The sequence below is a fragment of the Aplidium turbinatum genome, chromosome 13 (genome assembly GCF_918807975.1).
Source record: "Aplidium turbinatum chromosome 13, kaAplTurb1.1, whole genome shotgun sequence".
Taxonomy (NCBI): domain Eukaryota; kingdom Metazoa; phylum Chordata; class Ascidiacea; order Aplousobranchia; family Polyclinidae; genus Aplidium; species Aplidium turbinatum.
Genome location: NC_137484.1, coordinates 11,261,085 through 11,405,263, shown reverse-complemented (window position 1 = coordinate 11,405,263; position 144,179 = coordinate 11,261,085). Strand labels below are relative to the sequence as shown.

Below are 144,179 nucleotides of genomic sequence, written 5' to 3'. Positions count from 1 at the left end.
GTGTTCAAAAATCAGTGAAATGTGTTGACGTAGGCTTTTATAATAAACTTATTCCCAGACTAACCCAGTACGAAATCAATACGTTTAAGATGTCATAAGAACTAAAACTAATATTCGGTTTTGAAATTATTTAGCAGCAAACAAAATACGACAAAATTGCACAAATGGAATGCAAACACATCACATTAACAAACAAGGCAAGTGTATACTTTACGGTTTACGGCAGGTGCAACTTAATAGAAACGCCCTGTCCACTGCTAACACACTCTCTACTCTCTACCTATGTCTCTACTCACTAATTAAAATTAAAACGAATATAGGTCAGGCTCTAAGACTAAGTGATGATAAGTGATACTTTTATATTACAATTGAAATTGAATTTCCTTAAAATAATACTTTCTAAACCGGTCAAAACTTGCAGCCATAAAAATGGCCAAATAAGGCCAGATTTTCTGGCCTTATTTGCATCAATTTTTTTAGGCCAACTGCAATTTAAAAAGGCCAGTTTTCTGGAATTTGGCCTAAAAAAAGGCCATCTGGCAACCCTGGTTACAGTTGGTATCACTTTGCCTTTCTTGTCTCTTGCTAAATCAACCACAAAATTTGTTTACTGTTAGTTTTGGTTCGGATCTAAAAGACACCTTATAATTAATGTGTTTTTGTGGTGAAATGGAATGTTTGAAAAAATTGCTGGTTAGCTGACACAATCAAACTTCTCAGCTTGTTAGTTTTCTTCACACGCTTACTTCACTTTTTTGTTTCTATCGTTTCGAAATGAAACATAAGAGCGATGTAAAGTGTGGATGATATCAACAATTTGCAAAATATCAACTTCCACCTGATTCTGAAGTTATTGATTATGTTGCAGAACGTTTTCAACTGATTGGTGTTCGAATGGTTGCGGCTTTGATTTTACGTTTTGTACTTCATAAAAGCCATCAAAGTCAACACGATTCCTTGACTGCAAAACAAAAATAACACACCTTCAAAAGGCTCTGTAATTTATTTTTTGAAACTCTACCCAATTTTTTTCCGTTTTTCAGACGGGTTGTTTACAATGGTTTCAAACAGCGCCGATGTCGCCACCTTCCTTGCTTCCTTAGTTGCAATAAACTTCGTTGTTACGGACAGTAGAGGAGGAAGAACAACATTTCAACCAAGTTGGGAAGTTTGCGGATGTCGTACCAACTCTGCGTGTGCGTACGATCAACCGAAGCAGGAACTGGAAAAATTATCAGTGAGTTTTCTATTTTACTGTATAATTAATGCAAAACGCACCATAAGTAGGCTACTGACACAAACACAAATTGAGACAGGCTGCAGTAAATCTACACACTGCGTAGCCTACAGTTTTCAGTTCCACTACCATAGGTTATACTCTTATAGATAAGCCTACAGGCCATGGCCATATTTGTTGCAATTTCAATAATAACGCAAGGCATTCTGATTCCAACATTAAGATTTTGTTTGGGTTAAAAGACATGCATGACAAAAATCAAATGACTGGCACCGACGTTTTTTTCGTCTTGCAGTTGGTACAGTGCGTTTGTTCGCCTGCCTATACTGGCACTTTCTGTAATCAAGACAAGAACGGATGCTTGGGTCACCCTTGCTCCCCAGAAGTTATTTGTACGGACAAAAAAGCACCTGAATCGGGCTATTCTTGTGGACAATGTCCTCATCCGTTAACTGGCGATGGCATCACCTGTTTCTGTAAGTTTTGTTTTTAAATTTGAAAGCCCTCAAATAATTTTTACACTTTAATTAAAAGTGACATTCCAAGGTAACAGTGCATTATTTCTTGATCGTATAATTATATCACTGGTTCTGAGTTGTATTTATCTACCGAAACCACTGATTAAAAAATGAATCAGCGATTTTCTCATTTTTCATTCCAATGCTATGACAACAATACGGTGACAATTATGTCAAGACTGAGCAGAGCACTTATAGAACTGTGATCAACACCGGCTTAAGGGTTGATGGAGCCCGGGGCAAGTCAGACTAATTGTAATGGAGTAAGATCAGATACAGTTCTGCAATCGGGGAAGAAATTTAAAAAATATTCCCAAACGAAGTAAAATCAATTTTCTTCCAAACATGATTCCGGAATGCGTGTAAATATTTTTTTGCTATTGAGCCCTTCTAAGCTGTGAATATAAAAAAAAATCATGCGTTAAAAAGATCACTTTAGTTCTATTGCTTCTAGGTAGGCTTTATAACGTTTTTAGACGTGAAAGCGTTGTTTTCGTTACGATGCTCAAAATGAAGCTTTTTTTGCAAACTGAATCTTTTCTGAATCAAGTTTATGAATGATTTAGTAGTAGCATCTTACAAAAATTTATGAATTCTTTTAGCTTTTTAATCATGCATCATGATGAGTCATGCTTCACCCACTTTGTAAAAGCGCAATTTGCTATAGGGTTGGCCTGTTGACGACTCTTTGATGACAGGTCCTACTTAAATATGCAACTTATTATTATGTGGCTAAGAATCTGAATACGGCGTTCTCCTTGAAAGCTTAGCCTATGTGCAATTGTGCATCAATGCAGTTCATAAGCTTTGCCTATTTATTGATATTTCACAATTTACTATTTCATATTTTTTTCAAATGTTGCCTATAGGCTACGGTGCCCCGAAGAACACAGAACTTCAACCAGCGTCCCAGTTTCCCAGCATAATTAGCTCTTGTGACATGTTTTCACTGGTGATGTTAAATCTATGCATGAAAATCTACTTGTTCTGCTGTAGTTGGACACCGTTCTTTGATTTGACATGGGCTAAAAAGCAGTTCCCTAGGTTGCTAAGAAGATTTAAACAGTCGAGTCAATGGTGTAGGTCATCAATGTCTGTAGTTGAGGCTGCATTTACTTTTGCACCTTCATTTATCTGCATTGTTTTTCTGACAGTATAACCAAAATATTATCCACACAGCCAAATGCGTGCATCCGGGTCAACTAGAAAACGGCGTTACATTCGGGGAGCAAATAATTACAGGAGGACAGCTACGGTTTGAGTGCGATGATGGATATCGATTAGTTGGAGAACCCGTTTTAACCTGTCAGCACACAAACGCGTTTGACTACTCACTTCCAACATGTGAAGGTAAAAAAGATCGAAATGTGCTTGGAAGTGCGTGTAATGAAATCTAGTTGGGGATGTGCTATGCCATTGTGCCCGTATTCAACTCATATCTGGAAAGATAGATGGAAAGACAGATTTATTTCACATTCCCTTGTTTAAACCTCTTTTCTTTCTATCCCGATAATCATTAAAAAAAAATAAGCAGATTAAATTAACGAAATTAAGTTTATGGCAGTGTAGCCTATGTTGTACTGTATATTTTGTTTGGCATCTGGTCTGGAAACCAAACGCGAGGCCTATCTTGCACGGAAAAAAGGGTTGTCATATTGGTGGTTTTAACCCCAAATTTTAGAAGCTTGATATATTTTTAATACATTTTCAGATTAAAATATGGCACGATCACAACACCTCAGGCTACAGTAGTAATCATGCTGTTGAGAAAATTAGCCCAAAATGCAATAGGCTATTATGAAAAGCAGGGTATGGGATGGAATGGAAGACGTTTTTTCCATCTTCCATTCCGAGATTTTCTTCCACTCCATCTCCATTCCATCTTAGAAATCTTCCATTTCATCTCAGAAGTCTCTTCCATCTTCATATTTTGTGATCTCCGCGTTGAATATGCCACAAATAAACCTAAAACCATAGCTTTCTGATTGGTCAATTCTGCCTAACGACAGTAGGTTTGACAAATACGCGTCAAGCAACAGTCCCGTTGGTTTAATACGAACCGAAAATCGAATTATTTCAGCAAGCAACGTAATATTTCGCATGTCTTGATAAAGCGTTAGGAAGTTAATGATGGAATTGGGATGGAATGATGGAAGACTGTCTTCCATCCCATCATCAAGATCTTTCATTCCTTTCCATTCTTGACATTTTCCATCTTCCATCCCAAAATCTGTCTTCTATTCCATCCCATCCCATTCCCTGATGAAAAGCATCATCAAGATTCGGAAAAAGTTGCCTTTTCAAGCATGATGCTTTGTAAATAGGCTTACACATTGATAGAACAGGGTTTTTTAAACTTTTCAAAATGCTGAAAAAACATTAAACAAACGCCAAAAATATATCAGAATGCCAAAGTAGCCTATCAAATGCATTAAAAAATGCTTAAATTTCTAAACTTGGCGTTAAAACCGCCAATATGGCAACCCTGTTTTTCGTGCAAGATGAGGCCTAACGCTTGGTTTCCGTTCCAGATACTATTATAGCGAAGTCCACGAGCAGGCAACCTTCTGTAAGGGTTACACCATTGCTTTCGGTGTTTGCCTGTTTTTAAAATCACGCATTTATTTTTATTTAGACGTCGATGAATGTTTGGCATTGCCTTGTGAGGGAAACTCAAGCTGTGTGAATTCTGCTGGTAGTTTTCACTGTATCTGTGAAGAAGGATTTGTTGGCTCCGGAACAAGATGTGTTCGTAAGTACACTACCTTGGGAACACTAAAAATGTAAAAGTTCAGGCTCTGTCATTTTTGCTTCAAACAGTCTGATCTTCATTCCAAAACATCGAGGTCGACCAGTGGTCCGCAGCCACTCCTCCACTTATCTCATGTTGGCTGAGAACTCAGTGCAAACAAGTTACCAATTGCAAACAGTTACTAATTTCAGGCTAACTACTAACTATAACACGTTAATGTCATGCGCACTACTACAATGTGTTTCATTTACAGAAGTTTTTGAAGGTGACAGTTGACTAGAGAAGTGTTTCTGATAAACTTAGTTTATCCTCTGCATGCTGTCTACAGTTAATGTCTAAGTTCGTTGGAAAATATTGAACTTAGGAAATAAACAGATTTTGAAGTGACGCTGTTTAAATTATTTCAGCTTTGATTGAGTTTATGGACTTCGGTTGCAACGTGGAAGGAAATTCTTCGCTTAGTTTGAACTGGGAGGTCGTAGAAAAGTGGTACAACTCCAGCATAATCACGCAGGTATGTTTTGATCGTTTCCCTAATTTGTATTTGATGTATGTCATCATTGGTTGGGCAGTTCCTTCTGCTTAAAGATTCTGTCCAGTAAGTTGGAGCCGTGTGGTCAGTAGCCGCTTTGATTCTGAGCAAAATGTAAAATTTTAAACGGTGTTAACAACGCCAGACGAAAAAATGACGATTTTGTGGCTGGGTTGACCAAAGACATACAGAATGTTGATTATCTGGTACTCTCAGAATTTCAATTTGTTGTTATCTTTTAATCACATAACTGAGGTTTACTGAAAAGAAAGTCGCTGCACGTTTTGCTGGTGAACATTTCAGCTTCCCATTTTGTACGTTCCTAGCTGGCAAATCAGTCGTTTTACATTGATATAACGTCTGAAAGACATTGAATCAATGTTAGAAAAGATTGATTTGTTGACAATATCGTATTGTTTTATCATATTATTAAGTCATGGTTGTAAATAATTTCAAAACTAATGCTTGATTTTATAATCACTTTTAAGAATTGTAAGTTTTTATACAGTTTTATCGGAAATTAAATACTGGAGTTCTTCCTAGTATTCTTTGTCTGTAAGAAGCCTTAGCCTACAGTTACAGCAACGCTTATCTGAGTTTTGACGATAAGAATTTAATTGCAGAAATAGTTTTTTATCACATTTTATGGTTGTGGATGTTTAGTTTGTGGTCTCCTGGTATAGCCTCCTTGAAGATCAACAGAACATCGCTGAAGAACTTCACACTTACGACTATCAGTTTTCAACCTACATTGAGAAACTTGATGACGTAATAAATAAGGTAGGTATATTCTTTTATTTGTTCAAGCCGCTTGGCACATTTAGTTAATGGCCTACCCTTTTTTTTTCAGAAGAATTGTATCAAAATGGAAAAGGATAAATACCAACAGACTAACCAGACAGCAAATCAACCGGTTTTTTACATTGATTCAACGTTTGCAGACGTTAAATCAATGTAAAAAATGGTTGACTTGCAGTCTGCATTTACAGCGGCATATCCGCTTAGTTGTATGCTCCACCCCTCAAAACAAGAATACAGTACAAAAAAAAGAGAAGCTTTTTGTCAATTTTTCCACAAGAAGGAGCGATCTTCCAGGCGTCAGCACTACTTGACTACTCACTATAGAACAGCGAGCATTGTTTTTCGCTAATCGTACGGGTGTAGGTATGCGTACATACCTATGTGACATGAATTAGTGGTGCGATACCGATGAGCCTAGCCTCATGGGCGAAACACGTGTCTTTTGCTGTCAATTCTTGCTACACTCGACTGCCGAGAAACAAACCTCTTTATTTCGGAAATGTTGCACCTCATTTCTCAAGCTAATAAATGATATTGTTCATTCTATCTCAGATTTTTTTCTTACTTCCCTCTCAAAATTTTTTTGCATATATCCGTTTCTGGTCGCTTATCGTTGAGGCACGCAGTAATTAGTGTCGTGTGGTAGTTTTGTGGATTCAGCATGTGATTTTGAAGATAGCCTGGTTCTTAAATATAATTCTGTTTCAAAAAAACTAGGCAGAGGTAGCGTTAAATAACTAATTGATAATATTTCCACCAGATGGAAAATTCTTCGCTAATTGTTCGTCAAACATTGTTCCCATTTCATTTGTGAATTATTTCATCGTTATTACTTAGTCGTTTTACGACAAAAATAGTGTTGTGATTTTAATCGATGAGTTATTATCTTATTATTATGCTTAGTGGTGTATTAGTTCATTCGTTTTTGAAGTTGTTGATGTAGTTTATAGTTGCTCTTTGCAGAAACGGCGCACACAAATATGATACCTCGCACACACCCTATGCCAAAGTACATCGTTTGGGTCAGGAAATTACACACATCTTTCGCTAATTCTTTTTCGGGAACCAAATTTACAACAGAATGTTTTATTTCTTTCAGACTACAATACCATCTCTGAGATATATTTCCTTGCGACGTGACGTCACATCGTTCCGGATAACGGGATTAAAACCGGCCACGGATTATAGGGTTGCCCTACGGATCGTACATTCGGAAGGTCAACTTTACAACGGGGTAGAAACTTGCGAATCAACAACTTTAGACGGATGTGAGTACAAATTTTGTCATTTTGTTTGCCTAATTGTGTGAAAGAAGCAGAAAATTTAAATGAATTCAAAACTCGCTTGAAAACGTTCTACTTCAATGAACATTATGACTGAAATTACCGCATTAATTATCACCATTGTCATGTACAGCGCCCAGGAGCATAGTTTGACTGTGGATGTGGCGCTATATAAATATTGTTATTATTATTATTATTATTATTTTCAAAGTCTACTTTTCTGTTCCATTATGTGTCGGAGAACTAGGGGTTTTGAAACAAAATTTAGTTTTAATCAAAGTGTTTTCTCTTCGTTTCGATCCATTTTTCATAGAAAACACTGTAGCCTATGTATGGTTGTGTCACGGCCGATGCGGCCTTTGATAAACTAACTTCTAAGGTTTTCCTCATAAAATTCGTTTTCAACATGTCTACAGAAAAGTAAATCAATCAAGTTGTTAAAAATGGTTTTAGCTGCAGAAAAAATGACATCATTTACTAGATACTTTCAGCAAATATAAACTTTTGAAAATCAGTTCAAACAAAAATGCATCTTGGGTGCAAAGTTATTTTCAATATTAGCACGAAGATATATTTTAAGTCTTGCTATTAAACGAGTTATTTCTGATGAAGACGTACCACTCCCTTGATTAAATACAGACTGCAATTATTCCACCTGTTCATTTTAACCATAATAATTAATCGGCTTTCACGTTGCTTAGCACACTGATATCAAGGCAAGGATATCAAAAATATCTCAATTCTACATTTTATGACAATTTGCTTATGTAGCAAAAAGATATTCAGAATCTTAAAATTTTTTGTTCATTATCAGTTTCTTCGCAACCCACTGATTTTCAAGTCGTTACTTCCGAGGTGTCATCAACATCAGTGAAGCTTTACTGGTACCGCCCGTTGGAGTCGAACGGTCTCGTACGGGCATATATAGTCAAGTACAGCGAAACAGAAGCCAGTTGCGCCAGCAAACAAAGTCCACCGAATTGTGGACGCACGGAATATTTTAGGGTAAGTTTGATATCAACATGTTTTTCTGTGTCGTGTAGAATTAAAATACCTTGTTGAAAAGTTGACCTGTCACGGTTTGTCAAAATGGACCTTTCTCAATAGGTTAGGCTACCGTTTTCGTGCACCCTCGTCTGGTGTTAAATTTTTAACTTCGTCTTGCATTCAAAATCCGGTTTGATGAGTTGTTGCACCGTACATTTTGCACCATTGGAGTCGTTGTGGTTTATAACTTTTCATAATCTTATCGCTTGCACGTGGTTACAAGTTACAACATAATTGTTGACTCAAAACAAAAGCCTGCAAAACTGCTACATTTTACATTTTTACATTCATTTGTGTATTTCTTGGTCTGTCTTATATATGCAACAAAAAAATTAAGTAAAAGAATAGTCAATCGATTTAAGCTTTTGACAAACTTTTAATACACACTATCACCACTATAGGCTCGAAATTGGGAGTTCAGACCTACAATTTATGGCCTTCAACCTTCCACCGAATACTACTTTCAAGTTGCGGCTCTCAACAGGGCAGGAGTAGGAAATTTCAGCGCTAAAACACTGGCCCGGACCAAAGGTGACAAATTTGGTTTTATATCTGTTTCTGTTTAAATAAAATTTGTTTTATGTCTTGTGAAATTTTGTTTATAAACATAGACTCATCTTTAAAAATGCTCACTTCTTCTAGAAAACTCAAGTCAAATATCAGGCTTACCACGATCATTATGTATTTTCTATAAACACTGTATCAAAACTTTACTTCATCCACAGGTCCTGCTGGGGAAAAACCAAACCTGTTACTTACGAAGCCAGGTATGAAATTAACTTTTAGTTAGAATCAATGGAAAATTGGGATTTCTACTGAAAATATGCAAATTTTTGTTTCAATTTTAGTTGGTCAGTGCTTCGAAAGTCAATTTCTCGTGGACATTAGGCCGCCCACTCGTGGAATAAATAAGTTTGTGTTGAGCTCAGAATTGCGGCGAGCGGTAAGATTAGTTTTTCTATTTTATGAGCGAAGTTGTCTTGAAAAAACCTAATCTAATTAAGTAATAACTAATGGAATCGCGGTTTTAAAAATTTATACAATAACTGTTTATAATGATATTATTTGGTCAATTTTACGTTTCCCATGTCGGCTACGAAACTAATTTTGATGATGTAATTGTAAGATAATAATGACTCTGACGCCATCGATGAGGATGCAAGTGCAAGTGTCACTAATTTTATAGCTCTATCGACGAGTGCAAAGAGATACGATAGTTCAGTGAAAATGTTTATCTAATAAAACGTTTCATTACCATGAAACGTTTATGTGAAGATACTAGTATTTTAGCAGTCTTTTTGCATTGAATCAACATCTTCAAGCGATGAATTAACATAAAAAGGACACTTGCTGGCTGGGCTGGCCTTCAACACACATTGCATCACTGTCATTGTATTAATTATTATTTAATTTTATGTCGATTCAAGTCAGCAGACCACCCATATTAGAAAGAGTAACTGGCTGACTGGAGTCTCTGGCAATTATTATATTCATGATCGTTTGATGAGTTTTTTATTTGCGCAGTTTCTTTCTGCACTCACGCAAGGACTTGAATTTCTTGATGATGTTGATGTGAGGAATGTGACCTTGCCCCAGTTTGGTGAAGGCACTCAAGCCAAATTGCAGATTTACGTTGACGCAGAACGCCCAATGGGTTAGTTGCGGTAATCGCTAGCCTAGTAAGGAAATTAGTCCTTTTTTACATTGATTCGATGTCTGCAAACTTTGAACCAATGTAAAAAAGGACTGATTTCCTGGCGGGTTATGGGTGGTGGTCATTTAGCGTTGTTCACTCGTTTTAATAACATAATTTTTACAGATGGTTGTCATTACTAAAGTTGTATAACTTTACGACTGGTTTTACAATTTTTCGCTTGCTACTATCATACAGCATCTTCGAAGTGGATAAACACATTTCAAAATGCGATTGAGAGGGGGTCATCAGATGAGCCTTATTTACAAATTGTTCGACGTGGTTCAATGCAATTCTCAGGTGGGTCAATCAGACAATTTAATTTTGTGTTTACCTGCTTTTATATGTAATATTGTGTTGTTTTTGTCACTTAACAACATCAAAAGTTTTTTTTAGAAATTGAGCACTTTCAACTTTTCATATTAAAAAAATGTGAACGCTGAACACATTACTAGCATGACTAATTGACTATCTTCAATTGCGCACACCCTGTGCCGGTTTTGCTTTGAAAAAATTGATGGATTCAAAGTCTAACCTTAATTTACCGGAAGCATCAGAAGCAATCTTTTATTGTGCAATCTATTTCTAGAAAGCTTCTGTGTATGTGACATTCTGGAAACTTCTTTGACTTGTTGACCAGAAGAATGAGAAGTTACCTTGTATTTCAGAATGCAATGAATGTGAAATTGCTGACTTGTCTGGCTTGTGTCCGTTCAATTCAAACTGCCTGGACATACCTGGAGGTTATACTTGCTACTGTCAGCCAGGATACATCTCAGTTCCCCGGAGTAACGGCAGCAAGCTAAGATGTCAAAAGACAATTGCTGCGGTAGATGAACGGGTATAATGCACGATTGTTATTGTCAACTGCTTATATACAGTAGAGGTCACAACTTTTGATAATAATAACATAAACAATCTTTCAAACTTTAACCATGTTAATTTTAACCATTTCCAATTTGGAGAAAAAATACGGAACTTTAAGCATTAAAAGTCATATATTTAACAATAACATTAAAAACAAGTAATTTGGGTCACGTTTAGAAGCTTAGAGGTTCAAATGTTTGATACTTTTTTCAAAGGGACCATGATTGAATGAAGAGTGGTAACCGTTGTGTACTAATTGGCAGCTTAACAATAGCTGCTTGTTTTTTGACCGTCCAAATTAATGGTATTAAGCTTGTAGTCCTATTTATTGCAGGTAGCGGCCATGCACACCCTGACACGTCCTATGCCAAATACGTTAAAGGGTTATCTGAGGTCTACAACGAGTAACTGCACCACGTGTTTCAGTAAACAAATATTGCACATTTCTATCTGGCAACGTTAAAAAATGCCAAAAGGGCAGCTTTTGTTTCTTGGGAGCTACGCTAAAGCCATAAGTCAAGCAACAGTCTCTCATCAGTCATCAGTCACTTTACATGCAAGTTTAGTTTCAGTTTGTTTGTTTTTTTCTACTGGCAAATAAACAAAAATATACACAACACAACAAACAAAAATAATTCGCACAGCAAGGATGGCAGCGAAAGACCAAAAGTTCATCAAAGTCAGCTGCCACCCGAAACAAAAATAAAGGAACATAATACCGATTTAACATAATAAAGTGAAATAACAAAAAAGCAACATAAAGACTATGTGCAAGCAGATGATATGTTTTCGGAGTAAATTAGGCCTACTGTACAAATTTTTTAAGAAAAATTTATATTTAAATTTAAAAGTACTGTAAGACGTTTCTTTTAGTGCTTTTGGTATTTGATTCCATAGTGATTTTCTATTGAAACATAGCATCTTCTCAGCAAAGTTTGATTTATGAACCAAGCCATAATGTATCATAAAACCAGTGGGTAACTCTTAAAATTATATGTACTTTTCCTTCAGGCAAATCTTTCTGATCCGGAGGAGATAGATTCAGCATGCCGTTTATCGGAGGGCGATGTGTACTTCCTTATCCAGAGCGGAAATGAAGTGGGACAAAATAACTTCGACAAAGTGAAAAACGCTATTTTTGACCTGATTGCCCTGCTTTCTATCGGTCCCAATGACACACAAGTAATCTTGATTAATTTATTTCTATCTCTGCTGCATGTGTGTCTTTGTATTTTTATGTGCTTAGCGTTATTTGCTCAGTTATTTTGTTGTAGAAAAAAGCGTAGTGTGGATCACAAATATTAGAATTAATTGGTAAAGAGTTGACTTCTTGGTACTATTTTATTCTACACTTATTTCTACACAATGTCATTCTTACAATGCTTTGACACTCAATAACGTTGAAGCAATGTGAAAACATCAACTTCTGCTAGCTGCTTTTTTACTTATGATGTTCTTTTTAATTTGAGCTGCAGCATCATCTTTGAGACATGCAGGCGTTGAAAACGTTGCAATTGCAAAATACTAACATAATAAGATGTTTAAGCAGTCAATGAAGTTGCTGTTGCGAGTTATCGCATTTAGTAATATCGTTTTCAAAGTATTTTTGATTAAATAATATATTTTTAACTGGTCTCAATTGTTGCAGGTAGGTTTTGGTACTTTCGCCAGTAGTGTAGTTTTGTCAAGCTTTGACGATTACCAAACCCAAGAAGTTCTCGCTGAAGCAATAAGAAATATTTCATTTATTGGCGGAACATTTAATCTATCCCGAGGTACGACTTCATAATATTGATAATTGTGTGTGAGTTTTATAGTAGGCCTACAGTATTCATCGCAAATGTGCGTTGCTCTCAACGCTTTACAAGGCAGACAGTGTCAGCGCAGTAGAGTAGATTAACAATTTTATAATACCAATCCAAACTTTTCTATCGATTTTGTGTTAAACCTAGTAAATCATCTGACAAAACCAACTCCAATCACCAAGTTCAAGTTGGCAGTACACAATTTTTGCAGTAAAAAGTAGAAGATGCAATCTTTTCGTGAGAATTTGATTGCAATGTCGCTTTTCTTTGTTGTAAAATGATCACACATCCGCAATTTGCTTACAGCCGTAGAAGATTTGAATCAGCTTCTCTTTTCATCCCAAAGTGGACGAAGGAAGAATCGCGATCTGTACGTCGTGTTAATTACGTCATCAGCTGCAAAGTTTGATAATGTGACGTCGATCGACATTTTGCGACAGGTATCCTTCCACTGTGGTTAATTTTTTGTCCATTTCTCAAATTGGATTAACGCGTTTTGGATCGAAGTTGTGTAACTTTCTTTCATAAAGTTTTGTATTCAGTTTATAGAAAAATTTTATTTACAAGAAAAAAAAAGAAAATCAAATTTTGTCACACTGTCGAATAACAATTCTGTCTATGCTCTTCACAATATATGCCATAGTGATTCAAAGTATTATTTGGCTAGTTTCAAACATCTTTTTTAATACTTTGATGCTTAAAAAGCATTCCTGTAGAATTTAAAGCTTCAGAACAGGTAGGCCTTTACATACAAATTTAGCATAGTAAGACATGCCTACGTATAGCCAGTAACGTTGTCGGAGTGAGTCCAGGAGGTACTTTGGACTCGGACCAAAGATGATCTCTGTGGCCCGGTCTATTTTTATGAGACCTGAGATCTGGAAGAATGTTAACTTCTTCGGAGTTAGATTTTGATCAAATACGTTTGCATCTGTTTCGGATTCTTTTTTGTGTTTTTTTTTAGGAGTGTCTTGTTATGATGTTTGGGGCCACTTATTGGTATTGGATCCAAATTATTCACTTAATGGTTTTTAGTACAGCCTATCAGTGGCGTATGGTGACCATTTTTTTTGGCTGCTCACTTTTTCCAGCAGGCTTTAAACACGCATTTGGTTTGCCTTTGCAGTTTGATCAATAGCTGTTCCATATCAAAATATACTGACGTGATAGGATATAAAGTGTCACTGTCCAAATCTAGCATGCGTTTGAACCTTTTTTTATAAATATGAACACCAAGAAATGGTTACCGTACGCCACTGTAGCCTATGCTTATTGTTTTGTTTAACTGTAAAAACATGTAAACTTTGTATGCTTTCAGAATTCTACAGAAATGCATGTAATTCGAGTTTCCAGCAACGTTAGCGAAGAAAACTTCTTAGAAACAAACAATCCAAAAGAAGGCATTTTTATGCTTCAATCCTATGAAGAAATATCCGAAACTTTTTTGCAGATATGTTCTGGTAAAAATAATAATCACAGCTCGATTTATAACAACGCAAATAAATAAGAATTTAAATCAGCAAAATAAAAAGTTTGGTTTAAGAGCTGTTAAACCAGGTCGTCAGCAAGGAAATATACCCAATTATTATAATCTAGCTAAATTGAAAAAAAGTTTTAAGTTGGGATTAATTTTTTCTTGACTTCATTTTGCTTTCAGAATCTCTGTACAAAGTTGAGGTTACTTCAGTTACAAGCACTTCAGCAATTATTCAATGGGACTCTGCACTTTTTGATGCAGAGTCAGTTAGAGTGCAGGTAAAAATTTACATATTAAAAAAAATACCTCGGTTAGACTTAGGCCTAGGCTATTATGGTAATTTGTTACCATATAAAGAACTTGCCATTTAAATGGACACAAAGATTGCTTGCTAGCTTGCTTACTTTTCAGTCCAGTCTATTTTATCTAAGCTTAAACCTTTTACCAACGGATGGAAACGTAAAATCGATGAAGCAAACTTGCAAATTTATATCAAAGTTAACTTTGGTATGTTCACAGTATTATACCGAACCTGGTGCGGGCGTGTTTATTGAGTTTGTTACAACGAATTCAATTTCTTTAACAAACCTTCAACCCGGAACACGATACTTTGCTAGAATTCAACCCGTCTCTGATTTGTTCCAAAACTACACTGATCCAATCCAGTTCTGGACAAGTAAGAAAAACATTTTTTTTTGGGACCTCTTTATTTTCTGAAATCAATATGATTATAACTCAAGTTTTGTAGTTTTTGCTGTCATGTTGTCCTGGGAATCTTTTTATATCTAAGTAGTCTAGTTAACAAGGAGCAAAAATGAAGAAAGTTTATAATTATGTTAAAATTGGTCGCGTCTTTAGCTTACATTTTACGTCAAAACACTACATTTTCAAGAAGACTATGACCGGTAGATCATATTTTAGCTATTTCGTCTCAATGGCACCCTAAAATATCGTCACTACTTATCACGTGTTAATTTTGGGAAATGGTAAAATGTATGTAGGACATAGCCTACATCTAATAGGTTAGTACTCTTCATGGAAATTATATTCTGGTTAATTGCATTATAATGTGCTACATAATTTGGATAAGCCAACACAAACCTTTTGTTTTGTAGATCCCGCTCGGATAGCATCTTTCGATATCAGCTTTCAGGCGAACCAAATCAGATTCACGTTTGACAGAGTCGTCGGAGAATCCTCTGCTTATATCGCTATTTTATTTAATAGCGCCACCTCGCAGGAAATTGGAAGAAAAACTGTTTTTACAAAAAGGGAGCAAGATACTTACACCGTCGCGTTCAACAGTACCAAGACTGGAAGGTACGGCAATGACTGGTAAAAAGTTCAAAACTGTACATACCGTATGTTTAGCGTTAATAAGCATAAAACAATTACCAGTAATGTAATCAAATTATTTTTTTAAACATCAATCATAGAATCTTTGAGAAATCTATCACGCAACACCGGTACACCTGTCTTAGGTTTAATTGTAAACAACAACGGTAGGCCTATTGTAGGCTACCTTAACAGAAAATTTCGGCTGAAGGAAAACATATGTTACTAGAGCAGTTTATTTGATGCCATGACATTATACACGGTATGGGACAATGCTTTCAGGTATTATGTGGTCGTCTTAACTCAAAGTGGTCCAAAAACGTCTGAACCTTCTCGATTCGATTTGATATTGGTTGCACCAGACACACCGACAGGCTTAGCCATCAGAACCATTGAGACGAACTCATTCACCATAGAATGGAATCCAGTACCGGCAGCACGTGTATGTACTTTGAAGTTCCGACTAAAAGATTCATAAAAACGTAGCCAATGTTTGCATGTCTTCAAAACGTTAAGAAAACATGAGCATGTTATCAATATTTAAGGCATTTAATTAAAATATTTCCTAAATCATTTTCATTAACTTATTAATTTCTTTGCTTTCAATTGGTCTGTAAGTAATAGGCCCTGTGACAAAAGTCTACTCATTCTTGAATTCTCTAATCAGGCCCGTAACTAGCTTGGAGCACTAGGGGGGGCAACAAGTATTCTAGAGGGGGCCCAACTTTTACCTTCTGTATCATGTACGAAAACGACATTTGTACAAAATGAGGGTATATTTACACAAAAACATTCATCGTAATACAGCGTTTACATTAGCATAGATTATCATAGAAACAGCAGCGTGAACTGGCATTATAGAGTGAATTATATGCTGTAGCTTAAACAGTTATAATGACGACAGCATAGAAATTGTCTTGAAAAGCAAAATCATTTTTAAAACATGCCACCATCAACTAGTGATAAAATGGTTAAAAATTGGCATAGAAACCGCAGCGAAATTTATGATTTTGTAGTTGATTCTTTTGTTAGTTAATCCATTGCCTTTCATGAACTTTGAGTTCGTTTTAGTTTATTTACATTTTCCTCTAACGCACTGCATAAATCACACAAAATATACTTGGCCTATACGTAGAAAATAGGCGTTGAACCATGATCAAATAGGGCTGCAGTCGCTGCACCTGTCACTCATCGTTTTGTAAATAATTGTAACCTACCATGCACCTCATTTTGTCTAGTGCAGAATCAACAATCATCTCTTCAAGATCAATCCTTTAATGATTATAGTGAGATTCTATTTCACACCATCAGTGAAATGTATCCTCGCCATAGATATAGGTTAGGTCCTACCGCAACAGAAGGCGTGGATGGACTTCACTGAATCTATTAACAAAAACGTCCAGGTCTATTTTCTCGGTCATTTCCTTTTCAAACGCCAACAGAACCAAGTTCATCTGGAACATAGACCTGCGTGTAGGCTTGTCTATCCAAGATTAGACCGAGAAGCCACTCTCACAAACCGCACTACTGGACCCGAATGATGCCACAGTAGCGGCATGTTTATATGCCTTTGGGAATGCCAGTCGTTGATTGATTGTAGGCTACAGTTCTTTCAGTACCGTACTGTATTGGAATCCCGGTGTTTTGCAACTGCCACATGGTCATGTAGGAATTGTTTTGCGACTTGCAATTCCGCCTCTGATGATATATCTATCTTCAGTTTCGTATGTAGTGGAATGAGCGATTCACGGTCCAAGAAGTTTTCCATTTTTTCTTGAAAGGGCACGAACAGATGTATAAAACCATGAATTGTCTGCAAATCTGAGTTCCAAACTGCAGTAGCCTATAGAAGCATACCTAGAATGCAAATGTCAAGGTGGTTGTCCGGTACTTTAATAACGCTGAATGGCAGTCAACTGCACAGTATTCTGGAGACTGATCGGCTATATATCACACTGCTTAGCTCAGTTGGAAACTGGTGTAAGCCTATACCAGCCTGGATCTTACCAGCAATAAATGTTGAGTCTATCTGTTTAACAAAACATTCGACCATACCATTAGACACACAATGTTTACAATTAAACAACACAAGAAAATTGAGTATAAAACTAAAAAGTTAGCGAACAGAGCTAATTAACATAATTTTTCCAAGGGGGGCCAACATTATCGCAGGGGGGGGCTTCGCCCCCCTGCGCCCCCCCTAGTTACGGGCCTGTCTCTAATTGCATTTTTTATACAAAATTTGTTTGTAGCTGATCTCTATGATATTGGTTATAATAGTCGGATTCGGTCGGTTTTGATGAATAAATACCTACAAATGTCTTGATTTGATAAAGATGGACACAATAAACAACACTCTTAACAATCCAGTTTCTCATATAGGATATATCGCTTTGTTTTTCTCGAAGTCTATGTCATGTTTGGCACGCATTCTTTTTGTTCCAATGGTCAATTGTTCATAACTAAAAACAAATTGAACTAAACTGAGCTATCCACACAGGGTTACGTGGTCACTGTGACCGGAACGTTTTTGGGCCGAACCACTAGTGGAACGGTTGTTTACGCGACCCAGGAGGCAACCTTTACCCAAAATGATGTGCTGCCTGGACATAACTACATAGTCAACGTTGCCTCGTATGGAAACAGCACTGATATCCGGAGCGACTCTACAGTACCGATCACTGTCACTACAAGTAAGTATTTTGGCAAGTTGGTCATCAATAAAAATTATAAAATAGGTCACTTTTTCGTGAGAGTTTTGATCTCATTACAACACAGTGTGCAGACGAGGTTTATGTATTCATGGAAGGTAAGATTCAGACTCAGTGACTTGACAGATGTTACGTTTTAATCAGCTCTGAATATAATAATTTTAAACTCATGGCGGTCCGTCGAAAGTTTTCAGGAGCTTCATGAATGGAATAATTTTATTGTAGAAGATGTAGGCTACTAAACATAGCACTAAAATTTATGCATTTGACTAACTTTCTTATGTTTTTATTCAATATCACTCTGAAAAGTTTAAGGGTACACAAGCTTTGACTTTCTTCGAAAGGGCCCTGACGACAAAAAGTCGGGAATTATTTTTTTACACCAAACTTTGCCTGAATATAGGCCCACATCGATATCTCGTTTTATTATTTAATATTTATTATTTAATAGTATTTACAATTATTGTAATCTACCTAATCGTCGTTTTAGTTGGTGGGTGGAAATATCAAAGCAAAAAAGTTACTGCGTTTGTATAGTGCAGTAAACTCTCTAACAAGGTTAGTTTAGCATTCGTGCTTACAGACTATAGTATATGGTTTGTAGTTTGTTGCTGCGGAATGATTATGCTCAATGCTCATCCGGAACAAGGTTCTACTTAATTTGTTGGTTTTGCCTCGAAAGGTAGAGACCAGACAAAACATAGTCCAAAGTCCCCAAGCTCCCAATGGCGGAACAGGCGGATGAAGTCAATCAAGCTCAAAGACTGTGAAGGCGGATGAAGGCTGCAGCATGTCACCAACTCCAATCGAATTGGCTTGCCTTGCAATTTGACACAGTTGATGGACTTGTCAAGTTTATGTGTGCTTGTTGAGTGTGCGCCATCAAGTTCACGTTAATCAACCCACGCACAGGCGCCTTTGCCATACTTATTGCGAGGACCATCACCACGAAAACAAGAGATAACCGTCACTTTAGTCCCTTTATGAAAATTTAACATACCACTTTTCTTTTATGCGTAGGCCTATTGTAATTTTCTGATAAATGTTATGTAAATTTTTCAACAGGCCCTATCGTTGCTGTCAATATTAATATAACATTTGAATTGGATAATATACCGGAAGCTGTTATAGAATTAACACCTCAACCAGAAGAGGAAGCTGACGTTATACTCCTAGTTCTCTATCCCATGAATAATCCTGAGGAGGTGATCTATGAAAATGAGGTAAGCATTAACCTTTAGATATTATCTTTTATAATTTTTAGTTTTTTCAACGTTTAAAATTACAATAATTTTTTTTCATCCGCTCAGTCAATTCCGACTTTTGGTTACCCCATGAATCCTGCTACCCCACTACCTATGACCTGTTGAAACTTCATTCAACTCAAAAGCACCTTCAAAGTGCATCGCAAACAACAAAACGAACATTGTCTCGCACTCTGCCTATGGTATGAATTTCAATTTATCCATTTCAGCTTGACCCTATTGCTCCAAGCATAATTCGTTTATCAGAAGAATTAGTGCCGGGTACTTCGTATGTGATTGAAGTTACAGCAGCAGTTGGAAGTTCCACCAGTGCTCCACTGACCACCGTCTTCCAATACAGTAAGCTAAGCCTCCAATTTCAAATCACAGTTGTTGTTTTTTAACTTACAACTCACACGTACAGTATAAACATTTTTACACCTATCAAAGACAGATTTCTATTGCAGATGTTTTGGGCCGCCCCCAAAATGTTGTATTCAGCAATTTCACTGCAACTACAGCGATGGTATGACATTACTCCACTTGTTGTTCAACTACGATTAAATGTTGATAAATTAACATACAACGCGTGAAAATAGACTGTATTTATTTATGGAAATGTCAGTGATTTTTATATTTTGTGACTTCAAACTTTAAAATTTTGCTTTAAATAGGCAACATTATAGTTTGTAACCATGGATCAAATAAAAAAGCTATCTGGTGATGATCTAAGCAATATTTAGCCAACATTTGATTTAACATCTGCTGACGTTGAATTAACGTAAAAAACAATTGATTTGCTTGTTGTCAGTTATCTTGGGACATCGTCGATGACGCGACTTCTTATCTGGTGACGATAGAACATAGAAAAGCAAACGTAACCACGCGAACGGTGAGTTGAACGACTTTGTAACCAATGTTGAGTTGAGGTTGACCCCAGCGAGCAAAATTGTCTTTTTACATCGTTTCAACGTTGCCAGATATTGAAACGATTTTAAAAAGGCAACTTTTGGTAGCTTTGACAAGCTTTTTAAGACTAAAAAAGCCGGTAAATTATGGTTTTTAGATCTGCTAAAAAGTTTCCAGCTTGTACTGGATATGTCCATTGCATCACGCATCACACATTATTTTTTTACTAAATAACTTTCAAATGTATTTTAAGAAGTTTAGCCTTGAGGGAATATTTTGTGAGAAAAATCTAAAACATGAATGCTTTTTGCAGTAGGCCTAGTCGTAGAAAATCCTACTCTGTTTTTAAGCAGCTTAATAACATGTGGTTATCTTCTATAGTCATTAAGAATTATTTTCGCACTTTATAAAGTAACATGATGAAATACTAGATTTAACTTTAAAATAGCCCAATTTTGAAAACTTTACTTTAAGTTCAGGGACTTTACACTGATTATGGAAATTACCACATTGGCATAGCCTATGTTTAAGGAATGTGAGTGTGCTAATTATCTAATTATTAATGTGTTTAGGACTTCACTGCTGATACGAACAAGTTTCAAGCCCTCGGTTTAATCCCTGATACTGTATACGTGGGAAAAGTTCAAGGTGTACATGAAAGCTGGTTGGCCACTTTCAGCCAACCTGCCGTTGGTCGGACGTTAGGTCAGAAAAGATTTCAGTTGAATAATCAAAAAATGTTTTGGGCTGACTGCTGACACGAAGAAAGCTTTTTAAAAGCATATAGGCCTAGGCAGGAATTGTTCAATTGATTTTATTGGCATCTATAACTGTTGTAATAAAATGTTTTGACTTGCAAGCTTAAAACAGAATATGTATCAAACGCATAAGCCGACAGAGCAATACTGTAAATAAACTTTAAATGAAGCCTTTTACAAAAGTGTTGAATTTATGTCCAATGCACCGTGTACTGTAGTTTGTCTAAAAGGTCTTAATTTTATAAAGTGTACAGTTCAAACGCTTTGCTTGCAAAAGCAAAGCATTGCTTGGAAATATCAAATTTCCGTTTATTTATATTTTCTTTCGCTTACTAAAGTGATACAGTAAATTTCTGACACACTATAGAATAGAAACAACATCACTAAGCCAACAGGCAATAGTCATTTTTACGTTGATTTGATAAAAACATCTGGTTCAGATAGCTACAATTTTCTCGGTAGCCGTAAAACTTTGAACTGTCAAAGATGGCTACAAAATGACTGTTAAACGTCATAGAGACAAAATAAAAGAACAGTTATGGAACACATCACCTTGTAGGCCAGCTATTGCGTAGTAATGGAAGCCCATTACAACCGTAGGCTACTTCATTGTAAGAAAGTAATTACAGAAGCCGCGACTATGTCTTGGCTTTTAAAAGTAATAGTTGTCCGAGGAAGAACGTGACTCTTATCAAATTATGTTTTCCAGCGTTGGTACGGCCATTTGAGATTCGTGTTGTCTCTGCCAACGACACCACTGCGCTGATCGTATTTACTTCAGGTCCAGGGGGTGTTGATACTTATAATCTCAGCATCTCACCTGCTGGTCAACCTGAAAAGTAAGATAAAATACTTTAAGAATAAATACTTGTGCAGTTAATTATATAATGTCTTTGGCCACCACCAGCCTAAACTACTGTAACGCTTGGCCTTTGGGCGTCATTTAGTTTTCAGACTATTATAGCCTAATGTCGTGAAAAATTTCTGCAATGAGCTGCATTAGTTAGAAACTGCATTGTTTTGCAGTGTTCTTCTAACGCACACTGTGAAAGCGACTGACGACAGAGAAGTAGAGTATCAATTGCTCATTGGTAAATTGCAACCTAAAAGTGAATACCTTGCCAAAATTACAGCTAAGATGGGAACTAACAAAATAGCTATGGCGAGTCAAATTTTCACCACGAGTAAGTCAAATCTGTGTTTTGATCTATTGTACTACAGTAGGAATAGTATTGCAGTAGAATCAAGAAAACCAAAAAAAAGTCTTACAGTTTTCTGTTGAACAAGTGGAGTGTTAAAGGGAAATTTCAACGGACACCAATGATGTTATTTTATGAATCTTTTACATATGTTTGAGAAAATATTCATACAAGTAAATTGCTCAAAAATCGAAAATAAATGCTTATGAGGGTTGAAACAGGCTTTTTATGTGAAGGATAGAAGTTGTTGTTCTCATGTTTGTCATGCCTGCAGCTGGCGTTGTATTCAACATCATCTTGTTTGAATTGCAGGCGAAAAAAGTCTCACTGAGATCACAAGTTCACCGGAAATGGCAACAACTAATATAATGACTATTGACTCTCTGGGAGCATCTACAACTGCATTCCCGGAGGACAGAATTACGTAACTAATTGTTAACGATGTTCACATGTCTCTTTCAAAAATAAAAATTAAATTATTACCAACTATAGCCTAATGGAAAGGTAGAATTTGCATTTGTTGAGTGGTCACCAGAGAATTTTCATCATAATGATACGTTTGTCACGCTTGCTGGGTGATGTAAAATGCTTAAACATGTCACGTTAAAATATGTTCTTTATTGAGTACAAAGCATCATGTGTGGGAACGTTAAGTTACATTACAGAGCAAACATTATCAACAAAGTTACACGTTTCTATAGTCTCTACTTGTATGTTTCAGTTGCCACCGTACCCAACGGCGTCTGGACTTGTCTTTCATATTGACGAGTACCTTTTCAGTCAGACCAGCACAGTTTGAAATTCAACTTGAGTTCGTTTTAAATGTCTCAAGAAGGCTGGTATTGGGAGAAAATGACACACAGGTACTTTTCTATCAATAATGCTTTAAAGATTTGATTTTCCAAATTAATTTGTATGCAACTCAAGCAAAGATGGATCATTTTATAATTATGTTGCTCTCATTCTTTGTGCTCGGGCATTATTTAACACTTGATTGTTTATATGTTTGCGTAGATTGACGTCTATAACTACGCAACAAATGTCGAAACGCAACTTCTGTATGAGGAATATAATGGCGAAAGGGAGATCTTTGAGAAGAAACTCAAGACAATTATTCCGAGTTACACACCCGATTCCAACATGGGGAAAGGTGCGCTTCTCGGTTAGACAGTCTTAAAATGTAATAGTTTACTCGGCTATAAGTCAACACTGTTTCATTGTTGACGTTTAACTGTTTTTTCAGCTATTGCGCAGTATCAGAGACAGGTGGCAAGGCGCAGCCAGAGATTGAAAGAAGATCATGCTGATCATTTCTTGATTATTTTTGCTCATGGCGCAAGCTCTGATGCACCCAAAAGTCGGGCAAAGTAAGTCAATGACATAGTTGTTGTTTTCAACAAACCACTTGAAGCGTTTTCGTTTCAGCGAAAAGTTATTTTTAGACATTTAGTCTTTCTACTAGGGTCTAGATTGTTTAAACATAGTAATCCAGCTGACATTTTTTTTAAACTAACATGTATCGGCATTGAATCAATGTAAAAGAAAAATTCTCCAGGGCCGGATAAGATCTGCCCTGAGCTTGTGCTCCGTGCTGACCCTACCCTCAAGTCCTGGTTGCGTAGATTCCTTTCTTTCTGTCTGCACTCTGCACCACCTTATACAATTCCAAAAATCTGGAGAAGAGCTTTAGTAGTTGCGATCCACAAGTCTCAGAAGCCACTAGAGGACCCAAGGAGTTATCGCCCGATATCCCCCTCTATATTCCTTTCAAAATCGTCGAAAGGCTGATCCATGCCCTCGTCAGCCCAATCATCGACCCGCTCCTTTTAAAAGGGCAAGCTGGGTTCCGGCGCGGAAAATCCACCGTAGATCAGGTCACACTCTTGACCCAAGACATCGAAGATTGCGTTGAGGCAAAAAACAAGACCGGCGCTGTCTTTCTAGATCTCACAGCTGGCTATGACACCGTATAGCACCGCTGCCTTACTTGCAGGCTGTTTCGCCTGCTTCCTGACCGACATATGGTCCATATGATCATGGAACTTGTGAAGAATTGAAGCTTCACCCTCACCACCGGCAACTCAAGGCGAAGCAGACTGACAAGCCTGAAAAACGGCGTCCCAAAGGGATCGGTCCTGACTCCACTTCTTTTCACCATCTACACCCACGACCTGCCAGCCATAGTCTCCGCAAAATACGCTTGTACGGACGACTTGGCAACTCTCCACAAAGTCGTGGGAAAACCTAGAAGACACCTTGAGCCAGGACATGAAAACCCTCTCAGCTTATCTTCAGAACTGGCAACAGAAACTCGCCGAAACCAAAACGGTGTCAGCAGATTTCCATCTACACAATCGGGAAGCTGATCGTGAGCTACATGTTTAGAATAATGGAAAATATCTGTTCTTCTGCCCCGAACCAAAGCATCTTGGGGTGACACTAGACAGATCGCTCACATACCGCCACTATTTGGTGTCACTGCGCAAGAAACTGACATCCCGCGCTGCGCTACTGAAGCGCCTGGCAGGCTTTAGCTGGTGAGCGAGGGCTGACACTTGGCGTATAGCATCCTTAGCCCTTGTCTACTTTTCAGCAGAGTACTGTGCACCTGTTTGGTGCTGCAGTGCTCACTGCCACAACATCGACACTTCCATAAACAGCGCCCTGCGCACAGTGACCGGATGTCTGCGTTCCATGCCATTGGACAATCTCCCCATTCTCGCTAGCATCCAATCTGCTGAGTTTCGTCGTGAAGAAGCCACTCTGTCTCTCGGCCGACGGGCATTGGAACCTACCCATCTTCTCCACTACAAGATCTCTGCTCCCCCAAATGAGCACCCCCGTCGACTGAAATCAAGACATTCATTCGTGCCAGCCGCTCAATTTCTGATCAACGAAGCTGATAAACAAGACATCTCTGGAGCTACTTGGGAGGAACATTAATGGAATTCAAGTATCACTACACTCCATTCGGTCATCTCCGACGCCGACACACGCCCCATCGGCCTGACACTGCAACGACAGGCATGGCTGCGCCTTAACCGTCTTCATACGGGCGTCGGGCTTTTTCGCCCAACCAAACACCAATAGGGAATGGCCTCTTCCTCCTCCTGTGAATGTGGTGCCGAAGAACAGACTGCAAACCACATCATCAATGACTGCACCATCTTCAAGACACCTGACAGAGTGGAAGGTCTGTGCATCTTGGATGATGAAACCAAAGACTTGCTGCTCTCTAGTAGCCTTCCAGTGTAGTCCAGGAGCATCGTAAATCTTGGGTGGTGGCGTTGTCTCATTGTCTCAACTCCAAGGTTCATCACATGGTCAATGATGATAATCACCAGCATTTGTAGTAAGAAACAAGCTCGTGGAAGCCACGCACTTAACTATAATAATGGTTTAGTTTGTATATTGTCGCTCTACAACAGCTAAGGTCTTTTTTGCGATAGGTTTTCCTGTCAATTTTATACCAGATTTACGATGTCACAACATTATTACCCGATTATCCTCACTGCGTTATGCAAAAAAAAGCAATCGGTACCGTTTTTAAAGTCCTTGATATGACCCGGCCTGTGATCGAACCCAGACCTACCAGCCATAGAACGGAAGGCAATAACCACACTACCACTAGAGCTGGTTGTCTTTCATTTAGTTTGAAACCATATTCTTCATTACTTTTTTGGGTAGAATTGGTCGAAGTAATAATTATTATTCTTACAGTGCAGTTTTTTTTTTCTACAGAAGCTGCTTGTCTTGCGTTTTACTGGATATCTAGCAAGCTAACCTGTACCTTTTTTTTCACGAGGTCAACGTTTGCAGACGTCTGTTGGTCAATGTCGGAACTAAAACTGTCATTACTACGCAAGATAGCACATGTTGTGCAATAAATTTACTTCACCAATAAATGTTGTAAACCCTTCTGCGAAGCAAAAATTACCGGTTCAACAAAATCTTACTTTCTCATACCTAATAAATTATTGTTATATTACTGTAGGCTATCTGTAAGCAGTATAAATACATTTTGATTTTGATTAAGAAATTAAGTCTTCTCTTTGATGACATGCAGCACATTCAAAGACAGTGGCGGGTTTATCATTCCTGTCGGCATTGGACCGAACATTGTACAAAAACAATTAGAAGAAATGGCCTCATCACCTGATTTAGCATTTTTCCGGTTTTTCTTCACCGATTTAGTTGAAGATCTTGATCAAATTACTGTGGCTGTGAGGTGCACTGGTAAGCTTAATTGCCTTTACTGCCAATTAATATGATTTTATTGTAGCTGTAAGGCTTATGTTAAATTATTAGTCTTATTCTCACGAGTTAAATGTTGTTGCGTATAAGCCTTGGATCGTTGCTTGAAAATATAATTTTCTGAAATGTCAATCCCACTCTTGCACGAAACGAAAACTGAGGTATTGTCCGCTTCGATAGCTCAGTTAGTTAAGCGCCCGACTTTGTACAAGAGTCAAGCGATGCTAGTTCTGCTCTCGAGGTGTGCGCTTTAGCAACGCATTTCAAGGACTGTTCTCTATTCAGCGGCACCTAGTGAATGGAATAATTCAGATAACAACACTTCAACAAACGGAAAACTTTACCTGTCAATTTCAGTAACCGGCCCTGCGTCAGTTGTTCAAAGCCTCTACAAGTATGCGACACTGCCAGGAATAACCTTTCGGGGCTTTCTCAGTCTGAAAATAAAAATTCAAAAAGCAAACCAACCAACCAATTTACAAAGAATGACTGAAACTTAGCACGAAAAGTGGTCTTGGTAGCCTACTCAGTTTGCTAGTTTAAGCTTTTGCCAAAACTAAACGCTTGCTAACGTGTTTTTACTTAGACTTTTGTCGAAACATTTCAACACTTTAAAGGAACTTACACTTCTTTTCAATTCATTCTAAATCTGCATGAAGCATTTGCACGTTTTTGCATGTACTTACACAGTATATAGTATCTAACAACGATGATACTTTTTTAATAAAACCACTGCTTTCAAATAATCCTTCATTACTTACTGTTACTTTTTCCCTAACTCAGTAATCCTTGACACATTGGAATGACATGCATGCTCTTTGTAACTTAACTATCAGCAGCTGTACTTCTCCACGACAAACGTGACAGCAATTAAAACAGCCACTTAATCAACTCCACCAGATGCATATTAGTCAATTAAATCATCACCAGCTAGCCTCACTTGCTCCAGCTTCATCCCGCTTTATTAATTCAAGGTGATAGCATTTGTGAAAGGAGGTTAATTCAAGATGACAGCACTTGCTTTGTGCAGAAAATGACCAAACGACGTCATCAAGCTTCACAATGACTGAATTTTCCGATTGGGAACGAACCACAAGACAACCACCTTTGGCTCTACCTGCAATAACGTCATTAGACAATTTAGAGAAAGCAGAAGCAATTAACGAAAAAACAGAATTTGATGATGCTGCTTCATATATTTCGACGTGGTTTGAAAGAAGAACTATTCCGATTCTGGCCGTAGCGGATAAATTAGTTTTGCAAACAACTAAAGCCAACTCGGTAGCAATACCCCACAGCACAAACCCTACCCATGGTGAATTGATGACAACGCTACCTGACAAAGAACCGAGTGAGATTATTGATAATTCAGATTCGGTATCATTGACAACAATATCAACGGGAACAAAAAATGATCAAGAAAAAAATTTTCAAGACGAAAGTACGACCTCAGTACCCGTCAGAACCACCACGTCTTTGCATCTTCACGCCACATCAGTTTCCAGGTTTGATACAACGGATAGCGATCAGCGTACAATCGATTTTCTGCTGGACGTTGATTTTGTCGCTTTTGATGATTCTTTAAGCGGAGACAGCTCTGAAAGAGAAAAATTATTAAGTTCAGAAGATTTAAATTCTCCATTTAACCATATGTCACCTGCACTATCAACGGATGCCGAATTATTGGGAGATAGTCTTACAGAAGTTCAAACTGTTGCTTCGCCTGATGATCAGCAAGATATGCCAAGCATGGACGTTTCAAGGTTAACTTTTACCGCGCCTCTTCCATATCCAGTATCATCCAATGCAAGTTCAAAAGGTAATAATTCTAAATGGTCCGATTTCAGTTCAACTAAGGTTTCTTAACAGCTTTTTAGAGGATAGGCTATAACTTAGAATGTCTGCGTCAACTGGAGTTGACTTTTGTCATAAGTCGGATTTATATTTTTACTTATAAAGTCAGTTATTTTACCTGAAAAGAGAAACCATCTGAACTATCGAGGAAGTAAGCGTCCCAAGTAAAAAAAGTTGTTTTTTTCTTTATTCACGTTTCAAGGTATTTTGCATGTGTCTTTCACCTTGCTGCATCATTGTAGCTACTACTTTTCTATCATGCGGTTTGATTATGAACACAGAAAACCTTTTCCAAAAAATCAACCACCAAAATCTGGAGAAGTTGATTTTTTTTACTGTGGTAGTCGTAGCTGGGTAATCGTTTATTTATTTTTTTGTAACTTAAAGTGGACGACAGCGCATGATACACTTTGTCTTCCCTGATCACTAAATACTATTTTATTATTTGTAAACGTGTCAATCACGAAACATAAAAAATTTCAGAGTTTTTTGTTGAAGCCGTGGATACTGGCTCGGACTACAAGTCGGTATATCTAACATTTAAAAAATTGCTACCCGCCGACAGCTATGACGTTTCCATTGCACCATTTATTGACTTGTCCAACGTTGTTGAAACTAAATCGATCCCTAATGTAGACAAGCAAATGGTGAGTTATTTTCTTGCAGACTTAGTAAAAATATAATTTTGTATTTTAGGTCTACTACCAAATACTGATTTTTCAGGCTGAAGATGATATTTTCTGGAGATATGTTATTGACATTATGGTACAGCCGAGTGGTGAGAGCCATGGTTTGACGTTTGTAAGGCCGCCGGTTCGACACCGCTCAAGAGCATAAGGCTGTGTCTTTGACTAAACACTTATTAAAGGCATGCCGTCGATTGCGGAGTGGCGCCTCTTCGACGATAGCTCTTTTTTTCTCTAATGTATTAACAGTACGCTGCTCTTGAGAGAAATGCCTACGTCCCTTCTTAGAGCTATGACCTGCTGAACTGAACTTGTACAGCGAATTGCTTCTGTAAGATATATTTTACTGTTGTTGATAACGAAGCATGAAATCATGAAACAATAACACCCTTTCCAGGTCTACAATGTGACCTTTGACAGAAGTATTCGCCCACTGACAACATACAAAATAACTATCATCCCGATGTTTCAAGACCAGGCATTGCTGCCTGTTTCCGAAACTATAACAACAAGTTAGTAAATGCAATATTTATAACAACCAAAGTACCATTTGATACTGTTCCTTTCACTAACGCACTTAACAAATTTAACCAGTTGAATTTCCTACGAATTTTATTTTAAATTTTATTGTTTCATTGTTGATCTGCTGGGTCACAGTTATTGCCTATAAATTGTAGGCTTACCATAATACACGTTTTCGTTCCCTCATTTTGATGTTTAATTTCTTGAGCGCAATCGACATTGCACTTTGTTGTAGAATGTAGCTGGAGAGCTTTACGTTATTTTACTACGCTGTTAGAACATTAAAACCAACATTTTAGTTTAAAGAAAAGTTGTGGAGCTTAATTTAACAAAACACCTTCTTGTTTTTCACATTTATAATATTGCTCTGCAGTTTCCCAGTCTTATGTAACTGTCTAAAATCCAACTTTTTTCCACATGACAGCAACACGTCGCATCAAGATTGACTTTGGTTGTTTTAAGCAATGTTAGTTGTTGCTTATCAGAGTTATTACAAAAGAGCATTTATATATCTTTACATTTTTACTGCAGAAGAAAACATGGCAGACGTTACGGAAGATGAATATACAACAGCAGGATTTGTTTCCAATACTCTTCCTAATACAACAATTGATGTGTCTGTGGCATCCCCAACAACAAATCCCAAGAGGACTAAATTTATTCCACCTCCTCCTCCAGTATTTCCACCACCTCCACTACCTTTTTCTATGAGCACAACAAAGCAGATTAAAAAAGACACTACCTTTGTTCCTCCTTCATTTACATCTTCCTCATCGCTTCTCACTGCAGAAGCCGAAAAAGGTGTCTCAACAACTGAGTCAACAAATGGAGTTACTTTAATCGCGCCTTCAAAAGTTCCATTCCTGACTTCCTCAGTTTTTTACTCAGAAGAAATTTCTGGGATGACTACCTCTACATCTCTTGTAAATGACAAAGATTCAGCGATTGGAAAGTACGATTCTTCCGTATTTCCGTTTTCCGCCGTCACAACGGGTAAAACTGGAGGAACCTTTTCAAGTTTAAGTAAAGGAATTTCCACAACAGAAGCCATTGCTCTTCAAACAAATAAAGGTGTTTATGAAGTGACTACTGCAAACAGATCATTATCATCACCAGTTCGTATAACAACCCAAACCGAACAAGCAATTGGTGCTGATTCACATTTTTCAACACTTACTACAGAAGATACCACACAAACCACATCATATTCAATAAATGCGACAAAAACAGAAATATCACAAAAAACCATGATGCCCAAGAGTTCGATGTCAACTGTTTCTTCTTTTCCTACTACATCTATCAAAAACGTAGAAACTAATGGCCCTACTTCACCGATTGCAACTTCACATCCTGCATTGTCGTTTACTAAAGAAACTGCCAAAAGCTTTTCTTTTGAAACTGCTTCTCAAGATATTTCAAGTGAAGAAACAGAAAGAAATACTGCTTTTGCACTCCATTTAACAACAGAAGAAATTGAAGATAAAAACACTGTAGATATCTCATCACTGCCATCAGCAACTTTGCCATTCTCAGAATCAACTGAATCAGAACATATCATGACCACTACATCTTATCCAATCGCATCAACACAAAAGAAAACTTCAGAAGATAAAAGCTTGGTTGCAACATCCTACAGCGTTTATCCGCCTGCCTCACCTTCTGCATCCGTAGTTAAAGAAACTGAAGAAGCTGCGTTCTCTATTGCAACTACGCAATCGCCGTTGTCGGTTACTGACGAAGCTCGCGTTTCTTCTGCAACTATTTCTTTTCAAGATGATTCAACAAAAGAAAACGATAACGTCACTGCTTTGCCATATGATTTAGCAACTGAAGATAGTAGTGAAATGGCCACTTCAGTGACTTCGCCAAAGTTATCATCAGTTTTTGCGTTAAACCAAGTTGACGAAACGACTGTTGGCTTTCCACATTTATTGTCAACAATGATGGAAGATAACGTAGAAACATTAACACAAGAAGTAGCTGCAACAGACCAAAACCAGAGCCATACATTTTCTTCATCTCCCCAACAGACCACGCCACCAAATGTGGCAACCGATGGTGATGAAGAAACGATCATTTTGTTTTCAACTTCGTCTCCACTGTGGTCGTTTACAAAAGAAAGTATCCAAAGTTCTGTGTATGCTACCAATTCTGAAACAGATGGAAGTTCAGCTTTGAAGCCAGTCACAATGCATGGAATCACCACAAGCCCATCATCTTCAAATGGTAAATATTTTAAGGTTAAAAGTTTCTATATGCCTATTTTAAAAATCCATGTTCTTAGGCCTTATACATGAAAGTTGCACACTAAAATGTATGCTACAATATTGATCGTGATGTCAGATGATGGCAATTTACTAACATCTTGGTGACAGTTTTACAGAATTCAACATAAAAATAGTTAACTTCAGCTCCTCGATGGCAAAACCAATTTCAGTTATTATTTTACTTTCATTCCCCTAAAAGTACTTGTACAGTGAGATACGTTTCAACAACCAAAAATATTCTTCTGGTATGGAAAAGCAACTTAACTATTCTACAATCATTTCTCCAATAAACCTAACACTTTATTGTGTGGGAGCGGACGCTTTTCTCCAGGATAACCCATCGTGACAATGTCAATAATTGTCACTCACGTATCCGCCATACATAAAACGCATATGATTCACGTGGTTTGGTCTGTGGACTGAACGAAAGGAAAAGGGAATACACAACAATGTGACACGGGTTCACACTTATTTCATCATTTTGTAATAATCAAAACAAAATTTAAATGAAAGTTTATATTCGTTTACTTTTCTGTAATTCATCAGCGACACGTCATAAAGATCGAATGAGGTTAATGTTGTGTGGTCAGTCAAGAGCAAAGTGGTGTGGTAAAACACCACTGAGCATGATAAAAACAAAATTTAACGCGCTTTATAGGCCTACATCATGCCTTAATCCAATCCATTTGTGCAAGTCCTAAAGCCAAAACACTTAAGCCTATTGTAATAGTGAATATTTTGTCGCTTGATTTTGATATGGTTCTTGTTCTACTTCAGTCACACTTTTTGTTGTCATCGTAGGCCTCCATTCAGGCCAGTGAGTGGGTGGCCATTCCCAGCCAACAAATTCATCGTTTTTAAAAACTATATAAATATGACAACCTTGCTGGTTGGGTTACACATGAAACAGTGAGAGGCGTTGCTGACTATTACAATGTTTTCATCACTGACTCAACTACGCCTGAACTAATGGCTGTAAAAGCAGCTGTGCCTTGAAGTGGCTACGAAAGTTCGTCAATTATTGACCCTCAGGGCATCTCTAAAAACGTACTATGCTACACTACATAAATGAAAACAAGTAAGAGAGGCACTGATTTCGCCTCTTTAATGGTCTTGTTAACAGTCTACAGTAGTACAGAGAAGGAAGCCTCTTATAGAGCTGCTGTATACGATGATATTAAGCTTTGCTTTGATTTTAGTTAGCGCTATATTTGTTAATTTCAGCTGCGCAAAAGGTAAATGTTTTTTTTAATTTTTGTTTTTTAAAAACATCTATATGTTATTGTTATAATCAGCTAACTTTCATTTAAAGTTTCTAATATGCTAACATTTTTTGACAGCTGAAGGCAGAAATGTTACAGAAACATTTACGAAAGGTGTGGTACCTGAAAAACAAAACATTACCGCAACCGCATCAGTCAGCACTAATTGGACAGCCTCTTCAAGTGTGACTACTAGAAGTAAGATTTCAATTAATTTCAAATCTTTTATAATCGCAATAGCAATCTGTGTATTCTACTTCCACGCTATGGTCAATGTTATATTGGCTAAGCTTGAAACATTTCTTCCACTGGCGTGTAGTTTAAACCCCTTACATTATCGCAGGCTACTTTGTAATGCGTTATTATAATAACATACAAGCAAAGTTAAAAACAGGCACTTTCTAATACCCAAATTGTTTCTTTGTGATGAAAGTAGGAGTACTTGGCTCCGGTCAGAAGATAGTTGTCATCCACCAGAACAGCAAGGAAGTGCTTTTACTAACCATGTCTTCTTCCACACCAACCATGGCTGTCGATAGACGTTGTTCATGTAGGTTGAAAACGACTTTTGATTTGTTTCAGAGCAAGCCGGTTCGCCTTTGTCTGTCAACCCTCAGCCGCAAAAGAATAGAAGCTTGATTGTAACTATTGACTTGGCTTCACCTTTTATTGGCTGGTACCTCGTCAACTTATCAACCAATGACAGCACTGTTCCAAATGCAAATCGATCGGTGGGTCTCACACTAAACCCAACTATCGTTAAAAAATCCGTGTCGAGTTTATACAAAACGCTTGACTTTGATTCATGCGTTCCCGGTTCAACACCCGGCCTAGCATTATGTGAACAAATATCAATCACCTCTACTAAGAGCATAATAGATTGAGTGGACGTAGTTGCAAACGAAAAGACGGATAAACGAAAAGAATAGCTTTAAGAACCAATCTTGTCAATGTCTTAGCTCTAATAGCCTACAGTGAAGGTCTATATCTTATACTCGACGCTTGGTAACCTAATATGAGAGGAAAGTTACCAAATCGGTTGTTAATGTGGTAACTTTTCTAAACTTGCAATTACCAATACATACGCAAGGCTAAAACGTAAACAATCGGTGTTTGGACTGTATTTTTGTTGCTCGTTAAGCTATTTACTTCAGTTCGTATTTGTAAGTAGTATTTTGATGACTTTAATCATTGGGTGCTTTCATCAGGAAAGAAATAACTGTAATTATATTTTCAACAAAGCAAAGCAATCATCCAGACGCTCTCAATCATTTTACTCTCTTTTCCCCTTGCCCATTTTCTAAGATAAACTTACTTCTACCTAAAAAATTTAGATCAGAATTTAGTATATTATTAAGCAGTTTACTTTCCTGCATTAGTGAATTTACCCGTTTGGTCAATCAAATTAAATTTATCCCTGCATAACACTATTGATAAATAAAACCTAAATCTAAAGTTGTTTCACTTTGCGTACATAAGGACAAACTAACACAATTTTGATTTGAGCTTACAGTTTTTTTAGTCCGTTGGCTGCTGATTAATAATATTAGTTTATTACTAAACTACATCGTTATCAAAATGTCTTTGATTTTAGACGAACTACCGGTTTTCCTCAGATAAATCCCGACTCTACATTCCTGCCAGCACAGCTCTTATACCAGGAGTTATGTACACTTTAACAGTACAAACACAAATCGGAAACACCACTAGTCCTCCAACAACAAAGATTTTCACCACATGTGAGCTAAGTTTTAATTTTAAATTTTGTCGTTAACATGGTAGAAACCAAAATGACTTTGCTAACTTACTGTAACAGGCGACATACCAGCCGCCCAATGAACGAAGTGAGACGGACGATCAAATTCGATTCAATTGGATTTGTTTATGTCAGAGCAATTAGTTTGGAACCCCACCTTAGCTTTTTATTTGTTTATAGTTTAATCATGTTTGCAACTACTAATCTTTGTTTCGTGCCGAACTGAATGGTGTTATTATGGCTTAAGGCAGCCGAGCAGTCATTAAATATGTCAGCTGCATGTTTATAATAAATCTGAGTAGTTTCAAGTAAATTCAGCCTAAATGTTTCAATTATATATTGTTATAAGTTATACAAAAATGTTTTAAATGGGCAAACAGAATATACTGTTTGTGTTTCAATATCACTTTGATGCAATATAGCGGAACTATGAGCAATAATTTTACTGCACTGCGAAGAAAGTAGCTAAAAATTCCATTCTTTGTAAATCCAGAGCTTTTCTGTTCAGATCCTGCTATTCCAGTGATAAGCAGCGTCGATGTATCGGCTTCATATGTACCAACTGTAACTTTCAACTCCACGACTGGGTTAGCTTCGTCCTTCTCAGTCTACATTGTGCCAGCCACACAAACAAACTTCAATGGAACAAAAACCTCTGTGCCGGCATATGATAATCAAAACACGTACCGCGCTGTAATCAACGAAGATGTTTTGATGCCGTCACAGAATTATACAGCATTTGTTGAAAGTCATAGTTATAATAAAACAAGTTTACCAGCAAAATATTATTTTACGACATGTAAGTCTTATGTTTCTTATGTTATAAGTCTTGTGTTTCAAAGCCTGATGGGATTTCTATTCTTATTGCAGCCCCAAGTTTGCTATTTTCTTTTTAAAAAAAAATACAAAATTTCACTGTCACTCAGTCGTCTTTATTGCCCCCAAGGAAATACAATAACAGCAAAAACCATGTTGATGTAGCTAAAATGTTAGTAGGTCTATATTTGTCATTTTTACCCGCGTGTTTTCTATTATGTATATTTTTTGACATTAATTGTTAGTATTGTCGCATTAAATATAACATAGAAAGATCTTCTTGAATATTTTTCAGTCTCTTCCTTTCTTCTTCCTCCACCTCCGCCGCCACCACCACCACCCCCTCTTCCTCCGCTTCCCATGGCTACATTCACAACTGCATTTGTAAGTTCTCCTCCTGTACCTCCACCGATGATGACAGATTCACCGGCTCCGTCATTTTCTACAAAGAAAAATGTGACATCTGCTCGAAACGTAGCTTCAACATTGGACTCTGGTATGTGGTAAATGCTTTCTAGCAAGCGTATATACTATAGTTTTACTAAGCTGAGTTTTGCAAATATTGACCTGAAAGTTGAAAGTTTCAATTCTGGAGAAACAAAGTAACGTAAACAAAGTAATTCTGGAGAAACAAAAGCTAAGACAGATCGTTTAAATCTACCTTGTGAAGTAAGCTACGATCATGCTGCTAAAAGCGAAACTCAATCAATTGCAAAGTAATGTAGATTGCAGATGCAAACTCATATTTTCTCTTCGGTTACATTGTGGCCTTTTAGTATCAGCATACTCATGTGAAATGTAGATTACTCTGCATTACAACAGCTGCGTCTAGTCATTAATTATCAATGCATACGTGGAAAAAATTTCCTTGATACTACATTATTTGTAAATTTGGTTTTGTTGAATATGTATGAGAACATCAACCGTTTTTATGCTGTTTCAATTTGTTATTTAACTGTTGAGATAGCATCACACCTGCTTCAATAAGCATAAATCTTTCTACAGATATTCTACCTTCATCTGTATCAGAAACCACCAGTGTTTCAATGCTTGAAAGTAGCACATCGACTCTAAGTACTTTACCATCAACCTCATCTAAAGGCAAAAAGGCGTCAACGGTTCGAATAATCGCAGCATCTTCAGTCATATCTGGCATCACTGAAGGAACAGACCTCACAGGTGGATTAGCAACGACAAGCTCATCTTCCACACCTGTAAAAGCAAATGTGGTAACTTCGGCTTCAATGAGGATAACTGAATCTTCTACTTCTCAAACACGTTTGCCTGAAGATCTCACTTCAAATTACATGAAAGACACCACTGCATCCTCAGTAGTGGACACTGGAGCAACTCCTTCCAAAAACGATACTGTTACCACGGATGAAATGAAAAACAATATTCATTCTTCCACGATAACGCCAGAAATATCTTCATCATCGATTATTCCTCCACCACCACCGCCTCCTCCTCCGCCACCTCCTCCTCCTCTTATGACAATTTTACCTTCCACGACATCTGCATCATCACTTGTGTAAGTTATTTTCGAGTTCTCACTGAATGGTGTAAGTTGATGTGATTTTTAAGCAGATTTGATTTGATTGTGAGAATCTTTATCCTCGGACTGAGAAAGCTTCTTCGATCTCCTGGCAGTTTCGCATACTTGTAAAGGCTTTGAACCATTGACGCAGGCCGGTCACTGAGACTGAAGGAGTAAAGTTTCAGCTTGTTGTTGAAGTGTTGTTTGTAGTTACTTCATTTTAGTAGCCGTTGAATGGAGAGCTGTTGAAATGTGTTGCCGATAAAATGCGAGGTCATAATTAGAAATAATTAATCAGCGACTGATACAAACTGGTCATATGTCGCAGCCTTACCACTTCTGATGGCACAACCGGCAGACCTGATTTCACTCTTGGGGACGTTTATGTCGGTGTCGCAAACATTGATGGGTTGTCTTCACAAAGTATCAGTGATGTGAGGAATGAAGTAAATCGGAACCAATCTGACTCTATCCGAGTGCTTGAAGATAACTTCCGTGATTTCGTAAGTTTCATTCCACTTTAATTTTGCTTCTTAGCATTTAGTAAAAAGCTGTGACATTCTGCTACAAAGTTTACAAAAAGTTGATTTATTCATAATAAAAACTTTTAAAATCAATAGTTATTTTTTTAGCAGATGAGTAAGAAGAACAATAAAATGTAATCTCATTGATTTTAACAGGTTATTGCGGCTTATCAACATAATATTTCCGGGAGTGGCTTGCTCTTGGTTGAAGTGCAGTATTATCAACCAATGAAAGAAGACGTTGTAGCTGTTCATTTCAAAGTTGCTTTTGAAAGTGAGAATTTTTTTAACTTTAAATTTATCTTGTCAATGTTCTAGCTTGGCCTATCGGACATCTTAAACAATAAAATTACTTTTAAAACTTCGCTAAAGTAATTAAGCTTCGCAGCGTATTATGAGTGTAGTTTTTGTGCTTTGCTTGTTATTCCCATTCAGTTAGATGGACCAAGCATTCGCAACATTTTGCTTCTGTCAAAACATGTCGCAAAAGGTAAGTAGAAACGTTACCTGTCCATTGCAAAACACTGTGGTCTACACTTTTAATTACCAACTTTTGTAACATTTTGAAGTTCCACAAATTTTGTGAATATAATATTGTACTAGGGCTGTGCATTTATTAGATATACTTGTCAAAAGCATCGGTTTAAAAAAAAATCTTTTAGAAAACGATACTGGTACTCCTTGCTTGTTGGAACACTTTGTCAAGCAAGCCAAGAGCAATGGAGTTGAACCAAGTGGTTTCTCTGTGGTTGCTGACTCATTCCGAGTATCAGGTCGGTTACCAACAAGTTTTGCCATCACGTCTACTCTCATAGTGCAGACGTTCTTGATGCTGATTGTTCATATACGCCAATCATGATCAAGTTGATCTGTCGAAAATATAAGTGCGGTGTTGCCTTTAACTTCTTTATTTCTTTTAGCCAGATACTTTGTTACGTGAAATGGGCACAACAACTTTTGGTTCTTACTTACAAAATAAACTTACTTAAAATATCGGATTCAACTTTGTTAACATAAAATAATGAAATATGTTTGTGCTATAGGCTACATAGGTTTAGCTATCACAAGATATTGAAAGTGATGTAATCATTCTGATGTTTCGTCTTAAACACGACTGATTTCTTCGGAGTGGTTTTTCACGAGATTATTGAAAATCAAGTTTCAAAGTACTGCAGATAAAATCACTGAACTATTATTTAGGTCAACGATTGTTTCATGGAGTTGCAAATGTGGATGATTTGGGATTTGAAAATGATGGTTCTTCTGACAAAGATCCAAACATTAGAGATTTCGTGGAAAGAACTGTAAGTGAAATTGCACCACGAAAAAGAAACTTCGCGAATAAACTAACCATCTTTAGTGTGGTTATTTTTAATCTGACGTCACTGTAATTAATTATTAGGTTGCAAAAGCTTCCTGGTTATCAGAACCTTCTCATTACATTGCCCCGGGTGCAGGATGGAAGCTTGTGGACATAGATCCATCAGAGATCGGACAAGGCAGTTTAAGAGCGTCATATGACGTAGTTTCGCTGAAAGACGATCCAGCTGCGACACCCAACTCTGTCAAGAAGCAATCTCAGCAAAATTTCAAGACAGGCTTTCTCAACTTTAACGAGATGAGCTTTGCCACATCAGGTTAGATGGCTTCATTTTTTTTCGAAAATTTACTCTTCATTTATCACCACATCGAACTTACATCGAACATTATGAGGAATTTATAAGTTGGCCTGTAACTTTCAAATATCATTTGCTTTTCATGATATGCACCAATTGGCAATTTGTTTGTATTCTTTCTTGTGCACACGTAGGCTGAAAGCCTTAATGTATGAATATTTGTTTGTTGTGTTCTTTTTTCGTTTAAAACTCAAAATCGTTAAAACATTCGCTGTAACTTCGTTTAACCATCATCATTGTTTAATTTTCAAATTTTTAACTTTTCAGCAACAGGCTTTTTACCTGCAAGGTCTGACAATGATCGTTATTGTGAACCTAGCTTAGCAACAACTGAAATCCCCAGCGTCACACAAACTATTTCTTTGGCTATGCGCATTCCTCTGCCATACGTTTTTGACGTTGTCTACCGATCCGAATCACAAAATCACACTTTTATAAGAAAACTAACTGAGGATTTGCTTCGAAAGTTAGAAGCAGTATCAGGCCTAAGCACTTCTCCTGTTGTGCAATATTTTGCTCCTTCATCTCCACCAGCGAACGGGTAAGTCAACACGTTTTGTTTCAGTAGGCTACAATTTGTTTTTATTTCGACCATCACAACAAAAAATGGTAAGTGCTAAACACTAGCAGAGGTTTAGAAAAAGGTAGAAGCGACAAAACGCGGACGTTAATGCGTGCTTGAGACCGAAACAGGATAATCAGTTTATAATTTGGCATGGAAATATTTACAGCACAAAAATCTGTTGAGTTACCTTTGATACATATGGTTGTTGAAAGTCTACTGTTAGCCTAGTATTCCACTCTGAATCCTTGCGAAGACAGATCTTGTAAATCACTGACTACTATCAAAATGAAAAGCACACATCACGTATTATATTATTTTAGTGTATTAGCGGAAATCGCCATGAAGATACCAGTTGGCGAAGACCCTCTATCGGCCGGGGCGCTTCAAAAGTTCATCGACGACATTGATACGAACCTTGTCTTGGAAAGAAATTCATTGGCTGTTCCAGGTGGGTGATTGTAGGGCGCTCAGCAGAGAATTTTATTGAGCAAACAACATTGCTTGAAGTTGAATTAGAGGCTGCTTGTCAAACAGTACAGTGCTTGCCTTTTTTGTGTGTAAATTAATGATTTTAGATTTGTTGTTTTAGCTAACAGTAAGAAAGGATGTTGTTCGTTTCTAACCAGCTCAGTGGCCGGGGGTGGTTTCGTCTTCGGCTCTGGTGCTGGTAGATCTGAGATCGATTCCAGGTCGGGTCAAACCGAAGACTTTAAAAACGGTACCGATTGTGTTCTTTCTTGCGTAACGCAGTGAGAATAAATCGGGTAATAATGTGATAACATCGTAAAACCTGATATAAAATTAAATATGAGCCCTGTCGCTAAAAGACCTTAGCTGTTGTAGAGCGACAATAAATAAAACCATAACATTATTATTATTATGTTCGTTTCTAAACTAGGCTATGCTACAGTTTTAGCCAAGTTCATCGTCTTTGTGGTTTTACAAATCCAAATCGGCTAAGCTACACCTCAACATACACTCCTTTTTATTTGTTTCTTAATTATCTTAGCCTGTGTTTCTTAGCTGACATATAGTAGTAGGCTTGAGTATGAATCATTTGCTGTCGCAAAATTGGCATTTTGAATATTTTATGTCGTTTGAATTGTTTCTATTTTCAGCAACAAGGCAAATGGAGGGTGAGGTTGCAGTAGAAAATCTCAACGCTGAAGAACTGAGTCAGATTTTCAGCAAAAATGAAACGGTTGTAGCAAGTATTGGCATTGCGGTGAAGGACACGCTTGACTTTGCTTTATTTGAGCAAGGAATTTCAGCCGAAATTCAAATTACAGAGGTAATAAAGTTAACTACAAGGCAAAAAAAATATTAAAAGATAAACTTACAAAAGAGTGATCATCCTTACAAGTTTGAAACTATTAAATTTTGGATATAGTTTAAAGAAAAATTGCATTTTTGCTGTTTATCAAGCTATTTCTACATTGTATTTAAATGTCAATAAATTCCTTTTTTGGAGCACATTAACTTGCTGCCATATATTTGTTATACAGTTAACCTTGGACAAGACCAATCCGTCTCTTGCAAACGCAAGGTTTACCCTGCTGCCACAAAGCACCAGCGTTGCAATCACGCCTCACGAATTAACCAAAGACCTCAACGTGTTGTTGGCCGATAGTCAAAGCAGTGTCAGCATCGCTAAACATTCTCTTGCCATCCGAGCTCAAGGCGTAGTTGTTGGATTACCTATTTCTGGTGAGAATTAATCAGTCTAGTTCATTTGTTACTCGACTTTAACCCCTGTCACTGTCACAGTAGGCCAAGCCCCAAGAAGGGCCGTAGTCATTTCTCTCTAGAGCAGAGTACTATTACTCATAGTCATAATCATGAGAAAAATCAAGTGCTCTAGTCGAAGAGGCGTCACTTCGCAATCGACGGCATGCCTTTAAGTTTCTTGCCAAAGACATAGCCACGTGCTTATGAGCGGTGTCGAACCGGCGGCCTTTCGAACAACGAATCATGGCTCTCACCACTCGATTATGCAGCCGACTCGAATAAAATACACAGCTGTTGTTGATGTTTTGTAAAAACAAAGCAAATGCTACACAATGGATGTACTGGAGGGTCTATGCGGTTGTTTCTATCAAAATGTTCTCATCTATGGTTGGAAGTAATAGACCTTGTATTTTTTTACCCATGAAAGATCTTCGAATCGCACTGCCGAACCTGTTGTTATCCTAACGCATCATCTTGTTACAGGTCGGGTCACAGTTCACGGTCTCACACCTGAAGAGATCCACGATGTAGTTTTGAACGTTAGTTCCACAAAGAGTGTCCAGCTTCGTTCTGATCTGACAATGCAATTACGAACCATTCTCAATATTCCTCATTTAACTTCTTTGATTAACCTCGGTTAGTTATGTTCCATTGCAAACGTCTGCAATTATTCTTGCAATAAATTATATTTTGCCACATTATAGACTATATTGGTTAAACAAATTTAGTTTTAAAGTAGCCTATATTTTCTATATTGCTGTCCAAGAAAGAGAGAGTATCGCAAGCTTTTCTAAAAGAGTACCGTAACAGCTTAAACGTTTGCTGTACCGTAAGTAGGAGCGTAGCCAGCAAAACATGTCGGGGAGGGAAAATAAATATTATTGCACATGTTAGAAAGTCCGAAAACGAGTCGGCGAAAGCAAGGCACCCAGAAGGGGGCCTGGGAAGCATCCCCTAGAATGTTGTTGAAAAAATACCTTATTTTGCGCCTTGTAAAAGTACTTTCAGCCTAAATCTATGCTAAACTCTGTCAAATCATGCTGCAACAGAAGATAAAATTGTTTGTTCAAAATATTTTGAGGGGGAGCAGTAGCCCCCTTTTCCCCTGATTACGCCCCTGACCGTAAGCATATGCCGAAGCTGTAAAAGCCACAATTATGGTACCGTAGTTAAAATGGCGAATTATACAGGTTCTACGACAGTGCAATACTTCGAGTCTCGCTATGAAAGCTTAGATACTGTTATTGCTCATTTCAAAGTCCAGTTGAAGAACGACACATCCCCATATGACTTTAACAGAAGTTTTACCAGCGATCGGCTGCAACGTCTGCTACCAGGTGGAATTCATACTTGTGCAAAATTAAAATTGAGAACTATTATCATAAATTTTTGATAACCTATCGATGTCTTTTTCCAATTTATTGCAACATATTTTTGGATAATTTTACAACACTTTAATGCACTTTGCAACATTTTGTTAGTTTGAATATCATTGATAAATCTAGTAAAAAAAGATAATTGCTTTTCAAATTGGATAAAGAGGAAATGGATATTTCAAATTACTTTCATGGTGCCTGTGTCATAAAATAGTGTTGTATGGAACCTTTAATCATTTTGTATACACAAAGAACCCTTCAACGGAGACTCAGTAAAGTTCGGTGTTCCCAAAAGGTATAAAGGAAGAGGAAGAGTCAATCCAAACGGAATCACTGGAAGAGTTCTTCAGCTTCGAGTCCTCAATGCTGTGAGTTAACAGGAATTCTTGTAACAATAGGCCTGCAACGATTGTAGGAATGATATTTTTATCTTGCTTTAGCTAAAATTTTATGGTGTTACGTCTCGTTGAAATTCGAATGAAATAACTGCGGAAGCTGCAAAAAATGAAAGCTTTTGTGAAGCAAACTTGCAGCTCTTAATGTTTCTAGTCTGCTTCAAAGCCCGGATGCTTTTACTCAATCTTAAATTTTTCTAAAGATGTTGCGATGGTGGGGAAATGTTTAACTTACTGTACTTTTCGAGTTTCCTTTCAAGGACGTCTTAACGTTTATGTTTTGTCGCTTCTCCTCTTTCCTGGGCCTTTGCTTTTTTGGCAATGTATCGTTTTCGCTAGGATGGTCAGCAATCAAAAACAAACTAAAAATAAAAATGAGGTTTCTTGTTTCGTCCGGAAACTGTTAAAACATATCGGATCTTTGACAGACCAGCCTTTAAAGAATTGAAAGCTACACTCAGGAGATTTAGTATTGTAGCCTATATTGTAACTAGGGACTGATTTTTTAGAAGAGGACATACCTTCTTTAACCTTTAGATAACTAACAAGTGATCATTTTTAAGTACTAGCATCCAACTTTAATGCACAATTACACATATCACATACAAATTATTCCTTGCTACTTTTTCTAGCAATCAATCGGCCAATGGCTGAAATTAATGACTAACGTTCCGATGTTGTGCGAGATTTGTAAGAGAATGTCACACTTGGTAAGTTAATTCTAATTATATTTTGGCAGCTCTCTCTTGTGTTCGAGGCTACACCAGGATATAGTTTGTTCTCTGGATCATTCGACAACTTAGGGCTTGCTTCTGAAACTTCAATTGATGGGACTGTAAAGTTCTCCTTCGACGTTGTGATGTCAGAATATGACGATACTGGGCCAGTAGAGCTTCAAGATATTCTCAACAATGTTCTTGTGAAACAAAGTCCAGTGAAAAACGGATTGATTGTAGCGAATTCCCTTGAACTTTATTGTAAGTTCAGAATACTCATAGTTTTGTTTAGGCCTCTTTGATATAATAATAACTTTGCCCATGAATAGCTAAGACTTACAGTATTATTTTCACTATTTGATTTGTACAGTACATGATGTAGTTTCAGATGTTTTTGTGCCACTGCCGATTTTTTCTATACTTTTACGTCGATTTTGATGGAGGAACGGGTATTTCCGTGTTTGGCTTTTTGTGGTTTGATAACGTTAGTGTGCTTGTTTAGGTTGGTGCTGGCTAACCTTATAACGTATATTTCAATTTAGTTGAAAGTGAACCTGTTACAAAAATATTTGAGCGCTTTCAATTGGCCTAGCTATTTGAGGTATGTTTAGGCTCACAATGTTTGTATTTCTGCAGTTACCCTACCTCCAGTCCACAATCTTACTGCCACACAGAACATTTTAAGTGAGTAAGCTTGCAGAGCATCTCAAAAATTACTTTTATCATTTAATCAAAACTAGATTGTTTTCTCAAAGTGTTAAAATAGTTTTTTTGTCCACTGCACTTCTAAAAATAAAAATCTATCTAGAAAGATCAGCAAAAGTCATTGCCAAAGTTAAAGCTTTATGAAGTTAACCTTGATTGAAAGGCTTTTTCGTGATCTTATTTCTTCTGTTGTCAAATGATGTTGATGAGTGTGATTTTATTGCAGAAATGTACACTGGAGAGGTATCTTTTGTTGAAATTCCTTTCAACACATCGGCGCAAGATGCAATGAAATATTCTGAATCGTCATCCTACATACGCTTGAAGAATGCCACTTCAAAGCTGGTATAAAAATTATATTGCGTTTTGAAATCCGTTAGGCTACTTGTACTTATGCTACCTCATGTTTTGTTTGTAGGCTACACGTTTTTTAAAATCTTTTGTCAAAAATTTCAACAACAAATAATTTGACAACTAACAATACAGCATAAAGATATTTTTACAGCCAGAATATAGCCCAACAGTACGATTGCAAATGAATGGGTTGGAATTCATCTTAGCCCACATACCAAAGTTTGTTAATTGTAGGCAGTTGGCATTGATGATTTTACTGGCCGGAACCTTTCTATGAGGCGCAAAAACGTGAAGAAAACATCGCGTGGTGATTTGCTGCGGTAGTTTTTCTTTATCCTATTCCTATTGTTTTGAGACAATGGCTGCATTTCCTGAAAAATTGCCTCTTTAGATAATCTCGTTTTCGTAATACTAAGCCTTCGGCACTACCGAAAGTAGGGCGGCCAGTTCCTTTCTCTCGGCCGCTTCTCCTTCAGCAACTACGCCTACCCAATTTATGACGCCCAGGGTAGAAGTGAGCGGTGTTTTTCAACAACCAGTTTAAACCGGGAGTCGAACCTCGACTGCATGTTTGGAACCTGGTCCAAAATATCCTTTCAATGGCCTTGATTTTAACAATCTTTATTCTCGTACTGTGAAAGTTTCTTTATGGACTTCATCCTGGGAAGTTTGCGGAAACTTTAGGCCCGGTCATCAAATTTTATGGGAATGTTTTATCTTTTGTCACTGTGACATTATTCAATTCACTAAATCCCACAAAGAAAAACAATAAAAGCAATTAGCGATAAACTGCTTGATTTTTTGACAATTAATTGCGTTTTTTTTTTTTTCTTAGCAACCACCATGGCTAACCTAAATGAAACAATTAAGCGCTATGGTAAAAGTCGCTAAGAAATGAAAACGGAACGTTCCTTTTATAAAAAACTACACCACAGTCAAAAAAGCAGCCTAGTGGATCAAATTTTTCAACGCATCCCCGGTTTTAACCTTCCATTAATGTAGCCTGCTTGACATGATTGTTCAGTTCACAATTCTTAAACCTGCTGTTTGCAGTTGAAAGATGTTTTTAAAATCTTCCCCGAACTCAAAGTGAACGTTCAATATTTCGGACCTGCATTGAAATACCCAGAAGGATTAACGGTTCATTTTACATTATTGACCGACGAGAATAGTTCGCAGTTGGAAACAAGGGCCAGAGAATACGTCGATCAACATACTGCAGCTTCCCATGCGCTGATGTAAGTAGCCTATTTCAATATGTGTCAACGTAGGCTACCTTTAAAATTTGATTGGACTAATTTTGCTTTGAAAACATAGATGTGTCTCTTTAAAATTGATCGCGCTTGCTGCTAATATTTAAGGTCGATGATGTATTTAGGATATTTAACAGTCATATGACTAATTATTGTTTCAAGACATTTTTAGACTGGCAACACTGATTGATTTGTTTTTTACTCAAATCGTTCAATATTCTCAGATTTGCTCGCGATAGCATTGTCATTTCCACTACTCGGCACTTCCTGGGTGAAGCTGTCGTGGCTAGGCTTACTGCTACACAGGCCACATCGTTTGCGGAACAATCAGTCAACAGCACGCTGCTCCAACAACTGGCTGAAGACTTGAAACTTACGTTCAATAATGCATTCAGTAATGACAACGTTGAGCCTATTTCAAATCTTGACGTCACAAGGTAAGCTTTACATTAAGGAAACGACACTTTCACGATGTTATAAAGGTTTTATGTGTTTTTTTATACTCCGAGATAAGAAGCGTGCAATGTGTTATTTAAAATTGTTTGCCGCAAACATGATTTTATGCTGTTTTAGCAACTTTTTCACGGTTGAAAAAGAAGCCAAGATATATTTCTCTCTGACCACGCCAATGAACTACCCGAGCAATCCATTCGAGATGACCAGATGGTTGCGACGAGAGCTATTGGAACACCCCGACGCAACTCGTATGAAAATCTAACGTTATAATTTACATCAATGACAAGAAACGACTAAACAATTTTAACACCAAAACACAAAGTTTTAAAATTTTGATGATTAATCACCTTTTAATCATTATTCTAAAAGATGTTCTTAATCGCTCGAATTTAAAACAAAACCTTACCAAAACTAATGGAATTTTTTTGCGATAAGCTTCTTTGATAACAAGTTCACAGCTTTTGACATCTTCTAGATCCTGTACATTTAAGTACGTCAAATCTGAACATCACTGTGATTCTGGATGCTCCGCCTCCTCCGATGGGTGAGAATTTGTTCCAACTACTATACAAAAAAATCAAGGTTTATTGTAATTTGTATACATCACGTCGATATTGTGTTAATACTATGAAACTGGGGAGATTTTATTGAATGTCTGGACGGTAACTGGTGGAAAACAACATGAAATAATGTTTTTTTTCTGATTTCTATTCTCATCAGAACACTACAATGGTGAATTGAGTTTTCCAAGAATTCCTCCCAATGTGGAACGCAAGTATATTGGCGAAAATCTGTATGCACAGGAAATGCTTGACCAAGTTGCTAAAGTTGTAAGTTCTCTTTTTCTTCTTTGAAAAACGACTTTTTGATAAGTTTTCCAAATGGAACAGATACAAATAGCTCTTCCGCCAATTTCCAAAGAAATTTAACAACGAAAGTCTTTTTTGCCCTGCGCTAAAAGCTTGTTTTTTCAATAGCTTTTTATTGCAATGTAACCTAAAATCTAAAAAATACGATATCTTAACCTTAGATTTCAGCAACCTTTTCTTTAGGGTTTTCCAGTATTAAAACTAGCAGGCTACTTTACAAAATCTATATTTCTATAGCTAGAAGAAGCTCTAGTTCACATACCTTCACCACCATATCGCATCCACTTTGAAGTACAATATTTATCACCGTACAAACTGGATGGTCTAACTGTGCATTTTGTCATCCACACTGATTACAATCAAACAGAGAATTTCGAAGACTTTGTGAAAGAGAGTGCGACTCATATTACTGATGGTTATCCGTAAGTAACTTGATGTATAAATTTTGTTTGGTCACTGATTAAATTATGACAAGTTTATGCACAAAATTATAATTTTAAGCTCTTGAAAGGCAACTTTGCAACGTAAATTGTCCTACATTGTCTGCTAGACATTTATGCTATTTTGAGCCTGAAAAGTTGGCCTTTATCTTGGAGTAGCTCAGTAAGAGTTTTCGTACAAAGTTAATAACCAATTATCGACTCTACTGTACATAATAAAGTATATCACTGGAAGCTCTTATTTTTATATCAATTGAAGGCACGCTCTTATTTGAATATGATATATAACAGGCCTGATCGATATCTGATGAGCATGTCTCTGTCTCTCAGGCAGTGGTTTTCAACCTTTTTGGTGAAACGGAACCCAATGAAAAATTCCAAAAGCTCGAGGAACCCCTATTTAATAATTTAATTGCCTTATGCAAAAAAAATCGTTTGATTAATTAAATTAAAATACTCATGTTCAGATTTATTTATGTACAATAAAAATACAAACTGTAGACGAAATTTGGCGAAAAGCATAAAGTTAAAGGTAATCGCACCACAAGAAAACAACGAAAATTCGGGATCGCAGCGAACGTGTTAAAGTGTAGCAAATTTATTAATAGTGCAAACCTAATCAATATTTGATTATATTTAAACAACCTGCATATATAATCATAATAAAATAGACTTTCGGATTTGAATGTAAACTTGCGGAACCCCTAGACTTACTGGCGGAACCCTGGTTGAAAACCACTGCTCTGAGGTGTTAGACGATGTGAGTTGGATACCATGTATGGTTATTACTAAACACCTCATAAAGCTGTTCGTTAAGACCTTGTAATAACCTCGTTCCTACTTTCATTTAGTATTTGAAGAAAATTAAATCAAAGGCAGTAATGTACACTTACAACTGCCCGGAAAATGTCTTCCATTTCAACCACTAATACCACCCACGTTAGATAGTTAGATACCCCTGCCATGTAAAAATTCATTGTATCATACTGTTGCTTTACAGCTTCCTGCCACGCACGGTAAAAATACCTGCTCCCCGTTTCTTCTTCTTTGCCATTGAAATCTCCGGCTTTCCTCCTGACCTTGTCAACGAACTGCAGAATCGCAGCAGCAGGTTGTTCGAAATCGTTTCTTGGGCTTTCATACAAGAAGTGGAAGGGAAAAGTACCCACTTTAGCGAAGCATACATGGACAGGTTGATATATCCCTACTAAAGCTCTTTATTATTCTGATACTACAGTAGGCTATATGCAATTGAAATATTGAACAAATTGGACACTATCTTGTACTCACAATTCGTTAGTTGGTTTTGAATCTTTATTCTCGGATTGACAAACACTTGACAGGTTATTCCTGGTAGTTTCGAGTACTTGTAGAAGCTTTTTACCCAAGGCCGGTTATCGAGATTGACAGAGTGAAGTTTCCGATTGTTGAAGTGTTGTTGTCGGGGAATTATTTCATCCACTTGGTGCTGCTGAATAGAGAGCATTCCTTAGAATGCGTTGCTCAAGCGTTCACCCCGAGAGTGGAACCAGTGCCGCTTGATCTTAAAGCTTCTTAGTTTACGAAGTCACGCGCTAACCAACTGAGCTATCGGGGCGGACCAATTGTGTTTGTTGTGGTGATTGTGTCGGTAAATTACTCTCTGGCGTATGACAGAGCAAAACCCCATAGCTATAAACAACTAAAACGATGTAAAAACTCCTTTTTACCAATATTTGAAACTACTTTTAACCAATTCAATAAGCAAATTTATGTTCAAATTTTATAATAACAAACTACTGGAAAACTTCAAAACTTTCTTTACACATGTATCATTTATACATTCGTATAACACCCGACGCTCAAGCTCTAATTCGTTTTACACTCAACAGGCAAATATTCATTTATTCCACAAAGTTTAAAATGCATGGGAATCAAGGTATGGGACAATTTACCCCAAAATATGAAAAAACACATGAAAAAAGGCTACAAATTGTTCATTAAAACTCACAAAAAACACTTCTTCAAGAATCGAGAGCTATAGAAGCGACATCCATCATTCATTACCAGACTTTATGTCCAATATCATTACTATTTTTTTGCGTCCGTATTTGTATTTTTTTTGTTCTTTGTTTCTTCTTTATTGCGTTAATTTGCTATTTAGAAACGCAATACTTACTTTCGTATCACTGTTTGAATGAGAGAGTGCAGACTCGGCGACCTCCTACACCTTTTTGGGCTACGATTATTCGCACTCTCTCATTGGATGCACAGTGCACACTGTACGTTCATGTCTTATATACGTTTTGTTTCGCATCCAAACTAAAATAAATGACCATCCACAGAAGGATGTTTTGAATCAGGTTTGTAGGCTTACTGTAGATCTGGCATGTCTAGCAGATCTTACTTTTATGCTATATAAAAAGCATCATAGCCTACCAATATGTAACGTCAATGTTGGTGATAGATTTGAACCCACAGCCGATGGTTCCGTAGCAGCGATTTTAAACGTAACCTTGGACGACGCATACCACGACCCATCAACGCTAACTAAGTTGGCACGAGAAGCGTTTGGAAACTCTGCGTTTGACATGAGAAGTAAGTGTCGTGGTGGGAGATTAAGTGACATTTGAAATAAGTGAACTTACTAAAAGAAAAAGGTTAACTACTCAAATACTCCTATAGTTGTGTAAGCGAAAACAGTGAGGTTTCTTGGGGTAGGCTAACATTGCCGGGAAACATTTAATCAATAAATCCTGTTTGGCTGACAGTTGATTTGAGCAAGTCCCCACCGGCGAGCCAGCGAGTTAGAAACCGTCGTCAAGCAGAAGACAATGAAGACACCCTGATATTGAAGGTGGACGGAAGTAAACTGAACGTAACGCCGGCAGCGACACCAATACCAAAAGGTTACCTTTCTTGTTAGCTTACACATATCTTCAGCTGCGGCTGGATGCAACCGGTTCTCACCGATTTGTGCAAACCGTGTCTTAAAGTGATTGTTCTCAATGATCCTTGATAGATACATGTGATAGATAACAATTGCAATCAATGACATAGCAAAAGTATCACGTTAAAGTGGTAAAATCAAATTTATTGCAAAGCTTTCATTGGTACGTTATTTTTGATCAAACAGAATCTTCCAGTTTTTTCGGTTTAAATAAGACTAATGTATGCTACTGATGAAGCAAAGCTACTGTGGCGAAAGCTTTGTAATAAACATTATTTAATCCGTTTAATGAGATACTTTCTGTCCAGAATTGGCTTGAAGAAGTTAAGATCTTCACTGGTCTTTAAATCCAGGGACATTTTGTATTTGATCACCTATCATTGTTTGACTATCTAGGAGATGATCAATTTTAATCAAGCATTCATATTTTCTTGTTTTGTAGATCTTGTCACTTTCATCGGTGAAATACCATTCGTTGGAGCAGAAAACTTTGAAAATAAAGAAAAAGTTATCAATGATGACGGAAGTGAAATTAACAATCAAGCAAAGTCATTCTTTGATATTGCCTTGTTGGAGGAATTGCCAGTTACAGATCCACTGAGGGCTGAGGTTGAATATTTTCAACCTGGTCAGGGACGGACTACTGTGGCACATTTTACGGTAAGATTTCAATATTAGTACGGTAGGCTACATTTAGAAAAACGAAAGACTTTGTTTCGTGTCGCGTTTATAGTAAATAAATTGTTTTGTTTTAGAGGGGTCTGTACTTCTCTATACTTTGGCATGACAGGTACTGTAGATTGGTATCGAAAGGTTAGCCTATAATTTCGAAACCATCTTTCACTGCTAATATTCTGAAACATACAAGAAACTTGCCAAAACGAACAAGACCAAGACTTTATCTTTTATTGTAAGCCTTTTTCATAATATATGAAACAGCAGTAAATTGACAAGAAGTCACAAGTAAATGTGATACAAAAAGTGATTTTGCTTTTTAGCTTACCCTTCCAAAGGGCACAAACCCCGATGATGTCTTAAAAGAGCTTCGCAACTGGAAACCTCTTCTACAACAATCTAATGACACAGAAGTTCTTCCGTCTGACATCACCTTTGGGCCTCAGTTGTCCCGGCAATTTGTAGGAGAAATCACTTTTACTCTTTCCAATAACGACTCTTCCACATTTCTTCCTTCCAGCTTCAACATCACGCAAAGTTTCGTTAATCTGGTTTGTTTTTGTGTTTTACGTTTTATGACATTTAGTTTGTATAAATGCTACAATATCTTAGATATTCCTATTTCTTGGTGCTGAATATTCAAGTCCATCCTTTTATTACCGTGGAGACCTAGGGTGGCCATGTTTTCTCGGATTGCACCCAAAGGCTACTAGAAACCAACCAACTTTTATCAAAGATAATAATTTGCTCCAATTGGCGGATAAAGAATGGTAGCCTATTTAGTATACAGTCGTACGTTAAATATACTGTGTGCGATAAAATTTTATCTGTAAAAGAGTATTAATGGGAGACGTACTGGTGGAAGACACACTCAAAGCTTGGAGACGGAAAATGAATTCTTTGTATTTGCATTTTAGTTCTTGGACGCCATCAATACAAACGAAACACGAATCAACGCGACATTCGATCAATTTATCACCATCAAGGAAGGAAGAACATTGCAAGCTCAGGTAAAAGTAAAAAGTACCAATACCCCATTTGTAAACAATTTAATAAAATAAGCGTTCGCTCTAAGCACCATGCACCAACAAAAGATTGTGGTAGTTTTGGAAATACCATATCTGCAATTTTGCTGAAAAATATTTAGGTTTTTTGATTTTGACTGCTTTTATTCAATTAACCTTCCGTGTCCCACACAACCATGGGTCAATTTCATTCTTTCCATTAAACCGAAAACTACAATCAAGGCCAGGGGACATCAGCATCTACTCCGTTTTTTGTTCCGTTTTTTGTTTCGTTTTTTTTTATGGGTATTGGATGATCATATTCTACAAACTATTGAAATCAACTGCAACTGCAGCAGTAAAGTTAAGATTTAGCCTAACTGAAACTCCTTCAGTAACAACCTAAAAAGGGGGATTTGTAATTTTACATGGTTTAAAATATTACAAAAAAAGAGTAACTGATGTTTTGCTCCTTGGAATAATAAATCCTGATGTTTCACGCAGGTTTTTATTTCTGGCCTCCCAGGCCTTGATCTTACTCCTAAAGCCTTGACTGAGGATTGTCAAAGTTTTCTGAAAAGCCAAGGTTATTTCATGAAAGAGTACGATATAAACGCAACATCTATCATAGTAAAAGGTAAATTTTTATTATGGCGTTGCTAATATGGGTTTGCTACTATTCGGTGAGTCCGATTCGGTGAGTCCGATTCGGTGAGTCTGATTCGGTGAGTTCCTAACCTCTAACCCTTAACCCTAACTCCTAACCCCTAACCCTAAAACGGCAATGATAATTAGGCCACGGTACCTGATAATTAAAAAAAAAAATTGAAAAAATCCCCCGTTAAGGGATCGGACTCACCGAATCGGACTCACCGAATCGGGCCATTCCGTGCTAATATAGAGTATGTTTGTATAGTTTAAGATAATACTTCATTACCATAAACGTTAGTATCTTTACTATATTCTGCAAAATATACATGTTATGACTTTTTGGGGGGTACTTGGGGTTTTTGGGGTTTCTTATGAAATGTATAAATCTTTATTTAGCATTCGTTCCAACACAATCGCTTTCCACAACAACTGCTTTGCTGGTTGGTGCCAATCAAATTACTGATACGACTCAAATTCCTGATGTCACAACTTCAACAATCAATTTCCAACAAGCGTATGTGGCGCAACTGACACTCTATGATGTGCCCTTGCCTGATGTAGTGTCTCTCTATCCCAGAATTGACGTGGCTACGTTTGACAATTATGCTGATAAGGTAAGCTCCACAACATTTTCATTTTTATTTTCATCAAGCTGCTAGTTGAAAACTTTAGTTTTTTCTCTTTCTTCGCTCAGCTTGTCATCATCATTGTAGGCTAAGCGTTAAAGACAATGGTTAACCACGTTTTTCTAGCTTTGCACGTGTTGCTTTTGTATGTTTGTCATGAAACTATATTGTCATTTAAACAATTAGGCTGCAATAAAAAAGGCAGTAGTTAAACTTTCAGTTGTTAATAAAACTTATGTGATATCCTAGAATAGATGTTCAACTCACGATTTTTTTTTTTATATTGTAGGTGATTAAAGCCTTTACAAAAGTTCCAACAAATGTGATTAGTTGGGCTCCAACAGTTTCTTATTTCGAGCACCAACCAGATGGCAGCTTGCTAGCACATTTGCAAATGGAGAGACCGGCGAATGACAGTCGGAGTTCAGCAGAAATCGAGGACTCAATTAATTCTTATCATGAAAATGTTGAAAGTATTGGTGAATTTACGTTTGCAGGTAATTTTATCAGCTTTGTTCAACATTATTGTTGCTTTTAAATTTCTTTGCTAGAATGCTTACCAAAGTTTTTAAATCATAAATACTTTTTCCTCATATAAACTAAGTTTTTAAATACTCTAGTCATAAATATTGCGATTGCAGGGACCAGAGAATTCAGTGTGTCTCTTAACACCACTGTGACGTCAGAAATTTACGAAAAGTTTTTTTCAAACAATCCCGATACAATTAACATTGTGAAATCCAAACTGTTGGAAACGGTGAGTAACCTGAGGGTTGAAGCGGTTAAACGACAATTTAAAAATTAGCTTTTTGTCTCAAGTTGTTCAGTAGCACTGTTCAGTAATACTGAAGATGAAAACAGTCAAGTTTTGTTTGCAAAACCAAAAGATCAAAAATTTTGGTCGTAGACACGAAAGTTTGCGAACGTTTAGTTACGAGATCAAATCTTCCAGTTTGATGTCCGGCTTGGCGTTTGGTACAGCATTAGAAAGTTAATATGAATTTTGATTGTTCAGCTTACCATCGCATATCCTGGTTACACTTCAATCAACCCTTCTTACAAACTGCTTCCTGACAATACATTGAGATGGGATTATGTTCTTCGTTCTCCGCCAAACACGGTGGTAAATGCCTCACAATTGAAAGATATGGGCCAACAAGGTCTGAGTATACTGCGTAAAGACGTAGAGCCGATACCTGGAGAAATTCAACTCAAGTTTTTGTCAATAAGTGTTCGAGGTAGGTGATTTTTGATTGAAAAAATAATAGTTTGTGGTTCGTGAAATTTTAAGCAACCAGTGTTTTAGGTTAGCTTTACACACGACCGGAAACGTTTTATTAGATCTTAATCCAAGAGAAAAATATTTGAAAGAGAAGTCCCTGTGAAATTGATGGCAATAAAGAAAGAGTTTCTTATTTTATCACTCTGGAATAGTCTTTAAGCGTGCACCCCAATTCGTATTGTGAGTTAGTGATTTGATTTCCACTGAAGAATGGCAACATGTCGTTAAAGTAAACCATGTAAAATTATGAAAGATAATTTCTCAGCTTTGTGTGAAATAAAAAGAGTTTTGTTTGTCCAAAATCTTTTTGAAAAAGCTATTCTTTTCTTGGGATAGCCTATACGTTTTGCTTTGGCTCTGCACAAGAAAATCAAATGCAGGAAACATTTACGAAGCAACAAAATAATTTTTCTTATTTGTACTTTCAGTTCCTGGACCGTTTGAACCGTCACGTAAGTATCTAAGTGTAGGCCTATTCATGATACAATTTCTTGAAGTGTTTTGTCGTTCAAGGCAGCATGTTGTAAAGGCTCTTGCTGTCAATGGCATCGTACTTTACTTACTTTGCACCTTCAATGTTTATTCTTTCAGATACCAACGTTTTTTAAATTACTGTAGGCCTACCTCAAAACTTTATTTGTATCATACAGACTTTGAAAGGCATTTAGCAAGTGCTTTGCATTTAACATTTGCAACAGCACTTTTTATTTTTTAGGATCGTTGTTGTATACTGGTCAATTTGTGATCAAAGATCTTCCACTCAGCGACGTCACGGCGATGTGGCTAGATAAGGATTCTGAAACCGCTTCACGGGTCATGGCCCCTTACAGAGAATTGGTAGGGGTATTTTTATAGTATTATAATAAACTTTATAATTTATGTAACTTATTGGGAAACCAATATTTAGACACTGGGTTACTCATGTAAACAGGGGAATGTGTTTTATCAACTCATTGAGTATCTTCCAAGCTGTTGTTCAAGGTATTCTTGTGCAAAATTCCTTGAGATGGGTTTAGATACGACGAGGTTACACTTAAATTTTCACATTGATATCCATGTTTGCTTGATTTTAGATGAGAACACCGCCCATATTTGCCGTGGTTGATTATTTTGAACCAGTTGGATCCAGCGGGGTCATAGTACACTTCTTTGTTGATTGTAAGTAAAAAAAAAAAGATATGCCTTTTGATAAGCATTCAGTAAATTCGGTGTATCTGCAACTAAATAGAAATGTTTAAATGAATAATCAACCCAAATCACTCGTTATTTAAACCTGTAACTTATGAATAATAGGCTACGAGCTAGTAACTGTAGGCTATATGTCATGCAACTGTCGGTTTGAAGGTACTTTACCAGACTTAATGTACTTTTGTTAACTTTCGTTACGTAAGCCACTACAGTGGGCCAAAAAAGAAGAATTACACCAGTGAAAAGCGACTTCGAGAGCGAAATTGTTTCCATATCTGATCAATAAAATAATAAACTAATTTCCTTTTGTGAAGATTTATCTATCCAACGGTAAGCTTATCCCCTTTCAATTGTGCTCTGTGTAATTTTCCTGCACCTGTACAGTTACATCTAGTATGACGAGGAGGGAAGCGTACAAAATCTTTACTTCGCAAGCCAAGAAAATGAACACGACATTGAAGGAACTACGCTTTGGCAACAAACGACAGCTGTATGGTCATGTGAAAAAATCTAAAAATGCCACAGAAGAAAGTGTGGTTATGATTGTGAGTTAAACTTGCTTGTCCTTTTACAAACATTCAGAAATCTGTAGATTTATGTTACTGCAGCTCAGGGGTGGGGACCTTCTGCTATCAACGGCGCAAAAATTTCGATTTGAAATGCTACCTAGTAAGTATATGTTAAAAATCGCCTATTTAAATTAGGTTACTCAAAATTGTTCATTGATAAACACATCTAACATATAATATTTCGAGCTTTGTCGCGTAACTTACGCTTGTGGTGTTTTTCATATTGCTGTTTAGATTTAACAGACCAGCTTTGGTCTATTTTTAAAGTTATTCAAGAATAGAACTGCTGCTGTAAACGTAAAGAAGATCTAGAAATACTTATTTAACTACTCTCTTCCGAGCAGGTATCTTCGCATTCTCCACTTGTAAATGTCTTCGGTTTTCAACGTTTTTCTACGAGCAGCCACAACGGCCCTATTAATAGTTTCATGAAGCTTAATGATCAATCAGAATTATTTTTATCTTTGCTGTTCTGCACATGTAGCCTACTTATCAAATACTGTAGTTTTCTTCTCAAAAGCAAGGGATTGTGCTTTCATCAGCCATTTTTTCTTTCCAGATGGCATTTAAACATCTTACGATTAACTCAGGCCCGTAATTATACATTTTAGCTTGGGGGGCTCAAAAGCTGTTGCGAAGTAAAAGGCTATGCACATAACATTTGTAGTTGCAATGAGTCTAATTTGCGGTTTTTCGGGCAAAGGCACGGCATATGTTATAAAGTTACAAGGTGCTAGATAGCAGTAATTTCGAATGATTGGGATAATTCCAGCCAAAACATGGGTAATTCCAGTCAAAACGATTGCAGAATAGAATAGATGCAATATTTTTAACACACAACTTTGTCAGGAATGACCGTCGTGACTTTGTCTGGTACAGGTCTCCACCAAACCAATTTATCCCCTTTGGGGTGTAATATTCGGCAGTAAACGTCAAAAAACACTAACAGCTATCCAATGTTGATGGATTTGTTTTTAAGAGATATTTATGGACAATATTTCCAAAACCAGCATCTTACTCCATTGTAATTGCTTTTACCTGAGATGCCTTGCCAAAAAAACTCACACAAATTTAAAAATCATTATCGTGCAATCTGTCTGGAATAACCCTATAACACCGACACACGCCCCATCGGCCTGACACTACAGAGACAGGCATGGGTGCGCCTCAACCGTCTCCGTACGGGCGTCGGGCTTTTCCGCTCAACCATGCACCAATGGGGAATGGCTTCTTCCTCCTCCTGTGAATGTGGTGCCGAGGAACAGACCGCAGACCACATCATCAATGACTGTACCATCTTCAAGCCACCTAACGGAGTGGAAGGTCTGCGCGTCATGGGTGATGAAACTAAAGACTGGCTGCTCTCTAGCAGCTTTCCAGTGTAGTCCGGGAACATCGTAAATCTGGGGTGGTAAAAGGATAGACCCTCGACCCCAGAAGCTCAGACGACGACGACGACGAACCCTATAACTATTATCCTACCAGTAGCCTACATCACAACTACAAAATTACAAGCAAGATAATTGTATAAAGTGACATAGGCTATGAGCATCAAAACAAATTAAATATAGAAAGTCTTGGGTCTGAGATTAATCATTTGGAAAACCAAATGTAGCTTGCCTGGCAGAGTTTGCATTGATGAAGTCCCTTGATATATCGTTTACATTCAAGCTAGAGACTTCTTCTTTGTGTACATGCAACAGCAATAAATTGTACAATCTGTCATGAGACATAAATGTTCTTAAACAAGTTTTTAAACGCTTCATTGCTGAAAATGAACGCTCCCTGCAAGCATTAATTGATGGTGCTAACAGAATCATTTTCACCAGTTTTTTGACTTCCCAACAGATTTGAATACAATATGTATCTCTTACTTTGAGCTTGGGGGGGGGGCATTGCCCCCCCAAGCCCCCCCCCCCCGGCAATTACGGGCCTGGATTAACTATACGCTTAATCTGGTGACATATTATCACCCTCTTCCAATCTGCCTTGAGCCAGCATGGAAGCAGTACGGCTCATAAAATCACATGGAACCCTGTCAAGTACCGTAACCCATGTTGATGCACAATCATCTGCAGCAAGCGGAGATAGCGAATAATTATATACGCTTCAGTCACGCATCAAATAACTTTTACTCATAGCACATTATTCTTACTTCAGCAGCGCAATTCTTGAACATTGAGAAAATTTATCGACAATATAAAATTGAGTGAGCAAATAGTCTATTAAACATTTCGTAGTTTTAAGTTAAATATCGCCATGGCTTATTTTTTACGTATTGTAACAAAATTTAGCCGCAGGCCACATGCAATGATGTCATGGGGTCGCATACGGCCCGCCGACCGCAGGTTTTCCACCCCTATTGTAGCTGTTTTATTTTAGCTAACTTAAATTACGTTAAATCGCCATAACAAAACAATCATTTCATGTTTTAGATTCAATCCCCGTTGAACAATTTAGCTGTTGCAACTTACTTACCTCAAAATGAAGCGCCTGCAATAAAGGAATGGATGCCGGAGATTGAAATCCTACATACCGACATACTGAATCAACTAGATGTCAACGAAGAAGTGGAAGAAAGTAGTGGAGATGAAAAAGGTCAATTATTCAATGATCAATTGGTATCCGTGTACGTTGTCTCACATGAACATTGCACTCCAATTGCATTCCATCAAGGTTCCTACAAACTACTTGGTTGTGCGCCAGTGTTGCCATGTGTTTGTTGAACTCTATCTTGCGCAGTCATGAAATGCCGGTCATGTATCAAGGAAAAACAATTAATTAAAAAACAATTTCAGATAACGCGAGCAGAGAACGAAAGGCCAATGCGGACGTAGTGCAATTTAAACTCACTGTTAGAGAGAACGAAGGACTTCTTCCGATCAATCTTTATCAAATGATGATAGACCAAATTAATGCCATTCCTGAGTGGCAAAATATCATAAACAAGGAAAGTCTTCGTGTTTACGGTGAGTTGTTTTAGGATCGAAGCCTTTGAAAATTGACAATTTCACTCTGAACTCTGCAACAAATTATTCAATAGTCTACAATCGTATACGCAATATGTTTCTGGTCGTAAATTTTTTTTCTCATGGCTTTGGTAAAAAAGCTTAAAAGATCTTGACTGCATGTCATGATTACTTTTTGTCTAATTGTAAAAGGTTTATGATCAATAATAAGATAGACAGACGTTGACGAGATACTATTCAATTATAGCTAGCCCTCCAGTACTCCCTTCTAGCAGCGAAACTACTGTGGCGCAAACCGGGTCGGTGCAAACCGGTTTGACGATGCAAACCGGATCAGTGGTGCCAACCGGAATGATGCAAACTGGTTCGATAATGCAAACTGATTCGGTGGTGCCAACCGGATCGGTGCAAACCGGTTTCATACAGACCGGATCGGTAGTGCCAACCGAATCGGTGCAAACCGGTTCCATACAAACCGGATCGTTGATGCAAACCGGATTGATGCCAACCGGATCGATGCCAAACGCATCGGTGATGCCACCTGAGATGATAATTGTCGGATCTGGTGGATTGCCAGATAATAATAATAATATAGGTAAGTAGCTATTCGTACAAAATAGTTTTGTTCTTCTGATTACAATTATATCATTGCAAGAAAGTAGTCGATGCTCTGGTGTAGGCTAAGTAACACTAAAGATAAATCAATATAAATTTGAAACTGATTTTAATGTCTCTTGGTAATAAGACAAAGTGTGTTGTGAATTGTGATGATGAGACTGGCATCTCACTAGACGAATTATCTGCTACAACCGGTCGAGATATCAAACGAAACAACTTTTAGAATAAGATCCATCAAGTACTTTATGCTCTTAACAATTGACGCTTGTTCTTTATAGTTTATCTTCCTGGTGTGGTTCTTGTCTATCTCGTCAATCCAGATGAAACAGACATCAGGATTGCAACTATTGTGGATGAAGTTGTCGGCGTGGTCAGTAGATTCACGAATCAGTTCAATTCAATTCAATTTTATTTTTTGCTGCTGGCGCAAACATGTACAGAACGGCAAAGTAAACATACGAATTTGACACCAACAAAAGGGAAAGATGGCAAAACCCAAAAGTTTAAAATATACATCGATAAAACAGTGTTACCACTATCTTAAAATTGCACATCCTAAAAATCCAATGATAGTGACATTGCACAATGACATCACATCGTGACGTCACATAATCACACGTCACATAGTGACGCTACTTGTTTGAAGGTTTAAATACCTTAACATGGAATCTTTTCTGACCCAGGCTCATGGTGATATTAAGGGTCCGTAACTTTTTCAAGGGGCCCAGGAACTTCAAGAAGCCACCGCTTATTTTTTTGGATGTAGTGCACTTTTCTTAAAAGTGTCTTGATTTGGGGCCCGAGAATCTCATTGGACCGGGCCCGAATTATCTTCTCAACGTCGCTAGTCATGTGACCCACTTACCATCGTTTAGGGGTAATGTTGCCTGACTGGCACACGCGGTTGTGCTTGGAAAGACATTAATGACATGCTTGAATACGGACACGAAGATTGGCTTTCTTGCCTTCTCGTCCACTTATTCTAAAGTAAACCTTCACCAATCGGGTTTTACCTGAATACGGCAAACGTGCTACATGGTGTGATTCCAATTTTTGGTAAAAGCTAAAACACGAGCTTAATTTTAATACTTAAAGTTTTTACTCAATTTGACAGTAATTCGTAAAGTTTTCAGTCAAAATAAATATTGTGTTTCAAGCTACTTGGAGTTTTAACAAGCTTAAATAATAATCAAGCAAAGATCACAACCAATTACGAACTATTTGTAATGATTGCGCAGTGTTCATCGAAAGGTTAAAGAAAATAAAAATTCGTAGTGTTGCAGCTCTAACTCAATGCTATTACGTTTGACTATCGAAAAACCCCGTTGTGGCATGTAATAAAGGTAGGGGTTGAACAAGCGCACTCGTAAATTCAAATAGTTAGGGTGGGTTTCTTCATGGAGTTCTTACATTGCACTATACATGATACTGCAATTGCATTTCTAAATGTTCAAATTCAGGTCACCGATGCAATTGCATCAACTGACAAAATCGGAATTGTGCAAGACGAAAGTGGGTCGTTTTCAATCCAGCCTAACAACACAATCAAGAAGCATTTATTCAGGGTGAGCAAAAGTTTAGCCGAGAGTGATCAATCAGTATCGTTTGAATTTTCAAATTGAAACATTTATAAAGTTTCAATAAGCTTTTTGAAGCAATGATATCAAAGAACTTCCTTGTCTGCGTTGAATAGGTGGAGCTGTCTGTTGCTAATTGCTATCATTGTGCATTTGTAGTCAGTTTATTACTTTATTTTTTGTTTTTGAATTCAAATTTAGCTTCATTATCAAATATTTAGCGTTAGCCTACAACTCTGTGTGACGGGCATGCAAGTAAACAATAAAACCCTATAAGTTATTCATGTGGGAAGATAACAAAACTAAACATCAAACAACAAACTAAACTCACCGTCAATTTGTTTTTGACAACTCTTGTATCTACGTAATTATTTAGGTGGAATTCACTTTGAAAGTGCTTTTGGAAGACGATGATACTGAGAAGGCCAACACAACGGAACTCGCACATAATATTCAAAAAGATATACGAAACATGTTTATTGAAAAACCTGCATTGAAAGAACTTGATGAGGGCGAAATAATTCCGAAGAAAATATTTATTGGCGGTGAGCTTAGGTCTTTAGACAACTCGGCATGCAACAACTTAGCAAGTGCTTCAACTCAGCACGTACATTTCAGCTACTGCCAGGTTTGGACTTGCTTGGTATGGTCATAGCTTGTTAAACGCATTTTGCTGACTTGTGACATGCCAAGCTTCGGCTTCCTCTGTTGTCACTTTCTCAGTTTCATCATATTTTGCCAACTTCAACTATTTGCTGAAATGTTGCTAGCTCAGTTGTCACTTGCTCAGTTGTCGCTTGCTCAGTTTACAACTGCTGACTTGTAGGAGACTTGTGAGCTTATACCTAGTTTTAAATTTATTTTCATGTGAGTTTTTATGTTTTCGGGTTGATTGCTATTGGCTAATATTTGGGTTCGATAACTTTCGAAAGGAATAGCCTACATGGACAAAATAAGTGACCTTTGGAAGCATTTTTGGAATCTTGATCTAGGCAGTTTCTTGTACTTGTGAAGTTGTGTGCTTGTGAAGTTTATTGGGCTGCCCCGATATCTCAGTTGGTTAGCGCGTGACCTTGTGAACGAACAAGCTTCAAGATCAAGCGCCGCTGATTGGACTCTCGGGGTGTGCGCTTGAGCAACGCATTCTAAAGACTGCTCTCCATTCAACGATACATAATGGATGGAATAATTCCCCGGCAACAACACTTCAACAATCGGATACTTCATTCTGTCAATCTCGGTAACTGGTCCTGCGTCAACAGCCTCTACAAGTATGCGAAACTACCAGGAACAACCTACCAAGACTTTGTCAGTCCGAGGATAAAGATTCAAAGCCAAACCATGGACTTGTGGAGATTTTGTATCACTGACGCATACATGTTACATGTTGCAATGTATGAAAAGCTGGCTTTCCAGCGAGCTACTCAAATGCACGCCCCAGCAGTTGAAACATTGTTTGATTTCGCCTTTTTTTATTCAAAATCATGTGTTTATCCACTAAATAATCCTGATGAGAGCCTTTCCTAGTTGGCCAAACCAACGTCGTCTTAGTAGCCTATACAGTAAGTCTTCAGGGACGAGGTTCTATCATTTCAGCCAGGGATATCTAAAGAAGGGAATACGAAGGCTCTTATTACGTCTATCAATAGAAGGGCTTCTGTTTACCGCAAATAATCTCTGTTTATTGTAAAATGACAATTGGCACCGATTGTAGTTCAATAAATCTTGCTATGATAACCTGCATTGCATTATTAGCATCAGGTCTGGATATTCACTGCATGCTCATAGTTACTTATTAAGAAAAACATCTTGTCGGTAATTTTTCAACTGTTTTCCAAACAAGTATTCTTTAAATATGCTCTAACATTTTCTAACTGTTTTCTGTAGCTGACTGCACCAGCTGCACTACAAAACTTTCTCAAATTTAAAAAAGATTCGCATGTTTAACGCCCTACAAACTACCGTCTGGTGGTGTCGTAAGAATAAGCCAATCGCTGCGAGCCTTCGTATCACCTTGAGATATCCCTGATTTCAACACTCTTCATTTTGGGGGTGTTACCCGAACTACACGGGAATACTGCTGCAGAGTAGCCAGTATTTAGCCTACTCTTGTCATTTAAAAGATGCAGATCTTCAATTCCATTTGGTGCGCATAAGATGGCGCTGGTAGGCCTACAGTCGTTGATGATTAGTCTGCGGTCTGTTTTGAAATTAAAATGCTCTGCAAAATACTTGACCGACTTAAACGATAGAGCAAGAGCTGTCGTGATGCTCTAGAATAGATCACGGTCGTGTGACACACGAAGAGAAAGGACTCCTTTTTAACTGGTAGGCTACTATCAAACTCTTTAGATTAAATTTTTGAAAATATTCATGCCAATTGAGATCCAGAGTTTTCTGTAACACTATTCGATATACGTTTATTGCTTTATGCCAGTGTTCGATCCATGCTTGGATGATTTCATAGTCGATTGCCATAAGGAAGCTGTGTGCATTGGGAACATAACAACAGGATTGTTTACGTGTGAATGCCGTCAAGGTTACAAAGATAACTTTCCTGAAGTCCCCGGTAGAGAATGTGAATCCACACAAACAGGTAATAAATTAATAAAACTTAATTAGTGTAGGAAAGTAGATAGACCAATACTGTGATAGCACTTAGTTTTAATGCTAATGGCTGCGGTCACTATTTTACAAAAAAAAAAAATCGTAGGTAGGTCTCAACTACCTTTCTGCAAAATGATTAAACGTTGAAGGGAGTTTGCGTAATTGTTGGCAGAAGCTTGATACTTAGAGAAGTCCACATTTAGGCTACTTAGTACTAATAGGCTACTGCTTGTTTAACCTACACAAGTTGTCTTTTATTTTTCTTCACAACAGGTGTATTATTTTTTACCAAAACTAGAGTTAGAAATTATTTATGACACTAACTAGGATGTAGCCTTAGCTTTATAAATTTTGTGTATAGCGAAAACAAAATTTTCTTTATTATTAAACTGTTTTTGTTTCAACTACCCCTGAGGCCTATGAGCGGCCTTACTAGTAGCCTAAATTTTTGAGAAAGTATTAAAACCAAAAATTTTCAAATCCATTGCGCATTTTGCTTTCTTAGATTCTTTTGCATTTGGTTTTGCAGTCAAATCGAAGAAGCAAATTAATATAAAATTCCCTCGCATGAAAATTTTGTTCATGCACGCCACTGGTTGTGAACTATTGCAAAGTCATCGGCGTCATAGCCGAGTGGTGAAGCTCTAGTTTGACGCTCAAAAGGGCGCCGGTTTGACACCGCTCATGAGCGTGCGATTTTGTCTAGGTGGACACGAAGATTGGCTTCCTTACCTTCCCGTCCACTTAATCTAAATCTTCAGCCACCGAGCGTCAGCCTGGATAAAAAAAAATAAAAAGCAACAGGGCGTACACTGTTAAGCGCAGTTCACTTCATGTGTTTGTTGAATTTTTTCAATAGCTTGAGTTATGTTTCTCTAATATTTTCTTAATTTTATTTCAGCTGCAGTGTCACAATCTCCCCTCTTCATCGTGTTAATTGTACTGGCCTTTGTCTTATTGATTATAATTATTGTGCTTGTTTATTTCGTGTACAAGAAAACAACAAGGTGAGTTGGCTCATTTTCTCTATACAGTAGACTACAGGTTACACTTTTGTAGCCCAGTGTTGCAAATACTTTATTGCAGCTTGCTGTATTGTTTTGACAATAGTCCAAGCTTTGCAAGCAACAAATAGTCTAACAGAACTCTTAGTTTTACACGTAGAAAATTTACTACTGATTTTTTCATTGGTTTACTAATCCTCGTTTATTTTGCCACGGAAACCCAGCAGGAATATAGCTAGCTTCTCTACGCCTTTTTAATTCTTTCGTAGGCCTACTGTACTGAATTGTTTTGCTTTACTAGGCAAACATCATTTCGTCTCTTAGCGAAAGTAGGCTCACTGATAATCAAGCCAAATAAACTATGAATAGGTCCATTTGTAGATGATAGGCCTAGAGACTTGAAATTGCTTTCTAGCGGCTAGGCCTATAGCTTACTTATCGAAGTTTGAACCATAGAGAAATAAAGCAAAGTAACTTCAGCGAGTTTAACATGATGTATTACATACACAAATATAACATAATTTAAAATAAACTCTAACTTTTTCGACACGTACGTGTGTCCTCATCAGGAATTACATATCTGCAATATAGATAAAATGAAAATTGTAAGGTAAATTTGACTTTGCACTATAACTGTAAGTGTATACTAACGACACTCCAGACTAAAAACCACAAACTGAACGAGTGACACAGGAATGATTACAAGTAAATTATACGGTGGAAAACAGATCACATGAGGTGTAAACTATAATCGTAGTTTGGAGCCGATGTATATTTTGATGATTTCGAAAACGTTTTGGAAAACCTTTTGTAGGCTACTAGCAAAGCAGCACCAAAAACTACCGTTTGGCGGACAGGTTACATCACATAAACAAATAGTTAGCTTTTTTCGAACGAGGATTAGTTACTGGATATGGGTTTTCATATGTTTTCTTATTCTTGAATGCAGCCGAGGAAAATACACTCCAAATCAAAAAGAAAAGGAACAAAATCCAGCCTGATTAAATTTTCTCAAAATTGTGCTCTCCAGATGAACCAGTGGAAATGTGGATTGTAATGTACAAGACTGTATTGCAATTAGCCTCCTGTCATCAATCAAGTTATTGAAAAGTTTATATTATTTTGTACCCAATAGATTTTGTGATAAATAAAATATCGATCAATGTTATTGATGTCCGCGTGTTTAGAGTCCTGTTAGGCTGCATCGAGAAGGTGCACCGGTTTCATACCGTTCCAAAGCATGCTGCTGTGTCGTCAGCAAAGCACTTACAAAAGTAGTTTAATATGCTTGAAGGTGGACACGAAGATTGGCTTCCGTGTCTTTCCTTCCATTTAAACTGTTCTTCCACTAATGGGTGTTGCCTGGATACCACAAAAAAGCATCAAAGAGTCGCAATTTAATAAGCGCTTGGTATATGCAATCCATGGGCAACTGCAGGGATGCCCAGACGTTTCTTAGCGCGGCCAAATTCAGAAGAATACACCAAAGTTCAAGCCAGTTGCTAAAGGAAAGGCACATAAGACTCCTCTCATGAAGTGATGTTGCTGTTAGCTTGTCAATATTTGTTGGCTGCGCGTTCTGACTGAACATAGAGAAAACACAATTTTTCTTTTTGTATTTATTTGACTATCAGACACGACGCATGTATGCTCGTAAACAGCACGACTCAGCTGGAGCAGTGATGCTTCACTGTCGCACGCATGGTGGCCGGAAAGTCAGGAGTTAGAATGGTGGTTGATCAGTTACCGCAAAGAATATCGCAGAGATAGTAGTCGGTCATCTGGGTTCTTAGTTTGTTCTTGTTTAGCGTCAACAAAGAAAACATTTACTTCACCTAAACCTTGATAACATGTTGAGCCGAACAATATTTAGCATCGCATATTACATCAAAGGAAACCCTGGTGGTCCCTTCCAGGCTCCGGCAGAAGTCTGGAAGAGAAATGAGGTTGGTTGGATTTTGAATCTTTATCCTTGAACTGACAAAACCTTGATAGGTTATTCCTGGCAGTTTCGCATACTTGAAGAGGCCTTTGACGCAGGGCCGGTTACCGAGATTGGCAGAGTGATGTTTCTGATTGTTGAAATTTTGTTGCCGGGGAATTAGTCCATTTAGACTAGGTGCCCGCTAAACGAAAAGCAGTTTTGAAATTTGTTGCTCGAGAGCAGGCCCGTAACTAGGGGGTGAAACCCCCCCTGCAAAAATGTTGCCCCCCCCCCCCCCCCTTGGGAAAAATGATGTTAGTTAATTAGCTCTGTTCGCTGACTTTTTAGTTTTATGCTATAGGCCTACCCAATTTTCTTGGATTGCTTGATTGTAAACATGCGCTTAATGGTATGCTCGAATGTTATGTTAAACAGACAGACTCGAGGTTTATTGCCGGCTAGATTCAGAGTAGGTACACCAGTTTCCAATTGATCTTAGCAGTGTGATAGCCGATTAGTCATCAGAGTAGCCTACTGAGCAGTTGACTGCCATTAAACGTTATTAAAGTACCTGACAAGCACTTTGGCATTTGCGTTCTAGGTAGGTTAGGCTATGCTTCTATACTTGCAGTTCATAAATGCTGTTTTCGCCATGGAATACTTTGCGTATTCTGCCTTTGCGCTTCCTTATGAAGCGTGATTCAGTTACTACGTAGCCTAGTGATGATGCGCTTCAGCAGGAATGCAACAAGTTGCATGATCAGATAGCTAAAGAAGAACATAATCATGAAATTCAAACTAGTGAAGCACTGCTACGACCTAAACCTAAGCGTACTTTGTCTTTAAATACAAGCCTTACTGGTTTCCTGGTAATGGAAGAGTTACCAGTTGTTGAAGGAATGGAGGAGGAAAGGGATCTGAGAAAGTTACTGATGTATGCTGTGATAGACAAAATAGCTTTGGACATGAAACTCAAATTTGCTGACAATTCCTGGTTTTACACATCTGTTCGTGCCCATTCAGGAAAAAATAAAAACTTCTTGGACCATGAATTGCTCATGCCACTATATATGCAACTGAAGATAGATATTCCATCAGAGGCGAAATTACAAGTCGTAAGTTAGGCTACAACAGTTCCTACATGACCATGTGCAATTTGCACAACACCAGAATTTCGATATAGCCTAGTAGGCCTACTGAAAGAACTGTACAGTGTACAATCAACGACTGGCATTCCCAAATGCATATAAAGTTGCCGCTACTGTGACATCATTCGGGTCCAGTAGTGCGGTTTGTGAGAGTGGCTTCCGGGTCTTATCTCGGATAGACAAGCTCGGGACTTTTCTAAGTCCCGGAGACTATAGCCTACACGCAGTCTATGTTCCAGACGAGACAGGCGAACTTGGTCCTGTTGGGTTTTAAAAAGGAAATGACGGAGAAAATAGACCTGGACGTTTTTGTTAATAAATTCAGTGAAGTCCATCCAAGCCTTTTGTTAACCCATCTATCTTATCTGGACCTAACCTATCTATGGCGAGGATACATTTCACTGATGGTGTGAAATACAGTCTCACTATTATCATTAAAGGATTGATCTGGAAGAGGTGATTGTTGTTTCTGCACTAGTTAAAATGAGGTGCAATGTAGGCTACACATTGTAGGCTACAATTATTATTTACAAAACGATGAGTGACAGGTGCAGCGGCTGCAGCCCTTTAGATCATAGTTGAACGTCTATAGGCGTTTTTTCTATGTATAGTATATTTTGTGTGATTAATTCAGCGAATTAGAGGAAAATGTAAATAAACTAAAACAAACTCGGAGTCCATGAAAGGCAACGGATTAACTAACAAAAGAATCAACTACAAAAGCACAAATTTCACTCTGATTTCATTGCGGTTTCTATGCCAATTTTTAACCATTTTCTCACTAGTTGGTGGTCGGATGTTTTAAAAATGATTTTGCTCCTCAATTTTTATGCTGTCGTCATTATAACTGTTTAAGCTACCGTACAGCATGAAATTGACTCTATAATGCCAGTTCACGCTGCTGTTTCTACGATAATCTATGCTAATATAAACACTGTAATACGATTAATGTTTTTTCGTAAATATACCCACATTGCGTACAAACGTTGTTTTCGTACATGATACGGAAGGTAAAAGTTGGGCCCCCTCTAGAATACTTATTGCCCCCCTGGTGCTCCAAGCTAGTTACGGGCCTGCTCGAGAGTCGAACCAGCGCCACGTGATCTTGAATCGAACGCTGAACCACTGAGCTATCGTGGTGGAGAGTGAGCTAAAGAGTTGAAAACAACTTGATTTAACATTCTATTTTGGAAAATTCTTGAAGCCCTGATTTAATTTTGTCAGTAGCTACACAGCGCTTGACTATACAGACAAGTAGCCTACCTACTCTTTTTTGTAGAAAGGTTGGCCTTTGGAAAAGCAGACTTGACTTCAGACAGCTTGGTGAAGTGCACAACATAGAAAATAGTTATTTGTGTCTCAAACAACCCGAGCTTCAGACTGAATGCTTTCAATTGCCCATAAAGATGCGGTTGAAGCTGGTCTTTAGTTTGGAAGGTCCTGCATAAGTTGAGATGAGTAGATGACCCGTTGGAACATGTTGTAACAATCTACCGCACGCTTAACCACTGAGCTGGCTGGTTGGTTGTGAATCATTTATCATCGGACTAACAAAGCCTTGATAGGTTATTCCTGGTAGCTTCGCATAGCCTACTTGTAAGTTAGAGGCTATTGACGCAGGGCCGCGGTTACCAAGATTGGCAGAGTGTTGTTGCAGAGGAATTATTCCATTCACTAGGTGCCGCTGAATGGAGAGCAGTCCTGAAATGTGTTGCTGAAGTGCACACATCGAGAGTCGAATCAGAACTGCGTGATCTTGAGCCGGGCGCGTAACTACTGAGCTAACGGGGCCGGCGAAAGCTAAATAATGTTAAAGTGTAGCCTAAACAATAAGTTCCTTCTAGGATAGGCTACAAAAAAAGAAGTTACAGTCATATAATGTGATTTTTGAATTGGACTTAAAATTTCAATGCGATTCATAAAGCAAACAAATGCCACTGACGATGCTGATTCAGGCTACTTACTTACAATGAGATTCAAAACTGACATCAATTCCGATATCTTGTGTCTCCTACATGGTCTAGTGGTTAGGATTCCTGGCTTTCACCCAGGCGGCCCGGGTTCGATTCCCGGTGTAGGAAATTTTTTACATTTTTTTGGTTTGTTGGGTACCGGTAGCCTAAAATTTTTTGCCTGCTGCGCGATGAGGTGGATTTGATTCCGGGTCAGTGAAATCGTAGGCTAACTCCCTTTAATTTACCTTCAATAAATGTTTTTTTAACAACTAGGCTACAACAACAACTCAACTGAGAAAATTAGAAAAGCCATTGAGTTTAGTGCTCAGAGTTTCTCTCAAAAAAGTCACACCATATAGGCTAGCCTACTTGGTTAGTTGGTTTTGAATCTTTATCCTCGGACTGACAATAAAGCCTTGATAGGTGTTCCAGACGGTTGTTCGCCTGGTCAAACGTCATGTAGAAACCGTTCGGGTCTACTGAATATTACGTCATGGAAATTCCTAAAACATGAGCCAAAATTGCACCATCGTCCGTAAGACTCGTGTCAAACCTGTTGAAACCGGTTTAAACATTGTGCCTTTGAGTTATCACAAATTTTTCTGATTCATTCTCGAAGTTGTTTGTTGGAAGTCGGTCGCACATTTAACTGGTTTATTTGGTGCTTGCTAGCTGGACAAACTCTCCGTCTTTTATCCAAGTAATCTGTATCGTAGTGACAGTTTTTAGAGGTGCAAGGCGTTGCATTTCGATTTCGATAGCCGCGGGCTAATTTTACAGGAATACACTTTAAGAATAGACGTTTCAAGGAGTGTTTCCTTTCGGTCACTATATGCAGACAAACGGATTCGGGAACTTTATGTTACAATTTTCCCACGAAGAGATTATGGTTTACCGCTGTGACCAATAGGTTATTCCTGGTAGTTTCGCATATTTGTAGAGGTTTTTGACTTGTGACCGATTACCGAGATTGACAGAGTGAAGTTTTCCGATTGTTGAAGTGTTGTTGCAGGGGAATTATACCACTCATTTGGTGCCGCTGAATGGAGAATATAGTCCTTAGAATGCGTTGCTCAAGCGCAAACCCCGATAGTCGAATCTAGGGATGTCTATGTAGTTATAGAAATCCCTGGTCGAATCAGCGTCGCTTGATCTTGAAGCTTGTTTGTTCACGAAGTCACGCGCTATAACCAATTGAGCTATTGGGGCTTTTTTGTTTATGGACAAGCTAGAGCCATCTACGCAAGATATAAAGTTTGAGAGTCTCATTTGAAGTTACAAAACTGATATGGTAACCTATAGGTAGGGCTACCATATGTCCTCTTTGAAGAGGATTTGTCCTCTTTTTTGAAGAAAAATAAATTGTCCTCCGAGGACACCCAAAAATGCTCAAATGTCCTCTTTTTTACATTTTCAGTTTTCTTGCTAATATTTTCAACAGAATTTCATTGTGATGTGACTTTTTTGCAATTTCCAACCATTTTTGTACCAATGCAACATGCTGATAGATTTTGAAAAAAACATTGACGTAGGCTACTATTTGATCTGCTGTTCTAAACAATCTTAGAGGTTCATTGAAACATAGGCTATTACATTGCTTTGCGATTGTCTTAAGTAGTCAAATAGTGGTCAGCGATGAGTGCTAGTGGAACTGCAAATCCACATGTGAGGAAATTTCCTCATTTGAGGAGATCTGATCAACAAATTTATGAAAATGAAAAATTGGGACAAAATCAAAAAAAAAATAAGAAAATTAAAAAATGGAGTAAATCGCAAAGAAATAAAACATTAAGAAACGCAAAAACTTGCAAAAGAGTTTGACATGTTTACATTTTAAGCTTTTCACACTTTTGCAATAAATGATTGTTTTACCCAGATCTATTTTGTATTGATATAGCGCTTGTAGACGTTGCTAATATGCTAACTTAATAGTTTGACTAATTTGTCAAGTGGAGCAAATCTAAAAAAATATCCAATGGGCACTGTGCATAACATAAATATTTCAAAAATAATTATTTTTAAAATAAATCGTGGCACGGATACTTACAACTTATGTGGGTGCAAATGTAGAATGAATTTAATCTATGATGCAGTCATAATAGTACAAGGAAGGTAACAGCTTTTTAGTTGAATCTGTCCTTAGCATCTCATTAACAGCTGTATCATGGCTTACTATATATGGCATGGCTACTTAATATAGTAAGCCATGAGCTGTATACAACTTCAATTATATTTCATGCAAGTAATTTTATGATTTCGTTAAAGCTGATCCTTTTTTTCTGAAAAAAGTTAAGGCATGGCTACCTGTAGATGTTGCCTGATTTAGTGATTTGTCACATTTTTATTACATTATTACATCACATTTTTATTTTGTCCCACAAATCGGCTTGCGAAAAACAACCTTGTCTGGATTTTTTGTGTCTGTTTTTTTTGCTGTAACTTTTGTTGCATAAAGTCTATAATTATATCCAAAAGAATGTAAAAAATTCTTCATACGTAACATTCTACTTGTATTTTACTCGCTGGCGAAACGTGTCCTCTTTTTAGGCGATGAAAATATGGTAGGCCTACCTATAGGTTTTCTTTTGAGATACATTTTTGATACGTAGGCTATATTGTTCCAACTTACAGAGAATCCTAGTTTGCAATTTACATTAATCCCTGTTTTAGCTAGTTAGTTAAGCCTACTATTTTAAAAAATGAAACAAGTTATTATATCAACGCACAGCAAATTTGTACCGTAGGCCTACGTTATTCGCTGTGATGAGCAATGGTGCGCAAGACGTTTTGCAGTAAAAAAGTGAAGCAATATTACAACTCGTGCGATTTTGCTTTCACATTGATCAGATAAACGTTAAAACTATTGATAGAAGATAATAATCCTGAACATTATCCAGACTTTTCAGTATAAACTACTTCCTTTCACTGAGGGCCTACTTTAATCTGGGATCTGGTTTTCATCAAATGGTGTACTAAATTAACCATAATGGCTCTATTAAAATTCCCCTTTGAGATAAAAGTTAGGCAAATGTTTGATTGATTGAATTTTTGTCCTCGGACTGGGAAAGCTTCTTGCAGAGCTTAATCCTGGCAGTTTCGCATACTTGTAGAGGCTTTGAATCACTGACGCAGGCCCGGTCACCGAGATTGACAGAGTGAAGTTTCCGATTGTTGAAGTCTTGTTGCTGTGGAACTATTCCATCCATTAGATGCCGCTGAATGGAAAGCAGTCCTTAACGTGCGTTGCTCAAGCGCACACCCCGAGAGTCGAACCAGCGCCGCTTGATGTTGAAGCTTCTTCGTTCCAGAAGTGACGCGCTAACCAATAGACCTTTCCCGCAGCCAACCAATGAAGCGTGACGTTGAAAACAAACCACTATTAAGAACTGAAATCGTAAGTTAGTAGTGAAGCACAGTTTTTGAACGTTTTGATGGAACAATCGCTTATTTTAGTCATACATTTTGTACTAAAAGTACTTTTTTGACTGAGTATTACAATTAAGTTATTTATTTTCAGAAAAAATTTGAATTTACTACAGAGCCTTATAGCCTATGGGCCTAATTACCGCCGGCACAGCGCTATAGCCTACTGCACGGGACCACTGAACGAAATGACCTCGCATTGATAAATTTCATTTCAAAAATATTTGAGTTTACAACTAAAGTAGGTAGCCTAATCGTGTTATCATTTCATTTAGAATGTACACTAATATTTTTTTCGTGCAGCATTTCCGTTTATTAATTGATGTTTTTGTCCTAGCTTGCCTTATGCTTTTTGGTCACTCCAGGTTTCTAGCCATTTAATGTTTGTGTTTAGTTCGGCTTCCTTTATTCTTATGGAACTAATATAGCGTATTGACACAGAATGAGACAGCATAGGCCTATGTATTTATTACTTTCTGTCGAAATAGGAATAATCACATCACAAGTTTGCAACACACACGCATTTATTTTAAATTGGACTACAGCGCAAGTGGAATCCCCAATACCATACTTTTTGGTTAAACTAATGCAACTTGATTAAATTATTAGCTTACTAACTGTTGTCTAAAACTTTTTAACATTATAAAACTCTAATTAAGTACAAACAATTTATAGTAATGTAGCAACTGCATGGTTGAGTGGTGAAAACGTTTGCGCGACGTTCGCAAAGGACGTCGGTTCGACACCGCTCCAGAGTTTGCGGCTGTGTCTCGGCAAAGACACGGCATACTAAAATAACGACAGCAATTGACTCGACAGCTAGGCTATATATCTCTTCGTTGCCTTTTATTGTGTTGCATTTGTGATCGCAGTGAAGGCTACGTACTCTATATGTTGTTGCAATGGGAGCAAAAAAAACGTGATTAGGCTACTGGATTTCATGTCAACTTTACTGGGTGGATTATAAAACTGGGTAGGCTAAACAAACAAATAATTGAAATCCTTCTGGGGTCGGAAAAAAAGGTTAAAACGTAGCTTCGATTTCATATCTAAAGTAATCACCAAACTTATGCGGAAATCCAGTTTTTATTGGATAAGTTTGGGTAAATGCTAAGTGTGTGCCTCTACATCTTCATCAACAGGTTGACCCGTTGGGCAATTAAGCCAAAAAGTGGCCAAAACAAGGTATAAGCTCATAGTAACAAAATAAATGTTTGTCAACAGCTGATTGTAGCAAGAATTGACAGACACGGGTGATTCGTGGTCTGCAGCTCGTGCGAGCTTTAGCCTACATACCGTATGTCATTTCTACGTTCTATGAAAGCCTAAGCACAGAAACAAATGGAGGTCTCATAATTGTATCGAAGCCCCAACTGACGAATTTAGGCTACGGCCTTGATTGAATGGCAATCCAGCTTATTAACCTACTTCAGTTGATTCATATTCAGTGCAAGTAGACCATAAGTGATAGGCTGCATTGCTTTCACAAGTAAAGAAGCAAAAAAGGCTACAAACTGAAACCCACTTAGCCTACGTAATTGTAGCAAATAAGACCAGCAATTCTCACTTATTATTATCAAGACATAGTAGCTAAAGCAGATAGAAATTTTAAGTCTATCAGAATTGCAGACCAACAGCGTTTTGCTTAGACATTAACACACTACCAGCAGTTCCTTCAAGCGCCAAAGCTTATGCGCAGTTACTAGAGCCCATTAAATAAGTGGCTTATCATTGTATCACTTGGCTTGTTTTTCATATAAAAGTAACTTGAATAAAATTTAACAGCCAGAACCTTGTTTTTTAACGTTGATTCCATGTTTTTACGAAGATTCTACTAACTACTCAACAAGTTATCAAGTATTCACAAGCAATTTGGTGCTTGCCTATGAAGCAGCTATCGTGGTTGTTTTCAACGTCACGCTTCATTGCACAGAGCTGCGGGAAAGGTCTATTGAGCTATCGGGGCTATCACACTGAAACTGAGCTATTACACTGAAACTGATATTTTTTTTATTTCCGCCCAAAATATAATCAAAACACTGTAGCTCTCACAAAAATACATGGCTTTCACCGCTTTGCAAGACTATTCAACTCTGTTCTCACTCTCATTTAGACAGCCCCTCTTTTGGAGTTTGATTATTCACGATAAACGTCACATGATAGAATTGCTGCGTCACGAAAATATGGTTGAGAAAGAGGTTTTGAAGACTTCTTGGCTTCACTGACGCTGGCTGGTTGAATTAAAGAGTGAGGTTGTGTTCCATCATGGTTCTATGCACTCGAAGAAAAAAGTTAATGAAACGAAAAGTGCACGCCAGCCTTGAAACAAGTACTTTTAGTTGATTGGTCAGGCTATAATAAGCTAAAGTTTGATACACTTTGTCTGTTCTTAACATTTGGAATGATCTTTGGGTGCATATTTAAAGTCACAGAGACAATGTCAAAACCTATTGACTGGGGCTTGAGTGATCAGTTGAAATAACAAATCTAATGCTGTAAAATTAGTTTTAATTGATTATTTTCAATTAGTTTTAATTGACGTCACTAACTGAAGCCTAGTCTGTTATAAAACTATGGTGTTTTTGCTCATTTCAGACTGATACAATCAGCTGACTGATAAAAAGTGAATTCAACTGAAAGACAAATGGCTAAAGAGATTAAACTAAGACAGGAATTTAAGCAAGTTGATGCAAAGCAGATTTACTATGAGAAATTGGAGCTGGTATAAAAGTCCCCCCCCCCCCCCCCCTTGGTAACTCATGACAAAGACAGGACTTGACCAAACATATAGGGTGAAACTACTTTACCTTTGCTTTACTGTTCACACACTTCAATCCACATGTTTTGGTCAATTCCTCTTTGTCATGAGTTACCAAGGGGGGGGGGGGGGGGGGGGGGAGGGACTTGTATACCAACTCCGAGAAATTAATAAGTGTTGCAATATTAGTTCTATGTCCAAACTATTTAGATACCAGCTATTACTAATCAAGTTATGACTTCTTTTAAAACATAGACTAACTTTACTTCTAAGAAGAATCATGCGTTCAATTGTTCATGATCCATAGACTATCCTTTTTTGAAAACCTTTTGATCTGCGATCCTTAACAGTTCATATGATCCATAACAATTAATCCAATCCATTTCATTAATTTGCAAGCAAAATAATTTTCTGAACGAAAATAATTTATTTGCAAACTAGAAACTTTTAAATTTACATGGTTTAACTTAACTTTATTTTCATCACAACAGTTCAGTTCAGTTAATTTTTTTGTTGGCGAAAAAGAAAGACACAAAAAGCAAAAACACAATAAACACAAATAATTCAACAAATTGGCATATGTAATCCAAATTTTAATATTTACACTTAGGCTATTTTTTAATAACTGTACTGTAGGCCTATTTCAAATAGAGTTAGAAATACCTAGGCTATCACATATTTTATTAAACAGCTTTGTTGAGGTTCTGTCTGGTATATATCATATTACGTTTAAAAACATTGATATTCATTTCAGTTGGAAGACTGTGAAAGTGAATTGTTAACTACAGTACACCTGTATTTTGAACAATTCTAAAATTGTGTAACTGAATAAGTTTGATCGCATCATTTCTTTCATGATGGCTGCAGACTTGATGCAAATGAATGAACCCCCTATAATGGGAAAGGTTGCTGCTTCTCGAGAGCATGCTTTAGCAATGACAAGAGACTACATTTCCCAGCCGCGGCTCAGTGAGTAATAAATTACAGTGCACGTGTTTGTAACTTGCAATTTGGATATAAGTATACAACAGTGATCTTGAAGATGCACAACATTTTGCCAGATGTGCCATTGTCAGAGGTGGGCAGTAGCGCGCTACTTTTGTAGCGCGCTACTAGCGGCGCTACTTTTTCAATAAAAGTAGCGGTAGCGGCGCTACTTTTTAGTTGGAGTAGCGGCTGCAGTAGCGGCGCTATTTTTTTTCCAATGTAGCGGTAGCGGGAGAGGCGCTACTTTTTTTCAGTCGCACTCGCACTCCCGCTACCCGCTACTTTTTAATTTAAAGTGAAAATAATACTCGTTTTTTTGTTCGTAATAATAATACTCGTAGTCTTGCTTCCAACCATCATAATTTGCGCGAAGAAGTTGACCGAGATCAGTGATCTTGTGACCTGTGAGGAATTGCGAGTGAAAGTCCTTGAAGGAGTGAAGAAACGTTTCAGTAAGTGCTTCAACGACATGAAGTGCGTTATGGCATCATGTCTTCATCCCTCCTTCAAGACGTCGTGGCTACAATTTCTGCACTACGTTTCCACGGATGATGCTGACGCACTGCGAGAAAAAGTCAAGACGGATTTAATTCGACTGTTGCGAGAGACATCAAGCCAGGTTGAAACCGAGAAGAGTGACACCAACACCAGTCACGAATCCGAAGATGAATTTTTTGGTGTGTTGGCGCTATCCCGTGAAACGTCGTTGCAGAAGGAAACAGCAATCGTTGACACCTTTTTTTCGGACAGGAGCAAGTCCATGAACTTCTCGAATACCGATTTGAAACGTCTCTTCATTAAGTACAACACCCCCATTCCTTCCAGTGCTGCGGTGGAGAGACTTTTCTCTGTTGGAAAGGATGTGCTCAAGCCAAAGCGGGCAGGACTTAGTGACACCCATTTTGAAATGCTCGTGTTTATGAAAGATGTGTTATTGCTTTGAAATGCTCCTGTTTCTGAAAGACAATAAATTTCCCTTATGTGTTTTCTATAACGACGTTAAAATGACAGTATAAACGATTGATAGCATTCGTTGTAAACGACTAATAGCATTCGTTTACACTGTCATTTTTTCGTCACTAGGGACTTGAACAGTGTTTCCTAGTGTCATTTTAGACAAAAGTAGCGGTAGAAGTAGCGGTAGCGCGCGCTACTTTGGTCCGAGTAGCGGTAGCGGGTAGCGCGCTACTTTTGTAAATTGGTAGCGGGTAGCGGTAGCGCGCGCTATTTTGGTCCAAGTAGCGGTAGCGGGTAGCGCGCTACTTTAAAAGTAGCGGGTGCCCACCTCTGGCCATTGTATAATTTTTGGGGCTGGTGTCAAGTAGCCTATCTGCCCTGCTTGAAAATACCACAACGTCATACATTGAACTCAACCAAAAATATTTATGACCAGGCAGAGACTTGTACATCAGCTCCAATTTTTGTCTTTATTTAATTATATATTGGTAATGCATATTTTCGCTTTAAACTTTTTTTCATGCTAAAGCAGGTATATCATATTGTTTGTTTTATAAAAGGGTACAACCGTAACCCGGAAGTTTTACTGTCTTTATCTAAAACTGATGCTGTAATAAAGTTTAAGACACATTGCTGGTAATTTGCTTCAAATACCAGTTGGAGAGTTTAGTTATTTGATACCACTACTTTTGAATGAGATTTGATGTTCTGGATCACATAAATGCTTTGTAGTGTGGATTTGTTATGTAAAATAAAATTCTAACTTATAGGACTATGCAAATGTGTAACCCTAAATAATAATAGTTCCTGGAGCCTAATATTGCAGAATATCTTAGCCTCAAAGTAAGCATAAACCAGTGAATGTAAACAATTCATTTCAATTTATCTTTTATTGCTGGCGCAAACATGTAGAGAACGGCAAAGATTAACACAAATTTGGCACCAACAAAAGGGAAAGATGGCAAAACCAAAAGGTTTAAAATATTCAAAAACAGTGTTTGGATGTCACTGTTTTTAATTTGCACAGCCACCAAACCTAGAAAAGAGATGAAAAAGATAAAAAAATTTATGTGAAAATACTCAGGCCTCGAAATTCACGGCGGACATGTCCGCCGTCACAGCATGTGATGTCCGCGGGAAGTATCCTCTAGATCCGACATATTTGTCCGTCGAGAAATAACACAGGAACTATCGATACAAATCGTCATTGCATAGCACAAACAATTGTTGCAAGAATATAATTTCCCGCGCATCTAGAAAATGTGAATACTGTATCTTCTAGCTTCCATTCAAAAAGGAAAACTTTCGACTTTTACGTTGCTTCAACGATTGATTAACAAAGGCAAATTCTTCGCTAAGAATCGATGGGAATACCGGTACTTCCACACTAATCATGCGCAACTTAATTCAAGTCTTACGTCACAATGTCTGGCTTTGATCCAGTAATATTGATAACACGCAAGGTTGGTTACAAAATTAGATTATACGAGTAGGCTATAACAGTAAGACGCAGCAAAATTTGTTAAGTTTTGGTATTACAGTAAGAAAGAAAATGCCCACGGAAAAGTAAATTTCGCTCACAAGACACACAAAAATAAACCTGAAGAAAAAAGCCCAATGAAAATTTGCACAGCAGAAAATAGTGGCATTAGTGTAGAAGTTTTCCGACTCGTGCCCAGAGCATTGTGACGCAAGAAGCCACACGACCTCGTTCGGTGGAAGTTAATCAGTTACCGGTACTTATGCGTCGTATTAAGCATCTACACGGCGCTTTAACTCTTCAAGCGCATATCGTTGGTCTGATGAAAGCCTTTCAGAGTGACTTCACTGAAATTTTAAAAAGCCTTCTCAACCGTAGCTATATATACAGTAGTTCTTAAATGGCGAAGAATTTTCAAGATAAAGTGATTAAACATGACGATCAATGCTAAAACTGGTGTGTCCGCCGTAAGACTTAATTTGTCAGCCGAGATAGCTGCTCAGACCGGACACGTTTGTCTGCCGTCAACAAAAACAAATTTCGAGGCCTGAATACTACAAAAATAGTCTACAATTACAATCAACACTTGCCAGTGCAACAAGGGCGATTTTAACCACCAGCTGAAGTTAAACATAACAAGCCCAATCCCTCTCTTCAACAAAAGAAAAAATAGGCCGAAAATTACTGTACAATGAACACTTGCAACAAGGGCGATTTAAACTTTACAGAACTACACACAAGTTTCCTGAACTTTTCACCTTGAAAGTTTAACAAAATTATGATGTCACAAAATAAAGACTCAGCAAAGTTAAAAGTTTAGGAAACCGGCTTAGTGTGACCAGATGAATTCAGGGGAAAAAACTTAAATCCAACGTGAGACACAACTAAGTACAATCAACTACATACGCACCATTTATTTTTTTAGACAAGCTTTGATTAATACTTGGTTTGATTAATAGTTGAAAGTTATCAATATTTCACAAAAATTAAAAACGAAATAAAAAATTTGGTGTTTTAAATGCATTTATAATTTCACAGAAGATAAACTTAGTGAAAATAGTTTTAAAAAAATATATATATTTAACTGCAAATTAAGGAGAAAGATTATACTGTAATTGCAACAATTTGTATAATAAATTAAGCCACATAAATAAAGCAGTTTTGTAATAATACAAATTTTAATACAAATATCTAATAAGGTCTGGCAGCACTGCTTTTAAAAATACAGGTTAGGCTACCAGTCAACATTTAATTGTAGTGGCAATTTAACGCCTAATAACTATTTAAAACAAATTAAAGTTGCATTTCAATAATAATTGTATCTCATTCCAGGCCAGTCTACTTTTTTATATGATGCAATTTCCGCTCTTGCATGCTTACTTCTTGTCTTCACTTTTTTTTACTTTTTGTCTTTACGTTTTTCTGAAATTCCATTTGCTGATAGCACTGGTCTACACAAAATTTCAGGTTTGGGTTTTGACAACTCATTTTAGCTAATTTTGGGGTGCTGAATCCGAAAATGAACTCAGATTTTCTCTATCACATCACGTTTTTGAGATATGAAATATCCCTAATTTTTGAAAAAAATCAATTTTTGCCCCCCCTCTGTTGTCAAAACAAGGACTTCTGATGCAATAAACACTGCTTTACCTGCAATAATCTAGCTTTAATTAGCAAACAAGCATTCTATATTATATTCACACAAATTTGCGTTGTCTTTATTAAAATTTCAAGCCTTGGAATAAAAAATAGGCATGCAAAAGAGCAACCATAATAACATCAAACGCTACATTATGCTGACGAACATGTCGATAGGACAGTGACAAGGTATTATCTGAATCATAGCCTACAGTTCACACAATATGCACATAGACATTCCAATGGAGTGCAGAAATTCTGAAGACACACACAGAAATAGCAAAGTGCCAAAATAAAGATTGACTCAAAAGGACTTGGGCAGGGCGAGTTCAGAAACAGTCAAAAAAAGAGCTTTCATAAAATATGAACTCTTCACTTATAAGCTTAAAAATGCTCTTTTGAGAGACTTTCGTTTATGAGCAGCATCTGGAATTTCTCTTTTAAAACTCCAGCAATAGTCGGCCATCATATGACAATCCCCATGACCTTGATAACGTTCCTCCATAATTTTAATATCCTGGTGGAAACGTTCACCCTGTTCTTCACTAACTTTTCCAAGGTTTTCTGGAAACTCACCCACATGGCTCTTCAAATAGTGAACTTTGATGCTCATCCTGCATCCCAAATCTTCAAAACTAAGCAGTAGCTCCCTCAAGAGATCTTTATAATTTTCTGCTTTTCTGTTTCCCAAAAAATTTCTCACAACAGCACCGAAAGCATTCCAAGCTCTAACCTCGAATGGCAACATTGATTTAACAAAATTTTCATCCTTTAACAATTGCCGGATTTGTGGTCCATTGAAAATCCCAGCTCTTTTTTTCTCTTCACTGAGACCAGGAAAAGCATAACATATATACTTAAAACACTCTCCTTCATGATCCAAAGCTTTTACATATTGTTTCATGAGACCAAGTTTGATGTGAAGAGGAGGCAAGAGGATCTTTTTGATATCAACTAACTTATTACGTATGATATTTTTGTCTCCAGGTGTCAAGGTGAGCCTTGGAGGCAACTCTTCTTTGTTCCAGTGCTGATCCTTGGCCCTGCTGTCCCAGTAGCATAGGAAACATGGGTATTTGGTGTAGCCACTTTGTTGCCCCAGCAAAAAGTTCACTATTTTTAAATCTACACAGATAAGCCAACCATGCTCATGGTACTTTAACTTTTCAAGAACGGTTTTGGTGTTCTGATACTCTTTTTTCATTGTCACCGAATGTCCTATCGGAATAGAACCGTACACGTTACCATTGTGAAGTAGAACACACTTCAAACTTCGTTTGGAACTATCAATGAAAAGTCTGCATCATACTGTGGTAATCCCATTTCTAGAAGAAGCTCTTCTATATTGTTGCAATAAACGAAATCATTGTGGGAAGCAAAATATGGAAGCAGTTCTTCTTCTCGTTTGCGATAAAATGTCACGCTTGTACCAGCTTTGAGAAGTTTCCCTTCCTGTAGCCTTGATGCCAATAACTCCGCAGATTGCTTAGGCAAATGCAAATTTCTCACTAAATCATTTAATTCCATCTGATTAAACTGGGAAGGCTTGTCTGACGGATCCTCGGGTGCTTGTTGAAAAATTTCACTTTCTCCTTCACTAAACGATGCTTCTGAAGAAGAAATAGCCTCTTCGTGTAGTTCTGGAAGTGATGTAAATACTGGCAGTGGCTTTTCATCACTGTGGGGAACTGGTAGGAAACCGTACCGGTAGGTAAAAAAACGTAAAAAAAAACGGTAAAAAACCGTACAGGTAGGAAATACAATACTAGTACGGTAATTGGGGAAAAACTTACCACAGACATTGTGTATGCTGTGAACTCGAATGGGAGGATGATAGTGAATTGAATGTGGAAATGTTTGGCTGATTGATTCTTATTTCAAACAATGATGTTTGTCGATTTTCCATATTTTTGTGTACGGTACACAGTAACTATTTCCGTAACTAAGGTATTACTTGAAATATTTTGTTTAGGTGAAATATTTAGCTATATTGCTAAGCCTAAGAATGTGTTGCTAATTCAGTGAAATTGCTTCTTAGTACTTGAAAATTGAGTTGGCCCTATTTTTGGCCCCTTGTTTTAAAAGCTGGCTCTTTTTTGGCCCTTTTTGAACGTGCAGTTGGCTCCTGGCCAAATTTACATCTGGTAACCCTGCTGCACAGAGATAGCAGCTGACCCACAGATAACGCTTGAGAAGCCAAGACGGGGAGTTCAAGCCAGCATGGATAAACTCAACGCTACCAATCTCCACTATGTCCTATTACGATTATCATAACAGAACTTTTTTTTTATTTTAGAGGAAATCTGAACCAATTTATGAATTTAGTGTAAAAATATCTCTATGTTTGAAAGTTTATAGCTGTCAGAAAATAATTATATTTGACATTTTACTGCACTAAAAAGGGTAAAAATTGGTCAATTTCATAAAATAATGGCAACGATAGAAAGAAAACTTGATGTGATAGAGAAAATCTGAGTTCATTTTCGGATTCAGCGCCCCAAAATTAGCCAAAATCAGTTGTCAAAACCCAAACCTGAAAAAAAAGTTGAAATTTGTAGACCAGTGTAGTTTGGAGAATTATAAGATTGCTTTTTTTCGAGATTCTTCATCTTGGTATCAAAATGACCACAAACAAATTTTCTACTGAATTTTCCTCAAAATGGGATGTCTCCAGGCCTAATGTTTTTGTTGAGTTCAATTTTTACATTTAGACCTGGAGAACAATCAACTTACTGCTGATTCTAAAAAGCGCGGGAAAAACTGGATCATCTATTTCAATTTTGTTTTATTAATGACTTAACAAGAAATTATGATTATTATACTATTTTCATGTTTTTCAGCATACCAAACAGTGTCAGCAGTGAATGGACCATTAGTAGTGCTTGAAAAAGTCAAATTTGCAAAGTATGCTGAAATTGTAACATTAAATCTGGCTGATGGTACCCAGCGCAGTGGTAAAGTGCTTGAAGTCAGTGGAGATAAAGCCATCGTGCAGGTAATCTGTAGGGAAGGTTTGAACCCAGACAGTAAAATCTTCCAATTTCACATGTATACGGTAACTATAAATGATGGATTTTGCTGTCTGGGAAGTTTGTGTGAAAATGATTTAATGCTTATTATCCGGACCATCATGAAAATACAAGATGGTGGAAATATACATTATACAGTCACTGTTTCGGTACTGATTTTTTTTTCAACTATGCAAGTATTAAATGATGTAACCAGTAAAACAAGTTTTTTAAAACTCGCTTTACTGTTTTTGTGTTAAAGATAACACAGCTGAATGTAGTGCAAAAGTTTATGCAAAAGACTCGCATATATCTGGTGCTGTTGTTGGTCATTTATGTTTTTTTCTATGTAGGTATTCGAGGGTACATCAGGCATTGATGCCAAACATACGACTTGTGAATTTACTGGAGATATTTTAAGAATACCTACTTCTGAAGATATGTTAGGTAATATATATATATACCATAATATTAATGAATGTACATTACAAGGGTGACCCAAAAAGATACGTACCCATGAAAATTTCAATTGTGACTTTTATTGAAAAGCTATTTATTTCAAATTACAACCACACATTATTCAGTTTATAGAAGACCATTGGCCAGAGTTTCAGCTTTTTCTGTCAATTTTTAGTCAATTTATGGCTTTCCCAAGATGTGTTCCAAATGTGAAAAAATCGAATAAAACATGGGTACACATCTTTTTGGGTCACCCTGTATAAAAGAAAATCAACATAATGTGCCTTAGTGCCTGATCCTTTCTATGACTTTAACATCTTTTCAATAAATCAACATAATCAGGTATCAAATTTTATGCCATGTGTGATGCATATGCTGTTGATGACCTTTTTTTCTTGGCTGAGCTAATGAGTGAAGTTGTCACCTATTTTCAATTTCGGATTTACAGTGTTGTCTTCATAAACAAGCTTGTTTTGCACAGGATATTTTAACACATTATGGTAACGTACATAAAGTGTTTTTAGTTATCTTCATTGCATTGATTCTAGTGTATAATTTTAACTGCAGGAAGAATATTTAATGGATCTGGCCAGCCAATTGACAAAGGACCAGCTGTTCTCCCTGAAGATTATCTGGATATTGAAGGCCAACCAATTAATCCAAAGTCTCGAATTTACCCTGAAGAGATGATTCAAACTGGTATATCTGCAATTGATGTCATGAACAGGTGACATATTGTCCTGTTACTGGTAGTATTACAGTGTGCGACCTAGGGTAGTTATTGAAATAAAAATTAAAAGTGTAGTGTGATTGCTTACTTTTTAAATATAGTAAGTTGTCAGCGCACTCATTAAAATTTATATCATACAATTGACATGGAACTATGTTTGTTCTTTTATATAACAATGTGTTCTGCTTAAGTTTGCTTTTGACCATTGGCCGTTGTTATGTCTTTACCATGCAATTTCGTTTTGTGTTTACAGCATCGCACGTGGCCAGAAAATCCCCATCTTTTCAGCTAACGGCCTTCCACACAATGAAATCGCTGCTCAGATATGTAGACAAGGTGGACTGGTCAAGTTGCCAGACAAGGGAGTGTTGGACGGACACACTGAAAACTTTGCTATTGTGTTTGCAGCCATGGGGGTACGGCGTTGGCAATTTACATCTTCTAAAATTTTAAGTTGTCTAAATTTCGACTTTTAGCACTGATTATATCAAAACACTTTACTTTTCGAAACGTTTTCTAAGATAAGTTGAGTTTCCGCATTTTGAGATATGGTTTAACAAGTTCAACCAAGTATTCCAAGCACTTCGCTTCCAAGTTCTTTTGTTTCTACTGCTTGTAGTGCAAAATAGTGTCATGTTATCAAAGCTGTCTGCTTATTTAGGTGAACATGGAAGCTGCCCGGTTTTTCAAGTCGGATTTCGAGCAACATGGTTCCATGGACAATGTTTGCCTTTTCCTCAACTTAGCAAACGACCCAACGTAAGTGTTGGTTTATTTTCTCGTTTCCAGCCCTCGCTCGCTGGTTGAAAGTTTAGATTAATTGGACGGAAAGGCAAGGAAGCAATTATTCGTGTTGATGATATACTGATAAATCAAAATGGCGATTTTAACCGTTAAACTGAACGTTTCAATTAAAATTTTCGGGTTGGAATTATTGCATTTGTATGTAGCAGTCGTGAATGTATAGCTTTTCCTCGCTCAAGTTTTTCTATCAACATACGATTGAATTTCTTAAGCATATATCTCTTTCGAATAGCAAATGAAATTTTAAGAGTATTGCAAAATGAAGTCAAAACTGCCTCGCCACGATTCTCTCAGATTTCTGTATTTTTTTCATTCGCTTGTCATCTCCTTTTTTTCTTAGGATTGAGCGCATCATCACCCCCCGTATCGCCCTCACCACTGCTGAGTTTCTCGCTTATCAATGCGAGAAGCACGTTTTGGTTATTCTCACTGACATGAGCTCGTACGCTGAAGCTCTTCGAGAGGTAAAGAGTAGTGAATATTGTGTTAAACTGCTCTGTAAGTTCAGAGTTTGTTTTTATTCCTGACCATCACAGCAAAAAACAACTTATGCCAAACATAGCAGAAGTCTTGAAAAAGGTAGAAGCGACGAAACACGGACGTTATAACGTGCGTGATACCAAAGCAGGACAATCAGTTTAAAATGTGGCACGGTTTGCAACACCGTAAAAGTTTGTAAGAAAGGCCCTGGGCAAAAATAGTGAAATATCTAGCATGGTTGACATTGGTTGTGTATCTTTTGTAACATATGAAAGCTTTTGCTTTATGTAAAATCAACCCTACTGCAGTTCTAACTCAACTTTCTTTCCATTTTCATCAGTATCCAGCTTTACAATATAACATCTTTATAACGTTCAGGTATCTGCTGCCAGGGAGGAAGTGCCAGGCCGACGTGGCTTCCCTGGCTACATGTACACCGATCTTGCCACAATATATGAACGAGCTGGCAGAGTGAACGGGCGCAGTGGATCGATCACGCAAATTCCAATCCTGACCATGCCAAACGACGGTAAATGTTTTTTTTTTCTAACTTTGATTCAAATACTATTTTCTACGTACTGTATTAACTTGCTCTATTTGGCAACTCGTCTTCTTTAAGTGATGTTTTCTCGTAAAAATCACGGTACTGAAATTGCCAAGTCGCGTTTAAAATTGAGATACGTCTCCTTGTTTGATCAGTTGCGGTGACACGTTGTGTTTTCATACGACAAATTTGAATGATTTGATGACCTTGCTTGAGCCTTAATCTTGAAAACAGCGCCGTGTGATAGCTTCGTATGACTCATAACGAAGTAATGAATATATGCGTGCAATGAATTCGATTAAACTCAATTGCTCTATACAACATTCTTGTGTGACGAAGCTAATTTGTTTACACAAAAATGCTTCACACAAGCTGTACAGTAAACTGCTCAATTTCAGGATTACCTTAGTTTTTTTTAAATTATCTCTTTAGGCATTATTATTATGACAGCAAATGGAAAAAGCTTCGATAAGTGTTTCAACTGAATTTGCAATCATTCACATCAAGTTTTCAGCTACATGTTTCCACATATATGCGCAGATATAACGCATCCCATCCCCGATTTGACGGGGTACATCACCGAAGGTCAGATCTACATCGATCGTCAGCTCCACAACAGACAGATCTATCCTCCCATCAATGTCCTACCCTCCCTGTCTCGTCTCATGAAGTCTGCTATCGGCGAGGGGATGACCAGGAAAGACCATTCCGATGTCTCCAATCAATTGGTTGGTAGTTTTTAAGCTTGTCATTTTGTATTTCCAGTAGCATTCTGTCAAGCCAAAATATAAGTCACCCTTCATTCATGACAGTATGTGATTATAGAGCTGATCTTTGTAGTCTGTTGTATACCCTGCAACTGTATTAAAAAGAGTGATTTAAGTCACAACTCCCCTGTGCGGTATCACGTCGTGTGCAACAAAATAATACAGTTTTATAATAATTTACGAGTTGTCTTCTGCGCAGTATGCCAACTACGCCATCGGCAAGGACGTCCAGGCGATGAAGGCGGTCGTCGGAGAGGAGGCGCTCACTGCGGACGACATGCTCTATCTTGAGTTCCTTACCAAATTCGAAAAGAATTTCATTACTCAAGGTACGTTTTCTATTCTATGATTGTATAAACAATCCGAAGAAAGGACTTGGTCTTCATATTATTTACAGTTTGCGTGAAATGTTACCATTCCTAACCACGTTGCGCGTGGCAACTCTTTTCTTTTCAGGTCCTTACGAAAATCGAAGTGTTTTTGATTCTCTGGACATTGGTTGGGAATTGCTTCGAATCTTCCCGAAAGAAATGCTCAAGAGAATCCCACGAAGCGTTATCAACGAGTACTATCCGAGGAAGAAGCCTGCCGCGCCTGTTGACAAATGAACAACAGACTTTCCCTGTTTATCGTTGACTGTTTGCAATAGGCTATTGTTTAAACTCTGTGGGACCAATGATTATTATATATTGATTAAACGTAGCATATCTTGCACGTTAGTTTAAGCTTTGAAGTGCGTTACAACGCGTGACTGTATTTCATAACAGTAAAGATTTTTTGCTTTGTTGTTCGTACTGTTGACCACATTGTTTTCGTGCGGCCCACTGATAAGCGTTGTCTTGTAATGTAGGCTGTATTTTTGAAATTTACAATCGTGGAGCTGTAAAGGTATGCAAAAAATGTCAGCATTCTACAGAAATGCTATTTTTTGTTGTGAAGGAAGAACCTACCCTGCAACATTTTAAAGTAGTGGGCAATCAGAAACTTGTGGGGTGTTGAGAAAATTTCTACACGATGTAGTAAAACTAATGTCAGTGTGAACTTGACGCTTAATGAAAGTACGTAAGTTTTGGTTAAAACATAATTCTCTCACTGAAAATTTCACATTGTAGCGAAACGTAAAACCTCGGTTAGCCTATCTCGGGGGACGGCTATCATTAACCTACTTTCTTCACATATTGCTCAATAATTATTTTCTTGAAACTTGTTTGCGATAGGTAACTGACACAAACAAGCTTGACATTTTTCGCTCAACGCGTGAAAAGCATTTTATCATTCTTAAAAATCTTGTTACATTATATTGATCTTTCGTTTTTTGCAATACATGAATGTTGTCCCGGCATGGCTCACTTCTTGACATAGCAGATCAACATGTTCCAGGATTTAGTCCATTTTTTAATTCGACTGTTGGAGCAGACTTTCCGCGAGATGTGTCAATTCAATACTGTAGCCAAATACAAAAACTTCATTTCAGTGCCGTTAAAAACATCAAGTTACTGGAGAAAGCAAACTATTTATCGCTTTAAATAACTTCAAAACAAAATCGTAGTAGGCACTCGAGTTTAAATATCCTCAATTGTTTCGTTATGCAAACGGAATGTATATCCCTCACACAACTTCTGAAGCACCCCAACTCACAATCTATTAAACAGTGATAAACGATAATGAATTGTTTATTGTAATACTTGCTACATCTTCAAAGCAGAAATACTGAGTAAAATACTGAAAATCATTTCTACAGTAGTATTAGTAAAAGAGAAAAGGCATTTGAAATTACTATTTAATAAAAACATTTCATTCGATAGGTACAATTAACTTAATACAGTTTTACAAAAATGTACTTTTTTCATGCACGTAAAGCAAGTAGTAGGCTACTCGACTAACAAGGCTCAGACGATTTTTGTTGAATTGGCATAGCATTGTCGCAGGCTTCACTTTACAGGTCTTCACCACAAGCAAAAAATAATATTTAAAGAACCACACAAAAAAATGACTGCGGAACAGGACATGTAAATTGGCACTCGGGAAGCTACAAGGGCAGAAAGCAAAAATGATTAAGAGTTACAGGAATAAACGCTGATTCTTGAAAAAAGAGATAATACAAGCTTAAAAAGTGCAAGCAAAAAATAACAGGTGGAAATGATGAAGAAAAAAATCAATGAAATATAAATCATCTACCGGTAGGAAATGGCGCGACAGTCGACACTGTGTTATTACAAGATGACAATGCAGTTTTCCACTCCATGTGATACTGATACAAAGCGATACGAAAGAGACTGGATTGAAAAAAATGGTAATGTCGCACATGAATCACAAGCACCGAGACATTCGATATAAGGCAACTTAAAACTCAACTAGAATCCACTTAACTTGACCCACATACAAGAATTTGCAGATGTTGAAGAAGCGACAAATTACAAAAAGCTATGGGGGTTGCATATTTGCACAAGTGAACAGAATTCACAAAAATTAAAACACATCATATGGCACAGGTATTTATCAACGCTTAATAAAAGTAACTGATAAACAAGCTGCTATTGATTGGTAATAAAAGTTCTACAACAAATCAATGCCAATGGAAAGGATAAATCATCTCTTTTGAGGGGAACGTTAAAACAATTAAGCGAACCTTAAGAAATCACTCCAGCAATTTTATTCCTTTTATTTCATCGAAGAAAAGGAGAAAACATTAGAAACATCCTGGCTAAATGGCCAGCAGGATTTCGGGAAGGTCGCAGCACCACCGACCTTATTTGGCCGTTTGTGGGGTTGGCCCTTTGACGCCAAGCACCTGTGAGGCAAGTCCAACGAGCAGGCTGCAAAAGAATCGAATGGTGTCACATTTACATAATTCATCTGATTGATCTAATCAAAACACAAAGGGTCTAAAATGTAGAATGTAGATACTAAACTCATGTTCAGCAAACGTTTTGAAAACTATACTGTCTTCATCTTCAGTGCTATAAATTTATAGCACCCAAGATGAAGACAATATACACTAGTTTTCGAAACGTTTGCTGAACATGAGTTTAGCACCTGATTGAACATGCATGCAACTTGAAGGCGAAATTGATTTTCGTAAAGGAATGTAAAATCCAAGTCTATTCATCGGTGACGAGCTGCTTAGATGGCCACGATAAACTCGACGTTTTTTAAAGCTGGGACTGTGCCAACGATCTCCCACTTGTCTTCCGCCGGATCATATGCTTCCACGATTTCCGTTTTTCTGGAACAACTTTGTCGTTAGTCGATTTGTAGCAAAAAAGACGATTTAAGAATCATCCTGACGGCAGTGTAAAGATGGAAGTCCATATGGCTTTGGAGAATAATGGTAAAGATCATGTCTGAACGTTTAAGTAACAGAAAACAAATGCACACATGAGTAGCTCTTAATTTAAAATGTGCATGTAGTCAATGAAATAGTAAAAAATGATCCGCTTTATGAAAAATCACATTTCACTATCATCCACTGAAACTAACGTTCCTCTAATCAGGGTAAAAATTTCCCTCTTCATAGCTCTAATAGATTGCACGGAACGAAACCAACGCTTCGTAACGTTGGGGTTGGAATTAAATCACGACATGTCGGTTAAATTATGATGATGAATCATAGAATTAATTTAAAAATCGAGCATCTTTGAAACGTCAAAGTTTGACAACAGTACCCACCCTCCAGCCACGTAAATCTTTCCATTTAATACGCACGCTCCATGAGAACTTCTAGACACGTTCAAATTGGCAACATTGTGCCACTTTCTCTTGAGCAAATCATAGCATTCCACAGTGTCAAGGTCTTTGGTGCTGTACCCTCCTTGCAACAATAAAATACGGTTAACTTGTGTCTAAAGCAATCATACGCGATGAGCCAACTCGACAATGACGCATATTGGCAGTGAACTGTGGGAAGAATAAAGGGGCGGATTACGTTGTTTCGGTTAATATGGGCAGCAGCACCGCACTTCTGACCACGAAGTTGTCAACAACCGTTTGAAGTAGCTAAAACTTGTGAAAAGGAAACGCTGTCACAAAGGCAAACATTGTGGACTATGTGGCGTTCTTTCTATCTGCTAGCACAACACCAAGTGCCCAGCATACCACCGACTCTCTATAGCTTTACGTTACCGGGTTTGAGTTGCAAATTGTCACCGACATTATGGCATAGACAGCACTTTAAGCACGGTTCAAAATACGATCTTTAGAAATACAAGTGACCACATTGACCAACATGGGTAGAGAATTTATGGGGCAAGTGAAGTTTGGTTGTTCACAGATGAAACTTACAGTAGCATTTTGGACAAACCGCTACGATATGCTAAATTCAAGACGCTTACATCGTTCCAGCAATCTCACCTATTGCGTACAGTTTATAGTCGAGAACGACAGCTGAAAATTTGTATCTTGCGCATTTCATCGAAGACATTTTCTCCCAACGATATCTCTCCTCCACTTCAAAGCATTCTGCTGTGTCCTTCAGTTTAATGAAATCAAAACCACCAAGAGCAAACAAAAAGCCTGAAAAACATAGACTGTGTTCAACGCTTTATTCCAGTGTTGTGCGTGATAAAGTCAGTATTGTGCGTGATAAAGTCAGTATTGTGCGTGATAAAGTCAGTATTGTGCGTGATAAAGTCAGTATTGTGCGTGATAAAGTCAGTATTGTGCGTGGTAAAGTCAGTGTTGTGCGTGGTAAAGTCAGTGTTGTGCGTGATAAAGTCAGTATTGTGCATGATAAAGTCAGTATTGTGCGTGGTAAAGTCAGTGTTGTGCGTGATAAAGTCAGTATTGTGCGTGATAAAGTCAGTATTGTGCGTGATAAAGTCAGTATTGTGCGTGTTAAAGTCAGTGTTGTGCGTGATAAAGTCAGTATTGTGCGTGATAAAGTCAGTATTGTGCGTGATAAAGTCAGTGTTGTGCGTAATAAAGTCAGTGTTGTGCGTGATAAAGTCAGTATTGTGCGTGGTAAAGTCAGTATTGTGCGTGTTAAAGTCAGTGTTGTGCGTGATAAAGTCAGTATTGTGCGTGATAAAGTCAGTATTGTGCGTGATAAAGTCAGTATTGTGCGTGTTAAAGTCAGTGTTGTGCGTGATAAAGTCAGTATTGTGCGTGATAAAGTCAGTATTGTGCGTGGTAAAGTCAGTGTTGTGCGTGATAGTCAGTATTGTGCGTGGTAAAGTCAGTGTTGTGCGTGATAAAGTCAGTATTGTGCGTGATAAAGTCAGTATTGTGCGTGATAAAGTCAGTATTGTGCGTGATAAAGTCAGTATTGTGCGTGATAAAGTCAGTATTGTGCGTGATAAAGTCAGTGTTGTGCGTGAAAAATAGGACCATCCATCGAAGAACGCAACCTATTGTTTTAGGAATACGGTTCCCAGCGAAAATTGATTTTTGTGCAACGTTGGCGACATTCAAACGATAAAAAGGCCACTTTTGTGAATTGGGTTAGAATGATGTTTGGCTAATTGGGTTAGAATGTATGATTGGCTGTCATTCATTACTACATGTGTGCTTCTCTCTGTTTTTGTTTTATTTTTTGCTATCTGTTTTTTGGGTTTTGTGGCCGTGCTAACTACTGATATATAGCCTACTACATAATTTTTCATTCAGGCACGTTTTAAACCTTTCAAGGTTTTGCCACCTTTTCCCGTTCGTTAACGTGCTGGTAGGTTTATATCGATTTTTGTAGTTAGTATCTTTTTCGTCCCGGACGCGTTAATGACAAAAAATAAAATGATTGATGATTGATTGATTGATGTCGACATATAAAGCAAGCTTACATGCATGTATTTTCTCTTGGTTCAACTCAGCAAGACAGAGACTTCCTCATTCGCACTACTGTGCTTGTGTACATGAGGTATTCCGGAGGCGGAGTTAAATTTTTTTTTTTCAAGTTCATCAAAAAAAAAAAAATTGGAAAACAGAAAATCCTGCCACATACCTCCTGTGGCGGCCAGGGCAGGCTGCCAACGCCCTTCGTTGAGGTCAGGAATCTTGTCCCAAGTCTTGTTTGCAACGTCATAACGTTCCCCCGCTTTCGTAGCAAAGTGACCTCCGACAGTAAAGATGGAATCTAGCAAAAAAAAAAAAAAACTATGTTCAGAAAACTGCAAAGTTGAAAAAGGTTAATTAAAGATTTATTAGTAGCAAGTGCATAAAAAAGGTCGTACCAAGAATCCAAGATATTGTCCGGCCTGTGTTTTGTCGTGTGCAGTATATAAAAAGATGTTTGATACGTTTAAATCCAGCCTTGAAAATAACAAAACCTGGCTCTCATTTTTTCACGAGCTAAAGGTTATAGTAAAATTAGCAAGTTTCCTTTGGTTGTGTTCATAACAAAAACCAACTTAGAATTTAAAATCTCCCTGCATAAATGCACATGCAATTGAAAACTACATGAACTGGCTACAAAAATTAACGTAAATTGGCTATTCTGAGAAAAACGAAAAGGGCAATGGTAAGAGCAATGTGTGGAGTAAAAACCAGAAGTAAAAAAGGACTGAAGATCTGATGAATACGCTTAATATGAAAGAGACTATTGAACAATTTGCCAGGGTAAACGGAGTAAGATGGTATGTAATTGGGATGATGATCAATTTGGTAAAACAATTTGGATGATGATCTCACCACCATAAACAGCAGAAGCCGATCCATTTCTATCAGCAGTTGGCGCAGGACCGAGCTCCCAGCTTAAAGGTTCATGATCCAAATCCATCATCTCTACAACATTATCACATCCGCTTACGAGATAGACCTTCTTGTTATGAGAAACAACAGAACCATTGCTGTGGTCGTAAACAGGGTCCTGAAATAAAGAACTTAGCATGGAAAGGGTGAACAAACTGTAGCTCAGTCTTTCGGTGATAATTTGATTTGCAAATTACTCTCCAAGAGTAGTGGAAGATAGAGATGACATACAAACACTGCACTTATTTCTCTTTACAGGTTGCGAGTTGGTAAAACAAAAAAAGTTATGACCAAACTTAATTGATTATTTATAGAGCAGAACACAAATTTCGGGCTTTGTAACCGTGCAAACCACAGACAAGTGCTGTACTACGCATTCCCAGCAATAACGGCCATTCACAACAAACCTTTTTTTTTCTTGAGCAAATTGATAAAACGCATCAATCGGATAATCGTAATCAAACGTCTAGCAAACAGAATAGACAATTAACCGATTTTTTCCGTATTTCAATTTACTGCAACTCAAAGCAATGCAATTTGTGAAATTGTTATTGATTGGTAAATCTAAAAGTTACTTAACAAGTAACGTCGTTACATGTTAAAGCCCCCAAGAAGCTGACTAAACTACGGCAGCTTCAGCCCCCCTAGAGAAAAATAGTTCCCGCACCACTGTGTAACAATCAGTTGAAGTTGATTTTAGAGCAGCAATGTTGAACAAAGCAAAGTGTGGATAAATAGTTGAAACAAAAAGCGTTTGAGTTATCTCCATTTTATCGTAACTGTGATTCTTGCTGTGTTCTGTATTCATTGTAACTGACGCGATTGAGACAGCCGATTCTAAAGTGGCCCAAGTTAAAAAAGTGGATTTGAGGTCATCACGTTCAAAGACCCATGCCACGACAAACATTGTCACTGAAGGTCTGCAATTTTTATTTTAATAAAGGTTGTATGCCCTAATGAAGATTAATAAAGATTGCAAACCTTCAGCGACAACGTCCACCACAGCACGAATCTCCAAACTCGATTGATATCAAATCAAATAAGGAATAAGTCTTATGTAATATACAATTAGGCAAATAGAAAATTCCTCGAGTCAAGAAACGAAAACTTCAAGAGTCAATAAATCAGAAGCGTTACCGGCATTGACGTCACTTCCTTCTTTGTGACGTCAAATTTCAATGCCACTTTCTTTGCGAACGCCAGAAATGCAACGGGAGGTTCTAAAACAGAAAATACATCGGTAAAATTCTGGAACGATTATTGTTGTACAGTATAAATTTTCTACTGTAATAAACTGTTCAATCCAAAGAGTATTTTGCTTTTCCAATTTCAAATACTAACGTTGTGAATCTGTAACTGTAAATTGGTAATCTCGTCAAGTCATTCACATATTGATAAGCTTTGTTGAAGGGCATGTTTTGCAAGGAGCGCACAAAAACCGGGCACTTGATGTGAACAAACAAATGTTTGCCTGCAGCCACCACATAGAACTTAGTAGTTGACTTGCTTTATTTTTAAAGTACAACGTCAACATCATGTCAGCTGGTGAAGTTTACTGAAACAAGCAGTTTTGTGGAAAACCTTAAATTACATTGTCATTTTGATGATTACATCTTTTACATTTTTTGTTGTACAGAATCATAATCTTAAAAAATCAGAGTCAAGAACTGACGAGTTATGTAAAAGACAACGACCACAAGTCAATGTTGGGGAACCTTTGCAAACCCCTGATCTTCTGCAACTTGGGCTCGAGATTTGAAGGTAAGAATCAGCAAGACACAAAACCAGTTTATTTTGAAATGCGGCGACCTTTGCAAAAACACCCAATGAAGTGTCAGTCTATTTTACCTTGTTGCTCTGTTTTGTAGCGGGAAAGGATTGACTGAAACAGCATCTTTGTGCATTCATGAGAATTCATAATCAGTTCCTGCAGTAACAATACACAAGATTGCAAACAGGCACTTTGAAAAATTCTTAAAATCTCACTATAATTTTTAAAAATTATTGATTGGACCCATAAAATAACTCCATGATAGTGTTTTAAAGTTTGTTTCAAAATCACATTAGCATTTTTAGCAAAGATAGATATTAAATTACAACTACTGTGGCTTTACACTAAACATCCTAACATTTTCATCAGGCATGAATGATTTCTTCGCTTTATTGGACATCCAGAAGTGAAATAGCAAAACATTTTAAAAATAGCGATTGGACGTGGTCACTGGTCATTCACTATGATAAACCCGCTGTGATATCGTAAAGTGGTAATATGTGACTGGCATTCAAAAGGACCTTCGTTCCACGGCTAATGCAAGCACGGCCTGTGCCTTGGCAAGACCTTTTATGAGACATTTGAAAATGGACAGAAAAATTGGCTTCCTTGTCTTCTTCTTTTTGTTTCACATCTCATTTCCCGGATGTCAGGGTAGGACGGCGTCTGGCCAGGCACATTCTCAGTCTCTACTCATCACGATCTAGAGTTGGTCATCTGCCACCGCTTTCTGTTATCATTTACTGTATAGTATTAGCCCACATCTTTAAATCATCAACAACCAGGCGTATGCCCAATTCATATAATGAACCGCGATACACCAAACTGGACACATGTAATAGCAACTTAAAATGGAAGCCACAAAATGGCAAAGTTATGACTTGTCAGCAAAGAAGTTATTTAACTGTGGCATACACTAGAAAGCTAGAGCAGTAGCATCACCACATTTAACCTGCCTCGCCACCCAATCTCGACAGCTGTGGTCACAACCCAGGACATTACCTCTTTGCCAACTACATTTTGCAGGAAGTCCACCGACAGGCTTTCAAGGTCAAGCTCATTGAAAAGATGATTGAGGTGCTTTTCACGTGATGGGACGTCATGCTTTACCCAACCAATGACCGTGTGAAAAATACACTCTTGTGTGGAAACCTGAAATATGATTGGGATAGATGATAGAAAAATAGGATAGATTTCAATAGAAAGAAACTCCAATGTTATTTTAGAGTCATTTAAGATTCTGGATGATTACAAAAAGTATGAATGAGCTGTCGGATGTTTTCGGATATCTGTCGAAGTCGTAAGATAGCTGTTGTTCAGAATATGTGATTAATCGTTTATTTGCTGGAAGTGTAACACCAAAATCAACAGTAGTGTTGGTAATAAAAGCTAGGTATCATCCTTAACATCAAAAGGTAACCTAGTAGCCTATAGTCACCAGAAGAATGCAAGTCACTTTATTTATCAAATGCCTGGTGAACAGTTCAGTTCACTCTGTCTTTACCAAAATCAACTTTAAATACGATATACATTTATGTAGCACCTGTAGCTCTTGTAAAGCAATCAAAAAGGTGGGTTCCATTTTGCTTGAAACCCGATATGTTCAAGTTTTTAAGCGTTTGTCATGGATTGGTTATGTAGCATCCAACAGTGGCTTAGTGTATGAAACGGTGAAGTCCACTGCCACTGACTTTCTTGGCAGAAAGTCAGAGGTGGTGTAAGCATTTAGTTGTTATATCATTTTACTTTTGTTAATTTATAACCAACTTTCTACAACTTTACAGTTGTTCTTAAAGGTGCACTGCAACGAAAATATATAGCTTTTTGTATTCATAGATCTTTATGAGAAAAAGCGATTTGTAACAATAACATTTTTTTGGGGTTTGTCATTAGCTCAAAAATCTAATAAAAGAGATATTGATTTAAAGGATTCTGATTGGTCAAAATCTTTGATGACGTAATTGGTTGTTCAGGCAGAATTCAGAACCACTAGTTTGTATACAAATAAACTATAAACAAATAAACCTCACCATATAGCCTACTCAATTGGAAGTGGCTATTTTTCACACTTAATGCCATAGTTACAATCAGGTGTTGCCAGAGTTAGGATTAAAGTTAGGAATGGTTACGACAGGGGTCACCAAACTTTTTTCTCTGAGGGCCGGATTGCTGCGAGATTAACAGCTGCCGGCCGGATGCAAATTGCAAAGTGATATACAACTATTTAGAATCTCCATTGACTTGAATTGAGCACAACAAATAACAAAGTCAGCGGTGGAATAGCAAAGTTGTGATGAAAATCGAAAAGTTGCTGGAAAAGTTATGTCCTGCTGTGATACACCACAGGGCATCGTACTCTTAAAAAAACATTACATCTTTCCAAATTTGGCCTAGGCTGTCCCTATTTGTGGTGGCCTAATCGGCTGTGGCTATATTTACACTATATAGTGTAATAATAGCCTCAATAGTGTTGCCAGATAAGGAATTCTGCCCTAATTTGAGAAAAGTTTAAAGCTGTTGAAAACAAACCCTTTTATTTTGGAATTTTTTTTTAGTCCTGGGCAAAGATAAAAGCCCTAATCTTATTCCTAACTCTAACCCTACACTTAACCCTTCCTAACTTTAATCCTAACTCTGGCAACACCTGATTGTAACCATAGCATTAAGAGTGGAAAAATAGCCGATATGTAAATCATGTAATGTTTCATAGTGAATTCATCACGAATGAAAGGATATTTCAATCTTTCAACTATTATTTTCTTGTCAAACAAGACTGGTGTAAATTCCTTTCAACAGTTTGAATATAAATAGCCTACTGTCCCAAGCAAAACACTGGAGAGGTGGAAACTGTATTTACAAAAGAATTTTTATTAATAATACAACAAACAGCAAGATAACTTTCATTTTCATTAAAAGTCATCAGGCAAGTGGTCATCAATGGCTTCTTTGTATCCTTCGTACTAGCCATCTTCTTCAGGAAATCTGTTGCGGATTGCAAGGACTGCACAGGCAGGAATTACTTTACGTCTCTTTCGACCCAATTTTCCATATATCGAGAAGTTGAAGCTGCGATAAGCAACATATCTGCACAACCTGTAAAAGAAAATGTGATTTACCGAGAAGTGTAAAATCATCATTTTTTTTCATTGCAACATTATCAGTAAATCACAATGTAGAAAAGCCCTAGGCTAGAACTTTAGAACATAGGGTAAGAATGGAAACCTTGGGATTTGAGACCCAGGCAAGGGTACATGTACTGTACAGTGGTAGGCTAGGCTAACTCTGGTCTCTGGATTTTTTACATTATCATAGGCTATGTGTAACACGCGTCGCATATATAAGAACAAAGTTCACCATTTGGGTTTAAAAAATGGCAAAGTTTGGATAATATTTTACAACTATCTAAACTGACCTGTTTGAGATTAGATCTTGGAGATCCTCGCCCACCACATCCTTCAGTGCAGCCATAATTGCTTCTAAGACTTCTGTATCCAGGCATATCTTTTCAAAGCTGCCGACCTGGTTTATGCATTGGCGGGCTATTTCCGTTTTGACTACCACGGCGTCAATCTCCTGGCAACATTCATTTTCCTTCATTGTTGGCATGATGGCACAATTTCCACACCTTCATTATTTTAAATTCTCCATCCGACTGCTGTCGGAGCTCGAATCCGAATCACAGCCATCTCTGTCAAGGCGCTGTCTTTTTGGTTCAAACAAAAATCCTTTTCTGATTTCAGATATCTTTAAAGATTACGACTTGTGCAACGCTTCCAGTGTTAATGTATGAAGCTACCAACTGAGTGAACAACCAACTACGTCATAAGGCACATAGCGCCATCCGGTGGGTAATTTTCTTTTCGTTATATTTGCCAAACAAAAAAGTTTATCAAAAAAATTTTTCGAAAAAGATAATACTTAAACACCAAAGAATCAATAAAAAAATTTTCATTTCAGGTCCCCTTTAACAGAACATGAAACAATATTCTAATCTTCGTCTTGAAACGTGATAAAACGCAAAAAATGGTGATATAGAAAATATATACATTAAATCTAATTCTAACCTGTTTTTCTTTCATTTGCATTATTTTAAAAAAGTCATCAAATTGCAATTCCTTGAACTCTCTTTCTTGGACAATGGCTTCAAAATTCTGTGCAATATGAATATTTGCTTTTTGGGTGAGGTCATCAAGGTTATAGAGCTTTGCATGCGCCAAAAGAGATAAACAGTTTGTTGTATCCAATTCATCAAGAAGAAATTCCACACAAAATTGCTTGAGATCTAAACAAATAAAGAATAAATAAAATAAATAAAAAAATAAAAAAATAAATAAATAATAAATAAATAAAGGACAAAGGTATTAGGCCTAATGCATAGTGATCGAAGGTTGAAATGATTACTTATCTTATCATTGGTAAAGTACAGATAAAAAACAAACAATACAAATGAAATCAATATATAACATGCTACTGCACTCAATTTAGATCGTATATAGTCATAAAAAAAGAAAGAATAAACTTGGTTGCTTCATCATGAATCACCTCATGATAGCAACACTACTGTATTGTATGTACCGGTACTCGAGTAGGCCAATCCTATAGGTCGTAATTTTCACCTTAAAAAGACAGGTTCGACTTATACACGGGATAAGCTGTTGTCTCTAGCTCGGCAGCCTTCAAAATTAACGCATTTTTGCTGCGGCAAATTCATCGCCAACGTAGATTACGGATTGTGAAATGGCGTCGGTGCCGGCGCTTGCTTTGAACGTGATATTCATATCCGCTGCCGCTGCTTTCTTCAAAGCTAAAAGTCGTATCTGTCCTCTGGAGACACTGTGCCAGTGTGCCCGTTTTGACTGGTTTGATTGACAAATTTGAAAATAACCTTCTCAAGTTCAGGATGTGAACAGCATTTCCCTCGATCGGCACATTTTGACTTCAGCATCCATTTCAATGAGAGCTTTCTCCATGTTCTAACGTTCTCTTCTGAATAAATTTCTTTCGGTTTTATACAGGAAGGCCAAGTGCTAATATTCATGTGTTAATGAGCGGATTTCGATTCTCGTGCGTCTGATAACAAAACAATGCGTTCTGTTGAATCATAATTGATCTCACAACGGGAAGACCTCGTTGAAAATAGCACGTCTAATTTAGCTGGTTTACTTATTTGCCATGAATAGTGTTACGTGACTATTCCAGCAGCGTTAAGTTACTCTAAGCCAGTGCTTCTCAACCTTTTTCAGTTCGCGACCCATTTTTAATGCAAGTTTTATTGTGCGACCCACAATGAGATATACCATCTTTATTATGGCATCTTTACTACTGGCGTACGTACTGAAATAGTTAATGCGACACAGCATATCTAATTGTTACATTGTTGCATACTTGTTACGTAATGATAATGCAACAATTTCCCGATCTAATAGAAAACAGGGTGCACAATTCATGAAAATGGAAAGTCAACAAATGTAAAGTGAAAATAAGAGTAGCGATGGTGAAGGCGCAGTATTGTTCAAGACCAAACTGCGGCTTGTGAGATCCATAGTAATGTCGGTATTTTTGAGAAAGTTTTAACATTCAGTAACATTTAGAAATACTTTGCGACCCACCAATGGGTCGCGACCCACCGGTTGGGAAGCGCTGCTCTAAGCTTTACTTTGAAACGTCTTCACCCTATATCAATGCCAATACTTAGATGAACCATCGAATGGTAGTGTCGGGAATAAGCTATTCGACTTATACACGGGAGAAGGAAATATCACCGATCTTCAGCTCAAAAGTAGGGTCCACGTCTTTTAGGCGCAGACAGTTAGGCGCCGGTCAAATAGGCGCGCACACTGTGGCGTCCGGATATTTAGGTGCGGAGCACTGTGACGCCCGTTCATTTAGGTGTTATTCCTAGTAAAATCTGCAGATAGTAACAGCTCAGCTTTGGCAAAACCTAGTCGGGGTTTTGACGGAAAACTAAGTTACTCTTCACTCAAGCCTACCACCCGCTTGAATATAAGCTAAAGTATATTTTTTACTGATGTTTAGTGTAGTTATTAGGCTATTTGACTTAGCTAAAAGTGAACTCAGTCATGTTCGGAAACTTGAATAATTTCTTGATAAAGCTGTCGCCGACGCAAACCTGGACAAACAACAAATAAATGCCAAACACACGCATTAAAAAACAATAGGCTATATTTTTCTGTTCTATACAACATTTTGTGTGAAAAGCATTGCCGGATAAAGTAGCTTCACTGACTCAAGCCAACACTAACACAAATAAATGCACGCGTAGTCGCGCATTAACAAAACAACATGTTTTTCTGTTCAATATAACATTTTGTGTGAAAAGCATTGCCCTACCTGCCAAGCTGATACAATCTGCAGACTTTATTAGGAATAGCACCTAAATGAACGGGCGCCACAGTGTGCGCGCCTATTTGACCGGCGCCTAACTGTCTGCGCCTAAAAGACTTGCTCCCCAAAAGTAGGGGTTCGACTTATACAGGAGAACGACCTATACTCGAGTATATACGGTACATCAGGAGCCATGTTTGTTGGGTAATCAGTAACAATACCACAGAAAAAATACACTTTACATAATACAAGGCAATTTACAGAAGCTAAGCAAAGTTATTATTCACATTCCATTGTTAGAAGTTTGATAACATTTAATTACATAACAGTCATCAACATAGGCGTCATTTCAGGGGTGCGAAGGGTGCTTGAGCACCCCAAAATGAAAATCTGAGGTAACAACATAAATGCGAGAGCACCCCTGGGCCCTGGTTTGCATACAAAATACACCGATTCAAATGGAAACTTGTATTGCTAAATAACGTTTTTTTTTTCTTTCTTGAAAGTCGTTTCACCAAAGCGCAATATTTTCAGTGTTTTACATTTGTGTGTGGCACGCAGCGCCACACATATCAAGGGCAGACATGATTGTACTATTGCGTAACAATTAAGCACAAACACGCGCACTGCATCAAAAAGTGCCGTTCGAGAGAAAACAATTTGTCTGGCTCGAAGAAAATGGCAGACTTGCTACGAGAGCTGCTAGAGAATCCCACAATGAAAGAAGCCGATGTTACGAAAGTAAGCCAATTTTATGATGGTGATTGGGAACGCAAGGATTTGCTGCGTGAACGCAAACAGTGGTTCGCTTGTTGCAAACGTGACGGTGATGTTGTGACAGTGAATACGCTACGTCAGAAATTCATTGCACAGCCGTCAATGGTCGATATAATGCCAAATATATATGCAGCTTTGGTAACTTACATTGTTATGCCGACTTCTTCCTGTGAAGCCGAACGTTCCTTTTCGTTATTACGACGCTTGAAGACCTACCTTCGCAGCACTCAAACGCAACAACGACTGAACAATTTGGCCGTTATAGGTAGTCATCGCGAATTGGCGGAGAAATTAAACATGGAAGAACTTGTCACGGAGTTTGTTTCCAAGACAACGACACGCAGAAACAAATTTGGATGTGATTAATTTATAGCAAGCCGCATTATAAGGCCGGAATGGCCCGATTCGGTGAGTCCGATCCCTTAACGGGGGATTTTTTCAATTTTTTTTTTTAATTATTGGGTACCGTGGCCTAATTATCATTGCCGTTTTAGGGTTAGAGGTTAGGAACTCACCGAATCAGACTCACCGAATAGTAGCAGACCCTTATAAGGCAGACGTGAACAAATTAAAGTCGAATATATTTCAATATTCAATGTAAGATCACTTTTGCCTTGCATGTAAAACTTGTTTTCATTTCTATCTGATCGTTCGACATACCGCTGCAGTCTATTCGATTACACATACGACAAAATTATCTTCTTTTATGTTGATTCGACGTTTTATGACGTAGGCTAAACATGGTTAAATTTACTATTAGATTGAGTTATTTGTTTTAACATTTTCCATCGGTCAAGTTTTCAATTGATTAGCCTATATTGACAATTTTCATGTAATAACTTAGAGCACCCCTAATTTCGACAAATTTTTACAAAAAATTACGCCAATGGTCATCAACAATGTTTTAGATTTCAATGATGAAAACTTTAAGTTCTTTCAAGCATGCACAATTGCACATTGCACAAAGTGACATGCCTGTTGCAACTTTAATTATACAAACACAGTTTCGTTGAATTGACAAGCTTTCCTAAGAGCAAATATTTCATAATATGGTATTAGACAAGAATTGTCAGCTGCATAGCCAAGGCTCAACGTTTGAAAGGGCACAGGTTTGACAACGCTGAAGAGCATGTGGCTGTATCTTCAGCAAGACAATTAAAGGCATACCTGAAGGTGAACACAGCAATTGGCTTTCTTGCCTTCATGTCCACTTAATTCAAATCTTCAATCATTTAAACTTCTGGGAGTAACAACACCGAGATAAAGCAGCTAAAATTTTTTCCTCAGTCCAAGACAAGTCATACCATAATTGAGTAGCTTATTCTAACAAAGATACCAATCATACCATAACACAGCAAAACTGGTAGTTTTTATCTTACAAGGAATATCCATGTAGTTGGCTGCTTCCAGTACTGCATATACATTTTCACTTGTTATTGTTACATCACAAGTGTATATGAAGTTAAGTACAATCTCCATTGTCTTTTCATCAACACCTTGAACAGATGCTCTGTTTTCATATCTTTCTCGCATCTGTATTCATATTAACAAACATTGGCGTTTCTCAGAAGGGCAAATATTTGACACAAAATAAGCTGGTTTGAAAAAGAAAGCTTTGAAATGACATTATACTTACAGTTTCAAAAGATTGATTGGGAATATTTTAGCAAAAAAATATTACATTATATTTTATAGCTTGCTTATTAAAAAATAAAAATAATATTGAAAGTATATGATATATATACTAATAGTTCAGTGTTCACTTAAAGCTATACACAGGTCAACAACATAGGCCTACTACAAGGATAGCTTTATGTCTTGCAACACCTGGACTGGTCTACTGGCAACAACAGTGTCATAGCAAAGCTACAATCAGAACATTTGCACTGTCCATTGAACCAAAGCAGTGGTCTACAAAAGCGAACTGTGAACTATTGTCATTACAAATTTGCAATTTGGGTCTCCAGCTCTTCTGGTAACAAAAGCAGTGGCACACGGTCATATAAAAAGTTACTGTGCAAATCAAGTACCAGTATGTGTTTGAAACGTCCTAAAAAATTTGAACACCCAAAAAATGACCACTGTAACAGTAACAGGCCTCTGAGTTCCCGGGGGCCATCTGAAGTCGTTAACCGGCCATTGAAACAACTGTGCCAGAAATCCATGTTTAGTCGCCGGCTTTCACAAGCCAACATTTCCCAACTCCATTGGTACCGGTATTTAAAACTTTTTTCTCCACTTGCGTTTGTTCTAGAAACTTTTTTCTCTTCATTTGCAACCTTGTCATAAACAAGACAAGGCAAAGTCTTTCACATGCTGATAAGAAATATTGCTGATTAAAGTATTGCAACAAGGCTAACTGCTTGGAAGCAGAACACTTAAATACAACTGCAATTATGTTTCATGAACTTGTTTGCGTTGTTACCTAAATTAACATAAAAACAAAATAGTATATAATTAACGAATTTTAAAAAACACAACTTTTTAATGAGTTTTTATTTTGGCTCTCGGGCACCAGAAATCGGCCACCGGGAAAGAGCTCTGGTCGGCCATGATTGCTCTCTGAAAAAACAAAGGAGCTTAGAAGCCTGTCATATGCCACTGAACAAAAGCTAGACAACTTGTGAAGCCAAACTATTATATAGATGGGCTAATGAAGCACACTAGCCTGACCAACCAAGAAAACTGAATACTTACTTCTGATGTGAACATTTTATGATAAAATGTAGAAAATATTCCAAGAATGCATTTGTGGGTAGAAAAATCTTGTGAACCAGCAGTCAAGATGACATCACAATAATCCTTGCACGACTTTCTTTCACTAAAAGAAAATATAGTTATATATATATCACTGCTTTCTTTAGCTATTGAACATATATGACTAGAGGTGTTAAAAAGGGTTGCTTTAGTCGATGGGTTTTTGCTTTTTTCTCAGTTGTTTTAATTGACCTATTTTAACAAAGTTGATCCAATTTCAAAGACAAAATAAAATTTATAAATTAGTAAAGAGCAAAAAATATCTGCAAATGGACTTTTGAGATGCCTCGCTGGAACAATCTGGGGAGCAAAATCATATACTCATCACACGTGTGGGTTGGCACTCATCTACTCTACAGTGTAGTGGAATATGTATTCCCCTTCCAAAAAAGTAACAGGCCTCCGAACACTTGACAATTTGATAAGAAATTGGCTCCAGGCTCCATTTTGCTGACAAACTTTCTGCTTCATACGAATGAAACTTGTTTTTCATGCTTTTTCAATTGTGAGTAGCCTAATAAAATTCAATTGTTTAACTTAATGTTATTTAATAGCCTAATTTAAGGGGTTTACCGATCCTATGCACTGTATTTTCCCTGTTACCGAGTAGGTTTGGATGCTATGCAAAATTAACAGAGATGTACGTATACGCCGCAAATTCTACGCCGCAAGTATGCGGCGTAGACTTTTTGTTTGCGCCAACGCTTGCGGCCACATTTTTTTGGATAGTTTGCGCTTGAGGCAACGCCGTAAAGTTTTCACGGTTTTTTAGCACATAGCGTCAACGCATACTTTTTAATGTATTTTTTTTCTCTACAACACGCCAATACCTTCCAGCGCTGCAGTTGAAAAAATGTTTTAAATGGGCAAAAACAAATTGGAACTAAAACACAGCAAAATGTCAGATGAACACTTTCAGATGCTTGTGTTTCTTCGTGGAAATTCAAAATAAAACTTGTTTGTTTCGAGTGGTTTATACCGTGTGAATGTTTGGAACCTAGCAAACAAAATTAGTTTACGCTAGTGTATGCGCTGACGTTGACGCCGCCAACTTTTTTTTACAAGTTGCATTGACGCATACGGCGTATGTTTTTTCGAACGTTTGCGTTTACGCTGACGGCGTCAATATTTTTTGTATGCGCGTACATCACTGAAAATTAATACCGTAATGCTGATTTGTACAAGAATTTTATCAATGTGTATTTTTTACTTATCGCCAATTACCTCTTATTGGTGCCAAGTGGGCGGAATGGCCCGTTTCGGTGAGTCCGTTTCGGTGAGTCCGATTCGGTGAGTCCGATCCCTTAACGGGGGATTTTTTCAATTTTTTTTTTTAATTATTGGGTACCGTGGCCTAATTATCATTGCCGTTTTAGGGTTAGGGGTTAGGAGTTAGGGGTTAGAGGTTAGGAACTCACCGAATCAGACTCACCGAATCGGACTCACCGAATCGGACTCACCGAATAGTAGCAGACCCCAAGTGGGTGTGTTTATGGTGCATGCACGAACTTACGCTTCACAAAACAGTTCTCTAACTTTAGCACATGACATCATACTCAAGTAAAGTACCATCACCAGTACACACAAATTGACTTGACATCTTTGTTAGAACTAAAATACAACATCCTTCCAATGAAAAAAAAAACATGAACTGCGAGTACTGTACCTGTTCAATTTGGACAAAATCTCAAAAACATGGTTGCTTTTATAATTTTTAGTTTTCATTTTTCATGCAGAAGCTAAAAATATCACCATCCAATAGCAAGTCTAATCGAGAATTAAGATAGCTGTTGGAACAATGAAACCAAAAGTAGCCAGTAGGCAATAGGCATCAGTTCAAATATATGGTAGTATTCTATTAAACTAAGCTCTGTGGACTTTTTCAATTTCATTTCTATGGTGAGAAAGTTGTTCTAATCTAAGTTTTAATCTACGTTAAATGTTCTAATCTAAGTTTTTGATTGGAGACAACAATTGGTTTACTAGACAAAAAGATTTTGTTTTATCTGTTGTGAGAATAATATAGTAGGCTACAAGCATAATAAAACAAAAAACTGGCACTAGAGTTGGAATAATCAGATAATTGAATTTCAATAAACATAAGCTCAATTACAGTATTTTGTCGAATAATATATATACCACTTCATTAATAGTCGCCCTTGATTACCTTTAATTTAAAGCCTTACTAACAGATTAGCCTATCCAATAATTAAGATGCTGATAAGGAATTCTGCCCTAATTTGAGAAAAGCTAATCCTAACTCTGGCAACACCTGTCAAAAGCAACCATGGCAACAAGTGGGTAAAAATAGCCAATTTGAATAAATTAAAATACCAGCCAACAATTGCTAATTTTGTGATGGGTTGCTGTTAAATTACAGTATATGAAATCAGCTAATAATAATAGCATCTAATGAAATTAGTTGGAGCTGGAGCTGTTTATCAAAAACTGGCTTCAGCTCCACCTGAATTTTACACACAGCTCCGGCTCCAACTCCTTTTGAAAATGCAAAGCTCCAGCTCTAAAGCTCTGTTTTTAAGTTTAACTAGAATTATAAACAGTTGGTAGGATTGTATCAGTTGTAATGTACATTGCAGGCTTGCAGCCTATGGTTAGCACATGCACATTCGCAATAAAATTACAATTGGCAACGATAGTAATTTAATAAACCTAATTATGATAACCTGCATTGTGCTATGGCTCTGCTATTACCATGAGGCATGAATATTAACTGAATACTCACAATTACGTGTTAATTCAACTACTCGTATATTATATCATACTTACTTTACACCTAGTCTACTGCAAAGCAAAGGCCTCATTAAAAAAACAGTTTACTGGTAACCTAGCTTTCAACTGTCTTTTCAAACAAGTCTTTTAAATATTATATGGTTTACATTACATTTGCTTCGGTACCGGCATTTGCTAACTGTCTTCCGTAGCTGACTGTATTATAGGCCTATATATAATACGGTACCGTATGCAACACAAGCTGCACTACACAACTTTCTGCAGTTTTAAAAAGAACCACATGTTTAACGAGGTACCGTATCAACTACCACCCTTTATGTCTTAATATGGGACTCGAGTATCTCATTGGTACCCACCGGGCCCAAATTATAGCCTATTCTTAATGGCCCTGCTTCTGATGATTCTCCTTTTCAGTATTGCTTAAAAAGGCTTTTCGGATATGTAGAAAGCACAGTCCTACATATATCTTTATAGAATGAACATAATTTCTATTCGTAAACTTTTTGTTTCTACTAGGCCCTAAGGATTGTTTGTAGTAGTGTCCGCGGCCCGCCACCAGGGTTGCCAGATTGATAAAACAAAAAAGGCCAAATGCATCCCCAAAAAAGGCCAAACTATAGAAAAAAAGGCCAAACCTGAGGTTTTGTTCTCTTTGTTGAAATCAGTGGTGTTTTTGCACTTACTTTCAACAACAAATTAGATAATATTTACCGGATGCAACCTAATTCGTACCATAAACAATTCGTACCGTCAGTTCGTACCTTGAAAAGATCGAGAGAAAAAATTAAAAAAAAGCCGAAGTCGCTGATCGCAGTTTCCACAAACATTTTAAAATTTTCCGCAAACAAACAAAAACTCTTAGGATCATCACCAGAAATTTTAAAATGTTTGCGGAAACTCCGATCAACCCTAACCCTTTTAAAATGTTTTGCACAAACTGCGATCAGCGACTTCGGCAAACTCTTAGGATCATTACCGGAAAATTAAAAATGATTGCGGAAAAGCGGAAACTGCGATCAGCGACTTCGGCTTTGTTCTATTTTTTCTCTCAATCTTTTCAGCTTGTTTGTTTGCGGAAACAACCTAACCCTATCCCTTTTAAAATGCTTGCGGAAACTCCGATCAACCCTAACCCTTTTAAAATATTTGCGGAAACTGCGATCAGTGACTTCAGCAATCTCTTACGATCATTAGCCTACCAGAAATTTTAAAATGTTTGCGGAAACTGCGGAAAAACGGAAACTGCGATCAGCGATGTTCTATTTTTTTCTATCGATCTTCTCAGTTTGTTTGTGGATAGGCTACTGATAGTGATAGATACTCCGATACCCTAACCCTTTTAAAATGTTTGCCGAAACTGCAATCAGCGACTTCGACTTTTTTTAATTTTTTCTCTCGATCTTTTCAAGGTACGAACTGACGGTACGAATTGTTCATGGTACGAATTAGGTTGCACCTATATTTACCCAGTTTCTATTGTTCTACATGTTATCTGTTAAAGATGAATCGCTTAGTAAAATTCCTGAAAAAATGCAATCCATAAAATACAAACAGATAGGTATGGAAACAATTACAATACAACTGAAATATGCATACAACATTAGGCTAAGCGTCATCCTGTAGACTAAAAAGCCATTAACGTCCACCAGTGAGACCTAGGTGACTAGTGAGAAGGAGTTAATATTGGCATATCACTTAATGCAATATGAAATAGTATATATATACAATATTTATACCCAATATAATTACTTGTAGGCTACATTAAACACCCAACACTGCAAAATCAAAGAAATCAATTGCATTTATGTCCAACATCTTTCCACAATGAACACTCCTTATTATAGGAAAGCTAGCGCCTCTGCCATTTCGTTACTGCTAGTTTCACCATAAACAATATCAGATGTGAAACGCCTTATCATTATGGCACTGCCATCAAAGTTTATGCAACATTTTCCATTCAGCAGCCTGTCCGTTTGTATTCGCAAAATCGTTTCCAAAAGCTCAGTCTGCATTTTGTTTCGTGTTTATTTTCACTGCAGTAAGTAATAAAAAAATCCTCTCTACTACTGCATTACTGACAGGGATGCAGAGACATGTTAAAGCATAGCTAGCAAGGTCTTTGAAATGGGCGTGATGTAAAAAAACGCTACACCAAAATTTTTCACTGTTGCTAGGGATAACCAAAAGAACTATGAAAACCAAAAGAAAAAAAGACCAAACAAATGCCAATCGGAAAACTAAAAAAGGCCAAAAAAAGGCCAAGCGGCCAAACAAAAATTGTCCAGCCAAACACTTTTCAAAAAGGCCAAATTTCTGACATTTGGCCGTAAAAAGGCCAATCTGGCAACCCTGCCCGCCACGATAACTCAGTTGGTTAACCCTTTCCTTCCCAGCGTTGCCGTTCGGCAACACTAAATAAAATAAACAAACAAAAAAAATTTTTTTCATTTTTTTTTTTTTGAAGTTATTACTACCCCCATGAGAGCTTTAGAAAAATTTTCCCGCCACGGGAAAATAATTCGGGAAGGAAAGGGTTAAAAGCGTGACTTCGTGAACGAAAAACTTGGAAGAAGCTTCAAGATCAAACAGCGCTGGTTCGACTATCGTGGTGTGCGCTTGAGCAACGCATTATAATGATTGCTCTCCATTCAGCGGCACCTACAAGTATGCGAAACTATCAGGAATAACCTATCAAGGTTTTATCAGTCATAGAATAAAAATTCAAAACCAAACCAACCAGATTTACTTTTGGTCTAATTTTCAGCGCAATTTTGCTGAAAAATTTAAAAACGTCTGGCACCACTGAGGTAAACCTACGCGGTTCGCGCAAGGAGTGCAATGCTGCATTTGGTTATTCAAATGTCAAACAATGCAATATTTTTGTTTTTATTCATTCAACCTTATATTGATTTTTAGAAGTTTTATTCTTTGCAGAGTAAGCTTTTTGGAAGCTTAAACTGGGTAGGGTAGTTTGCACACTGAACCATTTAAGCAGGTCCTTTCACCAAGATTGAAGTTCCCACTTGGTGACTGGTGTAGTTACTAGTTTGTGAATAATTCCACTCAGTGAGTACCACTAATGAAGAGCTGTGCTTAAAATCACCCCAATAATTGAACCAGTACTACTTGATCTTGTTGACAATTTTTTGTTCATAAAATCAAAAAGATAATAAATACAGTAACCTACCTAAATAAAGTCAAGAACTGGTTTGTTGTGGCAATTTTTGGAGCTGGTATATAAGTCCCCCCCCCCCCCCCTTGGTAACTCATGACAAAGACAGGACTCAACCAAACATATAGGGTGAAACTAATTTACCTTTGCTTTACTGTTCACACACTTCAATCCACTTGTTTATGGTCCATTCCTCTTTGTCATGAGTTACCAGAGGGGTGGGGACTTGTATACCAGCTCCCAATCTTTATACAGTAGAACTCGGTTAATCCTTCCATCCGGATTAGGCGAAGATCCGGATTAACTGATGGCGGTTCTATCAAGCCTGACGTTACCTAGATAGAAGGGTATCGGTAAAAATCATCGAAATTGAACGCATTAGTGTGGTCATCTGCCAATTCCGAGACGCACGATCACCACATTAGCGAAGTATGTTAATTTTGGGTTGATTCAACGTTCGAGTCAGCACAAATCGATGTAATTTTCCCGACCGGTTGTATTGCGTAACAACAATGCCCAATAAGAAATGACGACGACGACGTCATTACTTAAGACGCTTGAAGCTTAAGCTTGAAGACGCAAAACTGCCCGTTCATGAACGCGCGATGTCATATGATCGGAAGCATTACCGGTACTTTTCTTTACTGCCGAAGTACCATTCATCCAATTTTGTACTACTTTTTTAACTGGGCCCTGTAGCTTTTCTAATTCCGATTTGTTTCCGTCATAAAATTCTTTACAAATTTTGCGAAATACTACACTAACTTTTCCTTCTGTCCCCTCTGTTTCATAACCTATAGCAGGTAAATTCCACTTTTTAACTGTATCTTCCTTTACCATGATTTATATTGGCAATGACACTGGTAAAGAACAAGCATTCGATGAAAGAATAACTTTTGCGTAACAATTAAGCCAGTATATATTTATAAGGTTGCAAACTTTTTTTTATAGTTCACATGAGCATTGTCAGCGCATAAAATTGCACCTTTTGTTGTTACGCAACCAGACATCTATCACAAACCGCAATTAACAAAGCTCAATCTTACATGTATTCGACGTCTGTTGATGTTGTGTGGTTCGTTGTGAAAGCGGCGCGATTGTTTCTGATACAGCTGGACGAGATAACAGAAGGCGAAGCGCGATAAGGAGTAAACGCTTACAATAATTTGACGTCTACTGGCGTTGAATCAATGCAAATAGGGTGATATTTCTATAAAAGATTCAATTCTCCCAGCTGGGCACGTGTCTAAGCACCGGCGAAGTAGAAAGTAACCCAAATAAAAACATCAAGCAATAGTAAGGTTGAATCAACCTCCTAGTCTGGTGTGGTCTAAGAAAATTAGGGTTATTTTTGTATTCTTGTGGTCCTTACAAGCGCTCGTGTGGCCTTGACATTTTTATTGCCGAGGCTAATTTCGAAGACTGATCTTCAGACAAGAGTGTCGGAATAATCTGTAGTCACTCAAAACTTTTGAAAACAGTTACCGAAGACAAGTTTCTATAGAAAACTTACAAAAAATCACGGTCAAACAAAGTCTTCGATTAGAAAAGGTCACCGACATTACGACCAAAAATTTCACCCACTGCAGCATTCAAGACGAATGTGCGACTGTGAAGTAACAATCGAAATTAAGAATTTATTGTGTCACATTCATCGTCGTCGCGTGAGCCTCTGGGGCCGAGTGTCTATTCTTTTACCACCCCAGATTCACGATGTTCCAGGATTACACTGGAAGGCTGCTAGAGAGCAGCCAGTCTTTGGTTTCATCATCCACACGGAACAATAGATAAGAAATCTCTCGCAATAAGCCACGTTACGTTTCAGCATAAAATGGCAAAACTGGCGGCCAAATCCGGTTTAAGCGATAAAGAAAGCACAACTTTTGTCCGGAATAGGCAAAGATCCGGGTTAAATAATCCGGATAATCCAAGGCTGTTTCTTAAGAAAAAGATTTTAAATCATTTGTACTTCCAGTTTTATCCGGATTAGGAAAAGATCCGGATTAACCAAATCCGGATTAACCGAGTTCTACTGTACTTGGACTGAGAAAGCTTTGAGAACTTAAACCTTGCAGTTTTGCATATTTGCTAGCTTATTAAACACTGACATAGAGTGACATAGGCCCGGTCACTGAGTTTAACAAAGTGAAACTATTTTATTTTTGAATTGTTGTTGTCTTCAAATTATTTCATTCACTTGATGCCACTGAATGGAGAGCAGTCTTTGTAATGCATTGTTTGCCGCGATAGCTCAGTTATTTAGTGCCTGACTTCTGGAACAAAGAAGCTTCAAGATCAAGCGGCGCTGGTTCAACTCTCGGGGTGTGCAGTTAAGTAACGTACGCAAAGGACTGCTCTCCATTCAGCGGTATCTAATGGATGGAATACCGTACTTCCCGGCAACAAGACTTCAACAATCAGAAACTTCACTCTGTCAATCTTGGTGGCCATGCCTGTATCAGTGATTCAAAGCCTCTACAATTATGTGAAACTGCCAGGATTAAGCTCTGCAGGGAGCTTTCCCAGTCCAAGGATAAAGATTCAATCAATCAAGTGCGCACCTTGAGATTTGAACCGCTTCATTCTCTAGTTTCTTCATTTGTAAAGTCAGCTGCTTAACCAACTGAGCTACCTGAACGCTCATTTGATGGTGTTTTGATTGAATTGGCCTATCGAATCCACTTCTTAGACACTGAGCAAGCGAGCTATACTAGATTCCATGTATGTATTTGCGATCATCGACATAATTGTGTCCACTTCACAAATTTGAAAATATTTTGCAAATAACAATACCGTAATTTAACAGAAAAAAATTTAACCGTTTATTTATCAATAATGTTGTTAGAACTTGTGTAAGTTTTATTTTTTTATGTTAACTATTGTTTTTTGGTTTTTAAATTACCTTTTTGGAAAAATTATGTTTTTTATAAAAAATAAATAAAAATATGGCATCCTGATTTCCAAGCGGCATAAAAATAAATATGCCAATGAGAAGTTCTTTTATCAGGGTCCGCATGTTGTTGCTTTCATCGCATTATTTACTGTGTATTTTTTATGGATTGTTGTATTAGGCTGATCACCTAGAATTATTCCGCCAGAATGACAGTGGTGTTTGAATGCATTTTGGAATAACAACAACAATCACAAGATACGTTATTGTAATTTTAATACACAACAATACTACCAAATTATTACACATTTAAGAGTATGAAAATATCTTGTAGTGAAAAAAGAGTAACTGTTTAAGTTACCAAATATGATTTTCAGAGGTTCTTGAAAAAAATGGTTGCAAATAGGACTATGCATTTATAAACTTTAATTGACTATCTATAAAATTTTAAAATAAATGATGTTACATTTGTCAAAGATAGGACCAGAATAGTTTAGAAATAGCTGGCCTTCTTTTAAAAATTTGAACATTGGAGTACAGAATGGTTAGCTTACTTGCCGACATAGTGTTTGCTATAACATCCCCATTAAGTCGACAGAAGAAACCAAATGTCAATTATCAAAATTTTGAAAATGATCCTGATCTACATAGTTTTCTGCAATGGTTTGAAGAACTTGATGCCACAGGTTTGTATGTTTTTAAGCCACATACAGTAGGCTATATCATTGGCACAGTCAATCAATCGGTATGCCAGGATGCCTCAGTTGCATAACTGAGTGGTGGCAACCCTGGTTGATGCTTGAAAATGGCTGTGGTTCAACACTGCCTAAGAACTTGCAACTGTGTCTGAAATTAACTTTCTGCCTTCCTGTTTAGTACTTGCACTTTTGCATTGTTTATTTTCTCTTACAATTTTTGCTTCATCAAAATTTTAGTTCTCCCAGAAATATTAGCTTCAAGTTACCACTATGGGTTTGCATATTGGCAAGAGTGCACAAACTGCACATAAGTCTCCAATCTCCATGGTTGTAACCTCACAATAACTTTTTTAATCTAAAGCATATTGGCCAGTTATATGTTTTTATTGTATATAATACAGTGGCCTACCACATATATATAATATTATTCAAAATTCATAGTCTACTTTAATAAGAACCTTTTGCTGATCCCAAAAAGAATGAAACAGACTGTTAAGATTTTTAGGTATATATCATAACTGGTGCACTTTTATATTTGCTATTATATTCAACTGTATTTTTTTGTATGCAGATGACACCAATGCTGGTATATGCGTCCCTCCTTGTGCACCAACAGCTACAGACGTGACCATCACTACTAAGCAAGTTTCTAATGGAAAAGTTACTAGTATAGTGGATGATCATGGTTTGATAGACCATCACATATATTTTCATATTACGGGTATGTGTTGTTTAAAAATGGTTGGTGTGTAAGTGTAAAGGATTTAGTGCCAAAATAATGGTAGCAGCTGACTCGATGACTGACTCAATGACTATTATGTCCCTTCACTGTTTTCTGTCATCTGTTGTATTGCGTCATTCATTTTTGTATCGTATTATAAGAATCACACTGCTGTTGCTTTGTATCATATTCATGTGTTGTTGCAGATATCTGTGGAAGCAACCATCTTCCATCAGTTGGTGATGAAGTGTATGTGCTAGCAGAACAAAGTAGAGCAGGAGGTGGATGGAAAGCACAAACTGTGACATCAGTGAAAGAGAATGATGTTGGTTGGGATGAGAATTTAGAGGCTAACTCGAGGTAAGTTTTTTTACATTTGTAGTTTTTAGACTTTAACCCAGTTTTGCCCAGCTTTTTTTGACCCAGGACGTCTTCTTAAGATTCCAACCTTTTTTTCTTAGTTTTCAGTCTCTCAAGTTTAACATCTTCAGCTTTGTAATCCCGCACAATCACTATATTATACATGAAATAAGGTTATCACATGCAAATATACACAGTTCGAATAAGCAACAACATTAAATAACATTATAGGCTTTTTTCTGGTGCAAACTAAGCTGAACTATCACAAGATGTATAAGGTGGTAATCTGCTTTTATTTCAACATTTCATCAATCAAACACTACTGACTTCTTCTGGGAGCTAGATCAGGTAGCGACTACCTAATACCTATCTAACATGGCTAAACACAGGACCATGTTGTTGTAAACCAACTGAACATGCAAAATTAACTTCAACTTCCAAGCAAAAATTATCGCGCGTAAATGTCATCAATCAATAAGAAACTTAAATAATGGAAGAGTGGGCAGAGAGGGTATGACCTCCATACAGATGCCCAGGCCAGCACTCTGGAGATGCCACTCCAGTCGCCCCCATCCCTGGGTGCGTAAAACAAACCGGAGGACAGCAGTCTTCGGGTTATAAGTCTTCATATGAGAAGCTGCCGTACCCAGAGTGCTACCATCATCTGAAAAGATGGAAGGATGCCTACTACTGGGCAGAGAGTGAACTGTTGAGTCATGAAGGATCAAATTGTATACGCAACACTGCACAGTTTTCAATCAGCATGAAACTAATTTAATAATTTTAATAATAATTATCTAAGTTTCTTGTTGATTGATGACATTTGCACTCTTTTTTTCTCCGTTCAAAATTGGCGCGTGATTCCATAAAAATAAACCAGATTCGAAACAGGCAGATTTGATGATTTAAACTTTTGTGCATCGATTGTCTTTCTATTTACATAAGTGTTGTAAAATAAAACATTTTAAAAGCGTAAACTTTAAACAGTAGTAGTAGTTCAATGCAGTTTGTGTTGACTAGTTGTATGTCACAGGATGCCAAGTGTTCATGAAGACCGTGGCCAAATGATGGGAGAAATAACATTCGTCAACGATGACGAAATGACGGGAACCATTGGTCAGGAAGTGTCATTTGCAATGAAGGACACTGTAGAAAAGTAAGTTTTAAAATCTTTTTCTGACTTTTATGTGCACCCCAATGTGCAATGTAAAACAGCGAGCCCCTTTAATATACTGACAACTAGTGCAATAAATATTTTAGTGCTAGTTACAGGGTTTATGATTGCAGTGTTGCCAAGTGTTTAGTTTTTGTGTGAAAATCTTATAACTGCAAACTGACTTAAGCAACTGTAAATTATAATTTACTTGTATTTATCCGATTTAACAGCTTCAGGCCTAAAGTCGGTGATTGGGTGGAAGCAAATGTATTGAAAGGTGGCACTGCAGTTGAGGTCAGGCCTGTTCGGACAAAACATTTGACTGCGACAGTTTCATATACTCCCCGAATTGATAAAGGCAAAATTTACGGAGGTATGTATATTTTTTCAGAAGGAATTTTGACTAAAAATACAAGGCGTGAATTTGGTATTGACACTTATGCTGCATTTAAAAAGATCGTTCCGTGTGATTCCACTTGATACTGCTCTAGAGTTTAGATTAGAATACCTTTAAGACAACGGTAATCACTCTTTCATTTCGCAAAATTTTCATCCGCACAAATCAAAAATAGTTACAGTAGTTTGCAGCTTATTATTTTCCCTATTTGTGAAATAACAATGGAAGGGTTTATTCAATAAAGTTTTTAATCAATCAATAAGGTAAGTTGCGACAGATTGATATGAATTCAACTGTGATTTACTTCATTCGCTACTATTTTTCGACAATTTAAAAACGTGATAAGAAATTTTAGCTTACTAGCAGCAACAACGAAAATTAGACTACGTAAGAATTAGCATTTTTTATTTAACAAAAAAGCGTAACCAAAAAGTGAAACTAGTCCAAAAACCCGCAACTGCTGAATTTTTCCCATGATTTCGAATCAAAACTAGCCCAATTTGGTGGAAAAACCGCGGAACTGGCAACCTTGTAATGTAGTCAACCTGATGAAAACGTTGACTTGGCATGAAGAAATCAAGAACACAGACTATGGCCAAGTACAGTACGGCTTATTTGAATTATTGCACATAACGTAAAGTAAAAATTATGGGAATTTTCATCCGCTTCATTTGCACCACGTTTGTCATCAGCTTTACAATTTTATCCGCACAAGTGCGTACAATCACACGGGTTGAAAAGCACTGGTCTAGTGCATTTAATAGGCTTATAATAACATTTTTTTATATGGCGCTGTATTCACCGCAGACATGCTTACAAAGCAGACAGTGTCAATGCAGCCGTGTAGAGGCACAACTGAGTACATTATTACCCGAATCCATTCCGTTGCTCAATCCCAAGCAAGAATAACATTCAGTAATACATTTTTTTTAATTCTTGTATGACCCGACAGGGTATCAAATCCATGTCTACCGATTCAGAGGCGGACGCACTAAGCCATCATTTACTGCTTTTCACAGGGACCATAAATGATGACATACATTTTGAGAGATCCGATTGCTGCAACAATTACTTTCCTCGCAAAGGCGATACCGTTGCAGTAACAGCCATCGAAAGCAAACAAGGTAAAGAAAATGCGATGATGCTAATGAATAATAGCTGTATTGCTATTCTTTTAATGCAACAGTTTAGTTTTCACGGCTATAATTTTAGTTTTGCCATCTTACTTATGAGAATGATAGTCTATTTTTAGTGATGCAATTTTAGCTGCAATGTTAGAACATGTCGTTCTTGTTAAATTGGTAAATCATTGAAGCAGTTGGAGATCTTTCGAATGAAAGGATTTTGCAGCAATGTACATTTGTACAACCCTCAAAACTTCATATTTTGCACATATAAAAGCAGCCGCATTACATTGAATGCACACTGCACAGCTTGCACGAAGATGCGTTAGTACAGGTTTTGAGATTCTCACTATGAGGTTGTTTTGTTATTTTTAATTATTATTCTGAAATTTTGTTTAACCCTATTTGATCTTACCACGGACTATCATATCATGTGTACTTGCTTTTTTTAACAACGTAACAGGAAGAAACAGTTGGAGAGCCACCGAAGTCAAATTTATAGGAAGGTCTAATAACAAAGCGATGAAGACTCCATCCCATAGAAGTGGCGCGTGGATTCTACGTGGAGAAAGACCCGATATGTGTGTAAATACTTCTAAAACTTACATTTTATGCAGATGCAACAAAATGCAGATACAGAGTTTTTGTGCAAGTTTCTATAAACTAAATATTTAAATCTTCCATTTTGCTAATTGTAGTTTTGAGCGAATTACCCACTATTGCTCTACTGTGATAATTGTGACTTTGTTTAATAACTTTTTCAAATATATATTTCTCAAATGTACCATTGTTCAATTCACTTACAAAATGAATCTATCACTAGCTTAGGCCTACTGTATTCATTATTATCTGTAGGGCGACAAAGAACCCCACAATACCGTCTTTCCTTCCCGCGTTTGCTCTACCAGAGAGCTTGCGCAATTGCGTCAACAGCGGTGGTGATTTGTTTACTCTCTGTACGAAACTGAGCCAACCTCTATCTGCAAACAATTTTTCAGGTATTTAAAGCTTTTTGATCGAAGTTTTTTATGTAATCGTTGCATACATTAATTGTCCATTTTTTCAACGATAGCCTTCTTGTTAAACAAAAGAAAACAAATCAATAGTTTTTTATCTGCAGTCTAAACCTTAAATCATTTGGCTAAGCTAACACTCACAACAGTATTTCAATAAAAGTTATGATTTGTGTTGTGGAACCGGTTTTCGTCCAATAGGACTCCTCAGCACAACTGAATCGAAACGAAAAAAACTGTTCATAACAGTAGTCAGTAGGCTACAACTAGCTCAAAACAAACGAAAATAAAAGTCAATTAATATTTAAAACCTCCATTTTTTTTCTTTTTCCTGCATAGTTTTGGTAAATATGCCAAATACAGAAATGTTGCAAGAGTCTAATATTAAAATTTAGAATAATGCAAAGAAAGTTTATTCAGCAAGCAGGATTAAGAAATGCTTATGTCGGTGAAATCTAGAACAAACGCTTCTATTACTTCATCATGCTAAACTTGCATTTGCAAAAGGTGAAGCAGTCAATGCGTCAGAAATAGGTGACAAAGAATGGATAATAAGAAAACCGTATCTATGATTTTTTTCAAAAATTTATTCCACTATTGATCAGCCTTCTCGTTATAGCATTTTTTTTTTGCTTTACGCTAAAAACATTAATGAAACTCGGTTGAGAGAAGGGTGTATCGCATATACTGGACAGTGCGTTAATTTGTGTCACAGAAAGATTTTCCAATCTGCTCCACTTAGAAGAACTCGCCTTGGAAGAGGAAATCTTGTCCTTTAAGCTTCAAAATGTCGGCTTAACTTGCAAAGGAGAGTTTTTAGCTCTGAATGTGCCTGGCATCATGGATGGAAAACCCAGTTTATTTGTCGGTGAGTCGGCAGCTATCTTGCTTTATGTTACAGAACTGTAGTCATCTCATATACCGGTACGTGCTGCTCTTCATGATTAACAAGACATGCATTTGGCAGCCTCAAGCAAACAGCCAATCATAGTCGTTGGATGTTTCTACTCCTACCATTCCGACGGAATAACTGGCCTCAGCTGAAAGCTTTACAAGAAAATAACTTCTAGTCATCCTATTATCCTGCTCATAGTAAACTTTCTGCTTCATAACAACGTTGTGTCGCAAAACAGCTTCTCCATCATTTATTTGTTACGTTTAATCATGTAGGCCAGGGGTGCACGCACCACTAAGGGGTGCGAGACCTGTGCCTAGGCAGTGTGGAGATGCTGAATTATCAAAGTTTGTTATAATATGACGTAAGAAGCAAAGTTGTTTTACCAGGTTTCAACAAAAATTTCGAACTGTAGGCGACTGTTACTTTTCAGCCAATCCTAGGAGGGAGTGCGAGAACTGGTTGGTAATTTCAAGGTGGTGCCGACGAGGCAAAAGGTTGAGAACCGCTGGTGTAGGCCGATGCGTATTACTTTGTCTGTCAGTTTAAAGATGTCAATCACGTGGGTTGATGGAACTTTAGAAGTAGAGGTGTTAGTTCATTCTTCTTTACATTGCGTTAACTCAGAAACAAATCCCATTTTGTTGTGTAAAATAATACCAGCCAGACAGCAAATCAGTCGTTTTTTTTTAGATTCTCCAGACGTTGAATGAATGTAAAAATCGACTGGTTTGCTGTCTGGACAGCACTTTGCGCACCTTCACACGGCCACTAAACTTTTCAGGAGATGTGGTTATTCTCCACAAAGCGGGAACTTCCGGGACTTTTGAAGCTATGGGTGAAGCAGAGCACCATGGATTCATCCACCACATTTTCAAGGACGCTGAAGAATTACTGATCAAGTTTCACGACCAGCTGCACAACCGCTTCGAAGAGACCGATCTGTTTGACGCCTCCTTCACGTACAGTCGCACACCCTTAAGACGCTGCCACCTTGCTGTCAACGTAAGTTTGGCGGGAGGTCTGCGCAGCGATGCGCAACGTTTTCTGTGTTACGTCACGATTGTTTTTCGTCAAAAGCAGGAAATCATTTCAAAATTCAAAATGGTATTAACGAGATGAAACTGTTCTGTTGACATCTTCGCCTAGGATGCAGCTTTAAGGCAGACATTATCAATGCGAAATCGATGCGGTCGGCTGTTTCGTATATTCATACCAGGTTGACTGCGTTGCGCCTTTAATCGTAAAAATTCGAATACACACCAAGAAGAAGAAAAAAATGTTTTTCTCCGAAAATAACGCCTTTGACATGTTTATTTTCAGCACGCTGAGAAGAGGTATGCGAAGGATTTATTGTTTCCAATATTCAAGAACTCTACTACAAATATCTACCGCAAGAAACCTCAGTATTCCAATCCAAACCACAAAAACGTAAGGATAGCTTTTGTACTGCTTAAATAACAAAGCCTAACCCAGGCAGCAAAATCCGTCATTTTTACATTGATTCAACGTCTGCAAATTTGAAGTGTTTTTAGGTTCTCGGGGATATCAATACAACAGAAACATCAAATCATGAGTTTTTCAACCTTCTCCTGAACGACCGACAAAGGAGTGCAGTGCATAGGATTTTGTGCGGTGAAGCAAGGCCTAAGCCATATATCCTGTTCGGACCACCTGGAACTGGAAAAACGGTATCTCTTCATATGCTGTAGGATTGTAGTATTTTGTAATAATGTTGAGATGTTGATTTTAAGACAGTAACCACATTGCCACAATCACCAGCTGACGCATCATTTCCTCAGGTGACACTTGTAGAAGCGATCCTACACATTCTTGTCCATGTTCCTTCTTCCCGGTTATTGGTGTGTGCGCCATCTAACAGCGCTGTGGACTTGCTCTGTGAACGACTCCACGACTCGGGAAAGGTTACCACAAAAACAATGGTCCGTTTTAACGCCTTCAGAAGACCTCCACAGGTATGAAGTTCAACCGAGAAGGATTTAGAAGCCTTTTCACATTAAAAAATACCTTTGGTTTTGTTGTAATTACTGTACGTTCAATAGTTTTTTATTGGGATTTTATGGATTCGGTGACAATTTTCTTTTAAAACACCGAATACTTTGTCATTTATCTCTTAGTGTTTCCATTTTTTAAGGCTGTGGCAGAAAGAATTCAACAGTATTGCCACGCTGAAGAGTCTCTTGAAGTAACGGCGAGATATAAAATTGTGCTGACGACTTGCGTCAATGCCGGCCAGTTCTACTCTCTGTCATTACGTTCCGATCACTTCACGCACGTCTACGTAGACGAAGCCGGCCAAGCCACGGAGCCAGAATGTCTCATTCCAGTTGGATTGGGAGCTAAAGGACAAGTAATAACATCATAATTGTTAATCTGTGAACTCGTGGATGCACTTGTAGTTTAATCACACATGCAGTATTGGTGGTGTTGTTGTCAACCTCTAACACTGGCCCAGTTAACAAAATCCGTCTTTCTTACATTCATTCTGCGTTTGTACACGCGTAATGAATGGGAAAAGAAAGGACTTGCCAGCTAGGTGGTTAAAAAAGGAGAGAAAGGGGCCTGGGCGATCTTTTTTTTAAAGATTTTTAATTTTTAACTGGCCAGCATTTCCTGTGAGACTAACAAAGAATCGATTCATTCCTAGGGATGGGCAATTCAGAATACCGAATCCAGAAGGATTCGGATCCTAAACTATCCGAATCCAAAACGGCAATAAAACCGGGTAATAAGATTCGGTTTTAAAGGTATACATAAGTCTTGTGCGAGCTGTCAGCTGGAGACAGGGAACTGAAAAAAAGTGTGGTTTACTCTCTTTTTTCTTTGCACTGACACCATCCGCAGTTCCGCACTTTCAAAAACATTGTGCACGCGTTGTGCGCGCACGGCTCATGCAACTCTACGTCACTCGCTCGCACGAGCAACCAAAGAAACTAAGCGCGCAATTTTCTTCACGCTTTGTACACAATATGCACAATCGTGCAATGCTTTTTTTCAATCCACGTGCGTATGCGACTCTGCGATAGTTTGACTGGTGGGCGTAACAACATTGAGCAGATGCCCCTTGCTAAAGGAGTTGGCTCTGAAACACCTCAGCATCTTTCGAGCAATTCTTTTCGACTGCGGCTTGACGGAAACTAAGCTGCGCTCCCGTTCAGCGTTGCCAGATGGGGAAATAGAATATCAAATTAAAAAATTCTGGTGAAATTTAGAGGTCTTTCTTGCCAAGCTTTTTGACCTTGGAACCAGATAACTTTTTGGTGAAATCTGGTGAAATTTTTCCTACTCAATTTTTTTCAAGAAAGTTTTTTCAATTTTTTTAAACTTTTTAGCAACTAATCCCTGCTCGTATAGAAAACGTTTTGCAAGAGGTCTGCATATGGATGATGGCAGTGTCTTAAGTCTTAAAAACTATTTGTATTTATGCGAAATTGCTTTATTTAGGGTCAGGGCCATAGCCAGACCGCAGAGCAAGGGGGGGGGGAATTTTTTTTAGGGGGGGGCGACAATTTTTTTTGGGCAAAATCATTATAATTGCTGTTGATCGAGAATGTTGCTCGATGATGTTGCTATAGCTGTTGCTCGAGAATGTTGGGATTTTGCCAGGGGGGGGGCGGAAATTTTTCCGGGCGGGGGGCGATGCCCCCCCTGGCCCTCGGCTGGCTACGGGCTTGTTTAGGGTGTTTTAAATATCTGGTAAAATTTTAGTTACTTTTTGTTGCCAAGCGGCTTCCATCATCTGGCAACACTGCTCCCATTTGGCTGGAAGTCATTTAGAATGCCTTAATGTGTTGCATTGCAACAAACATTTACTTTGATTGTGTAGCTTTTGTGTCTGAAATTTTTTACTTTTTGTGTTGCTGGAGCCTGGAAGTTGATAGGATTCAGTATTCTGGATTCGATTCTGGATTCGGTTTAGTATTCCGGAATAATTCTAGAATAGTGAATTATTCTGAATTGCCCATCCCTATTCATTCCTTTAACTTTGTCGTGTAGTCGTAGACTTGAATCTTTCCTAATTTTCCATCGACTCTTCACTATTTTTACCCAGACAACAAAGCAGTCGATTTTTTACATTGATTCAACGTGTGCGGACGTTGAATCAATGTAAAAAACGCCTGTTTTGCTGTATGTGGTGTTGACCACACCTCCTATGAAATAACCCCGGTCTGCAGAAAATTGCAAAAGCTTTCATTTAAAATTTACACATTGCGTAACGTTGTTTTAATGTAAGTATTGCTGCAGATTGTACTGACCGGCGACCCCGAACAACTGGGCGCTGTTCTGAAGTCGCCTTTCGCTGTTCACTACGGTCTTGGTATTTCGTTGTTGCAACGGCTGATGAGTTCAAGCGAATACGCCAGGAACGTTGCTATGTACAAGGACGGCTACAACCCTTTGTTGGTAATTGGAGGTGTTTAAGACTTTGCTACTCAAAGAACAAATGTGTCAATTCCCAGACAGCAAATCAGTCGTTTTTTACATTGATTCAACGTCTGTAGACGATGCAAAAATCGATTGATTTACTGTCTGCTTTGGCTCTGCTGATGACACACTATAGCAGAACATGTCATCTTGACAATTTGAATTGTAAGCTTAGTTTGCCTGTTAGTTTAAGACTAGTTCGTTTTTAATTGGGTATTCTTATTAACCGTGTTATATTAGCAACCACTAGTTCCAGTCAGCAAACCAGTGGGTGTTTTTAGTTTAATTCAACGTTTGCAGAAAAGGTAGATCCATTTGCTTGTTAAGTATTGCATGAGCAAGTGCTGCATATGTCATAAAATCACGACTAATCATGAAATATAAAATTAAACGGTTCATTAATGTTGCAGGTGACAAAACTCGTCAACAATTATCGTTCTCACCCCGCCCTGCTGACCGTGCCATCTTCATTGTTCTATGATAACGAACTTCAGGTAATCTGGCGACTTGTCATTTGACAAGGCATAGACTTCATCGACGTCGACCGTGTAGACGAGTGGTGATAGTGTCCGCTTGTTGACATTAGACCTAAATGCAGAGAACCTAGGTTCTATACCCGCCGTGAGCACGCAGTTGTGTCGTGGCAATGCATTTAATGGTGTTCTTGAAAGTGGACACCAAAGTTAGCTTCTTTGTTTTTTCGTTTACTTTATCAAATTCAACCACGTGTTAGGTGCTTAGGCACCTCAAATCGTCTTCATCTTTTAGCTAACGAAGATTCCATGCAAATTAACATTTCTCTTGTCTTTGCAGTTTTGTGCACCTACGTCATTGAGCCACGCCCTCTGCAACTGGGATCACCTTCCACAGAAGAACTTTCCTTTAATATTTCATGGAATCATAGTAAGTTGCTCATGATCGGTTGGTCGTGCGAAATATTGTTTTAAAGCTTTCTCTCGCTTTTGAATTGGTGCAACAAGTGCTTGCTGTATATCTTGACCTTCTGAAATGTTTTTTCAATTTTTTAACCCTTAATTAAACGTTAAAATTGAATGTTTTTTGAGAAAATTTAAATTTTGATTGCGTTTTGCCTGATAAAATTTCATTTTTTTTTTTTATGTACTTCGTTTTTTTTTTTTAATAAATTAAAATAACTTTCCTTCCATCACGTTATAAATCTACAGTAATTCGAGTTGTTTTAATGAATCTTTCAATCCCAGGGAGGCCAGCTTCGGGAGGACACCTGCCCTTCCTGGTTCAACGCTTGCGAGATAGTGCAAGTCAGCCGCTACGTGAAGCTTCTGCTCAACGACGAAGCGAACGACTGCTCCACTGAAGACATCGGCATCATCACTCCGTACAAGAAACAAGTCGAAAAGACCCGGATGATGCTCAAGGCGTTGCGAGTTGAAGGCCTCAAGGTGCTCCCTGCTAAGAAAAGTTGCCATTTTTGCATTGTTTCAACGTGGTTTGATGGTGAAACGATGTAAAAGTGACTGTCTGGTGGCGAGGATGTTGTATTTTAACCACAAGGTACTTCACCAGAATATGACGTGATATTTTGAACACACTTTTTGTACAATACATTTCAACACAAGATTTGCAAAAGTTTGGATTTGGTTATTTACAATGTTGATGTTAAATTTATTCGATGTTAAATTGTTTTTTTAAATCCTCCTTGAAAACGAGAAATATCCTCCTAGGTCGGTTCTGTGGAGGAATTCCAAGGTCAGGAAAGAAAAGTGATCATCCTCTCCACCGTGCGATCCTCTCCTCCGGATCAGATCAGTGAGGACGACTCCCTGCTCTCGTCATTAGGATTCGTTTCAAATCCTAAAAGATTCAATGTTGCTATTACGAGAGCTAAGTCCCTCATGATCGTGGTTGGAAATCCGTTTGTTCTTAGCAAGGTAGATGATATTCGATTTAAACACTTGGTCGTCTTACGCACTGCCAGCTGTGATTCCGTATCAAGTTTCAGTTACAGACAAAACTGGAACCACTCGTTGAAAATATTTCTACAACAATAAAGTTTCAATTTTTTATTCAGTTTTTTTTTTTTTTTTTAATTGTTTTTATTAACTGAAACCAGTAGTTAAAATATTTCTACAACAATTCTTTTTTCACCTATTTTTTTTTTCTTGAATTGTTTTAATTGACTAGAACCAGTAGTTAAAATATTTCTATAACAACGAAGTCTCAACATAAATTTGTTCAGCTCTTTTTCAATTGTTTTTATTGAATTTGTATTCATGCAGTCATGCTTGCAGAGTATTATTATCATGATGATACTTTGCGTATTTGCGGAGGTTTTTGACTAAACGTTTTATACATTTCAGGACAAATATTGGATGGCCTTGCTGCAGCATGCTATTGCAAACAAAGGATACACCGGCTGTGATATTACTTCAATGCAACAAAGCTCACATTAAATCCAGCATTGCCTTCACTTTGTGGTGTTGAAAACGTGTATTGTTTTGTACGATGCTGTTGCAATCATTTGAACGCGCCCTGCGAGTCTCCTTCGTCAAACTTCAATTGTCGTCGTTTCACGCCTGCCAATTGTGTCGATTTTTACTATATTTTGCTTTTTTGTTTTTAACTGCCTTGACTTTTACGTTGTTTTTTAGGCAATTACTGCAACAACTTTTGAACTTCTTTCACAAATCTCCTCGCTTTCAGACTTGCGGTTAGGAGATGTTTGTTGTTACTGTAAATTATGTTGATGTATGTTTTGCCTGATGCCTTGCACCGGTCGTTTACGACAACTTGCTGCAAGCTTGCTTGTGGACTGCACAAAACCGACACTGCTTTCTGGCGTCTGGCCAATCACAAGTCCCTTTTTCGCTACGCTTCGACGAGCAAGGTATGTCATATCCGAGCTTATGTGCGTATTCTATCTTAAATTTTTCTGAAGGTATTGTGACCGTGCCAAATTTCTTTCAACTTAATAACTTACTTCGGTCACAAGCACGTTTTAACGTTCGCGTTTTTCGCTTTTACCTTTATCTCGACCTTTGCTATGTTGGTGTGTATTGTTTTTGCTGTGATGGTCAGAAATAAAAACAACAGAACTGTTTAGACACAGCCGTTTTGCTTAATCATTATTTCGGGGATGACTTCGACTTTACTTTTGTTTTGAAATAATTTTGAGGTCAAACGTTCGATTTATCCCGGACGACAAATCGGCCGATTTGCCGTCTGAGATGAGGTTAATTCCGTAGGCTATTGGCATTGTGGCCATTTGCGTTTAAATCCCTGGCTGGTTCATTGCGGGGCAGAACATCCCAAGTTTCTATTTCCATTATTGCAGGTATTGCCCCCAAAAAATCGAAGTCAAGAGTACCTTTCACCACGATTTAACCCTCACATTACCAGCAGGATTCTTCGAAGATTCGAGAGCGACGAAAACATTTTGAAAAAAGCTCATACCCACGGAATAACAAGTAGGGACGCATCGTTTTGTTTGATTCTTCAGCGTTTTTTTTTCTGCTGTTCTTTGTTTGCACAAATTATTTCGATTTTTATTTTGCAGAGACACTCTTCAAGTATTCATTGAAGAAATTTAAGCAATGCGTTTATAGTCGGAAAATCACCGTCCTTTCAATGCAAATCTGGCACATGTAAGTTGCGTTGCGATCGCATTAACTTCTGTATTGGTATCTTGACTGCATACTTGTCTTCATCCAAATCGTTGCTCTATTTCTGTCTTCTACAGAGTCCACGGCATCTCGACAGAGCGTTACCCACTGGATGCGCTATTTCCATTGTTTCTCGACCACAGCAACGATTTGTATCCAATGATCAAAAATCATCGCAAACTGAAAAATATAAGGTGAATGCTGCAGTAAAACCTGGCTGGAGTATGGACTACTGTGAAAATTTTGAATTGAGCGTCACATGTTATGTTTCTAGTATCATTTAATTAGCAGCAAACCCTAAAAGGGGTGTCGGAGGTGAATTGCCTCCCTGTCAGGTTAGTTGTACAAACATGGATACGTTTGTGATTTTACCAGAAATACGGTATATGTATCGAAATAGTGTCAGTGGGTCTGTTTTTGACATCGGTTGCGCACCTTTGGTTGAACCTCTAGTTTACCCACTTGTATATAATGTAGATACTGTACTAGATATATTCAATTTGTCATTTATTCACTCAGTGTTTATTCTTCCTTTACCTATGAGACTTCAAAATCTACGCTCAACCCCTGGTTTCTGTTCCCTTGCTCTTATGTCGGTTCAAGTTTTCCGCCCAATCTATTTGACGATTGTTTTTACAGTAGTGGAGTGAGGACCAACATGAGAATTTTTGTATGCGCAGGTGCGTTGCTAATTTGTTCCAACTATTATTGAAACAGTGATTTGTCCGAGCCTACTCTATGGTATCCCAAAGCCAGATCCATTGAAAGGGAAATTGTATTCCATGCTGGACCAACAAACAGCGGAAAGACGCACGCTGCTCTGGAAAGGTACGGTCGTGTCCTAACATCACATCTATGCGACGTATTCAAACGTTACTGGAAACTTTTTTTCAGGTTTTTTGAAGCCGGTTGGTCAGTGTACTGCGGTCCCCTTCGCTTATTAGCTCGCGAAGTTTGTGAGAAAAGCAGAAACAGGGGAGTCCCCTGTGACCTGGTTACCGGTGACGACAAGGACTTGGCTTTCAAGGACGGGTCAAAGAAAGCACAGAAGGTTGCATGCACTGTGGAGATGACCAACACAAATTACCGGTAAACTTGCCCAGGCATTACTTTCATTACTGGCTTAGCAACGACACGACAAGTAGTTAATTGCACTTTTTTGTGAACGCTTGTAATCTGTGGTGACGTCTAAAAAAGCAACAACACATCATGACATCACACACAGAAAATCAGTCACTTTTTACATGATTCAATGTTTGTAGTTGCATTTGTTTACACACCTTCAACTTTGCAGTTGTACACTTACGTTCGGATAAAATCTCTAATTTCAGGTTCGATTTCTTCAAGTTTTGATTACTTGAAGGCTGAGTTACGTAATCACTGATTGTGTCACACGTCATAACTTTCTCAAATCGTTTTTTTTTTCTGTGCAGTTACGACGTTGCCGTGATAGACGAGATACAAATGCTGTCCGACCTTCAACGAGGCTGGTCCTGGACCAGAGCATTCCTTGGACTCTTCTGCAAGGAAATCCACGTATGTGGAGAGGAAAGGGCGTTGCCGATGATCGCTAAACTCGCAGCCGAATGCGATGATACGCTTTCTGTGATGAAATACAAACGCCTCGGTCAACTGAGGTACGCAATCAGTAGGCTATTCCACCGAGTAATCCGACTACAGCTCATTGCTTGAAGACAATTTATTACAGTTAACTTGTTGTTTCTTGCAGTAGCTGCAACGTTCATCTGATGAATGCGAAAGTAAAAGCAGAAACCCACAAGTTGTTTTATTGTTTCACTAACGTTTCGCGCACCATCACAATGCGCATCCTCAGAGATGAACTTTGCAACTACTGTTAAAAACAATAATATTCCTGGTAAACACCCAGACTTTTCAGTATTCAGTTAACTTGTCAATTGTCTACGTGTAGTTTATTGCTTTAAGATCAAAGTTGTGCAAGTAGAATCGTAAATACTGTATAATGCGATTGACGTAATTTTAATGTCTACTTACATTACTTGTTTTAATTTATTTTGTATTTTAAAGCGTTGTTTTTGCTATTTGTTGTTATTAACATGCAGATGTTAGTCATTTGAAAAAGCTTTTCTTCACTTGGACATTGGACAGCTTTGTCTGACCCAAATAAATAATAATAATAACTTCCAACCGTCTTTGCTCAGGGTGAAGAAAAAGCCAGTAGAGAGCATTGATAACTTGCGGTCAGGGGACTGCATTGTCTGCTTCAACAAAGAACATATTTACAGTTACAAGAAGCGATTGGCGAAAGAACAGATTGAGGTTTGAATTTCTACTATATTGTCGTTCTGCTTTGTAAAGTTGAGTTTTCTTCTGCAAATTTCTTAAATACAACTTGCAGTAAACTTGCATCGCCGTTTTCCAAACGGAAAACTATTTTTTCAAACTGAAAACAAAGGTTAATTTTTGGTCATGTTCAGCTGTTTTTGTAGCGAATCTACCTTCATGTGTTCGTTATCTTACGTGAGCCGTGATTTGTTTTTTCTATCAAGACCGCAATGATATACGGACACCTCCCTCCACAAACCAAACGTGAAGAAGCGCGAAAATTTAACGATCCAGCGCATCCTTGCAATGTCCTCGTCACCACGGATGCCATTGGAATGGGATTAAACTTGTAAGGAAAATTCCATTTACTTTGAGGATGAAATAAAAAAAACTAAGTGACAAAACCTTATGTGGCAAGCTACCTTCTAAATGGTATTTTTGAATTAATTTGTATTCATGATGTGCCGAGTGCCGTTGCAAACCGATGATGCTTTTTGACAGGAACATCAAGCGAATAATATTTAACGATTTAGTCAAGAAAACGTTGACGGAAGATGGAAGTAAAAAGATCGTTCCACTTTCTGCTTCTCACGTAAGCAGTGCATGGTTCCGGCTAAAATGTTTGATGCAATTTGGCAACATTCTAATATTACATTTTTGGCTATTGTTTTTCATGATAAATGTGTCATGGACAATTATCGCTGCACTGATGCATAAGATGGCGGCAAATCAAATAAGCAACAGGAGTTGATCATAACTTGCAAACACTAAACATGTTTTTGTATCACTCCACGACAGGCCTTACAGATAGCTGGACGTGCAGGAAGATACGGTTCACAGTATCCTGATGGCGCTGTCACTGCGATGTATTCGAAAGATCAAAAGAAACTGCACCAGCTACTGAAGACCAAAGCCCCTAATATAAAGGTATGGATAGAATTTAAGATAGGTTTTGCCGGTACCTCAGTAATTCAATGCGTATGCACATCAGCCATGTGCCGAAAGAAAAGCGTAGTGTCGTATTTTTAAATGTTTGGTTTCTGAAACTATTGTCAATAGTGCTTGTAATTGTGGCATGAAACAGCTTAATCCCCTTTCGTATGTGGCACGAAACAGCTTAATCCGTTAGTACCTGTAAGGCAACGTCTACCAACGGGTGTGAGGACTAGCGACCCTCCCCCGCATTGGTGACCCTCGACGTTCAGAATAACGCAGGGCACTCTACCTTTGCGTGTCCCAGGCAAACCCAGCCCTCAGACACTGGTGGGGTGTTATGTGGCACGAAATAGTCCAGTCGCTGAACTTAAAAAAATGGTCAAACCCGGAAAAAAATAATACCAAGCTGAAACTTTGCCAGGTGGTTCTATTGGTGATGTGGAGTCACCAAAAAAAAAGCCCCATGATTCCCCCTTGGGAATAGTGAGTTTTGGCCATTTTTCCATAATGGCCGCAGCCCCCATAGGCCAAAAATTCGAAATCGTCTAAAATTGATGTTTTATACATCATTCGAAAGATAATTTCATACTGAATCACTTTCACAAAAGAACTATGGTCAAAAAATACACATGTTTGAAGTTATTAGCCATTAAATGCGGACTATAAGGCAGAATCCACCATGAGGCTTTAGTCTGGTGCTTTCCGCATTAGATATAAAGTCAAGCGAACAGCACATAGATATGGGCGACTCCAGACGCAAGCGCGACTATGATGATTATGTAATGTTTAGAGATTGGCTTGAACAACGCAATCCGTTTACTTTTGCTGATGAGCATCTACAATCCTTGACATCCGACTGGGTTTCTATATCTGGAGAAGATTTGGTTAATTGTGAGAGATCAGAGGAAATAGGAGCAATCATTCAAAAAGCATTGGATGGTCAAAATTTAGCAACTGCAACTATTCAACGCAAATCCTGCATTAAACTACTTGAGGTACTTGGAAATGTTGTAAAGATAGATAAAGAACACGTAAATGTCATCTAATCATTCTTTTTACAAGACTGACTGCTATTGCAGAACGTGAAGACGATGTTGAGAAGTACTTTTCATTCGAAATGGACACCATATCCTCCTTCACTGTTCAAGGATGGACTTAATAATCAAAGCTGCTTTGAGAACAACACTAATGAATGATACAGAAGCTGTTGGTTTTGACCAGATTGATAAAAATTCATTGTAGGCTATGTTGTTAATGGAGGTGCCCTACTTCACAGAGTCAGATGGTTGAAAGACTCAACATTCGCTGAATTGGCTCAACTCTATGTATCTTATGTTAGAAGACACTATGGTTCTGCTCATGCTATCTTTGATGATGATGGCGTATGAGCAATCTTTTCAGGCAAGATTGGAGGGCAGAAAATCATCAGCCACTCAGCAGTCTCGTCGTCCAAGACCCTCAGACCATGCGCACCATGTGGAGGCCGGTGAGTTAGGCAGTGGTGGATGACATGGTCTACGGTCTGTTCCGTGGCACCACACTCGCATTCTGATGAAGGAACTAGGCCCCACTTGTGCATGTCCGAACGAAAGCGGCCGACGCCAGTTCGCAGGCGGTTAAGCCTGGTCCACGCAAACCTTGCGAGGGACATCCCTGGTGGACGGGGATCGGCGTCGGGTATGAAGTCACGGAGCGTGGAGGTGTGATTTTGCCACTCCGTGTTCTACATGTGGTTCGTCCAGTGTGCCGCACTTAAACCAAGTTCTTCTGCGTTCTTAAGTAGTTGTTGTGCGGCAGGCACAAAGGGCGTCTTGATTTCAGCCGCTGCTTTATAAGTGGTTGTCGCTTGAATGTTGCATGGAGGAGATGGTCGAAGTCCAGAGCGCGGCGAGAGAAAGAAATCGTGGTTCTTTTACGACGTAGCTCAGCGGGTTGGATGCCTGCTAGGATGGGTAGGCAGTCCGTCGGAGTGGAACGCAGGCATCCAGTCACAGTGCGCAATGCGTCGTTGATGGCGATATCAATCTGGTGGGTGTGAGAACTACGACACCAGACCGGTGCGCAGTAGCCTACTCAGCGGTGGAAATCTTTGGTGGATATAAATACGCTTCTACAAAGTCAAATGAGCATATTCGACGAACTGCTAGTAAAAATTAAGTGTCCAAATGTTGAAGTGGCGTCTATCAATTCTGTAGGCTACCAGCTACACAAGATCATTTTCTTTCGAATGAACACAACAAAGCTCAATTTATTGATGATTTCTGAGAGATTTCTAAGAAAGATGGACAGCAAATAACTAACTGTGATGGTGATGCTGACACTGAAATTGTGGAAACAGCAATCAATCTTTCTGCAAGCAGACGAAATCCTATTGTTATTGTAGCCGACGACACAGACATCATTGTTATGTTACTTTATCATTGGAGGGAAGATTTTCAAGATGTTGTATTTTTCCAAGAAAAGGCTCAGAAGGGATGGAGTATGAAAACTGTTCCACCACCACTGGAGACAATCAGAGAACATCTTCTGTTTATTCATGCATAGTCCAGCTGTGATACTGTTTCGGCTCCATTTGGAAAAGGAAAAGTAAGCTTTCTCAAGCTTGTGAAAAAATCTGATGAACTGAAATATTTATCCATAGAAATGAGCGATGTTTGGGAAGACCAAGCTACGCAGAAGAGAAGCAATTTAAGATAATTTCCTTAATCTTTTAAACATCCATGTAATAAGTTATTATTTCTTATACCTTCCATTATTAATTCTACTTTAGACATAGAAAGTATATGGAGATGGCAACCCAGGGGTGTGTTGGAACCAACCAAATCCCGTCTGCCCCGATAGTTCAGTTGGTTAGCGCGTCACTTCTGGAACGAAGAAGCTTCAAGATCAAGCGGCGCTGGTTCGACTCTCGGGTGTGCGCTTGAGCAACGTAGCCTACGTTAAGGACTGCTCTCCATTCAGCGGCATTTAATGGATGGAATAATTCTCCGGCAAAAAGACTTCAACAATCGGAAACTTCATTCTGTCAATCTCGGTGACCGGGCCTGCGTCAATGATTCAAAGCCTCTACAAGTATGCAAAACTGCCAGGATTAAGCTCTGCATGAAGTTTTGGATGTTGTTGTTTATATATTGAGTTATCCAAAATCAGTTTGAGGAGTAACTTCGGATGGGAAATTGTACACTTTTTCGTAAGCTCTGGTTTAACCATGGAGTAATTCATTGCTTGTCACTCCTCACAAAAATCCACCAGGCTAAAGCCTAGTGGTGGAATCTACCTTATAGTCCGCATTTAATGGCTAATAACTTCAAACGTGTGTATTTTTTGACCATAGTTCTTTTGTGAAAGTGATTCAGTATGAAATTATCTTTCGAATGAGGTATAAAACATCAATTTTAGACGATTTCGAATTTTTGGCTTATGGGGGTTGCCGCCATTATGGAAAAATGGCCACAACTCACTATTCCCAAGGGGGAATCATGGGGCTTTTTTTTTGGTGACTCCACATCACCAATCGAACCTCCTGACAAAATTTCGGCTTGGTATTATTTTTTTCCGGGTCAAATCATTCAGCGACTGGACTAAAACAGCTTAATCCATTTTCGGGATTTCGCTCTATTTCGGTACCACAATCCTAAGTTGTTTCTAAAAGAACATAAGGGTTGACTTGCCTTCGCTAAGCACCCCAACATCTCGCATGTAAAGCAACGTCGACAAAAAAAAAAAAAGCAAAAAAAAAAACGTCGACCAAAGGGCGTGAGGACTAGTCACCCTCCCCCGCATAATAACAGTCTATTTTCTCAGATAATTTTTCCGACAAAAAACTAATAGGCTACTTTCGTTGACAAAGTCAAAATTTCTTATTTGGAAATCTGATATTTCGGTAACAAAACCAGTGTTCCAATTCAAAATCAAAAGTTTCTGGCTGTGTCTCAGTTTGTTTCTTTTGACAGCTCAAGCTGAGAAAAACGCCTCTCTTTAATCAGTCGAACTTCATTGTGCCGAAGGAAAGAGTTATTTGTGGAGGCGATAACATCCCGTTTGTTTTTAGGCTGCTGGAATCCATCCTTCATTTGAAAAAATTGAAGAATTTGCCTCAGCGATGAAAACAACATCGTTGTGTGACGTACTCAGCGTTTTTATTTCTATGTGCGAAACCGATAGCTCGTATTTTCTATGTTCGTTGCAAGAATGTCAAGAAATTGCCGAAGCATTACAACATATAAAAATCCCTTTACAAGACATGTACGTTTTTTTCTGATGTTACATCGCTTGATTGATAAACAATGTAGGCTAAAAAGTAGCTATTAAGGAGTACGCTAAATTTTCCATTCATAATCTCAAATCAATTTTGCAATATAGATCTACTGTGCAGTGCATTTTTTACCTTGCAATCCCTGATGTTTAGGTACACCTTTTGTTTAAGCCCTATATCCACCAAGCGAGAGTTTGTGATGGGCGTTATAGAAGTCTTTGTCAAATTCCATGCCAATGACCTCAAAGTTACTGGAGAGGAGGTAAAGACTATTTTAACCTGGCCGCCTCGAATCGCTAAAAACAAAGAAGAAATAGCAACACTTGAAGACATGCATCAAAGCCTGCAGCTTTACATGTGGTTAAGGTATTGACTAGGTACTGATAAAAAGCAGATATTTGGTTGTCAAAATATTGATTTGTAACAACGAGCGAATATGATTTGGGGGACAAAATGTTGCAATCACAGCCTATCTGACGTTTAGTTACAGATTTCCTGAAACGTTTGTTGAAGCCGAAAAAGTGAAGGAAATGAGAAGACAAGTGGATTGGGTGACTCAGCAATCAGTATCGTCAAGTTCAAAGAAAGGTAATTGAGTTCTGCTTTGGAGCCTGTACGACACGTACATAATACAAATATGATGCAGTTTGACAGTTCTGACAACCATTGAGGGTGTGGCGTGATATTTAAACAGCGCCCTATTTCTATCAAATGTTAATTTTGGTACCAGTAACTTCTTCTTCTTTTATTGTCGCACTTGATTCCAAGCATTGACTGCCTCGTGTATGAAAAGTTTCCAGGATTCTCTGTTGTTTGCTTTGTGTATTAGGTGTATGTTGGTGTTAGTTTTGTCGGTTTGTTGGTTTAAGTATGTTAATCTTTGTCTGCCTTGGGCACGCTTCCCTTCAATTTTGCCTGTGAGAGAGAGATGTTCTAACTTTCCTTTTCGCAGTACGTGTCCTAAAAATTGAAGTTGTTTTTCTTTGATATTTTTTAGAAGATTGTTTGTTTGTTTGACTTGATTTAAAACAGTTTGGTTGCTTTTTCTGTCAGTCCAGGAAATCCTCTGCATTTTTCGGAATGCCCACATTTCAAACCCATTTATTCTTTTATTAATTGATTTGTAAATTTTCATCGAGGTATATGTGGCCAAGAGTTTACTGTAGTAGGTCGGCCAGTCCTGATCTACAGTGCCCCACCATCTTGGCTGCTTCGGGTTAATCCTCAGCATTACTAGTTCCGCCACGTAGAGGCGATGGTGTTGGACTTCAGGAACCAGTAACCAGAACCAGTAACTAGCATGGTTTTTCTAAAAAAAATTACCGATAAAGATCTTTTGCGTTTTGTTTTCTGTCTTAATGATAAACTGGAAATGTTTTGTTTTTCTTGCAGATTCTACCATGGCTGATTCGTCAGGATCAAGCAACTTATTGTGGAAAGATTTAAACGAATTTTTACTTGATACATGATCTTATAAAAAAGTATTTTTTGTGGTTGTTTGCTCGATATTGCAGAGGCTTTGATCCTTGAGGCAGGTCGGTTACAGAGATTGACAGAGTGAAGTTTTCTTTTCTTGTCTGTGAATTATTCCATCCACTGGTAGCCGCTAAATGGAGAGCAGTCCTTGAAATACGTTGCTCAAGCGCACATCTCGAGAACCGAACCAGCGCCGCTTGTTTTTGTACTTTTTTTCGTTCGTTAAGTCAGACGCCCCAGCTACTGGGGCGGACAATGGCAAGTTTTCGGAACTCCGCTTTATTTCCGGATGACAAACCTAATTTGTTTTTAATTCACCACAAGAATCGACCTTCCCTCATAAACACCCAATACCGTGAGCTTAGTCTACATGCAAGCGGATAACTCTTATCCAGGCGCCGAAAAATCCAGCGATAAGGATAGATGGTCATTTGTTTTTGCTTGAATGCAAAAAAAAACATAGTAGCCTAGGCATTTAATGAGGTAGTGCGAAAAACGTAGCCTAAGAAAGCGGAGGAGGTTGTGAAGTCTACACTCTCTCGTTGAAAAAGATATACGAAAGTTCAGTTGTATTTATTTCTGACCATCACAGTTGGATTGTTCTTCTGTTCACACAGCGGCCCTGAATGGAGGTCTGTGTTGGAAATGCATTTGTTCAAAAGAAGGCAATACAGCCACTGAGCTGGTTTGCAGTGACGAGTGATATTGGAGTATCGTTGTTTTGTAAGGTTTTTTCTTCAGCTTGAGGCGGCTGCTGTCATGATTGCGAGGTGTTGAGTTTGCGTATTGTCAGGGTGATTACTGCAGCTTATCGACACTTGAAAAATAAATTATGTGTCGTAATTTTTCCCTGTTCTCAAGTGTTGATGATTAGTCGAAAGATGGAACTTCTATCATTTCTACGGTGTTCTTTCAGGCGAGAGTAAAGGATTATTATGATAGGTTATGGTTAGAGGTTTTTGATACAACGAGTTTATCAATCCAAAATAAAAAGCAATCATTTATGGATAGTTTTTAGGAAAACATTAAAGTAGGGTAATAGCCTACTGTAGGCTATCTAAATTAGCGGAAGTCCTAATCCAGTTGTTAAATCCAAATTCGGTCGTTGATTTGAATTCCAACAAGATTTAAATCCAAGCCCATGTTTATCATTCTTTGACACACGCATAGTGACCGGTGGCGTTCGGTGACCATTTTTTGGGTGTTTCCTTTGTTCGGCAGAATACACGCAATAGGTTTGCAGTTTTCTCAATAAATGTTCATATAATAAGTTATTAAAATAAACTGATGCGATAAGATATAAAAAGTAGGGCTACCATATGTCCTCTTTTAAGAGGATTTGTCCTCTTTTTTGAAAAAAAATAAATTGTCCTCCGAGGACACCCAAAAATGCTCAAATGTCCTCTTTTTTTACATTTTCAGTTTTCTTGCTCATATTTTCAACAAGATTTCATTGTTATGTAGCTTTTTCGCAATGTCGAACCATTTCTGCACCAATGCAACATTCTGATTTATAGATTTAAAAAAAAAAACATCGACGTAGCCTACTATTTGATCTGCTGTCTTTAACAATCTTAGATGTTCATTGAAACATACTACATTACTACAGTACATTGCTTTGCGATTGTCTTAAAAGCCAAATAATGGTCAGCGATGAGTGCGAGTGTAACTGCAAATCCACTTGTGAGGAAATTTCCTCATTCGAGGAGATCTGATCAACCAATTTAAGAAAATTAAAAATTGGACAAATTTTAAAAAAATAAGAAAATTAAAAAATAGAGTAAATCACAAAGAAATGTAGGCTAACATTAAAAAACGCAAAAACTTGCAAAAGAGTTTGATATATTTACACTTTGAGGTTCTCACACTTTTACAATAAATTATTGTTTTACCCAGATCTATTTTGTATTGATTCAGCGCTTGTAGACGTTGCTGATTGCCAACTTGATAGTTTGGCTAATTTGTCAAGTAAAGCAAATCGAAAAATAGTCCAAAGTGCACTATGCATAACATATATAACCTATTTCAAAATAAATCGTGGCAAGGATAATTACAACTTATGTGAGTACAAATGTAAGTTTTAGATTGACTTTAATCTATGATGCAGCCACAATGGTACAAGAAAAGAAGCAGCCTTTTAGTTGAGTCTGTCCTTAGCATCTCATTAACAGCTGTATACAACTTCAATTGTACTTCGTGCAAGTACTTTATGATTTCGTTAAAGCTGATCCTTTTTTTCTGAATAAAGTTAAGGCATGGCTACCTGCAGATACTGCCTGATTTGTCACATTTTTATGACATTATCAATTATCACATCACATTTTCATTTTGTCACACAAATCTAACAAATCGCCTTTCGAGAAACAAACAAACTTGTTTGTTTTTTGCTGTAACTTTTGCTGCAGAGTGCATACGTCTATAATTATCCAAAAGGATGTAAAATATTCTTCATACGTAACATTCTACTTGTATTTTACTCGCTGGCGAAACGCGTCCTCTTTTTACGCGATGAAAATATGGTAGGCCTATAAAAAGTCACTGTGCAAATCAAACATGTGCTTGAAGCTTTTAAAAAAATGTAAACACTCAGAAAAGTATTCACGCACGTCACTGATACCAGGGGTGCATTCCTAAAAATTTTTTTGGGGGGGCTCTAACACTTAGCTGTGTTGTTATAGACAAAGTATGTATAAGTAATCGGTGTAGGTTAGCCAACAATGTTTACCTTTTTGAAAAAGAAACACTGTTCAGTATGTTTTTACTTCTGAACATCATGTCGAAAAACAACCCATGCTAAAACATAGCTTGAAGTACAGAAAAAGGTAGAAGCAACAAAACGTGAAAGCGTGGTTGAATCCGATATAAAATTATAAGTTTGAAATTTGGCTTGGTTGCTACACTGCAATCTCCTTTGCTTTTTTTTTACTGCGTAGGCCTACACTTGAAACTCGATTTGCATGAGCTAATTCCAATCTCTTAACTCAATTGTAAACTTATTTGTATGAGCCAATCCTAAGCACACTTACAAAAACATTGACTGCAATAGGAAAGTAAGGAAATGCAATTCTTGAAATGAGCGCTTGGGGTTGCAGATTTGCTATATAAGAACCAATAAGCTGCCAATGTGACAGTTACACTAAAATCTCATTTAGTTACAGTATTAACGAACAGTTTAAAAAACTCCAATTACAGCAAAAGCATATTCCAAGTTGGTGCAAACGAGATTGCACAAAACAAACAGCCTGTCTGCCAGGTCTTTGGTTTTATGGGCTAAGTTTAAAGCACCACGACAGTCCTTGATTTTAGCCAGCAAACAGTTTTTGCGGAGATCTGAGTTCATTCAATGTGGGCAGCTTAGAATGCTTAACTTGAACATCCACAGCCGACCGATGAGTCTGCAACCACTTCTGAGTTGCCGCAGTGCCATTCCATAAATGAGGAGGTGGTCCATTGATGCTGATGAACAACAATGCTGAAACAAGTGATATGGTCAGCCGTGATCGTAGCTGTGTGAAGTTCATTTGTGAAAATCCACGTTCGGCTTCAGCAGAACTTATAGCAATCATGTTTAGTACTACGTTCTTGAACAACTTTATCGTATCTGGTAGGCTATATGACAAGGATTGTCAACGTACAATCGGAAATAGGAGTGATGACATGAAATCTCTCCTCTATTTTTCGTAATCTCTGCTCCCCTTCTTGCCATGGAACTTCGACTGCAGCAGGCCATAACTCTGGTACAATAATTTCCAAGCTCTTCACAGAATTTTCATTGTTGGTGTCCACCATCCTGCTTCCAATGTTCTCAACCAAAGCTTGAATAAACTGATTACGATCAAAAGAAGGGTAGGCTAGTCTCTACGTCGAGCTTTGAACTGGTCCAATGTTGTGCCTTTAAAGGAGTAGTTTTTTGTACTTCCGGGACTCAAGTTAACAACTTCATCAAACGAATACTTTCCTTCTTGAATAGCTTTTTTTATTTGAAATAGAGAATTAACAATCCATTTGACATGACGATTAGCTACTACGAAGTTGATATTCCCAGTCTGAAGAGTTTCTGACAAAAGTGATAATTGGCGATTGCTATCAACCTATGTTCGTGTTTTTTTGCAGTTCTGTTGTGAGAAAGCTGTTAAAGTGTTACTTGTTCAGTCGAGAAGTTGTTGTTCAGCCAGAAAAGCTGAAAAATGGAAGCTTAAACGAGCCCCCCCTGAGCCCCCCCTACATCAAGCCTTTTCGTTTTTCGGGGGGCTGAGCCCCCCGAGCCCCCCCAGGAATGCAACCCTGACTGATACTGACGCACACGCTTTGTGGGCAGGTGAAGCCCGGTTTTGTGACACCAAATTTTACTTCGTGGCAATATGCGATTCAAACAAAAATTGGTAATTGCAAAAGTGCTTCCCATTGATTTTTTCGCAGATTTGTTATTGACCGAAACTCATCACTGGTGAGCCATGTCTTTTGTTTAGTCTTTACTTTCCAGGTGATATCAGATTTGGCAGAAATGTATCAAGATTTCACTTTCATGTCTTCGGTGACCATTTTTTTTCATGTACTTGTAAAGTGATTTTTAATGTGGCAACGCTGCTGTACAATTCTTTTGTAATCACTTTGTGTTTGTGGCGATTTGAGCTGAAAAAACTGAGATTTGTCTGTAATGGTAGTGTTGAAAA

At 37.8% G+C, this 144,179-nt stretch overlaps 4 protein-coding genes and 1 non-coding gene across 8 annotated transcripts; 4 read left to right on the top strand and 1 right to left on the bottom strand.

Moving 5' to 3' along the window:
• The first annotated feature begins 70,959 nt into the window (after window positions 1–70,959).
• On the top strand, window positions 70,960–71,031 carry Trnae-uuc (transfer RNA glutamic acid (anticodon UUC)). The gene has a single exon. It is a non-coding gene; the product is annotated as a tRNA-Glu (tRNA).
• A 6,814-nt stretch (window positions 71,032–77,845) lies between these two features.
• On the top strand, window positions 77,846–90,280 carry LOC145781976 (V-type proton ATPase subunit B). The gene is made up of 11 exons (XM_082593692.1): window positions 77,846–78,055; window positions 84,989–85,143; window positions 85,510–85,603; window positions 86,183–86,342; window positions 86,599–86,761; window positions 87,007–87,104; window positions 87,490–87,613; window positions 88,008–88,158; window positions 88,714–88,901; window positions 89,140–89,269; window positions 89,397–90,280. The coding sequence occupies exons 1-11, from the start codon at window positions 77,941–77,943 to the stop codon at window positions 89,546–89,548; spliced, it is 1,530 nt and encodes a 509-aa protein (XP_082449818.1). The 5' UTR covers window positions 77,846–77,940; the 3' UTR covers window positions 89,549–90,280.
• A 321-nt stretch (window positions 90,281–90,601) lies between these two features.
• Window positions 90,602–109,060, bottom strand: LOC145782268 (kelch-like protein 23). 2 transcript variants are annotated; one of them, XM_082594054.1, is made up of 12 exons: window positions 108,938–109,060; window positions 107,212–107,335; window positions 105,894–106,047; window positions 101,457–101,674; window positions 98,395–98,544; window positions 97,470–97,548; window positions 96,759–96,841; window positions 95,562–95,739; window positions 94,876–95,007; window positions 93,291–93,452; window positions 92,610–92,751; window positions 90,602–92,166 (listed from the first exon to the last, which is right to left on the bottom strand). In XM_082594054.1, exons 1-12 carry the CDS (start codon window positions 108,994–108,996, stop codon window positions 92,064–92,066), a joined length of 1,584 nt encoding a protein of 527 aa, XP_082450180.1. In that variant the 5' UTR covers window positions 108,997–109,060; the 3' UTR covers window positions 90,602–92,063. The 2 variants fall into 2 exon arrangements, with proteins under 2 accessions (XP_082450180.1, XP_082450181.1); XM_082594055.1 differs by having other exon boundaries at window positions 95,565–95,739.
• A 7,410-nt stretch (window positions 109,061–116,470) lies between these two features.
• LOC145781815 (RNA helicase Mov10l1-like) lies at window positions 116,471–129,368 on the top strand. The gene is made up of 20 exons (XM_082593492.1): window positions 116,471–116,770; window positions 117,354–117,503; window positions 117,710–117,863; window positions 118,897–119,019; window positions 119,250–119,392; window positions 120,436–120,540; window positions 121,004–121,121; window positions 121,396–121,538; window positions 122,269–122,421; window positions 123,233–123,453; window positions 123,772–123,879; window positions 123,984–124,139; window positions 124,251–124,424; window positions 124,604–124,819; window positions 126,715–126,873; window positions 127,305–127,388; window positions 127,708–127,797; window positions 128,115–128,315; window positions 128,598–128,804; window positions 129,234–129,368. Exons 1-20 carry the CDS (start codon window positions 116,626–116,628, stop codon window positions 129,324–129,326), a joined length of 2,943 nt encoding a protein of 980 aa, XP_082449618.1. The 5' UTR covers window positions 116,471–116,625; the 3' UTR covers window positions 129,327–129,368.
• Window positions 129,369–129,609: 241 nt separating this feature from the next.
• Window positions 129,610–139,526, top strand: LOC145781816 (ATP-dependent RNA helicase SUPV3L1, mitochondrial-like). 3 transcript variants are annotated; one of them, XR_014290780.1, is made up of 15 exons: window positions 129,610–129,760; window positions 130,208–130,340; window positions 130,430–130,517; window positions 130,613–130,729; window positions 131,253–131,363; window positions 131,430–131,624; window positions 131,969–132,172; window positions 132,716–132,833; window positions 133,064–133,188; window positions 133,341–133,431; window positions 133,638–133,766; window positions 137,827–138,020; window positions 138,184–138,292; window positions 138,515–138,618; window positions 139,423–139,468. XR_014290780.1 is itself a non-coding variant. In XM_082593493.1 (15 exons), exons 1-15 carry the CDS (start codon window positions 129,614–129,616, stop codon window positions 139,497–139,499), a joined length of 2,046 nt encoding a protein of 681 aa, XP_082449619.1. In that variant the 5' UTR covers window positions 129,610–129,613; the 3' UTR covers window positions 139,500–139,526. The 3 variants fall into 3 exon arrangements, 2 of the variants coding, with proteins under 2 accessions (XP_082449619.1, XP_082449620.1); XM_082593493.1 differs by having other exon boundaries at window positions 138,184–138,396; window positions 139,423–139,526; XM_082593494.1 differs by lacking the exon at window positions 139,423–139,468 and having other exon boundaries at window positions 138,184–138,407.
• Window positions 139,527–144,179: the final 4,653 nt, after the last annotated feature.

Excerpts from the sequence above, each read along its gene's own strand:
- LOC145782268 (XM_082594054.1), bottom strand. The coding sequence starts at position 108,996 with ATGAAAACTAAAAATTATAAAAGCAACCATGTTTTTGAGATTTTGTCC. Across the intron at positions 96,842-97,469 it reads CTACAAAACAGAGCAACAAG|AACCTCCCGTTGCATTTCTG; the intron begins GTAAAATAGACT and ends TTTCTGTTTTAG. Across the intron at positions 92,752-93,290 it reads CTATAAACTGTACGCAATAG|GAGGGTACAGCACCAAAGAC; the intron begins GTGAGATTGCTG and ends TATTGTTGCAAG.
- LOC145781816 (XM_082593493.1), top strand. The coding sequence starts at position 129,614 with ATGTTGATGTATGTTTTGCCTGATGCCTTGCACCGGTCGTTTACGACA. Across the intron at positions 133,432-133,637 it reads TTCCACTTTCTGCTTCTCAC|GCCTTACAGATAGCTGGACG; the intron begins GTAAGCAGTGCA and ends ACTCCACGACAG. Across the intron at positions 133,767-137,826 it reads CCAAAGCCCCTAATATAAAG|GCTGCTGGAATCCATCCTTC; the intron begins GTATGGATAGAA and ends GTTTGTTTTTAG.
- LOC145781815 (XM_082593492.1), top strand. The coding sequence starts at position 116,626 with ATGGTTAGCTTACTTGCCGACATAGTGTTTGCTATAACATCCCCATTA. Across the intron at positions 117,504-117,709 it reads CATATATTTTCATATTACGG|ATATCTGTGGAAGCAACCAT; the intron begins GTATGTGTTGTT and ends GTGTTGTTGCAG. Across the intron at positions 121,539-122,268 it reads ATCTGCAAACAATTTTTCAG|AAAGATTTTCCAATCTGCTC; the intron begins GTATTTAAAGCT and ends TTTGTGTCACAG.
- LOC145781976 (XM_082593692.1), top strand. The coding sequence starts at position 77,941 with ATGATGGCTGCAGACTTGATGCAAATGAATGAACCCCCTATAATGGGA. Across the intron at positions 88,902-89,139 it reads CCGATGTCTCCAATCAATTG|TATGCCAACTACGCCATCGG; the intron begins GTTGGTAGTTTT and ends TCTTCTGCGCAG. Across the intron at positions 89,270-89,396 it reads AAAGAATTTCATTACTCAAG|GTCCTTACGAAAATCGAAGT; the intron begins GTACGTTTTCTA and ends TTTTCTTTTCAG.